The 143,210-nt window shown below is 33.8% G+C and overlaps 11 protein-coding genes and 4 pseudogenes across 24 annotated transcripts in view; 7 read left to right on the top strand and 8 right to left on the bottom strand.

The window, feature by feature from the left end:
• Positions 1-4,341, top strand: part of LOC109008845 (phosphoribosylaminoimidazole-succinocarboxamide synthase, chloroplastic) — a 6,461-nt gene extending 2,120 nt beyond the window's left edge. The window contains exons 4-12 of one of the 2 annotated variants that reach the window (XM_018989078.2): positions 23-115; positions 195-283; positions 860-940; positions 1,658-1,747; positions 1,867-1,956; positions 2,295-2,345; positions 2,436-2,482; positions 3,825-3,882; positions 3,952-4,341. In XM_018989078.2, the coding sequence (XP_018844623.1) occupies positions 23-115; positions 195-283; positions 860-940; positions 1,658-1,747; positions 1,867-1,956; positions 2,295-2,345; positions 2,436-2,482; positions 3,825-3,882; positions 3,952-4,011 (659 nt within the window). In that variant the 3' untranslated portion in view covers positions 4,012-4,341. The remainder of the gene's footprint in view (positions 1-22; positions 116-194; positions 284-859; positions 941-1,657; positions 1,748-1,866; positions 1,957-2,294; positions 2,346-2,435; positions 2,483-3,824; positions 3,883-3,951) is intronic. The other variant, XM_018989079.2, reaches the window with a different exon arrangement.
• A 2,679-nt stretch (positions 4,342-7,020) lies between these two features.
• On the top strand, positions 7,021-16,287 carry LOC109008847 (clathrin interactor EPSIN 1-like). 3 transcript variants are annotated; one of them, XM_018989083.2, is made up of 12 exons: positions 7,041-7,159; positions 7,260-7,311; positions 7,582-7,609; positions 8,045-8,124; positions 8,302-8,380; positions 8,515-8,598; positions 8,693-8,838; positions 8,954-9,205; positions 12,806-12,948; positions 14,127-14,323; positions 15,172-15,559; positions 15,799-16,287. In XM_018989083.2, the coding sequence occupies exons 5-12, from the start codon at positions 8,315-8,317 to the stop codon at positions 16,023-16,025; spliced, it is 1,503 nt and encodes a 500-aa protein (XP_018844628.1). In that variant the 5' UTR covers positions 7,041-7,159; positions 7,260-7,311; positions 7,582-7,609; positions 8,045-8,124; positions 8,302-8,314; the 3' UTR covers positions 16,026-16,287. The 3 variants fall into 3 exon arrangements, with proteins under 3 accessions (XP_018844626.1, XP_018844628.1, XP_018844627.1); XM_018989081.2 differs by lacking the exon at positions 7,582-7,609 and having other exon boundaries at positions 7,021-7,159; XM_018989082.2 differs by lacking the exons at positions 7,041-7,159; positions 7,260-7,311 and having other exon boundaries at positions 7,493-7,609.
• A 2,689-nt stretch (positions 16,288-18,976) lies between these two features.
• LOC109008801 lies at positions 18,977-26,103 on the bottom strand (annotated as a pseudogene).
• An 8,409-nt stretch (positions 26,104-34,512) lies between these two features.
• Positions 34,513-38,415, top strand: LOC109008848 (glycosyltransferase BC10-like). Its single transcript, XM_035685853.1, has 2 exons — positions 34,513-35,661; positions 37,503-38,415. Exons 1-2 carry the CDS (start codon positions 35,143-35,145, stop codon positions 38,139-38,141), a joined length of 1,158 nt encoding a protein of 385 aa, XP_035541746.1. The 5' UTR covers positions 34,513-35,142; the 3' UTR covers positions 38,142-38,415.
• An 8,106-nt stretch (positions 38,416-46,521) lies between these two features.
• On the top strand, positions 46,522-47,223 carry LOC109008802 (probable protein phosphatase 2C 61). Its single transcript, XM_018989034.2, has 3 exons — positions 46,522-46,558; positions 46,680-46,903; positions 47,026-47,223. Exons 1-3 carry the CDS (start codon positions 46,522-46,524, stop codon positions 47,221-47,223), a joined length of 459 nt encoding a protein of 152 aa, XP_018844579.1.
• Positions 47,224-55,467: 8,244 nt separating this feature from the next.
• On the bottom strand, positions 55,468-62,884 carry LOC109008852 (vacuolar-processing enzyme-like). 3 transcript variants are annotated; one of them, XM_018989087.2, is made up of 11 exons: positions 62,720-62,884; positions 62,516-62,626; positions 61,539-61,794; positions 59,929-60,093; positions 59,663-59,819; positions 59,039-59,124; positions 58,747-58,946; positions 58,368-58,416; positions 57,837-58,046; positions 56,172-56,378; positions 55,468-55,884 (listed from the first exon to the last, which is right to left on the bottom strand). In XM_018989087.2, the coding sequence occupies exons 3-11, from the start codon at positions 61,761-61,763 to the stop codon at positions 55,702-55,704; spliced, it is 1,482 nt and encodes a 493-aa protein (XP_018844632.1). In that variant the 5' UTR covers positions 61,764-61,794; positions 62,516-62,626; positions 62,720-62,884; the 3' UTR covers positions 55,468-55,701. The 3 variants fall into 3 exon arrangements, with proteins under 3 accessions (XP_018844632.1, XP_035541636.1, XP_018844633.1); XM_035685743.1 differs by having other exon boundaries at positions 62,565-62,626; positions 62,720-62,851; XM_018989088.2 differs by having other exon boundaries at positions 62,744-62,847.
• Positions 62,885-64,918: 2,034 nt separating this feature from the next.
• On the bottom strand, positions 64,919-66,679 carry LOC109008828 (probable protein phosphatase 2C 72). Its single transcript, XM_018989060.2, has 5 exons — positions 66,471-66,679; positions 65,954-66,211; positions 65,712-65,826; positions 65,368-65,591; positions 64,919-65,244 (listed from the first exon to the last, which is right to left on the bottom strand). Exons 1-5 carry the CDS (start codon positions 66,633-66,635, stop codon positions 65,047-65,049), a joined length of 960 nt encoding a protein of 319 aa, XP_018844605.1. The 5' UTR covers positions 66,636-66,679; the 3' UTR covers positions 64,919-65,046.
• Positions 66,680-70,985: 4,306 nt separating this feature from the next.
• On the bottom strand, positions 70,986-73,482 carry LOC109008853. The gene is made up of 3 exons (XM_018989089.2): positions 73,101-73,482; positions 71,752-71,910; positions 70,986-71,565 (listed from the first exon to the last, which is right to left on the bottom strand). Exons 1-3 carry the CDS (start codon positions 73,362-73,364, stop codon positions 71,209-71,211), a joined length of 780 nt encoding a protein of 259 aa, XP_018844634.1. The 5' UTR covers positions 73,365-73,482; the 3' UTR covers positions 70,986-71,208.
• Positions 73,483-74,723: 1,241 nt separating this feature from the next.
• On the top strand, positions 74,724-87,306 carry LOC109008854 (PITH domain-containing protein 1). Its single transcript, XM_018989091.2, has 9 exons — positions 74,724-74,933; positions 77,151-77,231; positions 79,162-79,211; positions 79,336-79,413; positions 80,077-80,134; positions 80,214-80,263; positions 85,673-85,781; positions 85,885-85,946; positions 86,994-87,306. Exons 1-9 carry the CDS (start codon positions 74,787-74,789, stop codon positions 87,034-87,036), a joined length of 678 nt encoding a protein of 225 aa, XP_018844636.1. The 5' UTR covers positions 74,724-74,786; the 3' UTR covers positions 87,037-87,306.
• Positions 87,307-90,619: 3,313 nt separating this feature from the next.
• LOC109008858 lies at positions 90,620-94,946 on the top strand (annotated as a pseudogene).
• Positions 94,947-95,201: 255 nt separating this feature from the next.
• On the bottom strand, positions 95,202-99,805 carry LOC109008803 (annotated as a pseudogene).
• On the bottom strand, positions 99,459-105,777 carry LOC109008855 (far upstream element-binding protein 2). 7 transcript variants are annotated; one of them, XM_018989095.2, is made up of 7 exons: positions 105,341-105,777; positions 104,802-105,085; positions 104,566-104,655; positions 104,414-104,485; positions 104,201-104,317; positions 100,126-101,319; positions 99,459-99,790 (listed from the first exon to the last, which is right to left on the bottom strand). In XM_018989095.2, the coding sequence occupies exons 1-6, from the start codon at positions 105,693-105,695 to the stop codon at positions 100,132-100,134; spliced, it is 2,106 nt and encodes a 701-aa protein (XP_018844640.1). In that variant the 5' UTR covers positions 105,696-105,777; the 3' UTR covers positions 99,459-99,790; positions 100,126-100,131. The 7 variants fall into 7 exon arrangements, with proteins under 7 accessions (XP_018844640.1, XP_018844638.1, XP_018844639.1 ...); XM_018989093.2 differs by having other exon boundaries at positions 99,459-99,779; XM_018989094.2 differs by having other exon boundaries at positions 99,459-99,769.
• Positions 105,778-107,860: 2,083 nt separating this feature from the next.
• On the bottom strand, positions 107,861-110,511 carry LOC109008857 (annotated as a pseudogene).
• A 6,568-nt stretch (positions 110,512-117,079) lies between these two features.
• On the bottom strand, positions 117,080-127,123 carry LOC109008856 (serine/threonine protein phosphatase 2A 55 kDa regulatory subunit B beta isoform-like). 3 transcript variants are annotated; one of them, XM_018989098.2, is made up of 14 exons: positions 126,751-127,123; positions 124,485-124,588; positions 124,128-124,226; positions 123,890-124,009; positions 121,484-121,690; positions 121,015-121,106; positions 120,502-120,620; positions 119,981-120,104; positions 119,702-119,825; positions 118,851-118,919; positions 118,656-118,747; positions 118,472-118,549; positions 118,186-118,253; positions 117,080-117,797 (listed from the first exon to the last, which is right to left on the bottom strand). In XM_018989098.2, exons 1-14 carry the CDS (start codon positions 126,854-126,856, stop codon positions 117,661-117,663), a joined length of 1,539 nt encoding a protein of 512 aa, XP_018844643.1. In that variant the 5' UTR covers positions 126,857-127,123; the 3' UTR covers positions 117,080-117,660. The 3 variants fall into 3 exon arrangements, with proteins under 3 accessions (XP_018844643.1, XP_018844642.1, XP_035541733.1); XM_018989097.2 differs by having other exon boundaries at positions 117,131-117,797; positions 121,481-121,690; XM_035685840.1 differs by having other exon boundaries at positions 117,131-117,797; positions 121,487-121,690.
• A 6,943-nt stretch (positions 127,124-134,066) lies between these two features.
• LOC109008859 lies at positions 134,067-137,763 on the top strand. Its single transcript, XM_018989101.2, has 5 exons — positions 134,067-134,966; positions 135,440-135,492; positions 136,454-136,620; positions 136,707-136,858; positions 137,212-137,763. Exons 1-5 carry the CDS (start codon positions 134,204-134,206, stop codon positions 137,658-137,660), a joined length of 1,584 nt encoding a protein of 527 aa, XP_018844646.1. The 5' UTR covers positions 134,067-134,203; the 3' UTR covers positions 137,661-137,763.
• The last annotated feature ends 5,447 nt before the right edge of the window (positions 137,764-143,210 follow it).

Genomic DNA, 143,210 nt, shown 5'->3' with positions numbered 1-143,210 from the left:
CAAATATGTTGCTAATTTGTAGTTAGGAGTTATGTGACTGGAAGTACCGACACATCATTATGGACAGTCTACAACAAAGGTGTTCGAAAGTATTGTGGCAATGTCCTTCCGGATGGTGTGATTTCAATCTTTGGTATTGCTTTCATTTTAATCGAATTTTCCCCTTACTTGATTGTCTCTTAATATGTAATAAGGTTTGGTTAAAAACCAAAAGCTTCCTGCAAACATACTCACACCAACAACTAAGGCAGCAGATCATGATGTCCCAGTAACTCCGGATGAGGTTTGATCTCTTGCTGTTGTTATGACTAGATTTTTATTTACAATCTACCCTTCTTTTGGAGGGAAAGGGAAGAAGAAAACTGAGTGAGTGACATAATTCATGAAAGAAAGAGAGAAATAAATAAAAAAATAAAAGAGCTTCTCACTTTTAGGCTAATAAATTAATTAATGTGTGAAAGTCATATATCAAAAGATTGAGACTTGCACCAAAAGTTAACAGTGAACTGTTTTCTGATGTCATTAGAAACCTTCACTACTTTTTTAAAAATACTTCTTTTAGGTGCATTCTAGTAGTTTATAGTCAATTTTATTTTCCACCAATGAAGAAGAGGATCTCTTTATTATTGGTTCTCTTAATGTCATTCAAAAGTTCAGAAAATAACTGCTGAAGATAGATTTGTTTTACAGACCTCAGTGCCAAAAAATACATTAGATCAGATGTTTAATGATCTCAATAAACCACCACAGATCTGTCCCTTATTTTATGTGTGTGTATAACCAACAAGCAATTTGCCAATGATTTGTAAGGTACTGTTATTTCGAGTTATTTGACTTATATGATGCATGTGCCGCACAGATAGTTCAACGTGGACTGATGACTCAAGCTGATTATGATGAAGCAAGTAGGAAAGCATTAAGCTTATTTGAATATGGACAGGTAAATTAGCTTTTGTTGGTTTGCTTTTATTGCTAAGATCTCATGTTCAGATCTCATTGAGATGGAATGGTTGGGCTTGTGTGCATGTGTGCGTAGAAGCATCATCATGTGTAACATAATGTAATTAGCTCTGTTATTTCTGCTACAAACAGGCAGCCCAAGTACACAAGATGTGTTATTAGGAATAGATTATTTGGCATCCAAATTGATGTTTTTGCTTCTGCTTATAACTTTGCATTCTTGGTGATGCCCTTCACCAACATTTTCCAATTGGTTTCATTAGGAATTTGCTTGAAAGATGTGAACAGTTGGGCATATCATCTGGTGGTAATTTGTGTTGTAGCTCTAGTCTTCCATGAAGCTTGAACTCTTTTTTTGCCTGAAAACAACTAAGAGCTACTGACTGATAGTGCACAGAAAATAGAGTTATGTTTTCCTTGTCATAAGCGTTGATATAGACCATAAATCAAATAGGAATAAGTGATAATGCATGAGTTTCTGAAGGTAGTTAACAGATACTTTCGCTGCTGAAAATTGTGTTATATGAACCTTTTATTTAACTCTGTTGCTCTCGTATTGATATAACATGACGTCACTTCTTCAAGCAGTAGCTACTTTTAAATCTCAATTTTCTGTATCCTGTCCTACAATGTGATTGCTATATGATAATCCTTACACTGTTGAATTTGACTAGCTTACGTTTGGTAAATATTGCAGTCTGTTGCTCTGGAACATGGCCTGATATTGGTGGACACTAAATATGAATTTGGAAAGGCAGATGACGGTTCAGTTCTTTTAATTGATGAGGTTTATGATCTTCTTTGAAGCATTCATATCTCTCTGTCTCTGAATTCCCTTTTATTCACCCAATTTACAAAAAGTTTTGCTATTGTGATTGGAGTACATATCTTGTTTTGGAATTCTAGGTGCATACTCCTGATTCAAGCAGATATTGGATTGCCCATTCTTATGAGGAACGCTTTCATAGTTCTCTTGAACCTGAAAATGTTGATAAGGTGTGTTATTTGTGCTGCAACGTTTGCTAGTTACCTCTGTAGCATGGATGTGTAGATGGACCTGAAAAAGCCGATAAGGTTTATAGATCATGGATGTTTGTTGTTCTAGTTACTTATGTTCTCTATGTCGATTTCAAATAATCTTTAGGAAAAGCTTTTTGTTTCCACCGAGCTAAAATGATATATCGATGTCCTCATAAGCCAAAGTCATTCTTTAATAGCTATCTTACTTCAATATCTCTATAGAACTCATAAAATTGATGATTTAGTTACGATATATCTACCGTGTTCGATATGTTTTAGAAACTACTAAAGCTGATTCAACCTTTTCTCTATAGGAGTTCTTGAGGTTGTGGTTCAAAGATCACTGCAATCCATATGAAGATGAGGTAATTCATATTATTGACCGATGCCAATTTCCTTCTAGAGTTGGTCCATATCCATACGCATCTATCTCACATTGGTAATACAATGTCCAGGTCCTCCCTGATGCTCCAGAAGATCTTGTTTGTGAACTAGCTTGGCGGTATGTCTTTTATGTTATTTAATCAGGTGTCAGGTTGTAGACTTCTTTCTTATAAGGATAAAATGAACAGAGAATGTATGGTTATGTCTGTAGGTCTACTTATATATGTAAAAAAAAAAGTTATGTCTGTAGGTCTGAAACCATCGTGGCCATTATCACAGCTCTTCTAGAGTCGGTCTTCAGTGTTTATACTCTGACATCTTGGGGTTAAATTTTGGAGAAAATGTTTGGAAACAGCCAATTGTCTCTATGAGCCACATCTACTGCATATTGTCTCCCTTTGGTTTTATAATAATTATTAGCTAGTTCCAGAGTATAGATGCGTGATTTTCTCATCCTGTGATTTTCTCACCCTATCCCAGGATGCCACATCGTTAACATTAGAGCTTAGGTAAGAAATACTCTAGGGAGTAACTAATACTTTTCCTTGGTTTAAGCGTATTTGTGTTAATTGTTTTGGTTCTTGAGAGCTTTAAACTGTTAGCATTTCATTTCATATAAACTTCCCCCTTTACTACAAGCAACTGATGCCCTGGTTGCTAGCTGTCTGTGAAGGGAATGGTAGGCCTGTGAGAATAAGAAGGCATTTAAAGTCAAAGAGATTCTGAGTAAACACAAAGGAGTAAATCACAAGTTTACTTGCAAGAGTAATGATATACCTACAACTACTTTACAACTTATTCTATGACCAGCCAATGTAATTTTGCCATTCATTGAAAATAATTTCAATTTTAATAACTATCTTCCATTTATAATAAAGTTGTAAAATAATTGTAAGTTTATCATTTTCCTACTTGTTTACGTTTCACCTGGAAGCTATCTAGGGCAGCCATGTGTGCAGGGCCTGGTCTTCCATTGGTGGTGAACCTGTGACTCTGTCAAAAAGGCTCTCAATATCATCTTGATAGAGTTGATCATCATGGTCGAGTCTTACGTCCAATAATGCTTATGTAGATTCACTCTCTTGGGTATGCACCAAGTATCAAAATTTTTATATTTAGATGGTTTGCCTCTCATTCATATATTTTAAAACCCCTAGGGGTTTGCTCGAGTTGTAAATGTCTTCGTCTTGGTAGTATGCTCCTTCACGTCTAAGGTTCGAATTCTCTTGAGTGCAAACAATTTCTAGGGGCCATTGGACTTAGAGGAACTTCTCCTTAAATTACCCAAGGTACACTTGTGGGAAACTTCTAACTGAGGGCCTGTGCACTCCCAGGATTAGTTGGGACTGTGTTCTCGGATACCCGGTGCCAATAAAAAAAAAAAAAATGTTGAGATAACTAACATTTTCCTATATATTTAGTTTTTGGTATAATTAACGAAAATTTTCTTGTAATGACAGATACATATTTTTGTATGAGAAGATAACAAATTCGAAGTTTGAGATGCCGAGGATGGAGGTAAATCAACCTCATATTTTTATTTCCATATGAAGTAGATAGTAAACATAACTTTGTTTTTGGTTGCAGGAGCCAATTCATGATCGGATTTCTCGGAATGTTGCACGGGCGTTGTCATCACTACAGTAATTTTAAGCTTTTGAATTATTGGTCTAATGTATTTGTTGCTAAATAAGCTTGAAAAGAAAGCGCAAATCTGTCCTTACAAAGCAATGCGCATTTGTTCATGGGAAGCACTGTGAGTTGCTAATCTTGAACGCAATTCTCCATCTGGGGAGCCTCCTGATGCTTGCTATCTAACTCACTAGCTATTTCAAACTTATTTTACATAAGAGTGAGTCTGTCCTTTCTGCGTCGTTTTATGGGAAGGTAGATTTAGGGTGTGTAATCTCTTCACAGACCTTTTGAAAGAAGGGAGAATTCACATGAATTTTCAATGTGGATACACTTTTTCTCTGAGGGTCTGCACAAAAAACTTGCATACTTCATGAGTTATTTTATTCTCAAGCCGGTACGTAGAGCACACAACCCATATCACTTAAATGATAATATTTGATTTGTAAGATTTAAATTTTAAAATTTATCTTTCAAATTAAATTATGTCATGTAAGCAGCATACTAGATGTGCTCGACACACTGTAAGTGGTGAATGGTGTGTTACACATGTGATAACAACAAGAAGGATTGCTTCTAACTACTCAGATTTTAGTCAGTTAATGCAGTTCCAATGAAATAGCACAAGTTAGCAAAACATTAGCTTCTAGCCGTTTGCAGTTTAGATTTTGAACCTAATGCATGCTATCTGAAAGCATTTGTTTTTTAGCAGTGGTACATGTTTTTTTTGGATAAGTAGTAGTTCTACATGTATTGCATACAATATCTATTTTTATCAGTTTTCTTTTTAAATTTAAATTTTAAATTTCAGATCTTATAATCTTCTGTTGATATCTGATATGTCAGCTCGTATTGTTATGGAAGTAAAAATTATAAGTAAAAATAACATTTTTTTAATGTATTTGTGGTTTGTGGTGTGACTGTTGAGATGGGGATTGAATATATCTTTCCAATTTAGAAAAAGTTAAAATAATAATAATAATAATAATAATAAAAGAAATTGATGCGGACTATCCTAGATTTATTAAAGGCAAATGTGTTAGTTTTTGTTTAAATGATTAGTCTATTTTCAATTAAATCATTTGTGTTAAATATTTAAATTGAAAATGGACGAGTGATTCATGGATATTGGTTCTTTAAAAGAAAAATAGAATCCATCCAACCGGATTAATAAATGAATTGAATTTGTTTATATATATATATATAAATATATATTATTGGAACCATTTCGAAATGGACGGATTGACAAATTGAGTTTGACCCAAAAAAATCATTAGACGGATCTTCTTATTATATGCAAATGAATAGCAAGATTGAACAGCCCTTTCTAATATTTCTTCATGTTTCAATAATTATAAAATAATCTGTAAATAATAATAAAATAATTTAAATAAGATATTTTATTTTATTTTTTTAAAATAAAAATATTAGAATCGCCATGCGTTACTCCGGTGAGTTGCTATTGGTTTGGGCAGTTCGTTTGTAGATATCCAGTTATTTTTTAGCTTACCTTGACTCATTTAGGAGAAAACAACATTGAGATATTCAATAGCTTCGAGATAGATGATGGATAATAATAGATTTACTACTTTTTATCACTCATTTACTATTATATAGTGTACTTGAAACTTTGGTTTTTTTATTATTCTTTCAGTATTTTTTTAACATCCTTAATCAATAAGAAAAAACTAAAAAAATATACAATTTCACAAATAATCACTTCTTTAACCATTTAGTAAAAAAATAATAAAAAAAAAATAAAAGAAGCAGTAAATATGTGATAGGAGGTAATAAGCCTATCGTTATCTATAGATGATTGCATAATCTCTTTTTCATATACCAATTATAACACTATGTGACAAACCCACCAATTTGATTATAAAAATGTTATTTAGGCAGTCCAATCTTTGGATAATGGCTTGGAACAATAACACAAGATTCAATTAGATCCATTACCGGTTTATTTTTAGGGCTTTTCTACATTACATACCACGCATGTTTTAATTTTTTTAAAAAAATTTATTCTTATTAATCTAATTGAGTTATTCCACTCATCATCCCTACTTTACATATTTGTTAAGAAAAAAAATAAAAAATCAAAGTAGGTGTGTGTTGTAACTATGATGAGTATAATTTTTCTTATTTTTATTTAACTCTATCTTTGTTACATGTTTTATTTTATTTTCAAGTTGGTGGGTAGAATACACAATTTATATTATTTCAATAATAATATTTGATTTGTAAAAAATTATTTATTTATTTTGATAATTTTCATGTAAATAGAATATTTTCAAACTATAAAGCCATTATCGCATTTTTCAAATTTAACTAACACGACACTTAAAACACCACACATAATACATTGAATTAAATATGTCTATATAAATTTAGAATTTAGCTAGGGGTTAGCGGGGGCCCCACTACCCTGCCCCCCCCATCTGCCCCGCTCCCTCATGGAAGACCCCTAGCGGGTAGCATCCTTAACTTTAGCTACAGTAACTCACGAAATTTGTGAGTGAACAACAACTTAGCCAAATATTATAATATTTATTTCTCACTCATCTCATCAAATATATAGGTGTTTTTTTTGTAATTAAAAAATTTGGTTTGATTTGTTATTATTAAATATAAAATGTGATAAATATAAATTAACTACTTAATACTAATTAGAATATTAATTATTACTTTAAAAAGAATATAATTATTATTAATACTAATATTTATTTAATATTTAATAAATGTAATAAATATTAATTTAATTTAATTAAAATATAATTATAATTAACATTTAATTTAATTGATAGATAAAAGTAAATTAAATAAATAAATTATTAAATTGATAATATTTTATTATTATATTGAGAATAAATTGATAATTAATATGAAAATTAAATTTAAATAGAATAGACAAATACAAACTTATATAATATTAGCTAAAATTTGAATTTATATTTAGTCAAGTTTTCCTTTTTTTTTTTATTTTTTTTTCCAATTAGTTTTTTGTTAATACTTAATTCCCTCCGCCGGGATGTACTTCCACGCTCACCTTGTCGTCCATTCCTTCTGATACACATTTTCGCATTCTCTCTTTTGATTCCCGGAGTTCTGCAGATCCCTCAGCCATGGATTTCATGAAGGTCTTCGATCAAACAGTTCGAGAAATGTGAGCTTTTCTCGATTCGATACGTTTTCATTACTATTAAGCTTTTCGAAATCGTATTTTCATTTACTTCCTTCGTTGTTTCCTTTCTCTTTTGGCGCAGAAAGAGGGAGGTGAATTTGAAGGTCCTGATGGTTCCGGAGATTGAACAGAAGGTAAGAACACTAATCCTTTTTTTTTTCAGCGAAGAATCTCGATTGTCTGCGTTTGTTACGAATCAATCGTCTGTTTTTTTGTAACTCAAAAAAAAAAAAAAAAAAAAAATTCTTCTTGTTTTATTTTAACACAATCATTTTTGCTTGCATTTGGAATTTTCTTATTTGTCTTGGTGATTTTTATAACATTTCCCATTCTGTAATCTTCTCTTTCTTCTTGATGAAATATACGATGCGACTGCGATGTGTAATATTCGGCACAATTTCAAGGGACCGGACGCGAGTTAAATGAACACAAGTGAGGAAGCTGATTCGATATTCTGATTCCTTGTGTACTATTGACTTTTTGATCTATTACGTTTGCTGCCAGTGCTGCTATGCATTGTTGTAGATATTTTCTTTAGGTTCCAGAATATTGAACTTTTACCGAATCTAGTTGTACATTTTGTGGTTTATACAAAAATTCTATGTTGTGCAATTTACAGAGGACTCTACACTCCATTTTTTTCATGTTTTGTTCAATGCTGTTTATTTTTTTTTTATATAAGTAAACATTGTTTTCCAAGAATAGGCATAGCCCAAGTACACAAGAATCATTAATGCTGTTTAAATATTTGGTGGCAAGTGAATAAATTTGAGATTAATTTTGGGCTTATTAGACCTCTTTTCAAGTGATTGGAATTCTGATTTTTTTGTTGGTTTTAAATTTGAGATTCTACCTTTATTAATTCAGGTACTGGATGCGACTGATAATGAACCTTGGGGTCCTCATGGCACTGCATTAGCGGAGATAGCACAGGCCACAAAAAAATTGTAATTTAAAACTTTCGTATCTCTTTTTTTTTTCTTTTTTTCTTTTTGATAAGTAAAAAAGTACACTAATAATTTTAAAATTTTCGTATCTCTTTTAAATCTTTAGAAAGCAACTGATTTATGAAATAAAGGTGTCTCTCCACTCTAAAGCTTACATTACAACTTTTTATGTGTCAGTGCTGAATGCCAGATGGTTATGGATGTTCTGTGGACAAGATTGACTGAGACTGGCAAGGACTGGCGACATGTCTATAAGGTAAAAATTCCTTTATTATTTTCTTTTCGATTCAAGGAAATTCTACAAGGCAAGTAGGATTATCCATTCCCTAAACCTTGGTGGCTCATGGGATTCTTTCATGCCTTCAACTCTTGAAATTGATCATATATCAGGCATTGGCTGTGATAGAGTATTTGGTGGCACATGGATCTGAACGCGCGGTTGATGAGATTATAGAGCATACTTTCCAAATTTCAGTAAGGACTAGACTCTGCGTAGGCCCTGCCATTCTCTACAGTTTAGTATGAGTGAATGTTCTCTCATATCCTCTTTGGTTTTGTTCTGGTGAAGTCACTCTCAAGTTTTGAATATGTCGAGCCAAGCGGGAAGGATATGGGAATAAATGTGAGGAAGAAGGTGGAAAACATTGTGGCCCTTTTGAATAATAAGGATAAAATACAAGAAGTGAGAAATAAAGCTGCTGCAAACCATGATAAGTAAGAAGTGCTTCAAGAACTGAAATTATACAGTCCTGGTCTTCAAGGAATTCTTCTTTATTCTTCAAATATTTTTTTCCCAGTGAATGAACTGTGTGAATATCACTACTTTTAGGTATATTGGACTTTCTTCTACTGGAATAACCTACAAATCAGGTTCTGCCTCATATAGTAGTAGTGGCTACCAGAGTAGTGATGGGTATGGAAGTGGTGCAAGAGATGGTGATAGGTTCAGTGATGGTTATAGAGACAGGGATCGATATAAAGAAGAGAAATATGAGAAGGCTAGTTCTGGAAAGTCACGTTTTGGGGTTACAAGCGAGAATCAGGGGAATTCTTTGAAGAAGGATTCTGCGCACAATGGCAGGTAGAAAATCTGCATTTTCCTGATTTATTGCCATTTTTATATATATTTTGCATGTATATTCCAAATTGCTATCATAAAGTTGAATAAGCATTTTAAGGAGATTTGTTCGTGAGCTATCAATTTTTTGTCAGCTTCTGTTGTATCCTTCTATGGGTTTCATGTTACTAGAAAGCAATTCTTGTCACCACATACCATTTTCTGTATTCTAGTATTATGGTTACTAAAGAACTGGGTTGCTGCATTTTTTCTTGTGGATATTATCCTTACAGAGGAAGTTTTGGGAGGACCTATTAGATCATCTTGTATATTAATATGCGTCCATTATAATTAGGTCTTGGTTTTTCAGAGTCTACCAGTGTATATGTCAAATTCAACATGCTTGAGGACTTCGATGTTTCCAACAAGATTTTTTTTTTTTTTTTTTTATCAGTAAAAAGTAATTTTCATCAATATGAATGAAAATAGGCAAGGCCTATGTACACAGGGAGTATACAATAGAAAACACCTAAATACATTCTTAAAAAACTAAATTAGAGCTAGGAACTCATGTACACTGTTTCCATTAAGAACAATGGCTGAGAACCATAATAGTAAAGTGTGTAGAAAAAAATTCTGAAGCTCCTCCATTGATCGCTCCCTATCTTCAAAGCAGCGTGCATTCCTTTCCATCCAAATACACCACATAATGCACAGCGGGATCATCTTCAAGCTGCTGCTACTTGTGAACAACCTTGTAGACCCTTCCAACAAGCAAGCAAGTCCACAACCTTTGCCGGCATAACCCATGCGACATCCATCCTACTAAATATTCCATTCCACAACTCTCTCGTCACCTCACAATGCAATAGTAGATGGTCCACTGATTCTCCATGTTTTTTGCACAAATAACACCAGTCCATCACTATGAGTCCCCTCTTTCTTAAATTATCCGTGGTTAGAATTTTTCCAAGTGCTGCAGTCCACACAAAAAAAGCCACTTTGGAAGGTACGCGTGACTTCCAAATACTTTTCCACGGAAAATGTTCATTACCTTGTGATACCAGAATTTTATAGTATGTCTTGACTGAGAACTTCTTGCTGTCCTTGCCCCTCCATTGTAACCTATCATCCTGTGCCGTTAATCTTTCTGAGGAGTATATCACGCTAAAAAATTCTGAAACAATTGACAACTCCCAATCATGATTAGCCCGAGTGAATAAAATGTTCCACTGATAAGAGTCTTGAGCAATCACGCATAGATCCACTATAGAAGCCTCCCTATTAGCCGCAATATTATATAGAGCTGGAAAGGCTCTCTCCAAAGAACGCTCTCCACACCAAACATTCTGCCAAAACTTGATGCGAGTGCCCTGACCGACTACAAATCTAACATTATTTTCAAAGCACTGCCATCCCCCCCTTATATATCTCCACAGACCCACACCATACCCCCCCTTACTTCATTAGTGCACCATCCCCCCCAAGCACCTACATGTCTCAAGTCTACTACTTTCTTCCACAATGACTCTCCTTCTTGATACCTCCATAACCATTTTCCCAAAAGCGCTTTATTGAAAGTCCTCAAATTGCGCACACCTAAACCACCACTCGAAACTGGAGAGCAAACTTTGTTCCAACTAGTAAGATGGAATTTAGTTTCTTCCCCCAAACCACCCTACAAGAACTCCCAGAATAATTTCTCGATACGATGCGCCACCCTTACCGGCAACGGGAATAGGGATAAGAAATAAGTTGGTAGATTGGATAAAGTGCTATTGATCAAAGTGAGTCGCCCTCCCTTCGATAAATACAACCGTTTCCACCCCGCCAATCGTTTCTCTACTCTCTCAATAACCCCTTCCCATATACCTCTGGCTTTGAAAGTGGCACCCAAAGGAAGGCCCAAATATTTCATTGGCAAAGAACCCACTACGCACCCCAACGTTTCTGCTAGTGTACTGATATGAGACACCACTCCCACCACCACCATCTCGGATTTGCCCAAGTTAACCTTGAGACCCGTCACCGCCTCGAAGCACAACAAGAGTGCCCTTATGGCTTGTATTTGACCCACCTCCGCTTCACACAAGAGAAGTGTATCATCTGCAAATAAAAGATATGAGATCATGACAGAACCAAAAGTACCATTGCCTGCCACAAAACCCGCTATATAGCCTCCTTCAACAGCTACCTTCACCATCTGGCCTAGTGCCTCCATAACAATAACGAAAAGAAATGGAGACAACGGATCCCCTTGCCTCAGACCGCGTGAACTACAAAAGAAACCCACCGGATTACCATTAACAAGCACTGAGAAACGCACAGTAGTTATGCAATATCAAATCCATGAGATCCACTTGTTACCGAAACCACATCTCCCAAGTAGGTAAAGGAGGAAATCCCAATTTACATGATCATAGGCTTTTTCCATATCAAGCTTACAAAGTATACCTGATTTACCTTCCTTTAACCTCTGATCTAGACACTCATTAGCAATAAGAACTGAATCAAGTATCTGCCTCCCCCGCACAAAGGCATTTTGAGACTTTGAAATGATTTGCTCCATCACCACACTTAAACGATTAGCCATCCAACAAAATTTGACCTGATAGTTTTCAAGACTCAAAATTCTTTGTATAGAAGATGGTTTTAATTGCCAATAGATAGCTACCACTACATCTCTCTCTCTCTCTCTGTGATTCATTTGCATGTTTTGCTGTCAAACCATGCTACAATGAATTTGGAAAGGAATTCGTAAGATCCTAAATGGTCCTTGTATTGTTTCCAAAACTTTAGTCATTCTTTTCTTCCATATGTGCCGCATGATCCCTATGTTCATCCAAATGGGTTTTGATGGAAAGATAGTGTTGTTGTGGGGCAGGAATACATTATATAATGACTTAACCTCGTACTGTCTTGGATAAACTCCAGCACATCTTGTCTTCACTGCAATGTCTCGTTCTAAAATAAAACAATTGATCGTAGAAAGAGGAAGAGAGGTCCACCTCCCAATCTTGTGCTTCTAAAAAAATCTTGAGCTGTAAGTTGTCTGCCATTGATATATCCTTTGCCCGAGCAATGTTGAACAAATCCGGGAAGGTCCTTTTAAGAGGTCAATTGTTGCACCATTCATCATACCATAATTTTGTCTTGGCTCTACCCCACCTTATATCAGATGTGTCAAGAAAATTCCCTCCAGACACTTCAAATGTGCTTCCATAACCCAACCACATGGCGCTCTTATTCACCTCATTTGAATTACACCCACTCCATTCACTGTCATGCTTCATATCTACCATCGCTCTCCAAAGAATGTTTCTCTTGTTAGCATAGAGCCTTCTCCAAAAGAGCTTCATTGAATGTAACCAACCTTCTGATACCCACTCATGCCTTCTGACATTGAGGAGCACAACTTGGGCAGATTCATAAAGCAGATTCCAGGAATATCTTGTTCTCTTCTCTTTCTGTAACTTGGTCTATTTGATCATTTTTTTATCGTTTACTTCCTATCTTGATCCTTTTTTTAGGTAACTTCCTTTCTTGATTGTTACTAGAATTTATCATAAATATTTATTGTTAAATCTTTTACTATATGCTGATTTTAGATTGTATATCTTGCAGTAAGGATGATAATAAGTCATCCAATGCATCAACTAACTTATATGGCTCGGATAAGTACGGTTCAATTCGTTCTCAAAGTTCAAGTGTCCCTTCAAATAATTATGAGGATGAGTTCGATGATTTTGATCCCCGTGGAACTGCTAGTAAGTGCTCTGAAATGATGTTTACTGTGGTAGAACTGTTAATTTTACATAAATAATAAAGAATTCACGAGTTTCACATGTTTGCTAGTGTTATTTGGTGCTAGAGCCTGCAATCAGCGAGCGTCTTTTCACATTGAATGTTTGATTACTCATGTCAAATGCAGGCCTTCTATTTCCCCACACTCACTGACTAAGAGCCTTTTCTGATGAGATCTCAACTGAAATACCAAACAAAAAGGATTGCTTTTGAGGCCTATTTGAGATGGTACTTTATGATTGATCATAAAAAAAAAAGAAAGAATATATTTGTCGTGGAAATAAAATTCCATAGAGTCAGCTGATGGTTTAATACTCATGTTAAGTAGATATTTGAAGGTTCTTATAATAAAAAAGCGCTAGGTCTACAAAGAGATCTTACAAAAGGAAGTTTACAAACTGACATGACTTTTTGTGATACATCAGATTTACTTTACAATAAAGAGTTTTACAATATAATAAATCACATCAAACCATGTCAGTTTGTAAATTTTCTTTTGTAAGAACTCTTTGTAGACCAAGCATTTCTGTGTGTCAAAATCTTGCGTGTGCCCATTGAAAACCAGTGTGGTGCCTCTTGCCTTATTAGTGTAGCACATCATCAATGTTTGAATTTTAGATTTTTTATTTTTGTGATGAGGGGCCCAGGTAGACCATGCAAATGCAGTATCTTTTAATACTATTTTTTTTAATCACTAAATAAGAATTTTATTCAAAACAGGTGAAGCCAAGTACACGGGACGCAATGTCTTTAAATACTTAAGTCCCGATCAAGCAAATCATCGGCTTTTTCACCAATGGGACATTGACCCATAGAAATTGTTTGCACTCAAGGATTTGAACCTTAGACCTTGGAGAAGTATAACCCCAAGACCAAGGTCCTTACCACTTGAGACAACCCCTAGTAATTTGAGTTTGATAATTATTGTGTCATGAGTTCCATCTCATGCATTCTTTTTTTTTTTTTTGATAAGTAGTTCCATCTCATGCATTCTACATGGATTTCAACTGTTGCATTAGATTACTATTTCAACAGGATGCTCTAATTTCATTGAACCAGTTCCCTTCATATGTTAACAATCTATTTTATAGGATGTATTTTATAGTTTTGTTGTGGATTATGCAATTTATGCTTTTAACAGAGGCTGCTGCTGGAAGCTCTAACCAGGTGGATCTCTTTGGGCAAAGTTTGGTTGGTGACCTCTTGGATGCTCCAACGCCTGTTCCTGCAGACAAGCCTGTCATGAACAGTAGTTCATCAGATTTTGATCTGTTTGCAGATGCAACTTTTGTATCAGCATCTCCACATGTAGATAAGGGACTGGGTTCTCAAATCCAGGTCAGATATGCTTTCATCTCTGTTTATATCTTTAATTTAGAGTTTAGTACTTTTGTTGTACTACTTTCATGAGATGAATTATGTGGGATAATCTTAATACTGCACGAGGATTTTCAGTCCTCTGCTCCACCAGCTGAGCTATCCCAACTGGGAAAAGCATGAAAATAAGAGGATTATTTACCTTCCATGACAGTGTAAATATCGAGTAGTTGGTGAGTTGCAGATTTGAAAGCAAAGTAAAGGTGTTCTTTTGCTAATAGATTTATCTAGAACAAGTTGACTGGGATTGGGTTTTTGGATTCCATGTTTCTTGGACAATATTTCTTGGAGCTTCACAAGTTAAATAACACAAAGTATAATTTTTCTTTACTCGTGAGAGGTTGGTTCTGATTTTACTTCACCCTTGAATTCTTCCCCATCAAAGGCTCTATTCTCATGTTTCAAAAGAGTGGGGATATAACCTCCTGCCCTGACCTGTAGTTAGAAAAAGTAGCCGGAGAAGGTCCCATGTGGCTTCTGTGCCTATCTCTATCAACTAATGCTTGGTAAACGTGTATATCTTCCATTAATTAGTAGAAGCATAAAAATGGCCTTCTATAACATAAGGACCGTGATTGTGGAAATGTTACTAAAATATCTTATGATACTTTATAGATTATTTTTAGGGAGATTACATGTAATTTATTATAAATTAAAAGAATGTTGGTGCAAGTATGTAGATAAAATATTTTTTAATTTTCATTTATGAATCCATTAATTATCCCAGGAAGGATAAAGGGTGTATTTTTTCTCCTTTAGGTTCTATTGACCCTATTCTCCTGCACTAACTGTTAGTACCATTTGTGCAGACTGAGGTTGATCTATTTGCTTCCCAATCTGCCATATCTGCTTCAGCTTCTTCAATAGTTGATCCTTTTGCAATCCCGAATCCCGTCATGCATCCAGAAATTAAAGCTCCAAACTCCGCACCGGAAGATGCTAACATTGTTGATCCCTTTGCTGCTGTTCCACTTGACAATTTCAATGGACCTGATTTCTTTGGCGCATTCACTCATTCTGATTCAGCATCTTCAGAAACCTCACATAATGGTATCAATGTTGGAAATCATAATAATTTGGGTGGAAAATCTTCAGAAGACTCGAGCACTCCACCAAAGAAGGATGCTTTCCAGGTGAAGTCAGGAATTTGGGCAGATTCACTGAGCCGTGGATTGATTGACCTTAATATATCTGCTTGTAAGTATAATATCTCAATTCCTAAATAACCTTTCCCACAGCATATTTTGTTTGCATGATTTGATGTTTAACATAGTATTTTGCACGTTTTGGTTTCCTCTAACTCCTGCACTGTATTGTCATAAAACTAGATAATCACACTCAATGGTTGTGATGGAGTTGTACACAACTCTATACCTTTAATAATCAAATGGGTTGCCTCTCATAATAATTGCCTTCTCATTTGAATTTACTTGCAGCCAAGAAGGTATCCCTGGCAGATGTTGGCGTCGTGGGTGGATTGAGTGATGGATTAGGTGAAAGAGAGAAAGGACCCCTGACTTCATATTACACGGGAAGAGCAATGGGTGCCGGGTCTGGTCTTGGCAGATCCGGTTTCTCATCTTCACCGGCTATGGGTGGGAACGAATTCTTCTCTGACTTTGGTGGCCAACAACACCAATATGGTGGTGGTTTCCAGAAGTAAATTATTCTTTCCCATTTCTGTTCTTCCTCCTTTTTCTGTCTTTCAATGTTCTTTTGCATAATTAGGTAGTATTATTGGAAATCTTTGAGCATTTTGGCTTGCTCGGTTTGACTCTAATATACAGCAAGCAATATTATCGTTTGAGAATGTACGAGCCATGAGTGGCTTACCTTTCTAGACTTTTTGGTACATTTTGAAATGTATTGAGACATATTATTACTATGTAAAGTCCGAGTGTGGTGCCTGTCCATTGCCGGGTTAAGAGAGCTCAAAAACAATTTTATTTATAAATCGGTGTTGGATAATATGGATTTAATAAAATGCTTACATGATATAATTTAATTTAGAAAGAAATTTTAAAATTTAAATCTTGATATTTAAGTGATGTGGATGATATATTCTGTACACCGACTTCGAATATAATATTTATTTTAGATTTGGATCTTCTAAAATGGGAGAGAAAAATATAGAAAGTGGGTCGTATATTTATTGATTATTTAATATTAGTCGAATATAAATTAAATTATGGCATATAGATGATATGTAATGTAGAGATCTTAAAATGAGCACAAGTTTACATGAAAAAGATATGAACAGTAACACTGTTTATAAACAGTAATACTGTTAATAAACTCATTTTTTCTATGAATTTATGGAGTGACTTTAGCATTATTGTTATGAAATTTCTTGTGCATACTTTTGACAACCCATTTTTACCGGACAACGTTTACCATCGAGTCATTGAAAATTCCAATTTTCTTCAAGACTTTGTAAATGACATGTCATTTTAAATAATTAATTTTTTTTTTTCAGTTTATTTTTCTACATTACAACCGTGTGGCACGTTAGCAAAAGCGAGGTCAATAGCGTTCTTAATTCCTAATTCCAAAGTCACGGCTACCGCTGCCAAGAACGCAACGTATGACCCATTCAAGTATTCAACTCCACAAGTCCTTTATAAAACATTCTCCCAACCCAACTCTCTTCCATTCAACACGCCTCTCTCTCTCTCTCTCTCTCTCTCTCTCGGTACATCAAGTTTACTCTCTTTGAAAAAGGCAAAACCCTAGCAACATGCTGATCAACATCAATGAACTTGAAGAACAAATCTGTGGGCTTCCATGGCCTCCTCTCGATGAAGAGACCCTTTTCATCATTCCCATGAAGTTTGACCTTTCCTATTTCTTTGAAGATTTTGGAGATAACAACAACACAAAGAAGAAAAGGCAAAACCCAACTCAACATGGGGTTGGTAAACAGATGAAGAGGCTCAAGCAAGTTTTGAAGCCAGACCAAACATGTTGGACTGAATTCAAACCTAAGGAGACAGGGAAGAAAAGTTGAAGGGCATTTTAGAATTGAGACTTGAGTCAGGGAAGAGAGAACTTTCATCAAGCAGATCGAGAGTTTGAGAAATGCCAATAGATCAGCTTAAAAGCATACAGCCTTTTGTTTAAAAGCATTTTCACCAATAAATCAGCTTAAAAGCATACAGTATACATTACAGGTTTCCTTTTGTCTCCTCTTCAAGAATTCTTTTATTTGAGATAGTTTCCTATTTTCTCATTCTATATTTTTGTACACAATATCTCATTTTCTACACCAAAAAATGAAATGAAATGTATACTTCGTAATAAGAGGAAGTTCTGAATATTAACATTTTATTTCCTTTATACATTTGATGCCTGACTGTTGGAACTCAATAGGTTATTTTAAGGCAAGTTTGGCGGCTAAGATCAGACACAAAATTTTTATCTGATCTCGTTTCATTTCACCCCATCTTATTCTCAAACATAATTCAAATATAAAATTTTCAAACTAATCATTACAATTTTTTCAAACTTCCAAATAAAAAATAAGAAACAATTTCAACGTTTTTAAATTTCTAAATAAAAATAATATTATTTAAACTTTATAATATTTTTTATTCAAACTTTTCTCTCTCTTTTTCCAAAACTCAAAAAATAATCAATTCAAATTATCTCACTACTATTAATAAATTATCTTATTACTATTCACAAAATTTATCAAACCTCACTTCTCATTCCAACTTTATTATTATTCTAAGAGTTTTGGCTGTAATTAGGAGGGAGGATTCATTTAATTTTTAATCAGTATTTGTTTGTAAATGGTGATTGGTGATGTTAGCTAGCTGCGTGTTTCATGTCAACAGAAAATAATATTCTTCTAGGCTTTGCAGGCCTTTCTGCAGGCCCAGTTTATATTTTTTAATTAAATTATTATTTTTTAATCCAAACCTATCAACATAAAAAAAATCAAATAAATTAAAAAATAATAATATTTTATTGAATAGTTGTATAATTGCTTTCAGGCATTTCTGTTATTTCATTGGCAGCAATGCATCGACTATTATATAATGTTACAGTACGTGTTATTCTCTTATTTAGAATCGAAGTTTACTTGATTTCTTTCATCTTCATTATATTAAAGCATAAATGAAAAACTATATAATCTCATCTTATATAATTATTACAAATTTTTTAAACTTTCACACAAAATATAATAAACAATTCAACTCTTTTAAATTTTAAAACAAAAATAATATTAAGATATTATAAAATATTTTATTCAATTTTTAACTTTTATCTCATCTCACCGGTATAACCAAATGGGGCCTTAATTTCCATAAATAAATAAAGTCATGGTTAATCATTAGGACCAAACATGTACATAACAGCAACATTTTGTAGCCCCTTTTAAGCTTTTCGCCTTCAAGATCTTGAGGAGATGGGAATTTTTACCCAAAATCCTCTCAAAATGATAGCATAAATAGTATTTCCTGTCTAATAATATTAGAAATGGATCCATATCCTATACAGGGGAAGAATTCATTCAAAATTTTCTGAAGAAAATCATTTTGGACGTGAAAAAAAATCCAACCATTAAAAGAGTAATTGAGTACAACAAATAAACCAAACAGTAAGGTCAAGTTACAAGTTCCTCTCTGGCTTATGTGAGGTCTGATGCTGCATGTTTAAGTTGGCTCCACCTCCTGATAATTGACTTTGACCATGTGAGCCAAGTCTAGCAGATTGGTTAACTTGTTCAACAGCTGAACCTGACATGGTCGGATGCATGACCGGCATGCCATGTGTAGGGAAGTAGGTATGACCAACTAGGGGAGTACCAGGAGGATTCCCAATCCCATGATGACTAGGATGACCTGGAAACCAATAAGCTGAATTCATTAAGTTACCTGTCAAGGGAACCAGCTGGCTGAAAGGTCCACATCCTCCATAAGCAGTTCCCATAAACCCAGGTCCAGGATAGGGCTTGTATACGAGTCCTTCAGAAGGAGAGACTATGGGAATCAACCACTGATGCCTAAGTGACTGATTAATACACCAAGGACCCATTTTATTATCAGTAGCCACAGGAGCTGGCAGTGAGTTTCCAATATAAGCTCCATAACTTGAAGGCTGACTGCCATTTTTTCACAGAACTCTTCCCAACTGCATTTTCTGCAGAATGTTTCATTTTAGGTTTGGGTTCTCGGAATCATCTTTGCACTTCGCAATGTGTGATGGTGGATGTACAATTGCAGACTAAGTAACCTGTTTAATGGGTTGAAATGACGTTTAAGAAGTCCCTCACTTATCCTCCCTCCAAATACAAAGCTTACTGGGCATCTATTTTAGGTGAATGCATTTTCACAGCCGTACATGCATATGTGAACACCACTCTATTCCATTTATTTGTATTTTCGAAGGAAGAAGAGACACAAAGGATCTCCGCATACAACTATGTGTAATCCTACTGAGTTCACCAATGACGAGAACCTATTTCTAACGTTACACACCAGCGTCCTCTGCTATAATCATTAGAGTGGATACAACTTTACCAAATCACATCTTCATCAGAAATATGATTGTACGTGTTAAACTTTCAAATTGAGCTACTAGCACAGCCATGCTTCTACAGGTTTCCCTATAAGAATCACTTCGCCAAAACTTAATACCCAATAATCTGTGGAAACAAAGGAAACAGCATGACCCAATTTGCAGTTCAAAATGTACATCATTTACACTTCTTCTGAGTAAAAGTTCTAAATTATTACAACAAGAAAATATAAGTAACTTGTTAGTTAATCGCATACAATCTTGAAACCAAATGGGAAATGCCAGATGGAGGTCTGCAGTTTGCATGTACTCATGTACAAATATTTTTTTTTTCTTTGAATGGACAGAACATCAGAACATTATGCTTAGGGAGCAGATAAAAAGAATATGAATCACAACCCCACAAGAACCTCTAATGCAGAACACCAAAATACTACGTATCAGAAATTATATGTCTGTAGCCATGTGCACCAACAATTCCACAACGTCTATACTATCCAAGATCCATCCAACAACGGCTCCAAAGATCCTACAACGTCACATTCTCCTCTTCTTGCTCCATGCCCTCGATTGTCATGGTACGAAAAGTTCCCCAGTGGTCAGTCGGATTAAGCAACAATAAACAGAGACAGGTAGATCGGAAAATGCAGATGGAATGAACAATGCATAATGAGAAGATCCACTGTCTCGGGGGTCGCCTTGTGCAAAGTACCTCTATTAGGATAGCACATCTCCCTGTTGAAAGATGATCCAGTACCCACTGTTAAAATATTATCGAGGGCATTTGTATATACAAAAATACCACTTTAGAAGGGATCTTGGAACTGAACACTGGGCTCTCTCTCCCTCAAAGCCAGAACTGCAACTCTTCAGTAAGAGCAAAAAGCAAATGGATTTGTATACTCTCATTATAGTATTTCATACTGCAAACAAAATCTAATGAAGATTTAAATCGACAGAACCTGACAAAATATAAGTTCATAATGTTGAATGGTAGAAGCTTTTCCCTTTAAAAAAAAAATGGTAGAAGCTTCCAAGATAGCAGTACAGACTTTCCAGTATAATGATCACTTTAGTTCTCCAATAAAGTAAAAGTAAGATATTCTTCAATTTATATCACATACACAAACAGAGGAAATCAATTTCCTAACATCTTTTCAGTCATCATCAACAATCAATCACAAATTTCCTAGCCCAAGAACAGTAATGACCTATACAAATTGTTTAATCAGAACGTGACTTGTATAAATGGAAAATAAGAAAAAAATAGAGTGGTAATGGATACAAGAAAACTGAAAGACAGTTCCTTTAATTTTAGAATCCTAAACATAAAAGCTTTGAAATAAAAATTGAAGTTGCCCTTATGGGAGCGCAAGTTGTGAGAGCAAAATCTTTCTTTTTATAAGTCGTTAAAAATTTATTAATAAGAAATAATAGGCATTGCCCAAATAAACAGGACATAAAAGAGAAAGCAACTAAAAAGTCGAGAGTAAAAACTTGAGTTAATCAGTGTTAATTTATAATTTACAAGGAACAAATTTCATAATATTCTCAAAACTTGTTGTTCTTGACCATCACCCATAAAAGAGAGAGAAAGAGAGAGGGAGAAAGTGATGTCTTTGAATCCTCTAACATCGTTGTTTTTCCGCATCAACTGAGATAGCATGGGATGCTACATTCATTAGTTACCGATATTCTTTCAACTTTAATGTTAAAAAAAAGGACAGAAGTTTCACATGGTATACTTGGATTTAAGACCCCCATGAGGCAACGTATTCAAGTAGATATCAATATAAATGCAGACTTACTTGACAATCGCTCTTCTAGATTTCCAAAAATGTTTCTGACCTATTATTCCTACAACATCATCCGGAAAGATATCAAATCCTGGTATAGGATCCACCATGGATCTCAAAAACATCATCACTTTTGTCTACATTTCCCATTTGTAGTGACATGGTCTGGTCTCCACTATATTCACTGCCATTACCACGCTCATAGGGACTGCTATCATTTCCCCCAGAGTGAGTGATGCTTCTTGGGCGAGGAACATTTCCCTTGTCTACATCCCTTACAGGCTCGACAAATCCAGCTGTAAACAAGCATCATCATGATCTGAACTGTTAATATTAGTTATAGGAAAATCTCGGTACTCTTGATCTAGAGCTGCATTGGATTCCTTCAGAAGCCCTTCAATATTTTCTCGGATCGACATATCTGTTGTGGATTTTACAGAATGACTTGGAAGCCTCAAGTTTGGTACCTCTTCATTCTCACGTCTCACTTCTTGTCTCAAATTCAGGCCAAGGCACGTAATCAAATTTGGATTCTTATCACAAACTTTTTGGTGTTTTATGGAACAACTAGAATATGTAGGGCAGATTCCGGCAGAAGGGACTGAAATTTTCACTATCAATACGGTTCTAAGTTTCACTACAGTATTGCTCTGTCTCTAATTGAACAAATACAGGAACAATAAAATCATCTTCATCTCCAACCTTCTTTCTCTGCTCGAGTTGCACCAATGAATTATTCAAACTTGATCCTTCAGGCCGGTGAGTAAGAATCTTCTCACCCTGATGAATGGGCATTGAGGGAGGTATGTGAAGTGGAAAGTGAAAGGTTCTTTCAAGGCCATTCCCCTTAAACATAATAGGTTGCTCCTAGTAGTCAGAAATATGAGAACTAAGTGCAGTACCCTAGAGTTGGCACAAGGCAGTATGTATATTTGTACGTGGATGCTAATTCGAAGTCCTTCCTCTTGCATTTTGAACGCATTGTATATAATTTGCATGTGTGAAGGAAGCAGCGTATCTGCATGTGCCAACTCTAGGGTAATGCACTTAGTAGGTATTCCTCCGCATATGAAAACCCGTGCAAATCATCTGGCATATAACATTGAAAAATTGTGAAGCAAATGATATGGTCGGGGAATTTTTTGAAAGTATTCCTCTCACTACTTTTTTGGGGGCTATTTACATTGTTTTGATTCCGAAGGTAGATGCACCGAAGGAATTTGGTCATTTTCGATCTATCAGTTTGTGTTCGGTAACTTATAAAATTATGACTAAAATTATGGTTTTTAGATTGACACCGATTATTGGAAACATTTTGTCGACAGAGCAAGCTACGTTTTTCGGGGTCGAAGTATTTTTGACAATATGTCTATCGTTCAAGAACTTGTGAATGGCATGAATCGGAATACTAGAGGGGGAAATGGCATGCTGAAAATTGATATAGTTAAAGCGTATGACCGTGTGAATTGGAGTTTTTTGTTGGAAGGTTTACATCGTTTGGGTTTCTTGGGAAAATGGAGGTCTTTAATTTTTAATTCTATTTCCTCTCCGAGTTTTTCAGTCATGCTGAATGGTAGTTGCAAAGGTCTTTTTAAGCCTTCTCATGGACTTCACCAAGGTGACCTACTCTTTTCGTATTTGTTCGTATTGTTAGAAGAGTAGCTCTCCCGCCTGCTTAATCATGCATTTCAGTCAGGGCGAGTTAAATACTTTAACTCAAATGGTGGTGCACGGGTTTCGCATTTGTTATATGCGGATGATTTACTGATTTTTGCAAATAGTGGAAAGGGTTCTATTCGAAATTTGATGGGGGTGATTCACAAGTATGAAAGCCTATCGGTACAACTGGTCAATCCAAGTAAGGGTGGGTTTGGATGTTGAAGTGAGTTGAGTTGAAATGATAAAATATTATTAGAATATTATTGTTTATTATTATTATTATTTTGGAATGAGCTCATCTCAACTCATCATTACAACTTTTTTAAATTTCAACACAAAATATAATAAACAATTCAACTTTTTCAAATTCCAAAATAATAATAATATTAAAAAATAATATTCTAATAATATTTTATCATCTCATCTCATCTCAACTCAACTCAACTCAATTCACTTCAACATTCTATTTTTTCTCCTCAAATATTCCTTATGATCGGAGAATACAGCTGAAGCATATTTCGGAGTTTGCTGAAGGCGCATGGCCTTGTGTGTGTATTTGGGGATGTCAGTACATGTAGGAAGAAAGAGGTTGCATATGTTTGAACCTTTATTACAGAAAGTGAAAAAGGAATTGGCGCTCATCCTTATTAAGCATGTTCTTAATAGCATGCCCATCCACTTGATGTCTGTGTTGTCTTTGCCTAAAGGAATTGTTGCTAAGTTGAAGAAATTTTTTTCTAATTTCCTTAGGGGTTCGAGCGGGGATGTCAATAAAAGGAAATGGGTGTCTTGGCGACGTATTTGTTTGCCGGTAGAGGAAGGTGGATTGGGGATTTGGGACCTTTTGGAGGTTCGAAAATCTTTGTTTATGAAGTTTGCTTGGAAGCTACTTATAGGTGGTTCTCTTTGGTCTAATTTCTTCCTGAAAAAATATGTGGATGAGAAGTTGCTTACCTTAATTGGGGTGGGGTCAAGGTGATCTTGCTTTTGGAAAGAAATTCTACAGGTGCTGCCTTTGCTCATACGAAATTCACAATGATAGTTTGGGAGGGTGTCTTAAATTTTTGGTATGACAATTGGCTTGGTGAGAGACCTATTGTGAATTTTCTACTGGTTGTGAGGAATCATAAATTGCTTGTCCAAAATTTATAGGCTGGGGTGGGTTGGAGGTATCATGAGGTTTGGCCATTAGTTGATGAGTATATGTTCCAGAGAATCATTCAATCTAATGTTCGTGTTCGGGGGGGAAAGGATATGCTAGTTTTGAAGCACACGGTGGATGGGGTTTTTACTACAAAGTCGGTTTGGTAAATTATTCGTTCACGCGGTAGTATTTGTCCCTAGAAGAAGTGGCTTTGGCAAGATCATGTCCCTAAGAAAATGTCATTTTTATGTTGGCAGGCACGTCAAAAGGCTATCCCCGTTGATGCCATTATCCAACAGCTTGGGATTCCGGTAGTTTCTAAATGTCATTGTTGTGTTGCTAATAAGGTTGAGACATTAGATCATGTGCTTTGTGATGGGGAGAGACCGAGGAGGTTTGGGACTTTTTTACTGCTTTTTTTGGCATCCGACTACCTTAGGCTCAAGTATGGACAGATGTTTTGAATATATGCTGGTGTCGGGCTTCTCTAGTCTCACAAGTTCGTTGGTTTTGTGGTATTATTCCTATATTGATTTCTTGGGTTCTTTGGAAAGCTCGATGTGCGGCACGAATGGAATGTATTAAATTTAAATCAAAAGATATTATTAAAATGATAAAAGGTTTTCTTGTAGATATCTCGGGGTCTATGAAAATGTTTAAAATAGTGAGGGATCATAATTTGAGTGTTAAGGGAGCTTAATTCTCTTGTTATGCCGACTAAAGTTAAAAATTTGAAGTTGATTGCTTGGGCTCCTCCGATAGGAGAATTCTCAAAGCTCAATGTAGATGGTGGGTCCCTGGGAAATCCTGGGATGGTCGGTGGGGGAGGTGTTGTTCGAAATGCGAATGGGTGGGTTCTTGGGAGACTTACACATTCGTATGGTCAGGCTACAAATAATATTATTGAGTGTAGAGCAGTGCTTGATGGGTTTTATTTGTGTCAACAGTTGGGTTTGCAAACTGTTTTAGTAGAGTCGGACTCAAGTGTGGTGATGGGATGGTTTATTTCAAGGACTTGTAAATATTGGCATTTGTGGGATTTTTGGGACAAAGCGCTTTCTCTTATATCCTCTATGAATGTTCAGTTTAAGCATGTGTTCAGAAAAGTTAATATGGTAACAGATTTTTTAGCTAAATATGAGGCGAGTGGTGGGAATTGAGATTTTTTTGGTGAGGACTTTGGTTTGGGTAGATTGAAGGGGCTTATACGTACAGACAGGTTGGGTATTCTTTATGTTAGATATTAGTGGAGACGTTTTGAGTATGGGTTTTTTTGTTACCACGGTTTTCCTTCGCTATAAGTGAGAGTTTTTGTTTAATTAAATTAAGAGGGGGTCACTCATGGACAGGTGACCTTCGTCTCTTTTTTTTTTTTTTTTTTTTTTAAAAAACCCGTTGAGAGGGAATACTTAGTTGTTCATAGAGAGCCATCTTATCCTTGGGGGCGCTCTTGGCCCTCCTTTCTCTGTATCATTAACATAAAGTCTTAGGAACATGGGTTTTGTGATCTTCTCGTCATCTCTCCCTCTTTTATTTTCTCTATTTTTATCATTCAACAACACCCCACCATAACAGAAGTTCGACCTTCCATTCCCTGCAACTCTAATTCCAAAACCCATTAGCAAAGATCCAATATTAACCAAGCCCAGGAACTACCAACCTTTACTTTTTCAAAAATTGACCGACTCTCCTGGAAAACCTATAATCCAATCAGACTATCGAAATCAAAACCAACCTACAGAAAACTCAAAGCCCAAAGTCAACCAACGGTTCCTTGATGCCAAAGTTGGAATTTTCCTTCAGAACACAAAGCGATTCTTGAATAACTAGAAATCTTTCTGGGAAGCTGAGGGATATCTGAGAACTCAAGGTTCAGAGAAAAAGGTGTTTTAGGGGTTGAAAATGAAGAGGAAAGAACAACAAAGCGTGAATAGTGGAACAAGCGTAGGACTGAAGGTCTAAATTGAAAAATTCAAGTATGTTGTCTTCTGCTTATCAAAGTGGCACATGCACTTGTAGGTTTACGTGTCATTGATTTACAATCTACCAAAACGATAGAATTGTGTGTGAGTCTCATGCATCGATCAAATTCAAACAAGACTTTATGCGTCATTGCACATTTGTGCATGCAAATAGTACATGTGCCTCTCAATTCAATCTTGCGTGTCACTTGGGGGATATCAATGAATCTACCTCTTTGATTCTAGGTATCCTGCTATGGTCCTAATTTTCTTGAAATGAGGACATGGAAATAGTGGAGAATCTCCTACAAAAGCTTCAAAATGGTTAATAAACAGGGTTTAAGTTGCACAGGTTTCCAGCTCTCTCTCTCTCTCCAAGGTGAGCTCTTCCCCTATCCCCAGTGAGCTTAAACCTCCTTAGTGAAATTAACCCAGGAGTCCATTTACTAAAAATCAAGCCTTTATAATTCTACTATTCTCATAAATTTCCTCTTAGAAAACTTGTACCCACATTTCTTAGTTAACCTCTACTCAGAAAGCTGTTGAAACCCATTCTCACTTCAACCCGCTATTTCGCAAATAACCGAAACCCATTCTCACTTCAACACAAACCTTCTCATGCAAATAGCCTTTTCACATTTCCCTTCCTAAACCCCAACATATCCAGAAATAGCTACCCAACCATAAATTGAAAGCCTCATCTCAAAAGCACAAGCTCTAGAATGGAAAGACCTCAACTTAGATGTGAAAAGACCCAGAAGTCTTGTCCACTGGGGAACAACAGAAACCTTTTATGTTAAAAAAGACTCAGCACCACACTATGAGAACAAAGAAGATCCAAAAGCAAGAAACATAAATGAGACTGAAGTACAAGGAGACTCAAGCCAACTAGAGGAAACCCTTGTTAAAGACTTGGCACAATGGACATCAAAAGAAAATGAGATAGGCAGCAGTATAATCGAAGAAATGCCTATGGCAAAACTGGTACAACAACCAAAGAACAAAAGGATAGAAGCACTAATCAGAGGCACCTAGAAACCTAGATACTCACCTTACTAGAAAGTGGAGCAGATCAAAACTGGTATTTTACCTCAGTATCAGTCTTTACAATTGTTTTCAAATGATGATGAGGCTAGAGTGGCAGGGCCAATACTGCCACCAAACTAGAAATGAGATTCAGCTCGTGGAATTGCAGAGGCATTGCCCGGAGGCATTGCCCGGCCTCTTGCAATCAGAAGCTTAAGGGCAAACATCAAGACACACCAACCTGATGTAGTCTTCCTCTCGGAGACTCTTTTGGCAGATGTGAATACTGTTGGTATTGTTAATAGGCTTGCTTTCTTTAAGTATGTAAATATTCCACCAGTAGGTAGATGGGGTGGCCTTTTGTGTGTGTGGAAGAATGAACTGGATGTGGAACTTGCTTGTATGGATGCTAATATAATAGCTCTTTTGGTGTCCTTGAGCCCTTCTCATAATCGCCAAGATCCTTTGGATAATTGGCAACACCTTGGTTTCTCACTAAGAGAACCAAAGATCGAATCCCCCTCCCCCATGTATAAAAACAAAAAAAGAGTCATTCTCATAATCCATGGTTAGTTAACATAGTTTACTGCCATGTGCAAAACAATATATAAATGGAAATTCTGGTATAACATGCACAATATTGTTAAAAATTTTCAAAGTCCATTTCTGGGTTTTGGAGATTTTAATGCCATTCTAGGACAATCTGAGAAATATGGAGGAAAACCATATGCTAATACTTCCCATTATACTGGGCTAATAAAGTTTATGGAGGAAAATGGGATGGTAGATGTAGGCTACTTTGATCCAAAATACACTTAATCTAACAATAGGCAAGGCATGAGAAACATTAGAGAAAGACTAGATCGTGACATTTCTAACCACTACTGGATTGTACTCTTCCAAATATAACTATCCAAAACTTTTCAATTTTTGCATTTGATCATGCTCCTATCCTGTTAGACACCTTGGGTCATAAGGATAATCATTCCAGCTTCAAATTTGAGGAATTCTGGATAAGAGATCCAACAAGCCAACTCGTCACACAAAAAGCTTGGAATACTCCATTACAAGGAACTCTAAGTTTCATCCTATCTAAGAAATTAAAGGAGGTGAAGAAAGCTTTAAAATCTTGGAACAAAATTGCTTTGGGCATATTCAAACCTCAATAAAAAATATGATTCATTATCTCACTCTCATACAATCTAACAATCCTACTAATAAATCAATTCTTTGGGAAGAGGAGCTGAAAAACAATCTCATTGGGCAATTAAAAAGAGAAGAAATATTTTGATGCCAAAAATCTAAATTTTAGTGGCTAACAACAACAGACTTTAATACTAAGCTTTTCCATATGTCAACCACCATAAGGAGAAGAAGAAATTCTATAGAGTCTGAAAATAAGCCCAAATCAATGGACTTCTGACACAAATGATATTCAAAACAGATTCTTGGAACATTTCAAAAACATTTACACCTCCACCAAGCCTACTTTCTCTCTTAAGCTTATGACATTTTTCCTCAAAAAATTTCTGAGTCTGATAATTTTTCCTCTATGAGATTCCAAATGAAGAAGAAATTCTTGTCACTCTTAGGAAAACTCCTTCATCAAATGCCCCTAGACCTGATGGGTTTACTGTGTTGTTTTATAAGCACTTTTGGGACATTATGAATCAGGATGTGGTTGCTGCTGTGAGAAAATTTTTCACACATGGAAAACTCCTTAAGGAACTAAACCACACCCATATAGTGCTTATAACAAAAACAGAGAACCCAAACACTGTCCACCAATCTAGGCCCATAAGTATTTCAAATGTTTGTTACAAAATTATTTCAAAAATCTTAGCAAACAGACTCAAGACTATTCTTCCAAAGATCATATCTCCACACCAAACAACCTTTGTTCTAGGTTGAGTTATTCAAGAGAATACCATCATTACCCAAAACAATTTTCATCATCTCAAAAGGAAAATGAAGGTCTTATGGCTATAAAGATTAACATGGAGAAAGCTTTTGGTTTTATGAAATGTGACTACTTAATCAAAATACTCACGTGTTTAAGATTTTAGCCTTCTTGGATCAGCTGGATAAAAGAGTGCATTTCTATTGTTACATTCTCTATGATCATAAAGAGTTCATAAATGTTTCTTTCATCCCTCAAAAGGTCTAAGACAAGGAGACCCTCTATCTCCATTCCTTTTTATCCTTGGAACTAGAGTTCTTTCTAGGTTAATTGCTAGAAAAGAAAACCTGAACCTTCTAAATGACATTAAACATTAGTAGAACTGGTCCTCCTCACACTCATCTACTATTTGCTAATGATTTGATCCTTTTTGGCAAGGCCAACACACAAAATGCCCAAATTTTCCAAAATTGTGTTGAGATATATTCAGACTGGTCTGGACAAAATTTTAACACTGGAAAGTCCTCAATCAAGTTCAGCCAAAACACTCTACCTCAAGAAAAAAAGAAACATAAAGGAGCTTCTAGGATTCAAGCTTTCCTCTTCAAGGATTAAATATGTTGGAATCCCACTTTCCTTCTCTACCTCAAAGAAAATCCATTTTCATAACATTCAAGAAAACATTTCTCAAAAGCTAGCTAGTTGGAAAGCAAAACTCATTTTTTAAGCTGGTAGAACCACCGTAATAAGATCATTTGCAAGCTTCATCCCTTCTTACATCATGTCAAATATGTTAATCCCCAAGTCTATCTCAAAAAATATTGATAGATCTTTTATGAAATTTTGGTGGAGACATAACCCAAACAAGCCTCATAATTTTACACCAAAATCATGGAAGTCTATATGCCAACCTAAAGCTATGGGAGGGTTGGGACTAAGATTAACATCAAACTTTAATCAAGCTCTTATTTGTAAGCTGAGTTGGCAAATTGTTAATAGGAGTAAATCCAAATGGAAGACAATAATTGAGCACAAATATATCAAAAACTCATCATTCCTACAAATCACACCAAAGAGGTCAGACTCTTAGTTTTAGAAAGGTATTTTACAATAAAGAGATTTACTGAAGATAAATGCTTGTTATCAGATTAATAATGACATTCATACTAGAGTCTGGGGAGACCCATGGATACCAACTCAGAATACTTTTTTTCCTATCCCTCAATCAGAATCCACTCACAAAGATCCAAATTTACTAGTTTCTAAACTGACTTTAAAGGAACCCAGAAGATGGAACATCATTTTACTTCAAATTCTTTTCCATTAAAACACAGTGAATGAGATACAGAAAATTCCATTAGCCCAGAATAATTTCCATCCGAGGAGGGACAAGGTGGTATGGAATTTAAATGTCTCAGGGAACTTTTCAATGAAATCTGCCCACAAAGCTATTAGTCAGACCTCTAACTAGCATCAATCAACAATAGCTCTTGCTATTTGGAAAAAAATTTGGAGACTACATGTTCATGATAGATTAAAGATGCTCACTTGGAAAATACTGAACAATATCCTACCTACAAAATCTCTGCTGAAAAATTATCTTCCACTGAGTGTTAGTCAATTAGTCTGCCCCATATGTGAGTTTGAAGAAGAAAGTTTCACTCACCTATTCCTAAAATGCACATTTTCTAGAGTTTTATGGAGATGTTGTCTATAGAGATGTCTATAGAGATGTTTATAGGTGTTGTCTATAGAGATGTTCCTCAAATAGCCCATTTGTTTTGCTCCAAATGGGATTACAAACTGGATAGAGTGCATTCTTAACCCATCAAATTCTCTCAACATTCATACTTCAGAAGATCACCAGTTTTAAATCTTTGCAATCCTATCTACGAACAACATCTGGTTTTTAAGAAACAAAGTTGTGTATGATTCCTTTAATCCTACAATAGACAAATTTGTTGATGAGGTTTTAAAGAATTTTAAAGAACAATATAATGCTTAAGGTAATAAACATCTGAACAAACCTAGGAATTGGAAGGCAATACCAAAAGGCCATTATTTTCTAACATTTGATGTAGCGGTGAGGAATACTAGAAGCACTACTGCTGCAGTCTGCAAATCAGAAAATGGCTCGTTGGTATTTGTAATAATCAACTTCACAAATAGCCAAAATCCTAATCAAGGAGAAGCCATGACATTATACACAGGCATTAAGGAAGTTCAGGCTCATCCTGTTAAGAAGATAACAACTGGTGGAGACTCTCAAGTGGTTATAAGTGCAATAGAGGAACTAGAAAGAACTATGGATTGGATAATTGAGCCTATTATCAGAGACACCAGAATACTCCTTCAATCATTTGATAGTTGGAGCATTCGAAAAATACATTGGGATTACAATTGATGTGCACATTCCATTGCGCAATGGGTGGCTTCCAATTGCTTATAGGGAAATATGCCCCTCATATCAATCCCTTCTTGTCTTTTAGACTTTGTTGGTGAAATACACAATAATACAATAAAAATTACAATGTAATTAAAATTAAAACGAAACCAATTTAGACTGAGGTACGAAAATATCGCTCTCTTTAAGGAGATTCAAGTCCTCTGCAGTGTACAAAGTTTCAAATTAACCGGTGCAGCAGAAATCTTCTTGACTTGACTTCTCCAAAATACAACAGTTCAACTGATCATCGTATGACTCAAGCCTACTCTGCAAAAGTGGTTGAGCCCAAAGCTCCACTCAAAATAACACCTCTCTTTTATCTAGAAATACTCTCAAAAATATATATTAGAAATACTCTCAAAAATATATATATATATATATTCACTAAACTTATTTTTATCTCTTACTCTAAAGTCTCAAATTAACCGGTGCAGCAGAAATCTTCTTGACTTGACTTCTCCAGAATACAACAGTTCAACTGATCATCGTATGACTCAAGCCTACTCTACAAAAGTGGTTGAGCCCAAAGCTCCACTCAAAATAACACCTCTCTTTTATCTAGAAATACTCTCAAAAATATATATTAGAAATACTCTCAAAAATATATATATATATATTCACTAAACTTATTTTTATCTCTTACTCTAAAGTCTCAAATTAACCGGTGCAGCAGAAATCTTCTTGACTTGACTTCTCCAGAATACAACAGTTCAACTGATCATCGTATGACTCAAGCCTACTCTACAAAAGTGGTTGAGCCCAAAGCTCCACTCAAAATAACACCTCTCTTTTATCTAGAAATACTCTCAAAAATATATATTAGAAATACTCTCAAAAATATATATATATATTCACTAAACTTATTTTTATCTCTTACTCTAAAGTGTATCCCACCATTATGCCGTACAAAGAACTAAACAATATAAATATTTATAAGACTAAGAAATGACTCAGGATTTACCAAGATGAAAACGGAAAAGAACGACAAATAAAATAAAATAAAATAAATGGCCAACGTTAACAAATTAAACAAGCTAACGTCTACAACTTAAAAAACTCTTTAATAACCCTTCAAAGCCCAACGTTCTCCCGAAAGAAACCAACGGCAACTAAACCATTAAGAAATTAAAACCACCAGAACGTTAAAGAATTTAACTTACAACGTCTAAGGCATAAAACCATTTGAAAACCATAAACGGTTTGAACACTAAACTCTCTCCAGCGGTAAAGATATTAACAATAAAAACTGCCATTTATGTGAAGGAAAGCAACGGCAAAAAGAAATATTATTAAAAAATATCAACAACTTTCAGAATGGATCTAAACTGCAATTGATATTATTTCCTTTCAATGCAAGATCTTGATTAAAAACAAAAAAATTGCAGCCATAGTTGTGACCTTTGAATCTTTGATCACATTTTAGTCCACTCATCGGACAATAGAAAACCACTTCAAGCGGCTCCTCTCCTTGATTTTTCCAATGAACAAAGGCCTTGGACCATAAAAAATGTCCTTGAGGATACAATATTTGGAAATGGCAACTGCATCATTAAACACAGGTCAACATCATGATAAGAATTTTAGGATCGTATTTCATGATAAACTCAACAAAAGGGGCACTCAATTCTCAAGGGTTTGCATATTCAAGTGACCTCTCTCTCTCTCTCTCTCTTGTCACGAGAAGAATACTTCATCAGTCTAATAAACCCCATGTACATGTGAAAATTTGAGTTTGGAGTCCATTCAGTCCAGCAACATCTACAACTAATTTCTCAGTTCAAGCACCAGCTTGGGAACATAGCATGTAAATACAAGGAGAAAGAGGCTTCATGAATTGGTATGTTAGGACATAGAGGAATGAAAAAGATGTACTTAACCTCGATTCAGAGGTTGTTGCTAAAGCTATATATAGTCTATAGACAGTTAGCATTTCTTTGATGGAGATCTTGAGGACACTGCAAATTTTCGAGTTCTTGGGAAGAAAACTGTTCCTTCTGGTTATAGTTTGGTATTGGTTGGCATGTGCTGTATATAAAATATACATATGGTTTGCTCTAATTTTGGATTGGATTTACTAAATAGTGGGATATTACACAAGAGAGTGAGAAGAAAAGGAGAGTGAAAAGTGGGATTTTTTTGTTATGACTTGAGGGTGCTTTACATTATGTCTTATAGCATGTGCTACACACCGACTTGTGAATATAATTTTTCTAAATATAACGTATTGCTCGTGGCTGTGTTGTTCTTAACCTTTAACCTCAATTGTTTGCACAATCCTCTCATAAAGGCAGCTTGGACCATGACCAGTCCATCATATAGCAAGAAATTCCAACCACCAACTCTAGTTAGTTAATGATGCAGCCCCACTGGTATTGACTTGGGCGGGAGGAGGAGAATTCCAAGCATGCTAAGCTTATTATTAACATATTAGCTTCACAAACTCGGTAGTTCACAGCATATAGCTACTAAAGATGTAATATCAAAATCACAAAAAATAAAACTTACAAAAAAAAAAAAAAAATTCCTACTTTCAAAGGTTCTAGCTTTATCGTCTAAATGGAGTGATAAAAAAGAAAAGATTACTGTTAAGTGTTATACCTACAAATAAATTATATAAAAAAATAATTCATTTGTGAAAAAAAAAAAGAAGGGAAAATATGACCCATGGCCATGAGTAATCATTTTCAAAGTTTTACACTGCCGTGACTTTGGGTCTGTCTCTCTCCCTCTGTCTCGCCGCTAGCAGAACCAGACTTTCCCATCTTCTTGCGCCTAATCTTTTTGACCAGGGTCTCCGTGATACTCTCAAGTAACACAATTTACGCAATCCAAGCGCTCATATATTTGTCAAATCTTGAATATTTGAATCAGCGCGATCTGCAATTTACTGTACATCAACTGCTACTTGGTATGTTACGCAAACCCCTTGTTGGATTCGAAAATGTCCGAATCTTACCTCGAGAAATTCGATATTTATTAAACACCCATGTGCTGTACTGCTGTGTATGCTTGGCTTTACAAATTATATTAATATGAGCGTTCAAGTTTGTTTCTGGGCATTTTAGTATCAGCTCCAGATCTGGCAACTGTTTCTGCTGCTGGAACGGTTTCTATGTTGAAGACCCATGTCTTTAGATTTAGAATGATGTCGAGTTCTCTGTTCTAAGTAGTAATTTAGGACTCTGGGTTGCTAGTTCTAATGGAAGAAGTAGATAATGATCCAAGATTTTTTAGTCTTTGAAGCTTTTTTCGATCCGAAAACGCTGTTTGGTGTTAAAGAAGAAAGAACCCAGAAGTTTAACTGTAGTGTACTTGTGGTGTCAATATGCAATCGCGGGCTGTGCCGTTAGAGGAAGGCAAAGAACCTTCGGTTATAAACAGGACAAACCAATCTAAAACCCCGCAGCTAAGGCTGCTTCGAATACTTGTGCCGTTTCTGGCTCTGTGCGTTACCTTTTCTGTTGTTAGTATGTTCACAATTCGGTACTTTGGTATCAATGGCGTGCCGACAACGGTTAAGTCCACATTCCAGCCGTGCTATGAGGAACCGAGGAGTTTGGAGCAATGGATTAGACCGCCATTGAATTTAATTCATACTATGACTGATAAGGAACTATTGTGGAGGGCATCTTTTGTACCTCGGATAAAGAAGTATCCTTTCCAGAGAGTTCCCAAGATTGCATTCATGTTCTTGACTAAGGGGCCATTGCCACTGGCACCTATCTGGGAGAGGTTTTTGAAGGGGCATGAAGAGCTTTACTCGATATATGTTCACTCGCTGCCATCATTCCAGGCCGACTTCCTGCCTTCATCAGTTTTTTACAGGAGACAGATCCCTAGTCAGGTATCAATATTTATGTTAATTTTCTTTGTTTCGAGGTTACATATTCTAATACAAATCCCACATTTGTTTTCATTTCAATTTTAATTATTTCCCCTTGACGTCATATTTGGATACTTGAATTGCTTATGCGGATTATGGTGAGTTTATACTTTTTCATTGAAAGTGGAGGTAGAAAGTTGTGTCTTATAATTCATCTTTTATTTTACTGATGTTTGACTAATGCTGGGGAGAAATCTTCCTGAAGGAGGATGTTATTTTGCCCTATTTTTTCCAGTTACCGAATTCATCCCATTTTTTATTGATTCTTGCTTGGGCTTATTGGATATGAATCACTATAATTAGCGTTGGTGATTTTTACCCATGGCATAAATTCCTCTTTTGGTGCACACAACTTGGCACTCCTGAGAGACACACAAGAGGAATCTCAAAATGACAGAATAGAATGCTTTTGTTTTTCTCACCATGCTAATTTAAAGGATTAAGTTGCATAACTATTTCCATTGCCTCCCTTAGGTCTTAAAACTACGGTAAAAAAGATTAGCTGTAAGATCTTATATATTTGTTGAGCTTCTTAGAGCTCCCACAGTATGAATACCATTGAGGGGCTGTTTTACGCGAGGGAAGTGGGGTGTAGATGTGTGATAGCAGGCAGTATCTCGAGTTCCTATTGTGTGCTGTTGGAGTTTCCCTCTGTTTTTATTGAGGTCACTATATGAGTGACTCATTTTGTAATTTAAGTTAAGAAGGATTTATGTAACTGCCTATCATGTCTTGAATCATTATGATTTACTTATAAAAAGAAAATGTCTTGAATCATTATGATCCTGGTTTAGCTGGAATGATTTATCCAGGTTTGTTTTGTTACTATATATGGGCTTCTGTTATGAGCAAGGATGAATTTTGGCTATATGAAGAATCGAAGATGCAGGAATATGGGTTCAAAGCTTTTCTGAGACTAATGATACTTGATTTACATGAGTTTTGTTTGCTTCCCAAGTGCAAAACAAGAGTACACCTATTAGAGAGTTTCGTAGAATCTTTGCACAGGTGCACTGCACATATATCATGCTGGCAAATGATTACTTATCAAAAAACAAAGTTTTTTGGCATATGATCTACATTTTCCATATTACAGAAAAACAGTTTCTGATAACCACACCTGCAAGTGGCTTGCCAACACCGATCTTGATGAGTTTGTGTTGTAGGACATGTGTGAAATAGTGGTCTGTTGTGCACATGCTGGGGTGGGCAGACTTCATGACAAATCGGTTAAGGACTAAAAGTTGGGTGGTCAAGTTCAGCTGTGGACCTGAGCCAAACTTAGCCCACAGGATAGGTTCCTCTCAGTCCTTGTAAGTTTCCATGGGAAACTCTTTTATCACATGAAGCGTGTTCCTTGATGAAGCAGCAGTTAGATACTGCTTAGAGTGAACTGGTTGCAAGGGCAGTGTCGAAAGCGAAGCTTAAATCTTATTGTGATTGCTAAATGGTATAGGTTTTAGCTCTCATGTCAACTGAGAGCAGAAGCACCAGCAGTAGTTGTCGACTTTATGTCATTATTCTAATTGACTGTGGTAAGAAAGTTGAGGGATTCTTTAATTCTATGTTGTTCTGTTCGTATAGTTGCTTTGGAGGAACCAGCACCAATCTTCTTTACCCTATATTTTCCTACCCTATAAAATTGATGCTGTGGCATCAATCTCCAGTCTAAACTCTTGAATGTTTATGTTGGTTTTGTTTGATTGTATAACATTTTTTCTGTTCAAAAGTGGACTTCTTTTATGCGTGATTTCTAGTATTGGGATAAGCAGTTGATGATTTTGATAATTTTTTATCCGCAGGTCTCTGAGTGGGGAAGGATGAGTATGTGTGATGCTGAGAGAAGACTCCTCGCCAATGCTTTGCTTGATATCTCTAATGAATGGTTCATTCTCCTTTCTGAATCCTGCATTCCTCTCTATAATTTCAGTGTCATCCGCCACTATCTAATGAAATCCCAGTATAGCTACATGGGTGCATTTGATGATCCCGGCAAATTCGGGAGAGGACGCTATAACGAGAGCATGGCACCTGAGGTAAATATTACTCAGTGGCGGAAAGGATCTCAATGGTTCGAAGTTAACCGGAAGCTTGCCATCAGTATTGTGGAAGATACCATGTTTTACCTGAAATTCGAACGGTTTTGTAGACCGGCATGCTACGTGGACGAGCACTATTTCCCCACCATGCTAACCATTCTAGCAGGGAATCTCTTAGCAAATAGAAGCATTACTTGGGTGGATTGGTCGAGAGGTGGCCCTCACCCAGCTACTTTTGGGAGATCAGACATCACAGAGCAGTTCTTCAAAAGAATTTTGGAAGGTCACAACTGCACTTACAATGATCGATCCTCTTCAATTTGTTTCTTATTTGCAAGAAAATTTGCTCCAAGTGCCTTGGAACCTCTGTTACAATTATCACCAAAAGTTTTGGGCTTCTGACAGTAAAATCCACAAAGGAACAGAAGGATAGGTTTTCTTGAGTATTGTAGGACAAATTCTTTTGTGTCATACATGTTTGAATGGTATAATCAATTAAATTCCATAAATAATATTATGTCTTTTTTTTTCTCCTCCCGACCTCCTGCATGCATTGAGTTCAGTGACCATTGATGCCACTGTGTGTAGAACAATGCTAAATGTACAGATACTGGAAAATTCACTTTTTAGCATTGTAATATTCTTTCTTTGTTGTGTACTGAACATAGCATTATTCCTTTCGGCATTTTAAAGAGAATTTATTGGTCTGATTATGCACTTGAAGCCGCTATTCCAACAACTCTTTATGAATAATCAAAAACTCTTGGGGGTAGTTCAGTTGGTCCGGTCTTCGATTTATTTTCTAATGGGCACCAATTCGAGTTCCCTTAGAATCACTGGAGGTTTACTTGATCGTTAACTTCAGGATTCCATGGGATTAATCGAGGTGCATGCAAACTAGCTTGGATACCCACGGTTATAAAATAAAATAATCAAAGGCTCAAGAAATATCACAATTTATATGTAGTATTTATTCATTGTCAATTTTAAAGAAAATTATAAATAATCCAACATTAAAATCTCATATTCTTGTAAAATTCTATCATATTTCTAGTCATTTACAAACATAAGTTTAGTCCCATTTTCGAAAGAGAATTTCTACAATCATAGATGAATTTCACATAATTAAATCTATAAACTAACTTAATTTTTTATAATACGTTAAATCTACTATATAATAAAAATAATTTTATAATTTAACGTATCAAATCAAATCATGTCAAATTATAATGTTTAGAAGGCATGGTTAGAAGGTAAGGGAGCAAACCATTGTCACAGTGAGTTATGTTACTTATAAACTGTTTATTTATTTATTCATTTATTTTTGATAGGTTATAAACTGTTTATTATGAGATCTAAATAATCATATGATATGCTTGCTGTGCCAATACATACATACTTGTAAATCTAATTTTTCTTTCCAATAATATCCTTGATAATTTGTATTTCACAAACATGTCCTTTGATTGGGAAAAAGAAAAGCGGGCATCCCATGCTATCAATTAAGGGTTTTGTTTAAATAAAGAAATAATCACATCTCATCTCATCTCATCTCATCTAAATGAATATTAAATATTATATTATAATAATATTTTATTTAATTTAATTAAAATTATTTTATCACATTTCATTTTCTATCCAAACGAATCGTAAATATCATTAAAGCGTGTCTTCCAATCTCATGAACACATCATATATTCATAGAGGGAGGATTAGGTGCGATTCTTCTCTCCATGCTTTTGCAAGCAACCACGAACAAGGCGATTATGGTAATTTTAAAACATCACTTCCTTTTATTTTATTTTATGGACTAATATGCACCCCACAACGCATGCTTGCCAGCTGTGTTCCAACTTCCCGAACCAAATCACCACAGAACCCCAGGCGCACAGGAAGGTTCTGGAAACAACTCCTTTATTTATTTATTAAATCAGGAATCAAATCCTCACCGTACATCTCTCATATCTTTTTACCCGTAACCTCGAATAAATAAATAAAGACGTGCTGTTGTTTGCCACTTTTGTCTGTCGTAATTTTGCGATGTATTTTAAATGAAAAAAAGGTGAATTTTAAAATAAAAAAATAGGAATTGAATTTATATTTAGTTAAGAACTTAATTATATATGTTCTTTTAAATATGAAGGCATGAGATAATCAACCTTGTCTATTTGTTTTATTTATAACCTTTTATTATCTTTAAAAAGGCATGCATAATATTTTATCATTTAAAAAAAAATTATTTAAAATATATCATATCAATACTTTTGTATTATTTATATGAAGTCCGAGGATGATCTCAATAAGGCCATTTGATATTTTTTATTTTATTTTTCATTCGCATCTTTATATTCTTAAATATTTAAAAAAAAATCACAACATGGTTAAAAATACAATTCCTTAATTACTAAGTTATTTTGTCTTCGCGTGTGTTGCCCGCGTACATATCAATACTTACCAATGAATATGACCTCGAAGATATAGGTCATTGTCTATCTATTTTTTCTTTTGAAAAGTGTCGGTCCATAAAGAGATTCATAACATTAGACTCTTACATTAACGTTGATTTATATCTTATATATATATTTTAATAAAAATAATTTTATAATATAATATATCACGTCAAATCATATCAATTATAAATTTAATAAAATATCTTTACACTGGGATACTCCATATTTTTTTCTCTTACCTAATAAGTAATGCTAAATAAAGTTATATGATATACAAGTTTTGCATATGATTTTGAAAAACAGTGAGATTCATTATTAAATAAATAATTTATTTATAAAATTTTAAATTTATCTATTTTTTTAAAGAAAATAGCAAAACTTACACATCTTAAATTTATAAATATCATTTCTCTTTACTTAATTTTAAAAAAATGATATTTGTTATCCTAAAGTCTGCAAATCACGCACATTTTTTTTGAAAAATTAAATAAATTTAAAATTCACATAAAAATTATTTTTTAATAATAAATTTCACCTTTTTTTTTTTAACAAAGTGCATATAACTTTGCATGCTTAGAGCATTCCCAATGAGTTATGTAAAACCCATATTTTGGTAAAATTTGAAGAAAATAGTTCAAAATAGCCCATTTTAATGGATTTTGTATTTTATAACTAATATTCAATTTGCTACAATACCATCTCTACATCTATGAAATACTATTTACATTTGTATAAATATTTAATTCATTTCTCTCTCTACTTTTTACTCTTTATTTATTTCTTTATATACTTTCTACTTTTTATTTTACTTTAAATGAATAAAGTATATTAAAAAATATAATATTTAAATGATATAAAGAAAAAATATGTAAGCTGATGTATGATATATTATAAAAATTAGTATGTAAAATTAAAAAAAATTGATGATGTATTTTAAAGAATAAGACAAAAAATTTATGGGGAGTACTCTTAAACGTGTCTACCTGCGGTATTACTTTAAACAAAAATTCTATTCATAAGTTTCATATATTACACATCACTTTTTTTGTTATTTTTTATTATTTTTATTTTTTATGTGTTATATAGATAATAAATAGAAAAATTTAATTATTTTAAGAAGAATAAAATTAAAAAGAATTAAAAGAATTTGTAAGGTTGTGGGGTTATGAATAGAAAAACTATACTTTAAAAGCATGCAGTGGTTTCCCACCAATCGCCATCCACTTGTCACTTTATAATTAGCTTAAACGCCGCATTACAGGTTGGTCTCTCGTGGGTCCCTCCTCATGCTTCCAACGCAATCGCTATGATTCCACTCGTTTGGCCGTTTTTTTCTTGTCCTCTTTCGCATTAACAACTTCCCTTCTCGGAAACTACCGCACCACCCCATCCAATATGCGTCAAAAGAACGCGCGAACCCATCACAAGTAAATGCGCGAGTAACAGAATCGTGCGCGTCAGAGATTTCGTATCAAGACAAATACGACGCCGATTTGTTTCTCTATAGAAATCTAATATTTGAGCACCTACAAAACGACGTCGTTAGTAAGGGCACCCACAAGGAACCCCAGCTGTCACACCTCCACTCGCCAGCCTGTGAGCCGTTGCCACTAACCTCTTCCTCCTCCTTTCTCAGTATATATATAAACGCTTCCCCCATCATTAATCTTTCACCTTCACAAATCTCTCTCTCTCTTTCTCTCTCTCTCTCTCGTTCAAACCCCAAGAAAGAAAAGCAATTTTCACTAATGGCGGTCTCCAAGGCTGCGCTCATGGCTCTCCTGGCTGTGACTTTCGCTGTGCTTTCTCTATTCGGAGCTGCTCGAGCCCAAATCTTGGAAGCCCCGGCTCCGAGCCCCACCTCCCCTGCTGTCTCTACCTCTCCGTCCTTGGCCTTCGCTTTCCTCGGCGCCGTCGTGGCTCTTGCCTTCGGATCTGGGCGCAGGGTGGTCTAGAAGTCTCCTAGAGTCCCGAGGCTTTCATTACACTCCATTCTCTTGTTCATTGGTTGTTTCTATCTCGCCTTGTATGTTCAGTCTGATATTAGAGATTAGAGTCTATGTTAGTAGTGAGATTTTTTATGAGCTTTGTTAGCGTGGTGCACAGACTATATGCATCTATTATGGTTCTTGTGGTTTGAGGATTGTTACTATTATTATCATTGCCACTAAATAATTTATTTATTTTTATATTATGTAGATCTGCTGCCTTTCTGTATTTGTCCTTTCAATTTCTGTTTTTTTTTCCTTTTTTTTTTTCCTTTCTTTGGCTGAATCCAAGGGATTGCATTAAATATTTTTTGAAAATTCTCCGAAAATTTTGGCGAAATTTAAAAGGTAAGATTTTTCTGCGCTTGTGTGGAAGTAGCAGTATACGTTAAAAAACATAATGAGAGGGTTTTTTTTTTTTTTTTTTAAGAAGAGAATCGAGATTACATAAAAATAAAATAAATTTTGGTTCGACATGATTTATTATATCTATTTTATAATAAAAATAATTTTATAATTTAACAAATCAAGTCAATATAAATTTATTTTTATGTTATTTATGGTTATAATATTTTTTCTTTTTCTAAATATTGTGAATTTTAAAATAAGATTGTAGTAATTTTATTAAGATTCTAGCAAATGATGTAATTGTCGGAAACTCTTTTAACAGTGCTCGTGAACTCCCATAATTTCAGCCTAAACTCTCTAGTAGTCGTATCCAAATCTAGTGGACTTGGAATTAGATTCATGTCTAAATTTAAGAAAGCTCTACTGAATAAATCCAGAGGCACAGATTCTGTTTCCAAATCAAAAGTGGTCAAGCATACAAAAATCTGGCTTGATCTTGATGCCATCAATTAAATACCAATTTTGGACCCACTTTTGATAATCTTGAAATTATCATGGATCCAGATAGCAATGTCGTATGCTTTTAACTCTCTGTTAACCAACAAGATGGAATGACTTGTAATTGGATTCCAAATGTCTCTCTCTCTGTCTTATAGTGGGATGAAACTACAGAGTCCTGATGAAACCTCAATGGATTGATTCTACAATGGTCTGGATTGTTCTCAGTCAAATCAGCATATGCTGCACAACCTTAAGAATCCCACTTCATCTGTACAAGAAAGACTTCCAATTGAAGGATTGGAAGCAAACTTTGGAAATCAATTATTTTTATTCATTTCATTTCATCTAATTATTATAATTTTTTTAAATTTTACACAAAATAAAATAAATAATTTAATTTTTTAAAATTTTAAAATAAAAATAATATTAAAAAAATATATTCTAATAAGAAAAACTCTATATGCAGTCTGGCTGTGTAAGCGCGGGGGAGCAGCTGCTTATGTGGAAAATGAAGTGCACCGTTTTGCATCTTCTGCAAAACGGTACGCTTCGTATCAAGACCAATACCCACGAAGACCCACGAACCATTCCTCTTCGTCTCCAACTTTCCTCCCCCTCCCTCCTACGAAGTCCTCCCTTCGTCTCCACAAACTCTCCCCCTCCCTTGGATTTCTCCTCCTCTGCAAAGGGCATCTGAGGTCTTCCCTCCCACGAAGCTGCTCTGCCTCTCCATTTGCTGTTCTGCATCTCCATTTGATACTCTACCTCACCACGAAGCCCTCCTCCTTTTATCTTCCGAGACCTTCCCTCCCACGAAGTTGCTCTGGGAAACCCACGGAGAAGACCCATGAAAATGGAGACTCGCGGAAAAGACCCACGGAGACTAGGGGTGTAACCGGTCCGGTCCGGTCCGGTTTTGGACAAAATCTAGGACCGAACCGGTATGTACCGGTTTTGTATTTTTCAAAACCGATTACGCCCCGATTACCCTCCTAAACCGGTACTTCCGGTTTTACCAGTTTCCGGTCCGGTCCGGTCCGGTTTTCTGGTTTTTTTTAAATGTAAAAAACATATAATAAAGTGTTAATTCTTATTATAAAATATTATTAAAAATTTAATATATATATTATGCTTAAAGCATATGATCAATTAAATTTTTATCTTTAAGATTAAACTTTTATTTTATAAATTATAACAACATTATCTTATATATAATTATATTAATAACATATGATCAAATAAATTACAAATGTTCATATTTAAGATTAACATTTTATGATATTATTTATAAATTATAATATAAAATTTTTTCATATATGATATATAATTATATATATTATATATAAAAATTTAACATATAATTATATATTATATATATAAATATTTTGTATAATATATAAATTAATTTTTATATATTTTTTTTTCCAACCGGTCCGGTTCGGTCCGGTCCGGTCCCAAAAACTACGGAACCGGAACCGGACCGGAACCGGCCGGTTTTCATAAAATAGGAACCGGTTCCGGACCGGACCGGTTCAAAACCGGACCAACCGGTCCGGTTCGGTCCGGTTTTCCGGTTTCCCGGTTTAAATTTACACCCCTAACGGAGACAGAGAAGACCCGGGGAGAAGACCCACGAAAATAAAGAAGACTCACGAAAATGGAGACCTGCAGAGAAGGAGAAGACCCACGAAAATGGAGACCCAGAGTGAAACACAAAGACTCAGAAGCAATGTGGGTAGCAACTCCCAAATCATATGAGAAGAAAGACAACGACTAGGCAACCATTACACATGAAATTGATGACTGAAAAAATTGAAAGAAACAAACCCCGTACAAGCGGGAACAAGAAGACCCAGACAGACCCAAGCTTTGTTTTTTCTTCAAATCTTCTTTCGACCATTACACATGTAGCCGACGAACCATCACACGCAAGACCCAAACGCAGCACGAGCGGGAAGACGAATGTAACCTAGCTCTGTTTCTTCAATCAGCTTTCGGTTTCTGGTAGGCTTCTTCTCCATTTCTTTTTTTTTTTTTTTTTTAGTCTGACGTGGCATCCCGATTGCGCACCGACTGCATAACCCGACTGCATGTAGAAGATTTGTTCTAATAATATTTTATTCAACTTTCAATTTTAATCTCAACTTATATCATCTCATCTCTAAAAACTAACGATGCCTAAAACTACTAGAGCAATTTACCTGTGAACCAACTGTTTTTTAGCTAGAATTGAACAATAAAATCATTTTTTCCTGTTTTGTTAGTCACTTTTCAAAAGTATGATATATAATAAATCCTCCAAATCTATTTCAGTTTCTTTCAAATATTAATTTTCATTTAAATATAACATAAAAATTTTCCTGGAATATAATGCCAGCCGTGATTGCACATATAGAAAAATTCTATTCATAAACTTCACACACCACACATCACTATTTTTATTTTTTTTTTTTTAATTTTTTTCTTTTATTAAATGTGTAGTATATAAACGATAAGTAGATGAATTCAATTGTTTTAAAAACAAATAAAACCAAAACAATTTTAAAAAATAAAAAAAGTATGACGTATGGTGTATGACACTTATAAATAGCCTAACATATTCTTCAGCACCCGAGAGCATGTGATGCACGAACCAACTCCCTTGCTCTTTCAAAAAATTCCAGATCATGTGATGCACAAAACAAGATGAAAGAATGAAGAGAGAGAGAGGGAGAGGGAGAGATGGGGCTAAGAATCTTCAGAATAAATATAATGTCAACAAGAGAATGGGCAGAGATGAATTAGCTGGCCATATTTAGCTAAAAACACTGTACATTTTAATCAGCTTATTATAAAGACTGTTTTCAACCGAATAGCTAAATTTTGGCTAAAATTCGACTATATCGAGCTTGGTACCGAATGCTAGCCACCAATCTTCTCCCATCTCGGCTAAATTCCCAATTGTCTGCGGAATAAAAATCTAAGAACGCTGTTTCGAGAATGAAATTTTATAAATAGTAGTAAGATGATTTGTGAATTATACTGAGATAATTTGAGTTAAGTATTTATTGAGTTTTGAAAAATTAGAGAGAAAAAATTGAATAAAAAATATTATAAAGTTAAAATATTATTAGAATATAATATTTTAATATTATTTTTATTTTGAAATTTGAAATTTTTGAATTGTTTTTTATTTTTTATTTGAAAATTTGATAAAGTTGTAATAATTAGTTTGAAAGTGTTTATGTTTAAATGTTGTTTGAGAAGGAAATTAGATGAAATGAGATAAAATATATTTCCAAAAATCTCTTGGATTTTAATATTAGTACTCGTTTGGATAGTGAGATGAAATGAAATAGTTTTAGATAAATTGAATAAAATATTGTTAGAATATTATTTTTTAATATTATTACTATTTTGAGATTTGAAAAAACTGAATTATTTATTATATTTTGTATGAGAATTTAGAAAAATTATAATGATGAAATGAAATTATATGATAGATATGAGTTGAAAATGTTTATGTATCCAAACGTAAAGCCAGGCTTGCCTTGTAAGACCTTTATTTCCTTATGTTGGTACCTATCTTTTTCATCCACCTTGTTACACCTGAATTCCCTTATTTCAAGTGGATTTCCACATTTAGTGAATGACCAATTTCCATTTTGATATAGCTGAAGCAGAAAGAATAAGGAACTGCAATGGCCGGGTGGCTGCACTAAACCATGAACCGCACATTCAACGGGTATGGCTGCCCCATGATGACACTCCAGGCCTTGCCATGTCACGAGCTTTTGGAGACTTCATTCTCAAAGACCATGGCATCATTGCCATCCCGGATATCAAGTATCACCGCCTAACTCCCGACGACCAATTCATCATTCTTGCAACTGATGGGGTAAAGGCCATATGAATGAAATGTTACTTTTTACATATTCAAGTGTTCATTTTGCTTTCATTTTATATTTGGGATCAGGAACCTCAAGAATAACATCTAAAAAAGAGGTATGAAAAATGTAGGTTTGGGATGTTGTGAGTAATGATCAAGTTGCATCCATTGTGTGGGAAGCAGAGAGTGAACAAGAAGCAGCAAGACTGGTGGTGGAGGCAGCTACCACTGCATGGAAAAATAAGTCTCCTACTGCAAAAGTAGACGACTGCAGTGTGGTTTGCCTCTTTTTGCAAAAGAAACATCATGTTGTGGCAGTGGACACTTGAACTATAAACATTTTCTTGATGAAATTTAGAGTTATTCTGTTTGACACTTTGAGTATTTTTTAAGATTTGGAAGCCACAAATCCATGTAAACACTAGTTAAACAGCAAGTCCAGTGGAAGATATATACCTATAACAACTGCTTTGAACAATGTAACTATATTAAGTTTATGATATTGTTAATAGGGAAATGCTTATCCCACCGAGTATAGCTACCGAGAAAGGCTACCGACGGTGGTTCCCTTGTTAATAATTGAACAACTCAATGACACCTGGCTAGTTTAACATCTGAGTTTGCTCTCTGAATTTGACCATTTATGTATTTTATTTTATTTTTTAATATATTTTTTTACTTAATAATTAAGGAAGTGACTATCAATGTATTGGTTTTTTATTTTATTTTTTAAAATTTTTTAAATATGTTTAAAAATTATTTGAAATTAAAAAAAAAATACAATTTACCCTTAATAATAACACTACCCTTAATAATTTATTTTTTATAATCTTGTCCAATACATGCACATGAATCCCAACTGTAGTAACACATAGGACGAAAGTGAGGGAATGAAACGCGGGGAGCAACAGACTGATGTTTCCATCTTTAAAATTTGGAAGGCAAAATAGTGTCCGGCCATATGTGATCGGCTCCTTTTATTCACCGTAGATCAAAGGTTTACTTTTCCGGTTTTAACTAATCCAATGCACGACTTTTGTTGTGAAATGAGCCATATTCTGTGTTTCATTTGTATTTGTTGAAGTCAATGCCAGTGTTCTCAAACATACCAAATTTGCTATTTTGGAAAAAATACTTTCCAAATATTAGTTGTTCATACATAATTAATGTCACGATATTTATTTGAGTATGGCTGGTTTGGTTACACAAAATCAAATCATTTGATCTTATCTCATCTTATATAATTATTACAATTTTTTTAAACTCCCTCACAAAATATAATAACCCATTCAATTTTTTCAAATCTCAAAATAAAAATAATATTTAAAATTTATATTATATATAATAATATTGTATTCAACTTTTAACAAAATATATCATTTCATCTCATATCATCTCATCTGAATTGCATAACCAAACGAGACATCTCTTTGTTACCACCTAAAAGTCAAAATGAACTCAATATAAGTTCACAAATTAAGCATAAAGAATTCAATTTATTTAACTGTTTGAATTAAATTATGTCTAATCTATATGCTATTTGGACTTAATTAATTGCCGAATTCCATGTAAAATTGTGATACATATTAGTTATAAATCAAATTGAGAAGTGTTACAGGCACAAAATGATTATATAAAAATAAATTTATAAATTGACGTAATTTTATATAATTCGTTAGATCTATATTATAATAAAAAAATTACAATATAATATATCACTTCAATATATATTAATTTATAAATTTATTCTTATATAATTAAAGTATCTCTCAAACTAAAAACCATGAAAATGCAATCTGTAAAACCAACCTAAAGCCCAGCCCATGTACCCAAAACTAAAAACTCTCACTACTCTCTCTCTCTCTCTCTCTCTCTATCTCTCTGTGCGCGCGCGCGCAGACCCAAAACGTTGCCCCACATCTCCACTCCAACTCGTGCCGCCGTCTAACTCTGGTAGGAGTAAATCTCTCTCTTGCGCTGAAGACCCAAGCACTTTTGGCGCATGGTGACCTACACCACCAAGCGGATTGGCCATCGTTTCAACCCTTTGGTTCCTCCACCAAAGCCCATGCCCAACCCCATTACACTTCTCATAGCAACGCCACAATGAGCCTCACCACCACCAGCCACTGAGTTTGGCTTAACCACCCCAAATTCACCACACTCCCTCCACTGTCCAAATCTAAGCCCTCCCTACTCTCATCTTTTGATCTCGCCCTCCCTCCCTCTGATATCACTCCCTCGCACTTCCATCTCTCTCTCTCTCTCTCTCTCTCTCTCTCTCTCTCTCTCTCTCTCTCTCTCTCTCTCTCTCTCTCTCTCTCTCTCTGTGCAGACCCAAAACATTGCCCCACATCTCCCCTCCAACTCGTGCTGCCGACTAGCTCTAGTAGGGGTAAATCTCTCTCTTGCGTTGAAGACCGAAGCACAACTGTCGCACAGTGACCTATACCACCAAGCGGATTGGCCATCGTTTCAACCCTTTGGTTCCTCCACCAAAGCCCATGCCCAACCCCATTGCACTTCTCAGAGCAACGCCACAATGAGCCTCACCACCACCACCACCAGCCACTGAGTTCGGCTCAAACACCCCAAATTCACCACACTCCCTCCATTGTCCAAATCCGAGCCCTCCTTACTCTCATCTTTCGATCACGCCCTCCCTCTGATATCACTCCCTCGCATTTCCATTCCTCTCTCTCTCTCTCTCTCTCTTCATTCCAACAGCTGTCGTCGACCACCTCAGAGAGCCACCAAGCGGAGGAGAAACCAAGCCAAGCCTTGCACCATGCCGATCCAACTAAGATCCGTCAAGGATCCCCGCCATCCCTTCAAATTTGTCGTTGCACAGCGTCCTTGCCCTTACTGCATCACCGTCAATTTTCTTTTCTAGATCCGTGACATTCAGCCTCCTCCCCTCCAGACACTACCTCAGTAAGCTTCTCTACCTCCTGCCCTGCGATTTTATTTTGTACAAAATCCGATTTACCATATGCCCTTCTGTGCAGCAACCCATACCACATAGATTCTCTCTCAATCCGAGAGGAACCACGATGATCAATGATTTAGGACTCAACGCCTTGTATCATCCGGAGTTTCCCATCCGCGCTATAAGTAAATTCTCGGACTGACCCTTGAAATACTAACGTGGAAAAATCATTAAATTTTATTTGTTGCAGTTGGATTGTAAATGGTAAAGTGGCCAAGTGCCTGTGAAGTGTTGAGATAATAACTATAATTGGTGCTAAATTATTGGCCAAAGGTCGGGTGAAGTGTTGGGAATCACGTGTAGTTGTGAAATTGTGAAACTATGAAATTGTGTGCTACGTTGTTTGTTTGTCGTACTTTGTTGTGCCATATCATCCAATATCTACATGTTGCATGCTTGCATGTTATTTATTGCATGTCATTAAATTGTATAAATTGTGTTATGTTCTGTGTTTGTGTTGGAAACTTGGAAAACTGCAGTTTTGGTGTCAAATGATTAAAAACATGTTTGTGGGTGTGTGTATCACGACCCCAAGTCCAGATGAGGTATTATCTAGCAGATGTTAGAGGATGTCTGGTCACATACGTCTCAGGCGCGGAGCTGGGCATCACTTGTTACGAAGTCACACGCATGGTCGTCACTCGCGTTGTGGCAAAGGAAGTCATAGTGTACGGATAGTCTATAGGGGAGACCATAGTACATGCATTAAGGGTGAAATCGACCGGCCGATGTTTGTAGGGAACAAAAACTGGTCGAAACCGACTGTCTGAAGGGGTGGAATCGGTTCACAGTTGATTTCTCGGTTCTGGCCGGTTTGGGCCTTTGTTTTTACCCAATTCAACATCTTCTTGGGCCTTTTTTTTGCTTAGTTCATTATTCAAGATCATTAACATTTTGGGTTTTTTTGCTAAATTTTTAAAATTCATTTTAAATATTCAATTTTATTTTAATTTTAATGTCATTTATACTAGTAGTAACTAGTAACTACTAAGTATATACTACTTATATACTAATTACTAGATAACTAAATAATAAATAAATAAATAAAAACTCCACTAGATATTTAGTACACATTACAAATCAAAACAAATTCTCTTAAGCAAGAAACAATTGTTCTTGAATAACATTGTGCTAAATCTTCAACATCTAAATAGATTCTCAAGCAGTCTTCAGTCTTCAATAGTTGTGACGCCTGATTGTGCTCCTAACTCTATATAGAAACATTAATAAGATTAAAATATCAAATATTAATAAATTTGGATAATGAAAAATAGATTAAATTAATGCATAAAAGTAAATGAATATTGAATGAAAAAAATATTACCAAATTCTACCACAAAACTCTCCACATTATTCATGCACTCTCGAATATCAATTGGCGTTAACGAATGTCGCAACCAATTCTGAGTACAAATAAGTGCCTCAACAGTTCTTGGAGCTAACGAACTCCGAAAAGGATCACGTATACGACCTCACGTACTAAATGTTGACTCTGATGCAACCGTGAAAACAGACATGACTAACAAGTCTTATGCAATCCTCGCAAGTATAGGATGTAGTTAGACTCATTAATTTTTCACAATATCAACAAGTCAAAAGATGGGTTGAGTGCTTCACAGCCATTTGATAAATATCGGTCCACCTCTGTTTTGAAAACAGTAAATCAGTGGCAGCAGATGTTAGCAACCACTTATAAAACAATTGTGACTCATGATTGTCTTCGACATCTTTTGTGGGTGTAGATATCGGAGGGGGTACATATTCTTGACTAGTCTAAGTAGAACCGAACGTAACATTATACTTCACGTACAAGTCTGCTAGCCTAACCAACTCTTTTTAGAGCATACAAATCTTCAAAAAATTGGTGTTTGTCGTGACATATAAAGACCTAGAAAATCAACAAGTAGTATTATAAAACATCTTCATAAATTTCACAAAAACTCACAGTCTCTCACTCCTCAGCTCTAGAATGCCCCATGTATCCATCATTAAAGTAAGAGAGAAAATTGTAGTCCTCACTCTCCATCCGCTTGAAAACATTCTCAAATTTCTCAACTGCCTCCAACATCATGTAAGTTAAATTCCATCAGGTTTGCATATTAAGAGACAATATTTTTTTACAATCAATTTTTTATTTATTTACACATTTCTTAAATTTGTCTAATTTTATAGGGGGCGCACATATCTAACCATATTTCTAATCATTGTGATGGCGTCATTACCCTCATTCAGACCCTCATTTACAATAAGGTTCAAAATATGAGCACAACATCTCATGTGAATATATTTTCCCCCCAACACATTCCCCATCAAAAGATGGCTCAAATATAAATTTGCAATATCATTTGAGCTAGCATTATCGACAGTAACAGTAAATATCTTATCAATGCCCGAATCAAGAAGGCACGATTCAATATATTTCTTCTCAATAGTATCCTCTCGATGATTCGGAATTAAACAAAAATTAATGATTTTTTCTTTTTTGCAATTCTCAATCACTATCAATGAAATGTACAGTTAGGCACATATAGTTAAGATTTTATACTGATGTCCATGTATCGGTAATCAATGAAATCTTCATTCCCCCTATCTTTAAACAACTTTTTAAGCTTGGCATTTTCTTATGCAAACAATTTCATACAATCTCTTGCAACGGTGATACGACATGCACTTTAAGTCAAGGTCAAGCAATGAAACCATCTTCCTAAATCATTGCCCTTCAACAATTCTAAATAGCAATTTATTGATGATTACCAACTCTGTAATCACCAACCTCGCAGTCTTTTCACTATATTTGTGAGTTACAAGATTCCTTACCTATCACTCTCTCCAACTCCCTCCTCGGGTGTTGCCTCACCCTCCAATATTTTTTGTATCTATCTAAAGGCCCACGTTTATGAGGATTTTTGAGACATGAAGCAGATGGTTTTGCATGGTTGAAGTTTTGTTCATCTTTGAGTGGCAAGCATACATCTCGCTACAATAATTACACTTAGCCTTAGGATCATCTAGGGGACAACTCTCAACATTTGTAAAATGGTCCCAAACAATTAATGGATTATTCCCCTTCCATTTTTTAGGAGGTGAACAACTACTACTATTATGGGCACTTGGGGGGTCTTGGTGTTTGGGTCTCTCCCAAATTAATTATTTGTTCATTCGAATCAAAATCAATTGGGTTTGACGAAGAATCCATCTAACATATGAAAAATTAAATACATAATTAATTACAAAACACAACAAATTAAAACAAACAAAGAACAAACATCAACATAATTATACAACAGCTGGTTTGTAACATGACAAACATCAAAAGTCTAAGACTCTAATCTAGATTTTAGTTCGCTCACAACCTCACAATTGATTTCAAGAATCAAAACAATTTACAACACAATATTAAATCAGCGCACAAGTTAATAATTTGATTTAATAAGAATACTCACAGTGAGAATTAGGTCTCGGATTACTGTTCACAGTCCAATAATTTGATCCAAAATTTTTCAATCCCTGTAGATACACAAAAAACAATTTAAACAACAAATAATATGTAAAATAAATTGATAATTAATATAATGATTAATTAAACACATCAAAACCGAATACATTAAAAATTAAAAAAAAAAAGATTGCCTCAACTCTCAAGATGAGCGTGAGAACTGCAAAGTGAGCCAAGTGAGAATAAAATCTCACTTCAAGAAAATCAACAGCGTGCGACAGTGACTGTGGGCGTGGGGGGTTTTTTTAACGGGCGAGGGACGGAGGTAGGGGAACAGTTGACAGGCTTAGGGGGATGAACTTGATGGAGTCACGAAAGGGGTGAAATTCTGGCCTCTACGTCGCTGCATGCGTTGTGCCTTCTCTGGAAGTTTGGAAAGGGAGACTAGAAAGAGATATCCAATGGAGTCTAAGGGATAAGGAAGTCGAAGTCGAGAAGAAGAGGGAGAGGTGTTTAAACCCTAGGTCAAAACGACGCCGTTTCATTTAGTTTTTTTTTTTTACAAACTGCAGACCTAAAACGACATCACTTCACTCATTTAAGTGAAACAACGTCGTTTTATATAGGCATAATTTAAAATATATATAATCGGTCAGTTCATTGGTTTGAACCAAGTTCAAATCGGAACCAAACCGATCGATGTTGGTTTTGATATATTTTTGCCTTCAATCGACCGGCTCCCTGCTTGTTTCGGCCGATTCCGTACTCTGGCGGCCGGTTTGACTCAGTTATGGCCGGTTTGGGTGGTTTTTGTACACCCCTAGCATGCGTAATTAAAATGATTGTATAGATTTTATATGAATCACGACTCCAAGCCGAGATGGGGTATTATCTAGGTAGAGCTCCTATGGTCACTCGAGAGCGTGTAAAACTGAGTGACGTTCCCTAGTTTGGCTCAGGCAAGATGGTAATACTCTCATGCCGACTATGTGGCCTCTCTGTTGCCGGAGGCTAGAGGATGCCTGGTCATATGTGCCAGGCGCGAAACTGAGCATCGCTCGCTATGAAGTCACACGCGCGGTCATTACCTGTGGTATGACGAAGGGAGTCAGTCAGAGTGTGCGGATGGCCCCTAGGAGAGACCATGGTGCATACCTTAATTAAATGGTAGTTTTTCAAACAAAAAGGTGATTTTTGAGTGACTTTTTCTGTAAATATTGAAAAGGAAATTGGTTTTGTACAATTCTGGTAATGCTAAATATCTCAATTTTTCTCCTTTGATGTGAAATGTTCATATTTTTTCGTGCTTATATTTTTGTGTTAATCCATGGCTTTACTTGCTGAGATTGAGAAATCTCATTATGGTGTCCCCCCACCTGTGATTCCGCTTTGCAGAACCATAGACTAGATGCAGTGGAAGGATAATAATCTGGCGGCAAGTCTACTCTCCAATAAAAAGTGACTGACATTAATCTATTGTATCGCATTAAGTTATCTAATTTATTCTTTGTTTATATATTTTTTGTGCGGAAAGACGTTTTTCAGCAAGGGAGCATAATTTTAGGCAGGAAAAGAAAAGATTAACATGGTACAACTCTAGGTCTAGGACTCTTTAAGAGTGCTTGTATCACAACAAATAGCCCCATGATTGTGAAATCCACCTAAATTGACCATGTCAAAGCTTGATGTATTACAAGCAATCCACTTTGATTCTGTTCTTCATAGGCCTTTCAGTTCAAGGACAAGATTGATGGATATACCTTATAGATCACCATATTTTCCTTGGCTTTGCAAGTTGAACTCCACCAGCTCGGAGTTATTATTGATGTAGTGATTTTCTTAGGACAGATTTGAGGGGTGAGATAAGAATTTTGTGTTTTATTTTGAAGTTTAAAATATTATATTTTAATATTATTATTGTTTTAGAATTTGAAAAAAGTGTATTGAGATTTGAAAAAGTTGAATTGTTTATTATATTTTGTATGGAGATTTGAAAAAAGTATAATAATGAAATGAGATGAGAATTTTATGTTTTGTTTTGATTACCAAATCTGCCCTTGTTCTGATCCTTGAACGGCAGAAGAACATATATATATATATATATATATATATATATATTCAGCCCTAGCAGTAGCTGCTCTGGTTACATATGAAAATCATGTGCAAATTCATATCAACAATACAAGTACTGTCATGTTAATTACATTTCATATATGTAGTCCAGTACAGAGAAGCCTGTCTGAAGATCTTGATTCTATTTACATTCCACACTGAAGCAATCATAAGAGCCATCATTAAAATACAGCAAGACAATATAATATAATATCTATGTATATCACCACATTTCAAGTTTTGGCATTCAAGTCATGCGTTGAGGTTGAATCATGCACTGAATCCCTTGTGCAGAGAGCTCCAGGGCCCAGAAGGAAAGGAGGCACAAGCCTGAGCTGATGCATCAGCCATCTGCTCCTTCAGAATCCCAGCATTACAAATGTTTGCAAAGGCCCGCATGTGTTTCATCCCGTACTGAGATAGTGATCCGCAATGTGTCTCAAAAGTCCGCACCTAAAAAGACGATTTATCATGATACGCATTTAACGCATAAACGTAGCAGCCACAGAATATATGCTAAAAAGCTCAGCTAATTCTTCAAGTCAATGGTCCCACTGATATTTTCCAACAAGAAATTATAACAGAAAAAAGAGAAATTGTGGGAGTTTTCTAGGCCCAGCCTCTATGTGGCAGCCAGATGAGCAGTTAGTGGATCTGGGTTATTTTTGGTTAAACCGATCAGAATAGAATAAGAAAGTGTTCATGGAGTTCAAGGAGATGCTGGGGATTGGTAATATTACCAGAGTCTTAAGGCAGCCCCAGTCATCAACAAGAGGTTGCCCAGCAGGTCGAACATTGTTGAGAACCTTTGGACCTTTCTCAATTCCAAATAGTAGCTTCCCGATAAGTTTGACGCTGTCATCTAAATGCATCCTATGTGACATAGCTTCAACAAACTCCTTCTGAGCTTCAACTTTCCTGGGAGAGCCTTCTGGAGCCTTGCGGTACTGCCAATGGATATAGCAAGAAAAGCAACAGTTATAGCTAAAATTAAAGGCTGACAGCGTCCAACCAAAATGTTATATTGTTAACACTATATACTGCAGCGCACCTAAATGCTTATGCTTGCAACTAGAGCATTAGGGTACATTTGGGTGTTAAAAAGTGTTAAAAAGTGTTGAGAATGTTTGTGAATAGTTACGAGTAGAGATTGGAGTGAGTTTGTGGGTCCCATTGAGAGTATTTTGAGTTGTTTGGATGTGTGAAGTATTTTGAGTTGTTGACTTTTGAGTAGGTAGTTGAAAAATGTGTAGGTCCCATAAATATTATAGTGATTTGATTTTTAATAATAAATATTGTAGTGATTTTATTTTACTTTTATATATAATAATGATAAATATTATAATGATTTTATTTTTAATTTATATATAATAGTGATAAATATTATAATGCTTTTATTTTTTATTTATATATTATAGTGATTTTATTTTTTATTTATATATATAATAATGATTTTACTTTTTATTTATATATTATAATGATTTTATTTTTTATTTATATTTAATAGTGATAAATATTATAGTAATTTTATTTTTTATTTATTATATATTATAGTGATTTTATTTTTTATTTATATATTATAGCAATGATAAATATTACAGTAATTTTATTTTTTTATTTATTATATATTATAGTTATTTTATTTTTTATTTATATATTATAGCGATTTTATTTTTTATTTATATATAATAGTGATAAATATTTTTTATTTATATATTATAGTTATTTTATTATAGCGATTTTATTTTTTATTTATATTTAATAGTGATAAATATTATAATGATTTTATTTTTTATTTATATATTATAGTGATTTTATTTTTTATTTATATTTAATAGTGATAAATATTATAGTTATTTTATTTTTTATTTATATATTATAGTGATTTTATTTTTTATTTATATTTAATAGTTATATATATTATAATGATTTTATTATAATATATAAATAAATAAATAAATGATTTTAATAGTTATATATATTATCATTATATTTTATTATAATGATTTTATTATTTTATTATTTATTTATATATTATAATGATTTTATTTTTTATTCATATATTATAGTGATTTTATTTTTTATTCATATATTATAGTGTTATGTAATAGTGATAAGTATTATAGAATGTCTGTGAATAGTTATGAGTAGAGATTGAAGTGGGTTTGTGGGTCCCATTGAGAGTATTTTAAGTTGTTTGGCATGTGAAGTATTTTCAAAAGTAAGAAAATACTTGAAAAGTGTTGAGGAATGTTTGGTACCCAAACATAGCCTAGAGTTTGAATCAAGATAAAAAGGTTAAATTTAATTACCCATGTTTGTTATGATAAAGAGCCCCTTGCATTAGTAGGAATGAAGGGCAAGAGCAAAAGATAAACTCCACAAGGCATAATAGAGAAAAAAACCTTATCCCAGAAATGGACAAGATCGGCATCCCGCTGGTTGATCGCCTTCTTAGATGGCCTCAAAAAGTTTTCATCAATGTAAGTGTAGTTGTCATTTGCAGGATTTGTACCGATATACATGAAGAGATTGTTCTTGCTAAGATCTATGTCACCATATTGCATGACATGAGAGCCGTAAGCATAATTTTCACTAGCAGTCCTTGTTTTGACCTGTGAATGCCAAGCATAATGAACTCATTTCTTTTACAAGATAAATGTTACTAAACAGAAAAGGTGTTGCCCCAGTAACAGGAAGAGCAGCATCACTAACACATAAAACGCTATCAGTACTCCATAAGATCCCAGACGGCAACTAGACAATTTTACTACAACAGGCACTTGAGACACGCATATATGGTCCTTGTATTTGAACTTATTGTTGATATGAAAGAACATAGGCCCGCCATGACCCAAATTAGACTAAAATATTTTAAGTGCATGACAACAAACATTAACCCTACCAATAATATCACTGGGAGTGACTGAGCTTACCAGTTCATACTGCTGGTGCAAGGTTTCTGTCCGCATATTGTGAATGTCACTGACCACAAATTCAGACTGTTAAGAAACTCACATAAAAATGTGAAACGTGGAGAATATAATTTTTATGATCTAAATTTTTGTAGTTCATCATAATAAAACACCTTAACAATGGTGATCAAATCAAAACAACTGAAGAGGAAAAGCTGCATGATACTACATGTTGAGCATTGGAAAAATATGGAATAGGTATCAGCCAACATCCATTTAATATCCAAGATTTCCACAATATGACATTTTTCATTTTCTGGGAGAGAACCTGATATTTGCAAGCAGCTTTTTCTTCTCTTATTCTATGACATGAATTCTCAATAAGAAATTTTAAGCATACCTGTCTTCCATCCAAGCAACACTATACAAGTCCCCCAAGCAGGTTCCATACTCAGGTGGGGGACCAGGATAATCTCCAGGGCAATAAGTTCCCCAGCTGCTCTCTTCTGCATTTGCTGCTGTAGTTGCATAGATGTTCAAACCTTCAGGAAGGAGGCCCTCAAATATGCTACCAGACTCGCAAGCTTCAAGATAAAATACCTATAATTTTACAAAGTCGTCCAGCTTAAAAGTTAAGTTCCTACCAAAACATAATGTGCCTAAAGGAAATGACAGTTAAACTAATTACGTACCAAACTTTTATAGGTCCCTGAAGCATGCTTCTTCTTCAGGACTTCAATCAGATCTTCAGCATAGAGGTAAGGACTGGTAGGCATCCCTGGCAAAAAATTACAGTATGGCTAACAAAATATAAAATTCATCAACAAATCAAATCATTTATAATTGCAAGCAATAATAGTGTGAACAAAATTTGTAAACTAATCCTGATAAAATGTATTTAACAGCATAAAAACTCATTTCTCCAAACTCCATCTAAGATTCTTGACTATTTTAAACAAGTTTAAGATCTGCTGAGCTTATTGGAAAAACTTTTTTGTTTCTTAATATGTGGCTTCTTGTAAACACATGACTGACATAATCAGGTTGGACCGCTAAGTATATATATATTTTTTTTGATAAGTTGACCACTAAGTATATTTCAAGGGGTTACAGTAGAGATTGGACATATAGTTACCAATGTAGAAAAGCATGATCATGAAAAAGGGAATAGTGGGGATTCAATGTTTTAACTGCTGAACAGATACTTCCAGAGATGTAATTCTGTGACAAATTCTGAGAACAAACTGGTGCTCAAGAATACAAATCCTATAAAAATAAGACCTGCAATCAACGAAAGGTTGTAAAGAGCTACTAACCAAGCACACCAGGACCCCCATGATCACTATAATATACAAAAATATGATCATTAGGACCACTATCCACAACCTTCCCACTGCCCCCTGTAAGAGCAGTTCTATTTCCAAGGAGAACTGCAAAAAAGTTGTCAACAGTAACATTTTCCCCAGTATAATCCTGCCACAAGAAAATCCACAACATGAGGGGGAAAATAACAACTTAGTAGTAGGTAAAAATCTTTTTTTATGTAAGTAGTAGGTAAAGATCTTAAGGACAGAAACACAACCGTTGGTACTCCGTCGTACACGTCATGGCCATGTGGGCTGTTAATGATAACTCCAGGCCTAGGGTTCTCTTCATTGAAAGCAATGTCATCATACATGAAAACAACAATGTTTTCATCTTTCAAACCACCTTGCCTCAGGAGTTGATAGGCATGACAAATATCAGCCTGTGAGGAAGTTTAAAAGGAGAAAAAAAACTGAATCAAACAATAAAATCCCAACTACAAACAAGAAATGATGTTCTTACTAAGCTCTAAATAGAACATGGGCATGTCAAAGACAATCATAACATAAAAACGAATAATAAATTGATCTTATTATTTCATTCAGGCATTAGGAATCCATTAAAGCTAGTCAACAGATTTGCATTATGCTGCCAAGCACATGATTTTCTTGTCTCATCTCAAAATGAATCCTTTTTCTCCATCTTGTAACATCTATTTTCTCCCTCATTAATACAACATTCTTGTTCCCAAGAACCATTACAAAATGGTAAGATTCAAATTGGGATTGCATCACAGTAGGATCAACATATAAAATTCCACAGAATCTAATTACAACAAGGAATATACTTGATTACATTTTTTATTTATATATATATATATATTTTTATATGTTTTATTTATATATTACTTCTCAACTAAAAATTAATAAAAAAAAAATATTGACTGCATGTTCATACTTATTATACAACCAAATCAGTAGTCATTCAGACGAGCTAATGACTCCAGCATCAAATTAATACATAAGCATGACACAACCTAATCCGCCACCAACTCAATTCTATTGGGCTCATTGTTTCAAGGTCCTTTTCAAATACAACAGAGTAATCCTTGTTGAAACCAAAATAAAACCAGGCTAACTTATGGATGCACAGAAACTATATAATTCATTGAAATAATATTCCTAAGCATATAGGAAGTCTTAAACATTGAATTCCCACAGAATCTTACCGCTCTAGACTGTTGTATAATGTGCACAAATAAAAAAACGAATACATAATGATTATTAGGTTCTTTTAAAATAATCTGAAAAACATTTTTTTGATCGGTAAATCTGAAAATTAATTAATAAGGAAATCTATGATATTTAGAATCGGAGAAATCAAACTGGGCGTGCAGCAAATTAAAAGTTGAATCTCTGTGCTTTTGCAAATTAGAACTTAGAAGTCAATTGTTTGTGCTTTTGGACACCATGGAGAACACAGCAACATGACAGTAGAAAACAAATCATTTTCCTATTAACTTCATTGTTCTCAGGAACCAAATTGAAGGCTCTTAAAACCCAAATCAAACAATAAGAAATAAGAGCTGAAGAATTCTCAAGAAATAATTCATGGAAAACCCGAGAAAAGCAAAAGACATTCAATTTTTTTAGCTTACAACGTTCGAGTTCTTCACACTTCCGCTAATACCTATATTTTTAGCAACTTTATTCGGGGGGAAAAACCGGACATGAAACCACAAGGATATCTATAAGGTTAAAAAAAAAAACGAGAGGCGAAAAAGAATAATGGAAAGGAAGTTAGATGCTTTCGAAACTCGAGATGCACCGATCAAGAAATAGAATAATTCAATATTGTAAATTAATTGAAACGGGAAGGTAAAATAACCTGATGCCTGTAATTCCAGTAACCATTGGAGCCGGCAATCAGAACCGCCCATCGGATCCCTGATGAGTCGTCGTCTTTATCATCAACGGCACCACCAACTCTGCCGAAGAATCTCGAAGCTTCAGAGGGCAATCGGAGATGGTCTCCAGGCAGGTCCCTACCCGCCGAGGCCGAACCGTAGGCGTAGAGGCCAAGGAAGAAGAGGACGACGACAATGCGATTCATGGCGTAGAGCTGGGGTTTCTGATTGGCGGTACTGCCATAAATACGGTTCAATTAATTAATCCTGGCCGTTGCTTATAAATATACGGCCAGATCCATCTGGCCGTCTATTTATAATAATGCTGGGATTTTTAATAATGCTTCATTTTCTTTTCTCATTTTTACTGTTTATATATTTAATTTTTTTTATTTAATGATTAAAAAAATAATTATTAATATATTAATATTTTTTAAAAATATTTGAACATATTTAAAAAATATTTGAAATAAAAAGACAAAAAAACACATAATTTGCACTAAAAGTAAACAAAATGAATAAATTGAAGAGATACAGTGGAATTATTAATCTTTTTTTTATTTTGTATATAAATTTGCATCGTGTGTTTAAATAAAAGATTAAAAAAGAATAAATATATATTATGTAGAGTAGAATGTGATAAAGAAAAATTCTTCTTTTTTGTTATTATTTATTATTTTATATTTTATATTTTATATTTTATAAAAAAATATTTTATATTTTATAAAAAAATTATAAATATAAAATATGGACGCGAATAATAATTAATATATAACATTTTTCGATAATAAACATATATTAGTGTGCGTAAGAGACGACGAGAATAATTTTTCGTACAAACCCAGTTCGCCAAGATCAAATTTCTCGATTTTCAGGAACAAACATAAGTTTCTTAAGCAGAATTTGAAAACCATCACTTTACAATTTCTCGATCTTCCATCGGATAATGATTTCAAACCTGTACCACACAGATTCTTCTACAGTCGCAACAGAGAATTTCTCCTCACTTTTTCGTTAAAAGCTTGCAGATTTCTTCCAAAAAAACAACGCAAAGCTCTTGGAAATGTATCTGTAAAACAGGAATTAACACTTTAAAATATCTCAGATGATAAATCGCGTGAAAACAAGAAGCAGAAATCAAACTCTGCTCCGTATTTGAAACCTTTGAAATCGGAATCTCGACCACCTTTCTGCAAATTTCAATGAAATGAACCAATCTTCGCAATCCGCCACGAAAAGCGGATCAACCTCAAGTAGCTCTTCAGATTTATCTGTACCACGAAAAAGAAATGAGTAGCTACCGTTTGTTTTCAAACAGAATAAATATAAATAAAAGTCACTATTGAAACTAATTTTGTATATATGATGTGATAAGATAAATTAAATTGTTTATTTATTTTATATAAAAGTTTAAAAAAATTTTAATGATTAAATGAGATAAGATAAGAACAGTTGTGAAAATAAACGAAACCTATCTTCGAAGATTAATTTAGATAAAAAAAATATTTAATAAAAAAAATTGTAATAAAAGAATAGTTGTGAATTATTTATTATATTTAGTATAAGAATTTAATAAAATTGTAATGATTAGATAAAAAAAAATAAGTTAGAGTTGTTTGGAGTTGTGTTAGGAGTCTTAAAAAGTATTTAAATAGCCTTAAAAGTTTTTTAATGAAAAAATAATACTAGTATATCCTCTCATTTTGTTTACTCATTTTGACTGTTCATGCATTTAATTTTTTTTAACTTACTAATTAAGGAAATAACTATTAGTATATTGATATTTTTTTATATATTTTAAAAATGTTTAAGGATGTTAAAAAAATAAAATAATAAAATAAAATAAATTGGTCACTCCTAGGCGGCATCTTAGTAGTACTCTTAATAAAAAAATTAGACTGTTTGAATGTTATATATTAAAATACTTTTTAGTCTCAAATAAATTAAAAACTTTATTTTTTTCTTCAAAAGTGTTTTTCTAGATAATGCGAAACGTAATTCAAATTTTAAAAAAATTGTTAATTGATGGAAATACTCATACAAATTTAAGATAATTACAACTTTTCAACTTTAAAGTATATGGTCATAAACTTAACAAAAATCACTTTTTAAATTTATTTTTAAACAAATGTAGCATGTTTAAAAGTGCTTTAAATACATAATTACCAAATAATAAATAACTTTTTAATATTAAAACTTATTATTTAAACTCTAATCTATAAATCCTAAAGCTATAAATTATATTTCCTTCGGTAATCCTAAACACGCATTTAAAAAACGAAAATGCTGGAGCTCCCGCTGGGGGCTCCCGCTGGGAGCTCCCGCTGGAGCTCTAGTGTATTTTATCATGTGTATTTTTTAATTTTTTTTTATATAGATTTTTTTAATGATTTTAAATATTTTTAAAAAATAAAAAAATTATAATATTATTAAATAATAATTACTTAATCACGAAGTAAAATATAAAATATTTTTTTATAATTTTTTATTTTACTTCGTGATTAAGGAAATATTTTTTAATAACTTTTTTTTTACTTCTTGATTAAGAAAGTATTTTTAATAATGTTCTAAATTTATTTTATTTTTTAAAAAATATTAAAAAATATTAAAAAAAATTATATAAAAAATAACTTAAAAAAAAACACATACAATATATGCTACAGCCCCCAGCGAGAGCTCTCAGCGGGAGCCCCCAGCCGGGGCTGTAGCATGATCCTTTAAAAAAACTTTTTGTATCCAAACCTCTTAATTCGTGAACTTATATTGAGTTCATATTGACTTTTAGGTGGTAACAAAGAGTGTTAGGCTTCGTTTGGTTATCAAATATCTCTCAACTCATCTCAATTCATCATTACAACTTTTTCAAATTTTAACATAAAATATAATAAACAATTCAACTTTTTTAAATCTCAAAATAATAATAATATTAAAAAATAATATTCTAACAATATTTTATCATCTCAACTCAACTCAACTCAACTCACTTTAACATCCAAACACAACTTAGTTTCCAATAATATCGTGACTCAAATAAATATCGTGACAATTATGTATGAACTACTAATATTTGGCAAGTATTTTTGCCAAAAAAAAAAAAACAAATTTGGTGTATTTAATGGCGTTGTGCGATTATGAGTCTGGGAGCTGCTAGGGACACCGAGAGGTGTCCCGAGATGTTCTACCCATAGGTGCAAATGTTTTATATATATTACAAATTCATTTAAAAATACTTCATTAATCATTAAGTAAAAAAAACCACCGTCGGTAGCCTTTCTCGGTAGCTATACTCGGTGGGATAAGCATTTCCCTATTAACAATATCATAAACTTAATATAGTTACATTGTTGAAAGCAGTTGTTATAGGTATATATCTTCCACTGGACTTGCTGTTTAACCAGTGTTTACATGGATTTGTGGCTTCCAAATCTTAAAAAATACTCAAGTGTCAAACAGAATAACTCTAAATTTCATCAAGAAAATGTTTATAGTTCAAGTGTCCACTGCCACAACATGATGTTTCTTTTGCAAAAAGAGGCAAACCACACTGCAGTCATCTACTTTTGCAGTAGGAGACTTATTTTTCCATGCAGTGGTAGCTGCCTCCACCACCAGTCTTGCTGCTTCTTGTTCACTCTCTGCTTCCCACACAATGGATGCAACTTGATCATTACTTAGAACATCCCAAACCTACATTTTTCATACCCCTTTTTTTAGATGTTATTCTTGAGGTTCCTGATCCCAAATATAAAATGAAAGCAAAATGAACACTTGAATATGTAAAAAGTAACATTTCATTCATATGGCCTTTACCCCATCAGTTGCAAGAATGATGAATTGGTCGTCGGGAGTTAGGCGGTGATACTTGATATCCGGGATGGCAATGATGCCATGGTCTTTGAGAATGAAGTCTCCGAAAGCTCGTGACATGGCAAGGCCTGGAGTGTCATCATGGGGCAGCCATACCCGTTGAATGTGCGGTTCATGGTTTAGTGCAGCCACCCGGCCATTGCAGTTCCTTATTCTTTCTGCTTCAGCTATATCGAAATGGAAATTGGTCATTCACTAAATGTGGAAATCCACTTGAAATCAGGGAATTCAGTAGTAACAAGGTGGATGAAAATGACAGGTACCAACATAAGGAAATAAGGTCTTACAAGGCAAGCCTGGCTTTAAGTCTCTGGTTAACTGAACAGCCTCGACCCCATTCTTGGTAAGTGTCCCTAAAACAGCCCTTGAGTCCCCAAGGTTAGCTATAACAAGATCTTGGCCCTGCTTAAATTTTCAATCATCCAAAAGAAAACATAGAAAAATAAAGATAAATTACTTCTCCAAATCAATTTAAATGCAAAACAAACCAAAAATAACTTGTTCATATGTACTTAAAAGTCTCTTTTACCTGTCTTATGGCAACAACAGCAGTGGTTCCACTACAAGAGCTGTCCAAAATCACTTGAAGCTCTATAACCTTGTCCATCAACTTGAAGGCACTGACACAAGCCTCTTTCCACATATAAAAATTAACCTTTGAGAGAGCATTCTTTTGGCTAAGTAAGAGTGAAGGCAGATGGTTACATACAAGCTCGCTCACTACTTGACCATTCTTCCCATGCCCATCAAAAACACCACACAGAGCTCCATCTTCCACTCCATAGCCCTAAATTATGAAAAAAATAAAAAAAGAACCATTTCGATGAAGGATCCAAATAACATTAGTACACATTTGTTTAAACTTTATTTCCTATTTGTTTGATTTTGCAATAGAAAATGAAAAATGAAAACTCTAAAGCCAATTCATGTAAGAGAAACAAACTATAGAAGTAATCTCTTTCTCAAGGGAATGAAAACCCAACTCAATCTTAATCCAAGCAGAGTCAGTAAAAACAAGGACCATAGATCAGAAACCATTGACAAACCTGGTAAAGAATAGCTGCATCTTGGTTTAGTCCTTTGCTACCTTGCCTAGAGTAAAGAGAACCAAGACCATTAGAAACATTATTTCCTTGGATGAATATAGCATTTTCATGGCCACACTCAGCATCATGAATACTCAGGGATGCAACTGATGAGCAGATTCCCATTACAGATGAAAATTATTTTATTCTGTTTTCCACTTACTTTACAGTCCAAGAATCAATGAACTCCAGTTTCCTCAATCTTGAATTTAAGGACCCCAAAGTGAGCATGTGGTAGCAAAAGAATTTTATAAAGGAGTTGAACTGTAGAAGTGGCTCCCAGAGGTCTGAAAGTATGCTTTTGGATTAGTTACCTAATTCACATTTTTAAAAGGAAAATACTTTAGTCACAAAGGAATTTCACAAAAGTAAACTTACAAACTGATGTGGTTTGATGTGATACGTCAGATTGAAATGTACTTTTATTATAAAGTAGATCTAACGGATTCCATGAAGACACATTAATTTATAGGTTATTTTGTGTAATCTCTTTGTGTCTGTAGCAGTTCTCTTTTTAAAAACATTTGGCCAACTTTCACTTGAAGGGGAATATGAGATTTATATGTTTTTATATGCTGGTTCTTTTGAGATACATTCTAATCACATGTCAACCTGAAATTTCTAATCCATCCTGAGAGCAGAAAACCAGGGCCGGCTGGAAGGTACAAGAATGAAGAAACTAAGATAATTACCTGAGGCCCTAATAGAACAAAAGGTCCCCTAAAAATACTATTAACATAGATTCTCTAATGAAAACTATTTGTTTAACTAATAATTTATTATTCTGTGACAAAAATGATTAATTACTTAATGAAGAAGAGAGAACAAGTCTCATGCTGACCATATACATTATTTTCTATAAAGGGACAGCTTAGCCTATTTTTAGCGACCAACTCTATTTTTTCCTCTTTTCTAGAAGACTCCTAGTTTCCCACTATTATTTATGGTAAATTTCTTTTTAAGTGTATAATTATAAAGACATTTTATAAAAGTATATTCATAAATTGATGTGGCTTCATTTGATACGTTAGACCTACTTTATAATAAAAATAAATTTATTATCTAATATACTATATCAAATTATATGAGTTTATTTTTATAAAATCTCTTTAAAATTTCTCAAATTGTTTTAATGATGCTGTATAACACCGTCAATTTAAATTGGGAGAAAAAATATTTGCAATCGTGAATTGTGCAACCGTCGCATAATCGTTTGAAAAAAAGTGAATAAAATATGGGACTCACATGAAAAAAATTAATTTTTTAATAATAGACTCTACTCTTTTTCAAATTGATTACGTGATATTTATACATTTCACAATTACATATAGAATTACTCTTAAAATATTATCATTTTGTATTCATTATTCAAAGTCATGGAGTGTTCATCCCTCATTATTATTTATGGATAAATCATGCCGGCGGATCTCTTTGAGCAGATAAGCCTCATCAAATGGATTATCAATTAACAGATTTGGTGATCACATAATTTGTCTTAGTTGACTTTCTCAAGTTTTCTGGTTAACTTTTGTTTAATTTTTTAAAGATATTATATATCTTTTAACTTTCGATCTTTTATGATCAAATTCTTTTGGAGCAATGTTATCTACAATTCTCAAATAAGAACTATATTATAAGTTTAGTTAATTTTATTTTTAAATTTTTTTAAAATTACAATAATATCCTTATCAAAATGATATTTTTTTCTATTTAATGAAAGGCTTGCAGTCTTGCACATGCAGTCTCCATTTAAGAATTGCAAATAGAATTTATCATTCTTTTAACATGATATCAAATAATTAATAAATAAATAATAAATAATAAAAAATAATTTTTTTGATAATAAAATGACGATAATTAAAAGATGGCGAGTAATATTTCTCAAATTGTGTACTGTTCTAGTTAATATTGTGATTGGTAAACACATATATGTATCATAATGTATATATATAAAGAAAAATTATATTTATAAGCCTCACACACCACACACCATCCTTTTTTTATTTTTTTTCTCTTACCAAATGCGTGGTGTATAGATGATGAATAGAAGAATTCAATTATTTTGAGAAGAATAAAATAAAAATAAAAATAAATTACTGTGTGTGGTGTGCAGTGTATGAACTTATAAGTAGCAAAACTCATATTTAAATATGTGTGTATATATTGTATCATTATATATATATATATATATATATATATATGTGTGTGTATGTGTGTGTGAGAAGTGTTATGTATATCTTATACAAATATAATACGTCATATCTACTAAGTAGATTCTACTTTATATTAAAAATAATTTTAAAATCTGACGTGTTGTATTAAAGTATTTCAATTTGTAAAATTTTATTGTGTAAAATTATTGAATAGATGAAGTATTTATGATTTTATATATATATATATATATATATATATATATATTTGTATATGTATTCATTATATTTCTAGCCGGCAAAGAATCAAAGCCAAATATTAACTGTTGAGAACAGGAAAATTCGTAAAAAGCAACACTTCACCTAATCAATTACATTGCAGCCGACTGATCAATGAATGGTTTAATATCTCAATCATTTTCAACAAAATACGTACCTAAATATGTTACTGATTAATAATCAATATCTATTTAATTTGATTTAATAAATTAATTAGTTAAAATCGATCGATTAGAAAATTTAGTCCACTTTTCATGTCAATTGGCAGTGGTACCAGTTAAGGAACAATTGAGTCACTTATAACTAGATTCTCTTTTTCAATTATCTTGAATCCCATCGGATTTAGAAAATATTAAAGATCGTCTGAGAGTGACAAAACATTTAGAAGAAGAAAAACAAATATCCATTTAGCTTTGCATTTGGTTCTTAAACTCAGTTGAATTCAGTCTAACTTTAAGCTAAATCTAACATCCAAACACCCAACTTTCAAATTACTAAACTCATCCTAACTCAAAACCTTTTTACACGTGGGACCTACATTATTTTTCAACTTAAAACATCTTTATACGTGGAATCCACAATATTTTTCAATTTCTCATAAAAAGTACTAAACTCATTTTAATATACAAACACAGTTTAAACTCAGTTTAAATGGGCCCCAGATAACTCTCTCCACTACTCAACTCACTACTATTCATAAAAAACTCAACTCAACTCAGTTCAATTCAACGTCTAAACACAACCTTAAGGAACTTCACTGCTGAGTTACCCTAAAAATCTTAAGAGGATCCTATTGAGGTTAATATGTATTGCTTATTTGGTAGATATCAAATTTCAAATATTATTAAGAGTTATTCTATCATCAAGCCGATCATCTACAACAGCTGAAAATAGACATGTAGAAAATAAGAGTTTCGAGATTGTGATGTTTTGCATGGAGAAAGAGAGAGGGGAAAAATAAGATTTACTTGTCTATTATTTTTCTCTTATAATGCTTATTTGTCAAAATTCTATTAGAGGGTATAAAAGACCCTAATTCACCCGTCTGTCCCCTAGCCTCTCCCCTGGTAGATATCAAATTCCAAATATTATTAAGAATTATTCTATTATCAAGCTGACCATCTACATAACTTAAATATTAAGATTCAAATTTTAAAATTTACCTTCCAAATCAAATTATGTTATATAAATACTCTACTACACACCAATTTGTGAATATAATATAATGTCAAATATAAAACAAACGAATGGAACTTGAATTTTTTTTTTTTTTCCAAGTAGAATGGAACTTGAATTGTATTGTACCATATGAGATATAAGTTTATAACTTTAAAAATAAAATTAAAAAAAAAACAGTAGAAGATAAATTTTATTAATGATAGAAAGGGATATTTATCCTAATATACAGGTTGTTAAGAGTAAAAACTTTAGTCCTATTTGTAAATCGGTATGAAAAACACATCATCCACATTGCTTTTGTGATAAGATTTAATTTGTAAGATTCAAAATTTTAATTTTTTTTTACAAATCAAATCATAAAAATGTCAATAGTCTGAAATGTGTATCATTAAAACTAAATAGAATTTTTCAATACCTTAACCTTGATACCAATCTTTCACAATCCTCAAAACTCGGCAGGTTTCTTTTCTTCCATAAACAGTTAAACACCATAATATGCCCAAAGGGGCCATCTTTTTCCTTTTCTTTTCTTGTCTTTTCTTTCTTCTTCTTCTTCTTCTTCTTCTTTTTTTTTTTTTTTTTTTTTTGCTGAGAAAAAGGGGCCATCTTACACAAATTAAAACAATGGTGGTGGCCAAATTGCCCTTTCTAATGTGTCAATAGCTCCACCAGCCTAAATCTCAACGAGACCAAAGATCGTGCTCCATAAGATGCTTGCCATATGAGATATAACTCACCAACATGTTAGCCTTAATAATTCCTGGTAGAACTGTACCCTATTGGAGATTAGTGCAATCCCTGCCACCTTATTTCCTATATGCAACACATTCACCAAAATAAAGTCCATGTTTGAACTTTGAAAGTTCAATAAGGAAAAATAGTTAACAACCCACCTCCCACCCAGAAAAATGAGCAATAATCAGAATCCAAGTAACATTTAACAACCCATCCAGGCTGTTCATAAGGAAAAATATTCAGAATTTATACAAAAAGACGAGGTTTATATCAACTTCTTTCAGAAAACCCTAAACTGACAAACAAAATAAAAATATAAGAATTAACACAGGATTGCTAAATCACTTTTCAAACTCTCATTGGCTGGAGACAGGAATGTTATCTTCACCAGGTATCAAGTCTGATGCAGGCAACTTCTTTGTAAGGGGCTTGGGTATGTCAAGGTACTCTTGTTGGCACCGCTGCTGAGGATGTGCTAACAGCATACACATGTGACGGAAGAGCACACGCACTAGCCCTGTTCCGCTCTCATGAATGTAGCCCTTGTATTCAGTAACGTGCTCAAGGGCGTCCACAAGTGCATCATAGACATCCTGGGGGCAGTTGTCAGGTCCAGGCTTGTCATGGAGGTAAATAACATCTAAAGTAAAGAGTTTCTGGTTTACAGGCCATTGATGTTGTGGTTTTGCAGATGATCTGCAGTAGATCAGAATCTAAAATGCAACAAAACATCATACTGAATATCAGATTAGGTAGAATGAGCACTAAAGAATTTTCATGGAAACAGAAGGTCATCATCATCATTTGGTAACAATTTGCACCCATCAATAGGTAAAGTAAACAACACGTTCATGTTAACCAACACACAGATACATGGAAATTATTTCAACACCACTTACCACTCTCAAAATCCGATTCTGAGCACGGGATTTCTTGGCTTCATGAGCTGCTACCCGGAAAAGATTGGTGAGATCTGCAGGACCACAAGATGAAGTTGCTGACAGTAACTGAAGCGCATGATTTGCGAACTCAACTTCACTGCTAAAATCTTTCTTAAGCTACATGATAGCAGAAAGAAACCGAAAAAATTTCTAAATTAATCATTAAATCCTGAAACTGAGAAAGAAAGTTCCCAATATTACTTGGGTCACACAGACAAAACCAATAATGTTTTTTCACTGCGTTACATCAATGAATCCTGAAACTGAGAAAGAAAGTTCCCAATATCACTTGGGTCACACAGACAAAACCAATAATGTTTTTTCACTGCGTTACATCAATGTTCGTTACTAAGGGGGTCTCTGCATAGCCAAATTTTAGCATGTCTAATGTATCAAAAGCTTATCAGGGTATAACTAGTGATGCTCTATCCAGCGCTTTCTAATGCATGTGTTTTGAAACAGAAAAAACCTAATGTAAAAAATATTGTTATAGCCAAGTAGTAGTTGCGGAAAACTAACTGGTCTTTCCCTTTCAAGCCCAAAGGAGAATGAAGCCTAACAATGTCTAAGATCTGAACACTCAATCCATGTACCCATTAACAGCTTACAACTATATGAGTGTTATTGACCACTCTTTTTATTTTTTTTTTGGAAAAAAGAAACTTAATGACCGGTAGTTATTATTAATTGGAAATTGTTTTTTTAATTAATCTGCTTTTTTTATGACTAGGAGCCTGGACACAGTGCAAACCCAGCATGTCTTTTACCCAGCTTAATTAATTAATCTGCCTAGGTAGAAATGATGTGAAACTTAAGCGATGGGGTTAGAAAGAATATTGAGGTCATATATCTTATGAAAATCTATCATTTCTGATGGAAATCTGTACCCAAAGGAAAACTTGGCAGTTGCCTAATTTATGGGATCCAAAATAGCCTATTTCTTATTTTTTCCCAAAATTTCATTCCTTTCTTTTACAAGTAAATTTGTTCTTCTTCATACAAAGATATCCTCTTTCCAGTATGTTAGTTTTCCCAATAAGTATCTTCTTCTTCTATACATAAATGTAACAATAAGGCAACATGCGAAGCAAGCAAGGAACACAAACAATAGAGTAAGTATTTTAGATACATATTCTCCAGTGTTATTTGAAATATGATCAACAGGGGAAATATAACGGACCTATTCTCTATAATCACGAGTTCATTCGAGACATATCCAATGAACAAAAACATCAAAGGGCCAGAATTTTCTATCTGAAAATTTTTAATGGAATGAAAATAGAGAGAGAGAGAGGAGTGTGAGTAACCCAAGAAGGGGATTTGGCGAGAAAGGAGAAGGCGAATCGGTGGTCGGGGTTAATGGAGAGCTTGGCGTTGACGAAGAGAAGGATAGCTTGCTTGACGGACTCCAATCTGGTAAGCGGACGACCATTTGGGCCCGTGGCTTTCATCTCCACCAGGGATTCCGCGTCCGCATCTATGCAAAACAATATGTCCTCGTTGCTTATACGCGTCGGCTTCAGTGTGTATCTGATGCTTCCTCCTGAACCCTCTCCATCCACTTCCTCCATCTCTCTCTCTCTCTCTCTCTCTCGGTTTAGGTGTTCGTGATTCTATTTCCGACTTCTCGGACAGATACAGAATGCTGAATGGGTAATTTTCAAGTTTAGTCACTACATTTCATGAGAATTATAATTTAGATTTTAGAACCCCGCAAAACTAAATTTATAACATTAGGTTCCTTAACGTTATATGATAAATTTATATTACAATCAAAATACTTTATAATTTAATTTATGAGTTATTCTATTCTCAAATCGATGTGTATAGCACACTATTAAAATTTGTATGATAATTTTACTAGAAAAAATATTTATAACTGTGAATTGTGTAATCGTTTTAAAAAAAATGAATAAAATATGAGACTCACATGATAAAAATTAATTTTTTAATAATATATCTCATTCTTTTTCAAATCGATTACGTGAAGTTTAAGAACTTTACCATAATTATAAAAAAAAAAAAAACCTCATTTAGTGCCTCACTATTCATATACACTGTTCATGTGAGTTTGTAAATGAAGGTCTCGTGATTCTAGCATTTTACTAATAAATTTTATAGTGTTTCTAACATTAATCTAGGTTTTATACCAAGCATTTCTCCTGTTCATCTATGATATATGAATTTGTAAGTGTAATAAATTTTGAGAAGTGTTGGGTTTATTAAAAATATTATAAAAAATAAATTATATATATTGACGTGTTGATATGAGAAATTATATTTACTTTATAATAAAAATGATTTACGATATATTGTCTCACAATCAAGACATATCAACTTATAAATTTATTTTTATAAGATTTTTATGTAAGTTATCATTTTTCATAAATTTGATAGTGTTTCTAACATTACTCTTGGGTTTTATACATTTTTTTAAAGTATCTTTGATCTGTCAAACTCTTAAAACATTGCATAATCAACACAATAAAGAAAAAAAAGGAAAGAAAACATTTTGTTAATTCATCAACTTATATTAATAAGATGAATGATAAAAAATATGAGAAGTCATATGATTTTTTTTTTATAAGGAAAACAGAGAAGTGACATAATGAACGGTGTAAATTATAAATTATTTTCTCATAATTTAAGGTGTGGTTTGGATAGTAAGTTGAAATGAGATAAATTAAAATATAAATTTAAAGTTAAATAAAATATTAATAAAATATTATTATTATTTTAAATTTTGAAAAAGTTAAATTATTTATTATATTTTATATGTAAATTTAAAAAAATTATAATAATAAAATAGAATAAAATGAAATACTTTCACAATCCAAACGATACTAAAGTTTAAATCGTTAACAATTTGGAATGCAAAAGTTGAAAAATTTATAATAATTTAAAGATTGAAAATTATACGAACTTTTTTTATCTTATCTTTCAAGACACACGAAAATGTCTAACGACGTCGTTAAATCTCCATTGTTTATCTAATGCCTTTTTCCGTGTTCGTTTCAGATGATCATTGCTTTAGCTCTGAGATTTTTGATTCCGAGATGGCGTGCTTACACGACCACAGTTGCGAAGATCACGATTGTTCCGCTGATTGGTCTCTTTACAAGCACATAGACATCTCTAAGGTAAGTCTCTCACTTCGCTCCGTTTTCTTTCCTCATCTTTACGCACGTATGTATGTTCCGTTCCGCTTCATTCGACAAAAATCGAAGTTTTATGAATGGCGGCCATCTTTTGGTTGGTTGTTCGAAGAAACCTGATATATAATGTTGAATAGCTTAAGTCGAAATAATTCTTGGTTGTTTCATAAATAATTATACATAGATGCTGTATTGGCATTGGAATTAAATGCTACAATCTTATTTGCACCATTTTGCTGGAGGTTGTAACTTGTAAGACAAACTCGGTTCCAGCTTATTGTGTGTAATGTCGTTCAATGGGTTATCTTCTTCCAGGTTCGGTTTTGGTAGTTGGGTTGTAGAAATATTTGAGTGTTACAAAGGTTTTCCTTTGGATTATTTGAGAGTTATGCAACTTGAGTCATGAAGATATTAACACAAATAATTTCCGTTCTGGAGTTTCATCAACAATTTGCTTAGCTGATATGAGGATGGGGAACCCAATTGTTATGATCCTAAGAGCTAAGGTTTCAACCAAATTAGTATCCAACAATCCTAGGGCTTTTGATCAATGGTTAAACCTTTAACCCTTAGGATCATAACACCAACATTTTGATGAGGAAGGGAGAGGAGGTTTCTTGCATGTTATTTCATATCTTACAATATCCAGATAATGAAATCAGTTTGTAAGTAGAAACGTGTTAAGTTTCAGATATTAACCTTACGATACTCCTTAGGCCTTGGTGAATTTTTTTTTTTTTTTTGGTCAAACCCATAGTGGAGAATCCGGAGATAGAAGTGGTTTTGGTATGAGAATTTGCAAGCTGGGTTTTTGGCTTTCTATTTAGAATGGAGTCGATGCCCTACCTTAAGGCAGTTGGGGATCAGTGGGAGAGAAGATTGGAATGGCGAAAGAAGCTGTACCTTGAGAGGGATGAATATGGTGACATTGTGTAACTTGCAATGGGAGGGTTAGATCATAGGGCCTTGCAAGTCATGATGGAAATCTTAGAAAGCACGTGGCTATGGAGATCTGATATGTTCTCATGTTTACTCCTTGTGTACTTGGGTTTTGCCTACTTTTATGAATAAAACTTCTTGATTACGTATAAAAAAAAATATGGATATGATATGTTCTCGTGGAATCCTGGGGATCTAAGCATTTTTTGGCTGTATTTGCACTTGAGGAATTTGTGTAAAGGAATTCAAGGTAAAATGAGTTTTATGTTTTCAGAATGTGCCTTTTGGAATCTTTGGGGATCTCTTCTTGGTTGAGAAGGATTAGGGTGATCTTGTGAGGATATTGTGAAGCTGAGGATCAGCATATGTTGCACTTTGCTACAGCCATTTTTTTTAAGAAGAGTGATGGTACCCCCAGTTTCACTTTTCTACAGCCATTGTTTCTCTAAATTCTTATTTTACTTAGGAATATGCTGAGTCTTACTTAGAGATGAATCTTTTCTTCATTTGGGTGTCCAAGAAGGTTAAAATATGTGGTTGAAACTTGAAAGTGTTGTCTCGATCGTAAATTTCAATCCATATTTGATATATTTCTTTTATTATCTATCTATATAGAGGAAATGTACCTCCGTTGAAATTATGTTTCACAGCTTCTGGACTTGGCATACCCCAACATAAATGAGAGGTGGATATCAGGATATACACGCATTGAATATAGATATTATCCTTTTAAACATAAAACGGATAATGGTTCAGATCTTTTAATAAATGGTGCTGTTTATCTTATGCCTTTTGTGTGAAATCAATCCGTGCCTCATTAAGACTTTATTTAATAGTCATACGTATGGTCAAGCAGTAAACACTTGACTGTATGTTACTTATAAAAAAAAAAAAAACTTGACTGTATGCTTGGGTAGGGGAATTTTAGTTGTAATTTCTGTAACTTCATAATCTTGTCAATGATATAGATTTTTTCTAATAATACCTGTGAAACTTGATTAATTTCCTCAATTGTGGCATAGGAATACCATCTTACATAGAAAAATTCACTGTATGGTAAGCGATATAGATCACTGGAGCTCTTCTTTGCTGATTGACAGGATGCCACATTCCATCAGAGTCATTATTTGACTATACTTGCAACTAATATGCATTAACATTCCTCCTTGAGAAAATGTAGTATTTTTTTGTTTATTTATATGATTATTTGGGTTATTTTATTTTATTCTTAAATTTTGAGAAGTAATTTGGGTTGTTTCTTAGGTAACTGCTTTGAATGAGGCTGTTCCAGGAAGTGTCAAGTCAGTTTTTAAAGCTTGGGAGCAGCGACTTAGTTCTTCTGAGGTGATTAGCCTGAATATCCACTTCTTTTTTTATATTCTTCATGTCAATGGTAGTTTTTTAAAGTATAATTGAAATGCATAAACACGCTTGTGTGAATGTATGTGAAAGGCAAGCCCCTTGGCACTGTTGGATGGCAAGGCTGACTTGGCATCCCAACCTTTCTCTTTAACAAAGAAAGTTACTGCTTTGAAACAGAGTTTGAAAGGAAAAAAATGGTGATGAAAAGTTTGGGGTTAATATGCTGGTCATGACTCATGTCAACTATGTCCCTTCTATCTAAAATTAGGATATTTTTCTTTCTGGTTTTACAATATAAATCTAGCTAATTACAGAAGCCAGTGTGAAAATTTTCCTTTTCTCCATTGTCCATGTTATTTAGTGCCAAAGTATAAGACCACAAGCTCCTTTCTTTTCATCCTGTTGCTTTGTGTTTGTCTGCATTGCACTGACAATTTGTTTTTTTTCTATAAGTAAAAAGAAATGTGCACTTGACAAAATTACCCAGTATAGCTTCTACTTCCACCTAGTGTATGTTATTTTTTTGTTCAGCTTATTCTTTATTTATTTATTTTTTTTGATAATTAAATAAATTCTATTAATCAAAGAATAGGCAAAGCTTGATACATCTATAGTTTGCCCTAGCTAAGTAGGAGCAATAGAGATAAGGAAATCATGAAAATCTAGGCCATTAAAGTCAACAGCAATGGCGCAAGTACAAAGAGTTCTAAGAAAGAAAACTTTCAATTCCTCCATCGATCTCTCTTTGTCCTCAAACGTCCGTTCATTGCGCTCCTGCCACAAACACCACATGATGCATATAGGGATCATCTTCCACACGACTTTAATCTGTCGAATACCTCTCATGTTTGTCCAGCTGGCCAAAACCGCCACAACTGTCTCAGGCATAACCCAAGCCAAGTCTACTCTACCAAGAACCTCATTCCATAACCCTCTAGCTGACTCACAATGTAGTAGAAGATGGTCCACAGATTCACCCCCCTTCCGACACATACAACACCAATCACAGCTTATTCTTTATGTACAACATCTTTGTTTTTTCTTTCTCTACATGTATTATAAGCTGTTGACTTTTCAGAATAGTCCTTCTTTTACTTGGAAGTGTATTTGGAGGTCTCATGTGCCTTCCAAAGTTGCCTTTTCATATGGACTGCCTCTCTTGGGAAAATTTTGACATTGGACAATGTAAGGAAGCATGATTTTATAGTTATGGATTGGTGTTTCATGTGTAAGAAGCATGGGGAAAACATTGATCATTTACTTTTGCATTGTGAGTTGGCAAGGGCTTGTGGGATGGTATTTTTTGTAGAACCGGTTTGGCTTGGGTGATGCCTTTGAGAGTGGTTGATCTTCTTGCGTGTTGGAACAGACTTCGTGATTGTTCTCAAGTGGATGTGGCTTGGAAGATGGTTCCTTTGTGTCTTATGTGGTGCATTTGGATGGAAAGGAGTGAGCGGTGTTTTATTGATAAGGAGTGTACTTCGGTGAAACTCCAAAACTTTTTTGTGCACTCTATTGCTTTGGTTTTCTGCTTTAGTGATTAATGGAGCTTCCTTCTGCTCATGATTTTCTGTTGTTGCTTTCTGTTTCTTAGAATGTATTTAGGAGTTTTTTTTTCCGTATATTTCCTGTTTACATGGGCTTTGCCTATACATTTGCTTATAAAAAAATTACTTCTTACTTATAAAAAAAAGACAATATTATCTGCCCAAAGTATCTCACAATCACATTCATAGCACTCATTTCAGCACTAATGTCACCCAGTTTTATGCATCCAGCATGCCTAGGATTAGATAGTAATGCTGTTCTCAGGGTTTTTTCAGGGTTGAATAATCGTGAATAATTGTTGCTATTGTATGCAGTATATGTTGCCATTTGCATGAAGCTCATGTGATTTTGTTTGCTGTGACAGGAACACTTGGAGAGCAATGAGGGCGATCCAGAGTTACTCGTTTTCATTCCGTAAGTCATTCCTCATGTTTTATAGAGTCTGGTATCTTTAAAACACGAGAAAAATTGCTAAAACAAACTGTTCTCAAGGGCTCAAAAATGTTTTTCATTCTATTTGTTGGATTAATTGTGACAGATTCACGTCAGATGTTAAGATCAAGAGCATTTCAATTGTTGGAGGTGCTGATGGAACAAGTCCTTCGAAGATGAGAGCGTAATTTTAACCTTTAATATTTTTTTTCATTTTTCATATTGATTTCTCATTTTGGTTTTTATATTTTGCAAGTTAGATTAACGATGCAAGCAGTTATTCTATCAACTAGATCATATTGACATAGATTTTTTAGGAACAGCCTTCTATCTTTCTTATAATGCCAACCTAGAACTAATATGATATTCATCCTGCATCCATTTGCAGTCAAAAACTTGGACGTATTTTATTAACTAGTGCCATTTCTATAGCATTTTGTGGTCATACATGAAAATATGGACTTGTTACTTATAGTTTCATTAATATACAGTTATTTCAGCCTGGCCAGTCCCTGCTTATTTAGATGTGTTTCTTCCTCTTCTACTAAATATTTCTTTTGTCCATTTCCCTCTCCCCTGGATGGACAGCTAAGTATCTTCAAGATATAGGGCATCTAATTCTGCTAATTTTTTAGTATGTTAAAAAGAAATGAACCACAGTAATACTCGACCATCTGTTATTCTGTATGGACCTCATATTTGACACTGACACCAGGAATTTTATAGGAAAATAAGATCAGGCACTCTTTTAACTGATATGAATTTTTTTTTAAGTTTCTATTCCCACTAATTTTCCTGTTTGCAGAGGGGTAAAAAACACTCAGAATAATTTTTGTTTCTAAATTAGGTTCATCAATCGAGATGGCATTGACTTTTCGGATGCTGAAAGTATGCAAGCTATTCAGGTATTGCCTCTTATGTTGTTAAGCCATTTATTGTAATTCAAACTTAAATTTGTGTGACATTTGTTCTTAATGTTTGGAGGAGTGGGATTTGGCTGAGAATTTGCAAGGTGTGTTAGAATACCAAACAAGGTAATTATTCCTTCCTTCCATTCTAGTTGATGATACCATGTTGCCTTTGCTCAAGAGTAGTTTTCTTTCCTAAAGCAAGTCAGATGTGGTAGATGTAATTAACATATAGATAAAGTGATAGGCCCCAAATTCAGAGAATATTAATGCTAAAATGAATTGTTTCTCTTCGGGTGAGAAAGTACCGCACGATTTTGATAACAATTGATTTCTTGATTGCCCATTGATAACTTTGGCTGCTTAAATAAGTAAAGCCACGTACACTTCAAACCGAAATACAAGGAAAACTTATTAACTAATAACTGGACCACAGCGCACTTAAAACAGAGCATAAAACAGAGCATGCAATTATGTAAAAACAGGGGGCACAAATATTTCAAGTTTGAAAACATGTGGCTTACAGCGGATGGGTTTGTAGAGATGGTACGTGCTTGGTGGGCTTCGTATCAGCTTATTGGTACCCCTAGTTACATTCTTGCAGGCAAATTGAAGGCTCTTAAACAAGACTTGAGGAAGTGGAATTTGGAGGTGTTTGGTCACATTGACAATCAGAAGGGTACACTGATGGAGGAACTGCAAGACTTAGAAGAGAGAGTTCTTGGGAGATAATTCGGAAGATGTGGCATTAAGGAAGGGCATGGTTATGGCAAATCTGGAGAGGGTTTTGTTGTCAGAGGAGATTTCATGGCGTCAAAAATCCAGGGCTCTTTGGTTGAAAGAAGGCGATAGGTGTATGAAGTTCTTTCACAAAGTGGACAATTCACACAGGCGTAACAATGCTATTGAGTCTCTTAATTCAGGATCTCAGATACTAGCTTCTCCACCCGAGCTAGAAAACCATATAGTTCAGTACTATGAGACCCTTCTCTCAAAATCGGTTCCTTGGAAGCCAAAGCTTGATGCTTTGCATTTTGAGGCAATTGACCCGCAGAGTGTAAGAGTGTTGGAGAGACCTTTTGGTGAAGAAGAGATTTATAAGGTTATTTCGGGTATGGCTAAGGATAAAGCGCCGGGACCGGATGGGTTTACAATGGGTTTCTTTCAAACCTGCTGGGACATAGTAAAAGGTGATGTTGTGCAGGTTTTCAATGAATTTCATTCTTTCCAAAAGTTTGAGAATTCACTGAATGCGACCTTTATTGCTCTCATTCCCAAGAAACATGGGGCATCATTTATTGAAGACTTTCGGCCTATAAGTCTGATTAGTAGCGTTTATAAGATGATTTCGAAGGTACTTGCAAACCGGCTTAGTCCAGTGTTGGAACATATTATTTCCAAGTCCCAGAACGCCTTCATTCGTGGGAGACAAATCCTTGATTCAATACTCATTGCAAATGAGTGTTTGGATTACAGATTACGGGAGCGAAGTCCAGGTGTTCTGTGCAAGCTTGACATGGAGAAGGCATACGATCATGTGAATTGGGATTTTCTCTTATATTTGCTTGAGAGAACTGGTTTTGGGGATAGGTGGATTGCATGGATGCGTCATTGTATTTCAACTGCTCGGTTCTCAATTCTGGTTAATGGCACACCTGCTGGTTTTTTTGACAGTTCGCGGGGTTTGCGGCAGGGAGATCCACTATCTCCTCTTCTATTTGTTATAGTTATGGAGGCTTTAAGTAGGATGGTGCAGGCTGTTGTTGGGGGAGGTTTCTTATTGGGATTTCAGGTGGGCAATGGATCTGGTGGTTCCATTATTATTTCACATCTTCTTTTTGCAGATGACACGTTAGTATTTTGTGAAGCGACTAGTAGCCAGATCCAAACTTTGCGAGTTTTGCTACTTTGCTTTGAAGCAGTGTCAGGGTTAAAAGTGAATCTGGGCAAGTCTAAGAAGGTTCATGTGGGTGAGGTCTCTAATATACTAGGTTTGGCAAGCCTTTTAGATTGTAAGGTATCCTCGCTTCCAATGAAATATTTGGGCCTTCAGCTGGGAGCAACTTTCAAGAATAGAGCTATATGGGATGGAGTAGTGGAGAAGATAGAGAAAAAGCTAGCTGGTTGGAAAAGGGTGTATTTATCAAAAGGGGGTCGTTTCACCCTTATCAAGAGTACACTCACTAACCTCCCTACATATTTTCTATCTTTGTTTCTTATGACTGTAGGGGTGGTGAACAGAGTGGAGAAACTTTTCAGGGCATTTTTATGGGGAGGCATGGGGGAGGAGAAGAAGTTCCATCTTGTTAGATGGAAAACTGTATGTGCCTCAGTGGTGAATGGGGGGTTGGGAGTGTGTAATCTGAGAATTTTTAATAAAGCTTTATTGGAAAAATGGCTCTGGAGATATCATATGGAGAGGGGATCATTGTGGAAGGAAACTATTGATGCTAGATATGGGGTCGATTGGGGTGGTTGGTGCTTTAAGAAAGTGAGAGGGAGGTATGGTGTGGGTTTATGGAAGTACATAAGGAAGGGATGACCAGGTTTTGTAAATCAAATACGCTTTGTAGCTGGTGAGGGCACCTGTATCAGATTTTGGCGGGACATGTGGTGTGGAGATTATGCATTGGAAAGGGTTTTCCGGCCTTATATCGTATTGCAGTTAACGGGGAAGCTTTAGTGGCGGATGTGCGTGTATACTCTCATGGTGTGCAGCAATGGAATGTTCTTTTTATTAGGGATTTCCATGATTGGGAATTAACTATAGTTTCAGAATTTTTCAGCTTATTATACTCAATGGAGTTTCCTACACAGCGAAATAGTATGAAGTGGCGGCTTAATAACCACAAGAGATGCACAGTGAAGGCGTATTACAGCATCTTAACAACACAACTTGGTAGTATTCAGTTTCCTTGGAAGAGTATATGGAGGTCCAGTGTGCCTTCGAAAGTAGCTTTTTTTGTATGGAGTGCTGCTCTTGGGAAGATATTGACCACAGAAAATTTGAGAAAGAGAGGTTGTGTAGTGTTGGCTTGGTGTTACATGTGCAAAAAGAATGGAGAATATGTGGATCATCTATTATTACACTGTGAGTTAACAAGGGTGTTGTGGGATGAACTCTTTCTAAGGGTTGATGTTGCTTGGGTTATGCCTATAAGGGTTGTGGATTTATTGGGTTTTTGGCCAAACATGCAAGGCAGTCATCAAGTGGTAGTAGTATGGAAGATGATTCCGTTGTGTATTATATGGTGTATTTGGACGGAAATGAATGCACGTTGCTTTGAAGATAAGGAACGCTTAATGACCGAGTTGAAGAATTTTTTTTTCCATACTCTAATGTGCTGGTTTTCTACTATTGTATTACATGGGGATAATGTGCAGGAATTCTTGTTTCTATTTTACGTCTTTAGAATGTAGTTAGGAGTTCTTATATATATTTTCTGTGTACAAGGACTATGTCTTTTTTCGTTCATATATATAATATTAACTAACGGAAATAAATGACGTAAAACTCGCAACTACTAAGGACCCATTCCACTTCTGCACGTTCAGCCACGGCCCAGTCCACGCTGCATTGTTCTTCACTTCGCATAACGGTCCCGTCTGCTGTCTACATTGCATGCGTCTGCGTTGCCTCATTCCCTGCTGCTCGCATGCAACGTCTTCCTCATACATGCATGCAACGTCTTTCATGTCTCCTACGTCCACTCGTTTTCCAGATACTTGGGATTTGGCTTGAGGCCTTTCTTTGAACGCCGAGGCCTATCAATACCCCTCCCATCAAGTGAACTCTTGTCCTCAAGGTCCACAAAAGGAAACTGGTCCAACAACGACTGCTTCTTCTCCCCCGTGGCATCCTCCGCCTTGGTCTTCCTCCAATGTCTGCTGGTCAGTAGTGTCTTCACATACCACGTTACCTGCATGCCTCTCCAAGAGTAATAACTGCGGTTTTTGACATCTATGCCCAGCTGTGAAGCGTTCATTACAGTTGAAACAGAGGCCTTGTGCTCTTCTCCTTTGCATTTCTTCCCAAGATAAACGATGAATAGGGGCCGTAGATGTAGCAAGAGCTACACGAGTGGCTTTTGGAAGAGCTAAAGGAGCTCTTGTAGGTGGGGATTGCTCGAACCTTTGCTGCCGTGTAAGTTGATTGTCTCGCATCCGTGCCAAGTTAATGGCATCCTTGAGGGACTGAGGTTTAAACATCCGAATTCCATCAGCAATTTCAGCTTTTAAGCCGCCCATGAATGTCCCCACTAACGCCTTCTGAGTCCATCCTTGAACCCTGTTGCCGAGCTTCTCAAACTCGCACTGATAATCACGCAAAGTCCCTAGCTGTCTGACTCGGGAGAGAGCTTCTTCAAAGTCCTCACACTCCGATGGTCCAAAGCGAGCCCAGAGTTCTTCTTCGAATTTCTCCCATGAAATCACTTGTCCTTCTTCTCGAAATGTTCTGCAAATCCACTGCCACCAGTGGTTAGCCTCTCCTTCCAGATGGTATGCTGCCATGGAAACTTTATGGGCTTCCACCCTGCCCGATTACTCGAAGAACTGGTTCACACGGTTGAACCATTCTGTTGGGTCATCCCCCGAAAATCTTGGAAATTCCAGCTTCGCCATTTTGGATGAGACGATCTACCGACCTCCATCGTGGTTTTCTCGGTGGTGATTGCCATGATTTGAGGACTCCGGGTTAGAGAGCAACACATTGGAAAGTCAATTGAGGGTTTCCTCCAAATGGTGGAGTTTGTTGTTCATCCCAAACTCCATTCGCTGTAGTCCTTCTTGAACTGCACCAAGTCCAGACTCCAAGTGCTCAATACGCTCCTTATTGGCTCCTATAGTAACCTGGCTCTGATACCAATGATAGGTCCCAAATTCAGAGAATATTAATGCTAAAATGAATTGTTTCTCTTCGGGTGAGAAAGTACCGTACGATTTTGATAACAATTGATTTCTTGATTGCCCATTGATAACTTTGGCTGCTTAAATAAGTAAAGCCACGTACACTTCAAATCGAAATACAATGAAAACTTATTAACTAATAACTGGACCACAACACACGTAAAACAGAGCATGCAATTATGTAAAAACAGAACAAAACTAACGGAAATAAATGATGTAAAACTCGCAACTACTAAGGACCCATTCCACTTCTGCACGTTCAGCCACTACCCAGTCCACACTGTGTTGTTCTTCACTTCGCTTAACGGTCCCGTCTGCTGTCTACATTGCATGCGTCTACGTTGCCTCATTCCCTGCTGCTCGCATGCAACATCTTCCTCATACATGCATGCAACGTCTTTCACGTCTCCTACGTCCACTCGTTTCCCAGATACTTGGGATTTGGCTTGAGGCCTTTCTCTGAACGCCGAGGCCTATCATAAAGCATGTTTCTTTGTTTCCTTGTATCGTAGTGATGTAGCCTGTGAAGTACATTATTAGAACTCATGTACAACTTTTTTGCAAGGGTTTTATCATCATGATTAGTTATCTTCTACTTGCTGATGTTATGTTAGTACATAAAATTAGGTATTCTAAATTCCAAAGTGTGGCAAATATCACGTTGCATTTTCCTGAGAATTTTGGCGGTGACACAACTCAGATACAATATATTGGCTTAAAAGGTGAAGCTACCCAGGTAATCTCATTGCCACAGAACAGGTCTGATGATTTATTGGTTGTACTTACCGCGAGGGGGCTTGTTATTGGTTCTATGATTGATTTTCTTCCTGTTATTACAGTTGAAGAGGGATGTGGTTGCAACCATCGTTTATGAGCTTATGCCAAATCCTTCTGACCACAAGTAACTCTCTCTCTCTCTCTCTCTCTCTCTCTCTCTCTCTCTCTATATATATATATATATATATCTGTGTGTGTCTGATTGATTTAAAGTCTAAGATGTTGTAGTGGAATGTTGTTAATTATTGGGTTTCTTGTGAAGAAAAACTTGGTGTTTTCTATGTGTGGAATTATAAAAAGGCTTGACTAGAGTATGTGTTGTAAACCCAGGCAACCCTCATCCTATTTCCAGGCCTCATCCTATTTCCCGGCCTGGGACTGTCTTAAGTTGCATATCTTTTTGGGATGGGCCGGGAACTTATCTCCTTCCTCATATTACTCAGCAGAAAAATGCAAGTCATCAACAGCCTATATGCTGAGCTGCTGCTGATTCTTTTCATGACTAGGCTGTACAAATTATCAACGAATTGTTGGTTTTATACTTAGAGGGATTCGGATCCCTGCTTCCTGAGAGCCCTAGAGTCTTTAAAAGCCAACTGGCTTCAGCATCTAACTCAGTTTAGGGGGTGATTGGACAACCTCTGGAAGAGAATGTTTTGCTTACATATTACGCCGACTCTGAGAAATAAAATTGTTATGTTAGGAAAGATTCTCTTCCTCTAATTTGTTGATCATTGTGTTGTGTGTTCGGCACCAATGAACATTACAAATGATTTATGCTGAATTGATGAAAACGTGCTCGGTATTGTTTTCAGTGCCACTGTAAATAAGATCACGATTTGTTAATTTTGCTTTAAAACAGGTTTGATGTTTGACCAGTAAATACATCTGTTTTCTGGCCCATGCTAATGTACTTATCTACTAACGTGAAATTCAATTAATATAGCCCCATAAATCATGAATTAATATATGCCCTTCTGTCTGTATCCTGTATCTAGAATCTAGTGTCGAGTTCGGAGTTTTTCTAAGGACTCAAAAGGTTACCTTAGGCACTTAGCCAGTTGCATACGGTTCCAAACTTCCAATATCGTCGGATTCTTTGATTATGTCATGATGCATTCTGTACTTAGTACATCTATCTTGTTTACTGAAAACATTTGCTTATTTGCAGGGCACGGGCTGAAGGTGGTGGGGGTCTTTCTCATGTGGAATGAAGAGTACCTGCTATCTCTAGCATGTTTTTTCTGGAGTGGATTCTTCCTTCTGTACTCCTGTTCTTGAAATGTTGCTGAAACCCATTACTTTCTTTCTTGCTGGTGACTGGACCATTTAATGCTTTTCAATTGCTCTGATTTTCTCTATGTAATGCATCAAAACAAAATTAGAGAACAATTTCTGGAAGAACTAGTGTGATTTGTTAATATTTGGTTAACACCTTGAAAATGACAAGGAAAAGAATTTCCGGTGTTTGGTTGCATTCAAAACTACTATGACTATATTTACATGACTTCAAAATTAATAATTCTGATTAAAAAAATATTAATATACTCTAGAAAAAAAAAAAGAGAAGATAATCAATCTAATAAGTCTTAAGATTATTTGCAATAATAAGATTCTCTCTCTAAAAGATTTTCTATAAATTCCATCACAATTCAATATCGATATATATATATATATATATATTGGCAATTTAACAAAACAAAAGGATTGATGAACTTGAAAACATTGTGAATTGATTAAGTCTCGTTTGTTTTCGTAGATGAGTTGAAATGAAATTTAAATAAAATATTATTTTTATTTTAGAATTTAAAAAAATTGAATTGTTTATTTTATTTTGTATGAAAATTTAAAAAATTTGAGAATTCCTTGAATTACAGTACTCTATGAAGATGATGCCTAAATAGGTCTTAAAACAGTGAAGAAGCCTAAGAGAGATACGAAGAGCGAATCTTGCGGAAACAAGTGCAAAATTGCCATTTTTTCCACCTTTTTATTTATTGTTTGAAGAGGGAGGAAAAACAGCAGAACCAAAGGAAAATCAAAACAATGAGCAAATAGTAAGTACATAATGTAGAAACATCCTGGTTGTGACAAAATCCCGATAACAGCTGGGTTTTCAATCTCCAAGTGAATTAGCTGAGTGAAGGAAAGAAGTGCCAAAAATAGAAACATCAAATCAATTGTAGAGAGTAAGGTAGGAGGAAGAAATCGAAGATAAGGAGGAGCTTCCATTTTGGTAGAAATGAGTTAATCTATTCTTAAAGTTGGTGTGTAAAGCCCACCAAATTTTAAAATTTATCTTTTAAATTAATTGTATATTTGAAATTGCGGCGAGTAATATAGCTTTTGGCTTAAATCTTATAGTTGTAGAGCTTAAATAATAATCTCTATTATAAGAATGTTATTTATTGTTTGGTAATCATATGTCTAAAATATTTTCAACATATTACTTTTTTTTTGGAAACAACATAAAAAAATATTTTTTGAAGTAGAACTAACATAAAATGTCATTTGAAGTTCCTAGTGTCGTGCCTAAGATAAAATTAAAGGGTAATGTCGTAATTATCTGAAAATTGTATGAATATTTTTTTCAATTGATAGTTTTTTTTTTAAATTGAAATTATGCCATATAAGCATTTTACTATAATTATTCTGTATACTGGTTTGAGAATAAAATAAGTCACAAGCAAAAGGTTGTGTTACACATCATCCTACACCACATACCACTTATGTTTTAATTTTTTTTTTTTTATCCCTACTAAACTAATTAAGATCTTCTACTCATCATCCATATACCACATATATGGTAAGGGGAAAAAAAATTATGTGTGATGTGTGGTGTATGGATGACGAGTAGAATTTTTTTTTTTTATTGACCCACTAATTCTTTTCTATTAATCTTTCTTTTACGCCCTCACCAACTAGGCAAGAAATGAAAATATTCAATCTCATAAATATTTAAAATAATTATATTTAAAATGATTTACACCACACACAATTTATGTGACATGATTTAATTTGAAGAATAAATTAAATATTTAAGAAAGCTCTGGCCAGGATTGGTTATGAGTCAATTTAGTTAAAGAAACAAACACATTATAGTATAACTATATAATTAATAATATTACTCATCTTACTGTAACTACTATAATGTTATTCCCACTTGAAAAATGTTATTTTTTTTATCTTAAATTTTATTATTCTCAATTATATTTATTGAATAACATATATTAAGTAATTATTTTTTAAATAATTAATATATAAATCACTTAAAATATAATACTTCCAGTTTGATTCGGCATTCTCTTGATATAGGGCAAATATGAGAATTTCTAAAATCTTCAAGATTTTTAATAACTTTATTCTCAAATATCATTTGAATACAAAATATTTTTCAATTTTAAATTTTTAACTTTTTTATCTAATTATTACTTAAACAAAGAAAAATCAATATAACTTTTACAACGTTCAAATTAAAAATTATATCAAAAAAATATATTTAAACAATTTTTTAACTTCATCTATTCACTTTTACAGATTCCAATATAATATTTGTTTTAAAATATTTTTTTATTTTAACTTTTTTTCTCATATTTTCTAAAATCCAATAAAACATCCTAGAACTATTTTGTTATTATTTACAAAATTTTAAAATGAGTAATGCTACATATACTTATAGAGTGAGCAAATGCCACACAATTATTTTGAAAAAAAGTAGAGTCTACTATTAAAATATTAATTATTTTATATGAGTCTAGTATTTACGTACTCTTTTTTAAAATAATTATACAATACTTACGTAATTCATGACTGCAAATATCGTTTTTCTTTTAAAATACTTTGAGGCTGTAAACATCCTCTAAAAGCTTTAGGGATCATGTTAGCGGGCCGCCCAGGGTTTACCGCTAGTTATAAATTTTTGTTTTTTTTGTTTTAATTTTTTTTTAAGATTTGTAATCATTAAAAAAAATAAAAAATAAATACACAATTTTACTAATAATGATTTCCTTAATTATTAAGTAAAAATTAAAATGCATGAGCGATAAAATTAAGAGGGCAAACTCATAAGGCCATCTAGCATTTTCCAAATTTTTATACTGAAAGGTTTGGATTCAAAACCCACCTCAACTTATCTCAACTCATCTCATCTCATCATTATAATTTTCTCAAATTCTCACACAAAATATAATAAACAATTCAACTTTTCAAATCTCAAAATAACTTTTCTAAATTTCTACACCAAATATAATAAATAATTTAATTTTTATTCTACTATTCATAAATAATTTCAACCCATCTTAACTCATCTCTGAATCAAAATCTCTCCAGTAGTACTACACCCACCAGTGGATTCCACCAATGAGTGCTACCGATAAGGCCAAACAAACCTTTTTTTTTATTCTTTTTTAGAAATGCTGGTATGTCTTCTTATTTTGTCTTCTTATTTTGACGGCTTATATATTTATTTAATTTTTAAATTTTTTTTCTTAATAGTTAAGAAAATGACTATTAGTATATTGGTATTTTTTTATTTTTAAAAATGTTTAAATATATTTAAAAAATATTTGAAATAAAAAATAAAAAAAAATAAAGTGCAAATTGTACTAAACGGCACAAAGAGTGAGCATGCCCAAGAGACAAAGTAGCATCACTCTTTCGTTTTTACATTTTTTTATACCTATCAACCTTTAAAAAAAATCATGACATCATTAAAAAAAAACCCTTATTTAATCATTAAATAATAATAATAATAATAAACCATCGGTGAATCCACCGGCGGATTAAGCATTATTCCTTTATGATTTCGAAACTCCCGGGAACTTAAACATCATACTTTCGAGGCGTCTCTTCTTCTTCCTGTTAAAGCATTCCTTATCGTTTGTGATTTCTCGAGAATTGAAGTGTTTTGGCGTTCTTCTCTATTTATGGAAAATACCGTTTGCACTTACGACGCCATGTCCGCGGCGTCATTCTCCGGTTTGCTTTCCCGTACGAATCTCTGCAAATCGGATCATACAATTCCAAGGTAAGCGTCGCGCCTGTGACCGTCCGATTCCACGGATCGGGCCTGAATGTTCATCAAACACATTTTTGAACTCGCAGATCGTAAAGTATGATTGTAGTGTTTGTATAGAGACGAATACATTCAGACACCATTGGGGAACACAAACTACAAAAATGTTTATGCATTTCATGCCGTTGATGCGGACATACGTACATATCTATTAATTGAGTATCGTTTGGTCCTTGTACAATGAATGTGTATTCCGCTCTTTAGAAACTTCTTTGATCATATTATGTTACCTTGGACTTGTTTGTTTGATGGATAGTTAATTTTGGGTTAGTCTGTTCATTCATATTGAAACTGTAAGTTTACTGAGCTATATATATGTGTATATATATATGTATATATTCTTGCAAAAATTTTCTACAACTTACCCCCTGAATTGATTAGTGTTTCAAAGATCGAATAGAAACAAGTGCAAGCAGCTAAATACACGGGCTATCTTAACAACAATACCAGTTTATGATTTATGATTTCTTCTCAAACATCAATGGACCCTCTCTGATTTTATGGTTTTCTCTTGTGAATGAATATGAGTGAATTCTTTTGAAAACTGAAATTACGCAAGAGCAAGCTTTTTACATTGGTGTTTGAGATATTTTGTTGACTTGGTAACTTTCTGTGAAATTTAAACCTACTAATTTTTCAATAATGTGGGCATCTGAATCTTTCAGTAGTTCATTTTACTAAAGCAAAGATCTGAATGAAGTTTATTTGTTGGCAGGTCATGCTTGTGTACCCGATCTCTTATATCTGACTCCAGACATTTATCTGAGAGATTAAAGGATCATCTTGATAAATCTTCATCTAAAGCATTTGTTGTTTCATGTTCTAGCACAAGTGATAACGGAAATGAACTAGTTCGGAGATCACATCATTGTGAACCCTGAAATACAGAGGGGCAGACATTTTATTCTGCGCGGGTGTATGCATGTACGGTGGAGCTGATATAAAATCTGATTCACAGTACACCGCCATGGAAGAGAAGGTTGGAGTGCTGCTTCTGAATCTAGGAGGACCAGAAACTCTTGATGATGTTCAACCATTCTTGTTCAACCTATTTGTAGATCCGGTATGTTACTTTATTGTTTCAGTCTTGCCTGATTGTGTCAGCGTCGAAGTTGCTTAGTAGTCTCTTTGGGCCATAATAATAATAATAATAATATTCTCGCTTTGAGTCAGGATATCATCCGACTCCCAAGGTTGTTTCAGTTTCTCCGTCGTCCATTGGCCAAGTTAATATCTGTGTTCCTGGCTCCCAAAATCAAAGCTAGGTATGCTGCTATAGGAGGTGGTTCTCCTTTGCATAGAATAACAGATGAGCAGGTAGAATACAGTTCTTGTCCAAATGCATATTTATTTTTGTTTCATGATTCTTGTTACTGGTTTTTTTTTTTTTTTTTGTTCTTGTTGAAAATATTTACTTTTTAGGTATAGTTTAGTATGGATTTATCTATGGTTTGAAGTGCTCGTTGCAGGCACATGCACTCAAAATGTCATTGGAAGCCAAAAGCATGCCTGTGAATGTCTATGTTGGAATGCGGTACTGGCACCCATTCACCGAGGAAGCAATTCAGCAAGTGAGTTTTATTTTTGAGAAACTATTACAGACACAAGAGATCATATAAAATAAATTTATAAATTGATGTGATTTCATGGAATCCATTAGATCTATTTTATAATAAAAGTAACTTTCGATCTAACGTTCCACGTCAAGTTACATCAGTTTGTAGTTTATTTTTGTATAATCACTTTGTAGCTAAAGTATTTTCCTTATTTTCTGAGTTCAAGCCTATTTTTGGGTGATGTCAAGACATTCGGAAGGTCTTGCCTTAGTTGTATGTTTTGGTAACTGCCTTGCTCATGAAAGAATAAAGATAAAAATGTTAAAACTAAAAATATAAAAATGTCTTTAACGTCATCTATCTGTCTTTCAATTAGTTGAGTCAAATGGCTGAAGTTCTTTATCTTTGGTAGATTAAAAAGGACAGAATAGCCAAGCTTGTTGTGCTGCCACTGTTTTCCCAGTTCTCCATCTCCACAACTGGGTCAAGCATTCGTGTACTTCAGACTATGTTCAGGTGATAATCTTTTCAGTTTGTGACCTTGATCATCTTTAAGCATGTAATTAGATTGTCGTTTCTCCCACTTTTATTAATCTCTTTGAAGTCTGAATATAAGGCTTTCTATCAGAGAGGATGCAGATCTATCAGAGCTACCTGTTTCTTTTATAAACTCTTGGTATCAACGAGAAGGTTACATCAAGTCAATGGCTGACTTGATTGAGAAGGAGTTAACGAGTTTTTTGAAGCCGGAAGAGGTGCGTTTAATTTCAGAAACGACTGCTTTGACATGTGTGTCTGTGTCAAAATTTATTGTTCTGGTCATATGATGAGTTTACTGATGTCCGAACTGCTGCTTATTCTTGTGGTATTGTAGGTTATGATACTCTTCAGTGCTCATGGAGTACCAATAAGTTATATAGAGGATGCAGGGGATCCATACAAAGATCAAATGGAGGAGTGCATTTGCTTAATCATGCTGGAGTTGAAAGCAAGAGGAATTAACAATGAGCATACTCTTTCTTACCAGGTTGGCTGTAGAACTTAAGTTCTTATGTTTTAGCTTTTAAGTTCTTTCTTTACTTGATTCTTGCCACAATCTTGTGTTGCTTGCTTTTGGCTCAACTTTAAGCTCGTTTCTCGTTTGTTACTGGATAGAGACCATTTCATTAATTTTTTATAGCCTTCCTTTTTTGTTTTGCCCCCTTCTTGTGGTTTAGATCAGAGCAGAGTTGGCCCTGTGCAGTGGCTTAAGCCCTATACCGATGAAGTTCTTGTTGAGCTTGGCCAGAAATGTGTGAAGAATCTCCTAGCTGTTCCAGTGAGGTATATCCTTCATAGTTAGTTATTTTAATGAATAAATAGTGCATTTAATTGGATAAAAAGAATGTGTCCTAAATTTTATCAAGAGAACTGGTACAGACACAAAGAGATTACACAAAAGTAAATCCACAAACTAACATGGCTTCACGTAATGTGTTAAATCTATTTTACATTAAAAGTAACTTTACAATCTGACATACTGCATCAAGCCACATTAGTTTGTAGATTTACTTTTGTGTAATCTCTTTGTGACTAAAGTATTTCTCTTTTATCAATGATTTTATTTGGTTTCTGGAAGATAATTATCATTGTTTTTTATTATCTTTGAACTTGCTTCGTTTAAGAAGAGGAGTTATTGCAGAAGTTGTGGAACTTGCTGCATTATCTGACCGCAGGTTGTTTAAATTTTGACACAGCATTTCAAGCTATCATTGAATATATATATATATAACTTTCTTGGTGCATTTCCTTCAGTCTTAGCTCTGATTAATACGTCCACCTTCGTATGGGCCATAGTACATTTTAATTTAATTGAATGTTTATTCATATTCAAGCTTTGTGAGTGAGCACATAGAGACTCTGGAAGAGATTGATATGGGGTACAAACACTTGGCACTTGAATCTGGAATTGAGAATTGGGGCTGCGTCCCTGCCCTTGGATGCACATCTTCTTTCATCATGGATCTGGCAGATGCTGCAATCGAAGCTCTACCATCAGCAATAGCCATCTCAACCTCAAGGAGCACCTCCAAAGCTGTTGATCATTACCCAATGCAATAGGTAATCAAAATGCTCTTTGGTTCCATCTTGGCAGTTGTCTTGCTTTTTGTCCCCAAAAATGGTATTGGCCTTTTGGAACCATCTCTTTTGAGGGGGATCAAAACACTTGAATTACTGCTCATATTTTGTAGATTCTGCACTTAAAAGAGAATGGTTGAAACAAAGTAACAGAGGTTGTATTGATTATTGAGACCATTTTCTCTATTGTTTGCTTTTTCACATCTTCCCCAAAGCTATACATAGAATAGAGCATTCTTGAGCTGTAAATTTTTGTAGCAGGACATAGTTATGATCAGTGAAGCTTATTTTTCGAATACATATGACTTGTGTTTAATTTACTTCACCCCGAATGAAAAGCATGGCATTAGAGGATAATGAAGGGAGTGGATCAATGACTAATTATACAGTGTATCAAAGTAAAAGAGCATAAGTGAAGATACCTTAAAAAAAAAAGCACGAGGAAAACTAAAAAAACTATTTTTTTAAATAAAACTAATAATTTTAAATTTAAATAAAAATAATAATTCAATTGGACATATTTCTTTTATGTTATAACTTTAATTTAATGATATTTATTATCTAATACTAACACCAAATAGAGTAGATAGTGACTTTATAATCTAATTATAATTAATATAGGGGGGATAGTTGAAAATTATATAATACTAGTCGCAAACCTGCAAAATAACTAAGATATTAAATGAAAAATAATACGTAACTAAGTTAACATAGCTTGAAGCAGTATACCATAAGTAGAACTTTTACAAATGTCAATGTTTGTATTTTAATCTCCAATATGTTGGTTGAACAACTATAGCTCCTATTCCCTTTGCTTTGTTTCTATCCTAGTGATAAGAAATTTCAGTGAAGGACCAAGATATGCATGATAAAAGGCAAAGTGTACTTCACCAGGACCCCACCGAATTCAAACCCACAATAAATTCCCTTCAAACCTCATATGGCGGATGTTGCATGAACAATGATGGTGCAGCTTAAAATGGGGCTTACGCGGATGAAAAACATAAGATAGATTTGTTTTCTAATTAGTAAACATTCTCTTATTGATGATATAGATAGGCATAGCCCAAGTACACGGGACATATACATGAGCAACATCTAAGCATAAGTGTCCAATTATACAAGGAAATCATGGATATTCATGTCATCAAAATCTATTATAATCTACTAATGAAAACAGGGAATTGGGAGATTATTGAGGCTAATCAATCTGTTAATCTACACAAAGTTTTAGTATGTGTGTTGTAGTCACTTGACAGAAGATGATGATATTAAAGCATAAAATTAATCAGCAAAAACCTTAATAAGTTCAACTTTAAAAGCAGTTCTTCCTGATGCAGCACTTAAACGTAATAGCCTGTGAATGTAAATCCTCTGCCTACAATCTCACCAGCACAGAACCAGGCAAAGCATTCTAGACCAAACAGAGCGGCGATGCCAGCATCCTCAACCCTAAGTTCATGTCGGTTCTTTCATAGTTGCTTGAAATAATCAAGCTCCTTCCGGAATGCTTCATGGCGCCCAGGAAAACTTCACCACAAATAAGAAATGATATATTGGCATTCGTATAACTTGAGGGCATAGCCTAATATTATATAAATTTTTCAAACAGAAAAGCACAGCTTCACAAAAGTTTATTACACAGATTTAGGATATTGCTTAAAAAGTAGACTTTCTCCAGCATAAGGTATGGTCCTGCTTCAACAAGGAAAAAGTAACAAAATTCCAAAACACTCCAGTAGCGTGAATGTAGTTACCAATTGTTGCAATAATGCTAAAGATCAAACGAAAATGAATGCATTCCACTATTTTGGAGGACAAGAAAGTCTTATCACTATATGCCAATACCAATAAACCAACTCAAAGATGGTCCGAGCGATGAAGAGAAACTCCATATCACAAATCAGAGTCATTTACACATTCCATACTGAGGAAAGAAGTACAATGAAACTATCAATAAAAGATCAAAGAGAGAGAGGGAGAGAGAGAGAGAACAGCAAACAATACTTGCCAAATCAGATGAAGGCAACAGGATAATGGCATTCACACGCACTATTTCATGCTCTACATCATCTTGCTAAAAGAGACTGCTTGGTCTCATTAACCAGTATTTTTCGCCTCAATCAAGTACTACATCATATCACACTCAGAACAATCGAAGAAGAAGAACTAAGTTTTGGTCAGCCCCTGCAAAAGACATTTTCAGCACCTCAGCATTTACTTCCTGACCAGACTCTTTTCCATTTCTACATTTTATAGAAACCATTTCTTGGTGTCAAAATAATGTATGTGTGGAACAAACATTTCGAACATTACAGAGATCAAACTTTATTTGGGAAAGCTAGACCACATTGAAAGAATCCAAGTTATGATAGCAAATGAAACCAGTTTGGTGATCAAATGGACTTTAGCATTCATGCTTTGATAACCATATTGACAAACTCTGAAGTCTCGATATCAAACTTTACTGGGGAAAGCTAGAATATGAATTTGTATAAAGTGACTGACCTGGCAAGGCGAGTATAAAACAATTGTTTTGACAAAATGTCGCATTTCTCAATGGTTGGTGGCTCTTGAATGTACTGTTTGTTTTGCTCCAATATCTGCTTGTAGTATGCACCTCCATGCTTGGCCACAAACTGTGAAGCCTGAGCAGCCTTAGATTGCAATTGAACCAGCTTGGACGCCAGCAACTCTCCCCTAAGCTAAAAAATTACTACACAAAATGATAAGTTTGGAGAAAAAATTTATAAATTTGTACGAGTAACCCGATAGGTGTATCGATATAACATTAGATTATTATGAAGGAAATCCCAATCAAAATTTGCGACACAATGGACCCCAATGCACCCTAAACACGATTCGGTGTCCGTATGTGATTCAAGCTTCAAGAACCCTAGATTTGCATAAAACGGCAGCAGAAAAAAAACGCAATGAATCGAGCAAGAATGCAATAGGAGAAAATTTGCAGATCGCTTCTGTACTTTGCAACACAGTTCGTCTTCAGAGAGAGAGAGAGAGAGAGTCAGATAAGTTTAAAAATCGTAAATGAAATAATTAAAAATATATCTCCATCAAACAAATGTAATTATAAGTTTTAATTTTTTGTGAAATGTAAGATTTTCATAAAAGTTATTTTATTTGGCTAACGATTCTATGTCAAAATCATTTGGATCAATTAAAAAGACTTTAATTTTTTATTAAGAGAATCAACGATCGAATCTCTTTTCATATATAAAAAAAAATGATTTTATAAGAATTTTCGTATGTAAAAGAATATTTTTTGGATGGATAGACATTTTTGTTTTGGTATTTAATAAATTTTAAGGCTATAATAAGTAAAAAGGTTTATAAAAACTATAATTTTTTTTATATGGATTATTATATTCTCAAACAAGTGTATAAAGTACACCATCTATTTGATTTATAAAATTCAAATTTTAACTTTTCTCTTTCAAATCAAATTATGTTATAAAAATATTTTATCAAATATGTTATCCACAATGACTTTTAAATAAAAAAATTTTAATCGAACAGTTATCTTTTTCTTAAGTAAAGTTGCATTTATTATTTCTCTAAATTTATTGAGTTATGCCAAGGTATACTTAACACCATTTGTTGTAAGGAAAAAGTTACGCCCACCGCTTACCCATCCCGCATGACTTGGCATGATCATGATGCCTTGATAGATTAAAAAATTTAATCTTCTTCAAGAACGAAAAAATAGATTTACCCCACCCTCTCCATTATTTTCTACCACCCTTAGAGCCTTATCCTTCCGTCGCCTCAACCTTCAAGCCTCCATCAACAATGCCAAATCATTCCATCGCCTTCATCCCAAGGCCAAACCCTAAGACCACCAAAGCCTCTTTGGTGGTTGTTAAGTTCTGGTCGGTGGAAGAAATTTTAGTTTGCTGACAAAGATTCTACAGCTACACCTTTGCAACTTCTTGTTCAATTGTTTCAACTTCCGGCCTTCGTCTTTCTAGCAGCTTATTTGGTTGGCTTTTGAATATAGGAATGAAAGATAACTCTATAAATAATTTGAAACTCAAACGTTCACACTGATTGATTAAGCAAGTATTATTTAACATTGAGGCATACAATATTACAAGGTGCTAGCTTTTTATTGCCTAAATTTACAAAGTCAAAGCTACGGCCATTACTACAACCACCGAAAAAGATTATCCCACCAAAAAGGATTAGATGTAGTTCTTGATTATCCCACCAAGGAAGAGGAAAAGAAATCTATCTCTCGAATTAGAAGTTGGACGGAGAAGAGGCAGAAGACGACGCCAGAAATGGATCTCTTTTGCCGTGCGAACTGGATGCCAGTGCCAGACGAAGGTCTAACGGAGGAGCCGAAGGAAATGAGGGGCAGGCTTGTCAGGATTGGGGGGGGGTTGGGGTTTTTCGGATTTTGAATAGGAGTGCAATTATCCCTTGTTTTTTTTTTATTATTATTAAAAAAAATGCCACGTCAAGCAGGAGAACTAGTTGGTGGTTGTAGAACGAACCCTTGTTGTAAATCTCACTTTAATAAAAAATAAACTATTTATTAACATTCTTCACATTATTGGTGGGTGCATCTTCAAGCATGACCGAGAACAATTGTACCCATCACTTAAACGAGAGAGTGGCCATTGGGAAACTCTTCAGGTCGACACCAAATAATCTTTTTTTATAAGTAAAATCTCATCAACTAAAAAACAAAGAGAGAACTAAAACCAACTTACAGTGATGTAATATTATTTATTGTAATGCAAAATAAATAGAAAAAAAAATGCTAGCAAAATTTATGGCATTAGGGAAAGCACTGTTTTACGATTGGTGTTATATCAATATAGAATGTTATAACATTCGTTATTTTGTTCTCTACAGAGGAGCATGATAAGAAGATGAACATTTGTTATTACTATTGTGGGAAAATCTTGAAGAGCTCCCTTTCTCATCCTTGGACATGAGAATAAAGCCAGTGTGCAGTCATCAATCAGCATGCCACAAAAATAAAATTACATAAATGGGCAAAGTCAATCACAGCATCCTTTTTCTTTTCTTTTCTTTTCTTTTTTTTTAATTGGCAAAGGATTCCAAAAGGTTTCACACAAATACACTAGTAATTCAAGAGAAAATGACCTCGATCCGATCCGATGGCTCCAAGTGTGCGAAATTTCGTACCGTCCAGTTTACTCGGCTCCTCTGAGGACCACTACGACACCCCTTGGTATTAGTCATCCACAGCATTTGTCAAAACAAAAAAACAAAAACATGGAGGGAACCAAACCAAGTAGCCGCAACATTCAAAAATACATAACCAAGAATAAAAGCTGGATGAAGGTACTTATAACAAGTAACATTGAAAACCACATGACTACAACTTAAAAGCTGGAAGAATTATTTAGAACAAGCAGAGCATTAATGTCAGAAAAACAAACAGCGTCAAAATCAACAAGTTCCTTACCTTAGATCCATGACTTCGGCAATACAAACCTAACTAAGCCTAACCATAGGGTTACAAAAACCATTCATCAAAGCAACAGAATGACCCAACTTACCAGATATCAACTCTGGGGTGATGTTTTGGCGGCTACACTCTGCTGAGTGGTCTGAGAAGCAGGTGCTGCATCATAAGCCCCACGGGTGTTCCCACCAGTATTTCCATCAGCAGTATAGACCGGAGGCTGTGAGTAAGCACTACCATAGGTGTTGTAAGGTGGTGGTGCCTGTCCATAACCTGGCTGACTAACAGCTGGTGTGCCATACGGTGGAGCCCCATAACCAGGCTGACCAGCTGCAGCACCATAAGTGGATGGTGGAGCACGTTGTGGACCAGAGTCTGGTTGGGCATAACTTGATGGTGGTTGAGATTGGGGATATCCTGACTGCACAGGGGCAGGCTGGCCATAGCCTCCATGGGTGCCAGGTGACTGAGTAGCCTGTCCATAAACTGGGGGATTGGCAAGAGGTTTCTGGGCTTGAGGTGGTCCATAGCCAGGCCCATATCCAGACTGAGCCGGTGGTTGATTTCCATAGCCAGTTTGGGAAGTTGGAGGCATTCCATAACCTGGCTGAGTTGTTCCTTGAGGGGGATAACTTGCAGAACTTGGGCTAGGCTGTCGACCACTAGTGTATCCTGCCTGACCCACAGAAGAAGGCGGTACAGGTGGAGCCTGGGCTGACTCCCCCTGGGACCCATAGGAGGGAGTGTGCCCATCTTGTGTTGGGTTAGTCACATTCCCATAGCCGGATGCAGAGGTGTAACCTTGCTGCTGATCATATGGTGGTGGCTGACCATATCCAGATTGAGGTGGTGCATACCCCCCATAGCCATCTTGAGGATAACCTTGTCCCTGCTGGTTATAGCTTGATGGTGGTGGCTGAGTGTAATTGTAACCAGAATTATCTGCTGGAGCTGCAGGACCACCAGAGGTTTGCTGTTGCTGTGAAGACTGCTGTTGACTGTAATAATCGTAACCACTTCCCTGAGAAGTCTGCTGAGATGGTGCACCAGTTGACTGGTCCCAATTGGAGGGATAACCACCAGATGCAGGTTGAGGAGGATAGCCGGGATAAGAAGGCTGAGACATGTTGTACTGGGGAGATGGTCCAGAATATGCTCCAGGTTGCACATAGCCATAACCTGGTTGTTGCATGGGAGGAGCCCCAGGTGCACCCCAAGCTGTAGGAGGTCGTGCTTGGTAACCTTGCTGAGAATATCCTCCAGCCATTGCTGGATTTCTAACACGATTCTGCAAAAAATTGTTTCCCCAAATAATGATGATGAACTTTTCTGCTAAGCTACACATCAGCCCATAAATTAAAACCACAGGATTTGCATATACTGATGTAAACATAGAATGGAGGAAAGTCCACAAACCAACATAAAATCTTAATGCCTACATGCAAAGATTATTAGATTTCAGAGAGTACTAGGAAGGGGTATAAATGCCTACATACCGTACTGGTTGAGGAGATATTGAGTTACTCCAGCAGAAGCCCACCCTCTCCCTATTTGAAAGTGAATGGGTACCAAAAGGACCACAATACTATGCAAAATTTTACATAAAGCAAACAGATACATACAAACACTATTGCCATGAAGAGGCAACAAGTTCATAGTAAAGAGCAAACCAGAGAGTATCTTTTCATAAGAACCATTGCAATTAATAAACAGAAGCATCAGAAGGCTAACAACGGTGATCTAGAATACCAACATATAGAGCCAAGTAGACATTGACCAAGCAAATAATATCTCCTTAAAAGAGCTTACCAAGTTTTTGTAGAGATAAGTTGCCACCCGTCACTTTAAACAAAAAACACTCGGTAAAATACTATATTCGAGAGAATAAAAAACATCACTAACACTTTCGCGCACTACTTCCATATTGAGGAGAGTACCATATGAGTATGATAGAAATGAGAAGTAAACATAGTAGATAATGAAATCAAAATTTCTCCAGTTTGAGTATACGACATTAAAATAAGATGAACAGGGGAACTGGATGTTCAAATTATTGTTACCAAATGCACTAAGAACATTAAAAGGAACTTTCTCATAGACACAATGAAGGCAGTAATCCTTAAAGTTCCTCATCCTAACAAATAATTCATTCCAATGGCCTTGTATTTCCATCAACGGACTCACAGCTCTCCACAATATATCACTAAATATCATAAATTAAGATTTAGAACCATACCAGAGTGATGCTGGGAGAACACCAACACAGAATTCCATGTTGGTGTCACCAATGGTCCAACAGACACTAACCCTACAATAGTTCCCAATAACACCATCAGTCATAGGTACAGAATCAATAAGCACATATTCGATGGTTGAACAAACCATAATCCCAATAATTATTCCCTTGGAGATATAGGTCAGAAGGATTGTAGAATGGACCAATATAAATCAATGGAATCAAGGAAGTTTCACAAGACCTTAATAACCTAAACAGAAAAACATGTATGATATACCTGCCTCAGAAACCAAGAATCCAATAAATCTTCATAGCACTTAATAATGACAATCGTAAGTCATAACAGACCTTAATAACCTAAACATAAAAACATCAACGAAAGGCCTGCCTCAAAGACCAACTATCCACTAAATGTGCATAGCACTGAGAAATGACAATAATAATCACTCATAAGAGACTAGCACTTCAAACTCTCAAATTTCATCTCTTCCCATCCCTCAAACTCATACATCCACCATCCACCAAAATCAACAGGTACAGTAAAATCTGAATGCATTATAGGATCAATTCAGATATTAGACAATACAAAACACGGCAGGCTCATAGTCTATATATAAGTTCAGAACTCTTATCTATAAGATCCCACTGCATAGTGAGAATCACAAATTATCATGCTACACAGGTCCTAAATAAAAAAAAACTAGTACCCCTACACAATTAAAGAGATCTGTCAACAACAGCAGTTAGTATCTCAGATGCTCAACTCCATTTCCAAAGTTCAGTCTGACACAATAGCCGTCTGCATGCATGCCAACAAGAACAGTAGCCACCATAAAGGAGATCCATAGAAGTCTTGATTATATCCAGATCAATAGTTAGCACAAGCAACAATCTATCTAAGAAGTCCAATAGAGGGAAGAATGGCAATTGATCAACATAGTAAACATATCCAATCCTATTTGAAATTAACCAGATAGCCACAAAGTGGAGATCCTGAAAAAGTCTTGATGATATCCAGCACAATAGTCGGAGTATAATATATGGGATGGAAAGAGAGAATGTAAATATCACCACCTTGTTTCTGAAAGAATGAGTAAAAGGGAAAGAACACAATAGAGTATTGTGGAATAACAATTGGGAAATTAATTGACATAAAACCAAATAGCTAATAGCTAATAACATTATAATCCTTTCTTCAACATGAAGACTCGTAGTTTTAACATGAATTCTTCTTATTTTTTCACATGAATTCCAAGACCTCAGACAATAAAAACGCAGAAACCATTCAAGAAATAGATATTCGAAAGGTAACATTTACAAATGGCATTTTGAGGAAACGAATAAGAATGTCCAAAAAATGGAGAGCCATTAGCCGAGAGAAAAGTGCAGCAGAATTCTGAACACAAAATGCTCGAGAAAGATCACAGGGTGGCACAGTAAATGTGTGTACCAAGAGATGACATAAAAATTAATAGCCAAAAGGAGTTATGTCCCATACTCTCCCAAAATAAAAAAGAATCCTATTAGCCTCATCAAAGGAAATTTGCAGTACCTGGACAAAATATGAATATCCCACCTTACAAGATAATAAAAAGTTACATTTAAAACAATCCAGGTGAGGGGCCTGAAATTGTCACTGTGGTAACAAATGTCTAATAGCACCAACCAACAACACTAATTAAACAAATATAAACACATTAAGAAAAATAAACAAGTCCCTTTTCACATTCAATAATGCAAAAATTGTTCATTCTTTCTTTGTATAAGAAGCAACAAAAGATCCACATCTACAAACACACGTGTATAATAGCTGCAAAGAATGTCTTCTTTTAAGAAAGATTCTGGGTCTCTTCAAAACTTTTACTAAGCGTATAAGAGAAGTAAACAGTCCACAGCCAATAAAAAATTCGCAATCTAACATTAACCAACATACCTCACTGATAACTTCAAAGACTAACTGTTTAGCAGACTCAATTTGCTCGCTGGTCCCATCAATCTGTAGTGTCCTTTCTGTGGACATATCACCAGGGGGAAGATGCAAAGGTATCACCTGGTATAAATTAGGAATTCGATCAGAAAACCAGGTTACCTTGATTGAATCCACAGTTAAAATAAGAGCAAGATAACAGAAATTTTGGAAAAAAACCTGAATTCGAGCTCCTGTCCTGGCCTGCATATTTTTAATTGTTTCTCCTCCCTTACCGATTACTAAACCAACCTGAAACAAGGTGCAGATTACAAAACATCCTTAACCAAGCCAATAAAATAGGCTCACAAATAAAAAAACTTCCGCATTACCTTGTTATTTGGGACTTTCATTACAAATGAGTCAGAACCAGTTTGTCCAGTTATTCTTCGAGAAACTATGCCGGAACCACCTGCTTCAGCCTGGCCCAAACATTGGTCAAAGGGAGAGATAGTAAGTATAATAGCAGTTAGAGAAAAAGCCTGGCCCAAACTTTGGGTTAGGCCTGTGCTGTTTAACATGTACAGAACTAAAATCACAAAAACAACAAATGGGGTAAATTTAGCACCACCTCCGCAAGAACTTCGTTTATCAACTGCTCAGCCTTGGCAATCTGTTCTGGAGTACCCATGAGCTCCACCATCCTAGTCGGAGAATTGGGATCCGCATCCATATCCCGAGTGACTTGGATCTTTGCTCCAGACTGAAGCTGAAGATATTTTATTGTCTCTCCTCCTTTCCCAATAATAACACCAACCCTACCATTTGGAATGTCAATCTTCTTGCTCGAACTCTGGAAGCCATATGAAACCGGTGCCGAGGGAACCGAGTGCAGAGCATGAGATTTTACATCTGAGCAACCACAGTCACACCGGTCTTGCATTTAGATTCAAATAATTATCCATTATGCAAACAAAACCCACAGAGTATCAAGTTATAAATTTGAAACTAGCCAACAAAGAATCTCAATTAGAGCTAAATAATCAATCCATTTCATAAATCAATACTAGAAAGACAAATATTTACGAAAAAATATGTGCAAGTGGAGAACATTAACATCATAACCCGAGAAGCAAAAAATAAATTTCTGAAAGGATTAGAGAGAACCTGGGGGTACGGAGCTGAATCCAGAGTCTAGGGAATCGAATCCAGAAGCGCCATTCTCAATCTTAGGGCGCTTGGCGTCGAGGGCACCAGCGACAGCTGCGGCACCAGAGTTGTTAAAGAGTCTGGCGGCGACCTCCTGAGCGCGCTGCTTTGCAAGGGTTAAACCGTCGACGGGCGGCGGAACGTTGTTGTATGAGGGAGGCGGCGCGTGGCCAGAGTCGGGAGACTGAGGAGCGATCGGAGCGGAGAATCCGGTGGGCCTGCGAGTGCCAGTAGACGGCGCTGTTGGTTCCTCGTACTTACGCTTGTTGGCGTTAGTGTCACTGACGGACGAGTACTGCACTTCGTCTGCCATTGTAAGTGCGAGAGAGATGAGAGAAACCCTAAGCCAAGGAGAGAGAACGGTAGACTATAGAACGCGTGAGGTGATAACACGGGTAGGGTTTATATATATATGTATATGAAAAATGATTTGGTGGTCGCGTATTTTTCTTCTTTCTCTTTTTCATAAATGATTTTTTTTTCTTTTTACTAAAATGAAACAGAAATTATAAAAGCTTTCATATACTTTTTGAATTTACAGTATATTTTTCTCTTTTCTTTTGCAAGAGAATGAAAAAAATGTATTTTTGGTTTTTCGTGTTTTTGTGCCAAAAAAATCAAAATAAATTATTAGACAAATTATTTAAAAAATTCTCTTGAAAAATGATTGAAAAGACATATATTTAATTCTTTTTAAAGAATAATGTGAATCAAAACATGTCAACTCAGTTTTGATAAAAATTAAGTGTATTAGTATTGGATTGATTATTTTATTTTTTAAATTTTGATTAATATATAATTTTTTTATTTTTAGTTAATCATTTAAAATTTGAAGTCTGTATTAAATTAGTCATTACACTCTCTATAATAATAAAATATTATTATTTTTTATTATTTATATTTTTTAATTAATTTTTATTTTATTTTCATAATCTTCAATAACCTTCAATAAATTATATTCATTTTCATTTTCAAAATCTAACAATTTATAATATAATAATCTCATACGTATATAAATGGTAAAATCTCACATCTATAATATAATAATCTTAAAAAATACTTTTAGACTTATAATAGTTCTTTTCATATTTGAAAAGAATAATAGATTTAATGTACATTATATTTTGGATGAAAATAATTTAACTAATTCAATGTTGAGTAAATATAAATGATATTTGTTAAATTTAAAGATGAAAAGATATTTGGATAATCTAATACCAATGCTCTAAATTTTCTAATTTTGTATAATAATTATATTTTATAATATTTATACCATACATCATCTATATAAAACAATATATAATTTTTAAATATATATAGAAATACTTGAATTATTAAAAAAATTTATAAAAATAAATTTATAAATTGACGTAATTTTATATTATAATTATTTGAAAAGTTTTTTTTACTGTACGGTCCGTTGACTTGCTAAAATAGCAGTGATTTCTATCACTCAAAAAAACTTTTTTTATTATTTTAACGAGTTTTGCAACAAATGACAGGCTTATCTATCAATTTGTACATAATAAATTTTACTCTATTTGTATAAACAGGGTGGAAAATGTTAAAAATGTTTCGAAGAATGGGTAGTGACCTATTTTTTAATTTTTTAATATTTTTTTTTAAAAAATCAGATGTTTTTAGTTGATTTGAAATGATGGCTTCCTTAATATTGTTTCTCCCTCCTCACTATTCCACTCCCCATAAAACTATTGCACAATTTTGAGAGAATGGCTCTGTAGATTGAATTGTAATCATCTTTCTTGCACCATTACACTTTTTTTTTTTTTATATTTTTATCTTTTTCTTTACCAAATATATGATATATGAATGATAAATAAATAAATAAAATTAATTAATTTAATAAGAATAAAATATAAATCATAAAAAAAATTTTAAAAAAAATAAAATATATGTGATATATGATGTAAGATGATGTGTAGCAAAGCCATCTATCATATATGACCATTTTATTCCATTTCGTGTTAAGAATAGTAGCAGACAGCTAGCAGTTACTGAATGCTTGCACGAGTATACACGGCTGACGAAAAATTCATCCACCTCTAAGTTGATATAGGAAAAAGAAAAGTTATAGGAAGGTAAATGATCTACCCTTTATTTTTTAGAGTAATATTTAGATACAATATAGATTGTACCGCATACTCTTTTCAAAAAATAGTAAATTTATTATTAAAAAATTAATTTTTTTCATGTACATTATATATTTATTCATTTTATTTAAAAAGAATGTGCAGTACTTGTGCATTTTATAACTGTAAATATCATTTCTCTTTTTTTTTTATTATATCTCCTAGGGGTTAGATGAAATGGTAAAAACTTTGGTCTTGATGGTACGCTCCTTCCGGGTCTAAAGTTCAAATCATTCGGGGTGCAAATCATTTCTAGCGATCATTGGATTGGAGGAATTTTCTCTTGAATTACTCGATGTGTACTTGCGATAAACTTCTTGGCGAGTGTCTATGCACTTCCGAGATTAGTCGAAACTTTGTGAACATCGATTAAAAACAAAATCGACCCTTTTTTTTTAATAAGTAAAGGTAAAAGAAACGACTGGTGACACCCCAGTCTCTTAATTCATAAGTACATAACATGTAAAATATAACTTCTCCCTTTGCATGGAGCTTAGCCAGGGCATGCATAACCACAGATTCACTTCTTGTTGTCAAAAGGATGCAGTAAAGATACCTGGAAATGTGAATGCCCTCACTTGGTCCACCAATGGTAAAAATTCTTGCGCCTGCTGATTTTCTTCTGCAGCTGGAGAATTCCATAGAGTAAAGCCTCAGCAGTGGGAGGGCAACCAGGAACATAGATGTCAACAGGGACAATCCTGTCACAACCTCGAACAACAGAGTACGAGTAGTGATAGTATCCACCACCATTTGCACAGCTTCCCATGAAGATGACCCACCGAGGCTCAGGCATTTGATCATAAACCCTGAAACAAAAATTCAGTATGAAACTCAAAGGTAAGCTTGGTACTGTTTGATAGAAGTTGTAACATATTCCGCACCAAGCATGGAGTATCAGCATTAAACAAATGTATACGGACATATCAAACAATGAAATCATGTTGCTTGTTATAAAGCTTAGGAAAAAAAAAAAGCATGTGTTGATCATGTGGCCGTAATTAAACCAACTCAGTAGCTCCTCTAGACTTGCCACCCTAAAAGCTTGCAAATTGTTATTTAAGCTGCATCACCAAATCCCATTTTAGGCTCATAACTCTCAAACGACTCAAGTTTGGTCCAAGTTATCACTTATTTTCTCAAGCACCCGAGTTTAAGTAAGGCTCTTTTTTTTATAAGTAACAAAATTCTATTAAAACAAGGAGTTTTAGCAAGGCTTTTTGCTTCATAATTTGCTTAGGCAAATGTATCAAAATGTTACCCACATAGTCATGAACTGCCCAAGCATGTTTTCTTGTCCAAGTTCATTCACCAGACTGAACGAGCCAATTTGACAATTAGGTTAAGAGCTTTAGTAAATAAAAGCATGTTTGGGCAACTAAAAACCTTGCCTGTCAAACACTTGTTTGGCAGTTACAATTTTAGCACCACATCCTCAAAAAACATAGACCCAATGAGGCCAGTTATTGCAGCAATAGGAATCTTAATACACAGAATTGCTCGGCTATGCTTCAGAACAAGCCCACACAAGGCAGAGACAAGATCCACCAACCTTAAATAGTTAAACATCAAAGACATTTTGTAAATAGTTAAACATCAAAGACATTTTGTACAGAAAATGGTCATGTCATACACATTCCAACTTGCTCGTTTAATAATTAATATTGTTATAGAAAGGGTAGTTTTATTAAACCACTGCTTCAATATATAGATATTTCTAAACCCTTCACATAGTAGTCCTTAAAATTCATAATGATAAAGTTTCTGTTTGGGCAATTCATATCACCCCCTACCTGATATCAAATATGATTCACAACCAGGTTATGAAGTTCTTTCAACGGCGAAGGCAGCATGGTGGCTATTGAGCCCCCACCATATCTTTGTTGTACCTTTTAGAGAGCATATATATAGTTTGCCGACCTTCTGAACCATATGCAGCATAACCAATTACTCTCACCATTCTTCGCAATATGTAGTAGTCATACCAAATATCCTGCTCAGCTATTGAAAAAAAAAAGATGTGTGACGGGCATGATCATATAAATTTGGGAATGGCTACTTTGAGGGAGCCGACCTCCTTTACAAGGTGTTTAGTCAAGGAGAGCCACCACTCCCATCCCTCTGTCTTTCACACATCAATCCCCGTAACACCAGTTGACCGGCGATATAAATGCTAGCGAAGATGGTAATCGCAATGGCGAACAGTTGCTAGAAATTAATGCGAGTCCTCGAAAATCCAATTCTAGACATTAATCAGATCCTCTTCACTTACCGGTTCTCGAGTGTAAAATAATTTCAACGCTTCAAATGCATTCACCTAAACGAATCTAGCAACTACGAAAACATAGTATCCTATTAGAATATATTAATGGAAAAAAAAATGAAAGCAAAACCACCTAAGATCCCACACATCTTATTTTCTCGGCTACCAAACAGAAAACTGAGCAAAAGAATTGGAAATCCAAAAAAAAAAAACGTACTTGCGAAGAGCGGGGGCCATCTTGTTGGTGAGAGTACCGGCGACGATCATGCATTCGGTCTGACGAGGGCTGGGGCGGAAGATGATGCCGAAGCGGTCGAGATCGTAGCGGGAGGCGCCGGTGTGCATCATTTCGACGGCGCAGCAGGCGAGGCCAAAGGTCAAAGGCCAGATAGAGCTACGGGGGCCCAGTTCGCGAGATTGTCCACCTTGGAGATGACGAACTCGGCTGTCTTGGAGAGGCCAACGAGAGATGGAGAGGCGGAGGGGGTGGAGCCCTCGCATAAGGAGCGGGGCTGGAGCCGGAGCCGGAGCCGGAGCTGGAAGAGAGGGAAGGGAGGGTGGTATGGAGAGACAGAGCACGCTGAGCCGAAAGCGAGAGTGGGAGACGCGTTGAGGTTCGGGTCAGGAGAGCCATTGCAGTAACTCAGAGAGAGGGAGAGAGAGAGAGAGAGGAGATGTTCGAGAGTGGCAGCTAGTCTGCCTGCGTTGCCGGCAGGGACGGCTCAATACAAATTGAGGTCAAGGGGAATTTAAGTGAGTTGTTGGTAATTATAATATAATAAAATATAAATTATTATATGAAATATTTTTAAACTTTACAATAAAATGAGATTTTATTTAAAATTTTTAAATATAATTTTTGTAAATATATATTTATAACAATTTAAAATGAAGTCTCAATGTAAATTTTGTACTTCAATTTAGTAAGATTTTAAAAAAATTATTTAAAATATAAATAATTCATTGTATTACTTATATAAAAAAAATTAATTGTATTAAATGTTAAATTTAATATTACAAGACCTTGCACACATTGAAAATTATAAAAGTTATTTAAAATTTTATTTAATGAAATAGTTTTTATTTTTATTTTTAAATTAAAAAATATATATTTATATTTTTGGAAGCTTTAGGGTGGGGCTTTAGGCAATGGCCTCAATGGCCTTACTATTGAGCCGGCCCTGGTTGGCGGTGTAGTCGAGGTTTTAAACATGGAACCGTACGTACGTACTTTATTCCGTACGATCAAGACGTTCGGAAAATGCGTTTACTCATTTGTCTGTCTCTTTCTGGTGGGGTCGTAAGAGGACCAATGGTGGACTAGTTATATTTTAGTCATAATTTAATTAGATTATATAAAAATTTATTATAATAGATTTAACAAAACTATAATATTTTTAATTTTAATAATTTTTATTAGTCAAATTTGTTGAATTCAAGTGTTGGCCTAAATATTATTTAGGCATAAAAAATTTCTTCTCTCACGTGGTATTCATTTTATGCGAACTCACAATTTCAAAAAATTCATATTGGTCTCAAAATTATAAAGTGTTTAAATTTCAAACTCAATTACAGGAGATGGCAAGTCTCCATCAGTCATTATTTCAATGACGTTACATCATCTTACTGAAATGCTTCAAGTTTTAATTCTACAATATTATTATTAATTAATGTCAATTTTTTCTTTTAATATCTAATATCAACATTAGAAAATTAATATAGACTTTTTTAATAATGAATAAATATTCAAATTACAATTAGAATTAAGATAAAGAAAAATGTCAAAATCAATATTTTAATATAATAGTGATAAATTTAGAGAGTCTATTATTTAGTATTATTGAAAAGTGACTAACTAAATTTATAAAAATAAATTATCTAGCTAAATTTTGGCTAGAACTTATTGAGTCGATTACTAATGCTCAAATTCTAAATTATGCCTTCAATCCCATTTGAACCCCTTTTTGCCAACGGGCAACGGCGCACTAGCATTCAATTATGCATATGTCTATATATCTATATATTCGCATAATATTACATTAAATTGAATTATATTAAATTATGCATATTCAGAAATCTGCATAGTTATTAACAGTATTTTTATAAATTTAAAGATGCATTATTTACTCTCTAAATTTTATTTTATTACTTTTTTTCTCTCCCCTCTCCCTCTCTCTCCATGTAACATACGGATCCCCATATTAGGGCATTAAAATAGTTTTTAGTCTAATTATTATTCATTTATTAAACATTTTTTTATTATTTATCAAATAGGATTAGTATTATTTAACTCATCATTATAATTTTTTTAAATTTTAATATAAAATATCAAAATAATTTAATTTTTCAAATATCAAAATAATATTAATATTAAAAAATAATAATATTCTAATAATATTTTATCATCTTAACTCAACTCAACATTCAAATGCAGTGATATTAATCAGATAAATTCTCTCAAATTCCCAATACCAATCAAACAACCATATCTCCATTCAGAACCCATTATACAGACAATCCGTATCAATCACAACCTCTTCAAGTCCCTTCCTATTTACGGATTAATCATCAAACTCTATCAAATGCTATTTTTAGCAGCCATTGTTCGACCCTAACACAATCACGTCGTCTATATATATTCAACCATTGCTCTGCAAATTCAACAGCACGACACCATAGCCTACCTCCCTCAACCCAAGTGTATCTCATACATAGAGAAAAAATAAATCAAAACTTTCCTTTCACAGCATACCTTTTCCCCATAGCCCCACCCTAGTCTTACCCTTCACCATCGTTTTCCGTAGCACCGCCGTAACTGCCAGCTGCCAGAGACATCACCACGTTCAGCCTGCTCTCTTGATAAAACCCTCTCTCAATTCCTTTTTGGTTCCTATCACTTTTCTATCTCAGAATCGCAGCACCGCTTGTACTCCATCTGCTCGTTTCCTTCTATTTTATGTGTAGCCCCGATTTGAATCTAGCAAATTTTTTTCTCTCTCGATTTCTCCAATTTGCCGCTCTCTCAGTCACCCTTCCTATTAAAAAATATTTTTTTAATCACAAAGTAGAATAAAAAATAATATTTATTATACTTCGTGATTAAGAAAGTATTTTTTAATAATTTTTTTTTACTTTCTGAATAAGAAAATATTTTTTAATAATATTTTAAATTTATTTTATTTTTTAAAAATATTTAAAAAGTGTAAAAAAATCGATATAAAAAATCAATTAAAAAAATACAAATAGAAAATTATATGCTAAATCCAGCGAGAGCCCCCAGCGGGAGCTGTAGCATGATCATTTTAAATATATTTTTTTAAATCATAATATTATTAAAAAATACTTTTTTAATCATGAAGTAAAATAAAAAATTATAAAAAAATATTTTTTATAAATTTTTATTTTACTTCGTGATTAAGAAAATATTTTTTAATATATATTTTTTTACTTTTTAATTAAGAAAATATTTTCTTAATTATGTTTTAAACTTATGTTATTTTTTTAAAATATTTTAAAATATTAAAAGATTTATATAAAAAATTACTTAAATAAAATACATATAAAATAATATTACACCCCTGCGAGAGCTCCCCGCGAGAGCCCCCAGCGGGGTGGGGCTGTAGCATTACCCATAACTTATTTATTTTATCAATTTCAGCATAGAGATGGTCTTTTCTTCTTCCAATAAAGTAAACTTTTTTTTTTTTTTTAATATTAAGATCAGCTAGTTGAATTGATTTCTTTATGAATAATAATAAATTGAATATTAAAAAAAAATTATGTAAAGTTCATTTAAATTAAAATTAAAATGTGTTTAGATGATAAGATGAGTTTAATACTTTTTATAAAAAATTTAAAAATATTATGAATATCACGTATAAAAATATTTTAAATTGAAAAAGGTCGTGGGTTCCACATATAAAAAAGTTTTGAATTAGAATGAATTAGTAATTTAAATATTAGATTGAATTTAATTGAAGCAAACTGAATTTGAAAACTAAGCGCAACCTTACTTCAAGGTATGTGTAGATCGCTTTTAAATCATTGTGACATTACCATATTGCCCTTCTAAATTGAAAGCATGTGATTTCCTTTATGTGGGGTTCTACTTCACGTAAACTTGTTGAAATTGGACTCTGTTTTATTTTATGAATGACACATTTTTTTACTAAAGTTAAAACTATCTTATCAATTATTAAATAAAATTAGATTATATTAATAGTTTACAAGAATTTTTAAGTTTAGTCAGGAATCTATTAGTTATAGAATTAGATAGCGTATATTATAATTTTTAAATAAAATTAATAATTATTAGATTTAGTATGGCAGAATAATTGTTAAATTGTTCTCCATTGTGAGAATAAATTTTATGGTACTTCGTATAGGTCACGAGTCATGAAGCAAAAATTTGAAAACGGCACTACGAAATAAGTAGTTTGATCATAAATTAAGATTATCATATGTTAGTTAGTTATATATATATTATTATTATTAAAGCCAGTTATTTCGAAGCTAGTATTTACATATCACGTATATCATAATATTTGCAAGCACGTCATTCATCATGTTTCATTCCACGTATCACGTATAGTTATGTAAGTTATCTTAAGTTCAAGTGTAAGATAAGATCAGATCAATTAATTATATGGTCATTCAGATGCATGGTACCAATGTGATTTCAGGGTGGGTGTGCAAGCTACGGACTTAAGGATAGTCCACTGTATTATGCCAGAGTACTGCATAGTCAACTTTCTTTGCTGCAGCAAGGGAAGTTAGTGCACAACCTTGCACACATTGGTTTAAGTGTATTGGTCAGCCAGATAAATCAGGACAGTCAATTAATTCAAATAAATATGTCATATGCATAGCATAAGCATCAATATGAATTATCATGATTTTAAGTTCTCAGCATAAATTCTTTATGAAAAATCTTATTTTAAGTATGTTTACATTATAATGGATTTTTACTGAGTCATCGACTCATTTTATTTTCTTTTATGTTTTTAAACCATCCCAAATAAGCATGATGATGAGAATGAGCATGCGGGCCAAGTTTAGATGGAGCAATTGATTAAATTCTAGACTTTACAGAATAAAGTATTTTTTATGACAAATTTTATTCAGTTTATTTTATTTAATATTGTTCGAAGACATGTTTTTATTAAATAAATCTTTTTATGAAATAAATGTAAATTTTTATTTTATTAGAAAAAAGAGATATCTTGCCGGGATATTTTTATGAAAACACGTAACATCTATAACCTAAGGGAAGTGGGTGTTACACTCTCTCTCTTCACCAACTGATAGAATTTTAGAAAAAAAAACTATAGTGAATGTGCTAAATGATAGAATTTGCAGAAGTGCTAATTATAAAATATATATATATATAAAAAAAAAAGGAAAAAATAAATAATAATAATAATTTATTATTATTTAGCTCAAATATGCATAATCCAATGTGTGAGTTTTTTTTATATGCAAAATCAATCTCTAAAAGATGTGATTTTGCATATGCATATAGAGAAACCAATGCTAGTGCTTTTATGTTACAAGACCCCGTGTCTCTGATGCCTTGGATATTGAAAATATTTTATTTCATTTTATCTCATTTCATCATTACAATTTTTTTAAATTCTCACATAAAATATAATAAACAATTTCACTTTTTTAAATCGTAAAATAATAATAATAATGTTAAAAAATAATATTTTAATAATATTTTATTCAATTTTTATTTAAAACCATCTCATTTCATCTCATTATCTAAATGGAGCCTAAAAATATAGAGTTAATGGATTAGACCCCCTCCTCCAATATATAAGAAAAATAAGAAAAATCGTTTGCATAACTCATTGTTGTCACTACTTTCCTCTTGATCTTTTATTTAAATTACCTTCTCACTCATATAAGCGTTTGGTTTATAATCAACAAAAACATAATATTGAACGTGTCCTAGCTTAGATTTTTATTATTTGTTTCTTATCTTGTCATGTCCAATCGCGCGCGTGTATATATATGAGTATATATATATATATACACACACACACATATATATATTGGATACATTTTAAATGTCTACATGACATTTTTTTAGTACTTTGACATGTTAATTGTTAACCAATTGAATTATCCTCATTTAAAATGTTATAGATCAATAAGTGTGACTAAAAATAATAAAATCTCCAACAATATTTATCAATTTTTTATACATGAACACGTATAATCTTTATATATATAAATATATATATATATATATAAGTAAAGAACACATAATCTCCAACAAAGAAAACATGAAAAATGGATTTTATTATGTTTTATTGAAGAAAAGTGCTACAGTTAGAAAGAATTTCTATAAAAGTAACTCACAAACTCGCACGACTTCATAAGATATATTAGATCTACTTTACAATAAAAGTAATATTATAATTTAATGTACCACATCAATCCATATCAGTCTTTAAATTTATTTTTTTAAGATTTATTTATTTATTTATTTTTGTAGTTAAAGCCGGTATTAGAAATTGTTGGAGATATTAATTAATTATTATTAAGTTTAGCGCAATTCCAAATTGATCACGCTGTCGAAACTTGAATACATAATTTCCTCACTCTTACGTACAATTTTTTTTTTTCAGTAAACAAATTTTATTGATAGAAAAAGACATAGACCCAATTTAGTACACACGCTAATGGTACAATTTTTCAAAACTGTGACGAAACTGATTGGCACAAGTAAAAGTAGTTCCTAAATTTTACGTTCATACAAATGTGATTATTTTTTATCGCTCTTATTTTCGTTCTCATTACATCAGAAGTCTTTAATGCATGGCAATGAGAACCAGCTGTGCATATTTCAAACCAGCAATTGGTGAGGCAGGCAAATGGATCATTCTAGGAATTTAATTCGGTCGATTCACAGCCGTGAATTGCACAAGAATCGTACAATCATTTTAAAAAATAATAAAATTTATTATTAAAAAATTAATTTTTTTTTTCTATAAATCCCGTATTTATTTATTTTATTTATTTATTTTAAAATAATTGAACGACGTTTACATCCTCACGAATACAAATATCATTTTTCCTTAATAGGAATAAACAAAAAGTTGTTATAAACAACTAATAAGAGTCATTAAGAGTTCAACCTCCAAGGCAAGAAGTTCATTATTTCAGTAGTTATCATATAAAAACGCGGCCTTATTTGAAGCACTTAAATAATGGCAAAAGGAGTGAGAATGGATGAGGACAGAACTGACCGCCACAATACGAAAGAAACCCCTGATCTCACCAAAGGAAAACCAGACCTGTAGCCAACCCTACTATTACATGGCAAGGATCACAACAAAGCAACAATTTCTGAAAGATGAGAAAGAATCGTTAGAATATCAGGCAGAAATAATCAGGATAACATCATTTTTAGAAGCCCTGTCATTTTAATTTCGATAATACAAGGTTGAAGCCCCCCCCGGTAGCGATAAGAATCGATACACCATAATAGTTCCATCTCCTAGCTTTTCGGGTTAGAACCGCATTGGTCTGAAAACTAGCAGCACCATTGCGCGAACACCCCCCCCTTCTTTCTTCCTTCAGTTGCAGAGAAGCAAATATCACATTTTCTTTTACCTATTAGCAAAACAGCAATGCCAAGTCAGCAAGGAGCAAAAGGTTAGTTACTTCCTTGAAAATTTCTACATTGCAGATTGGAATCCTAGGGTTGGAGAAAGGCAGAGAGTTATCGGTGTTAGATATTTCGAAAAAATGGTGCTGCTTCAACATCACTGTTTGGGGAGGAAGGCATAGCAACGTTTGTCAAAGCAACCAGAAGAGCTTTGTCAGTCAAAAATCCAAGTCTTCCAGTACCATCTTTATGCATAATACATGTAAAGGCTATTTGAAGCAGCACAGGCAAGTAAGTTCTCGGTTGGATGCCATGACAGGTGTAGCAACTTTGTGGCGAAATCAAAAGCACTTCCATTCACATCAACTCCAGAGGTATCAGCTCCTGTAAAATGATTAAAAAAAACAAGAAAATATGCAGAGGGACAAGTCAAACATCACAACAGGATTCTAAACAAGCATGACAAGGAAACTTCCCAACATATAAGTTTCCTGGGGTCCTTATTGGTCCTAAAAATGAACTACATCTTGTAGATGGTATATCAACTAAAATAGTCTGACCAATCATCATCATGTGAAGTTGAAACTTACATATTCGAGTCAAATAAGGAAAACTAGGCAGAGAATCAATTGATCAGTTGAGCCTAACGAAATACATAACGTGCAAGTAAAATGAATATGGTTGGGCAGACAATAGCATTCACCATACACCTGTATTAAGTTCAGGACCCTGGACTATAGCATATACGAGTTGCATGAGAGAAAAGACGCACCTCGCCTAAGAACTCGGGGAAGGGGACCCAGAGATTTAGAAGGCCTGGTTGGGGTTTGGACTTGTCTCCTGGAAGTGCATGAAATAAATAAAATCACTTCTAATAGGAACAAAAGGAAGAAGAGTTTTTTAGTGCTACTCAATCAGAAAGAGTGCTTGTCGAATTAGTCGACAGGTACCAACAGCTATCAATCTGAAAGAGTGCTTGTTGAATTAGTTGACAGGCAGATACAGCTAGTCTCGTTGTTAACACCTAAACTAGCATGATATACATTTTCAGAGAATACCTAATAGGATTTTTGCTAGCTTCCAATGTTGTTGCTTCTGTGCTGCCTTCAGAACAACCAAACACACGAAACATATTGCTGGAATCATAGGAAAAATTTGCATCGAATGTTAAGGTGCAGTGACATTGTTAAGTATTTTACTAATGGTAATAAAAATGATCGTGCAAATATAGATAAAGCATACCTGTAGGAACCTGTTGCCACGTGAAGTCCGTCCCCACTTAGACAGCACTCAAACTTGTCGAAGATAGAATCATTTTCATATAAATCACACAGCTGATCAAAGCAAAGAACTAAAAAAAATTAGACTCTTATAAATGCATCAAAACATTTTGACATCAGCAAGTAATAATACTGGCTTTGTAAAGAAATACGTCACCTTGGGTCTTAAATTTTCATGAACCTGAAAAGTTGCAACTGGGCCACTATCCATATTTATGTCCCACAGCTGTCAACCAAGAACCATGTGAGAGAACAAAATAGAAGGCTATAGAAGAAGTAATGAAATGAGGGACAAAAGTAGGAGATCAGAAAGGAATTGACAAATCTATTCAATCTGAATTCCATTAAGAAGTTAATCTTACTGCAGATTAAGGGATTACAATACTTCTTTTACAATCGTAATCAGAATAATTTATTTTTCTCTTGTTAAAAAAGAGACCTGATTTTGCTTGAATCATATTTCATTCACAAATTACTTGTTGCATATACACTACATAAAACCATAACCATGCTCAGTAATTATTTTTTAAGTAAACAATTTTATTGAATAATGATACGCATAGCTCGAGTACACAAGAAGATATACAAAGGTACACCCTATCTATGTTGAAGCAATAGAGACAAGAAAGTCATGAAAGTCGTGGCCATTAAAGTCAAGTCTACAGCTATGGCCCATGTAATAACCATGCTCAGTAATTCAAGGACATTTTAAGAGCACAGTTTAAGACCTTTTGCTACAATCCACGTTACATTTATTTTCAGTTACATCATGCATTGACCATCCCAAATGCTAGTCAATTCTTACCCCACCCTGAAATAAAAAAATAAATCAAATAATTCACAAGATGAAGTACCCTTAACAAAAAGCCATCAACTTCTTTTTACACATACCAGGTACGAAGAAACACCCAGTACTTAGTAATTTCATTTTTTGTACTAGGCTTTGCGATCCAATTTCAGGTCCAATTATTCATGGAAATAGGAACTGAAGCAAAAAGAAGTACAAACCTTAAGAGTCATGTAGTCTCGACTAAGTATATATCTTCCATCTTTAGCAAATTTAATATCTGAAATTGATGCAATTATCTCAGTGAAGAAAGACCGAGAAGCAGGAACCTCTTGTTCCTCAAACCTGCACCCATAGTGAATTGAATCCATGAAGTCACCCTTTTCACCTAAAGGAAATACCATTGGGACCAAATACTCCTATTTATATTTTTCATGCTTGTATTGGTAACATGAAATAAAAGATAAAGGCAGTAAGGAGGGGAAAAAATGGATCCTTACAGTTTGCTATGAGTATCACACAAAGCTGACTGCCGCATATCAATAAGACGGATTGAGCCCCTTGAGCTACTGTATGCTAACATATTACAGTGAGTAGGGTGAAACTCTGCTGATGTTATTACCTCTGCGGATTTAAATTCAAGCAAAATGGATACAAAATTTAGATATAGAAAGCTCTTTTGACCACATTAGCATAAACTATGTATGAAATTGACTATATAACTACATATTCAAAGTCCAACACAGCAGCTGAGAGAAGAAATTCAATGAGAAACAGATAAAATGTCTTCTCATCCACTCACCCTGGAAAGGAAGAAAATTTTAAGAAAGGCAGGGCACAACCATGCACAATAGAAAAAGTAAATACCAAGCAAAACAGAGACACCACAAAGAATGCTGATCTATCTATTCAGAATAGAATTTTCATTTTAGACTTCAAAATCTTTTAACAATAGTTTAACTAAATATGATAAATGTTCCAACAATCATGTAATTGCCACTCAGGATTCCATCCGTTCTACCAGTCAGATCCTCCATGTTTGCAGGCTTCACGTCAACGATATTGAAACTTTGATTGCTAATTTCTAAGTTCCAAAGGTTTATTCGCAGATCATCCGCTGAGATAAAAGTTTCACCATCACTACAAAATGAAAATAAAATATGAAGTAATCAGTGGATGCCATGAACATGATACCTAAGGAGATCATCCATTTCCAGTGATAATAACCAGGCATCACTACCAACATGCGTAGTGCATAGAAGAAGACTTCAAGTTAGGTCCAAATCCTTCTTTTAAATACAGTCTTATGACCACATTGCCCTCTTTACATGCAATGCTGGAAAAAAGTGAATCAACATGTATAACTCTCATCCTTTTTTATCAGGGACTCACAAAATAGGCATAAAGCATATTCAAGTAAAAATGCAATCACAAATGTCATCATGAATATGCAAGATAAAAGAGACATGCTATGAAGACAGAATTTATGAAGAAAAAGCTTAAAGAACGTATTCTACCAGTAAGTGAATTGCACCTGTTATTTGAAATAGAATTGATATGATAGTCATGTGCATGAGCATAGATTCTTCGGCATTTAGCCACAAGGCTTGTCTCATGGCTGTTCACCTGAATGTCACAACATTGCTAAGTGTTAAAGATGCGAAACACATACAACTGTTATAGGATTTCAGTTAATGCAAGTGCCAACGGTCAAAGCCAGACAACAATGACATAATTATTAGCTGGTAATCCAGAATATTTCTTAGCTCAAAAAAAATTGATGCCGGGGAATAAGCAAATGAGAGGTGATATTTGCAGTCATGGAGTGCACAAGCGCCGCGTAATCCTTTTGAAAAAAGTGAGTAAATACGGAACCCATATGAAAAAATTAATTAATTATTTAATAGTAGACCCCACTCTTTTTCAAAACGATTACGTAGCATTTGCGCATTCCACGATTGTATTTAGAACTACTCTAAGTAAATCAAGTTGAATACAACTACCACGGGCAGACATAAGGACGGGATGCCCCCAGATGGGAGAGAAGTTTCAATGCTTGTGTAACCAAAGGGACTATCATTACACCCTCCATTCTCCATGCATGGTTTAGAGCTTGTTGACATACTTGAACAAACAACTGGACCATTTCCCATAGCTCTTGATAGATCTACATAGAAGTCACATATTTTCTTGACCTTCTTCTCTTGGACCTGCCCAACATTGAATCAACAGCAGCAGGAAACACCACTGATCAGAAACTCCCATGGAACCAATGTCATCCAAAGTAGAAATTCTGATCTTATTAGAAGAAGTTAAGATCTAAAATTCATATATGAATTTGTATTTGTACTAATAATTCAGACTAAATTAATAAAAAATGTGCGCTTTGATTTATGAAAGGCCTGTATACCCAGGGTGCTTGTTAGTTTCAGTTGCGTTTCTCTGATTATGTTTGCAGCCACCAGAATCATTCAATCTCAGCTTCTCATATCTTACATGACCCTAAATCAAGTGCCTTTTTCCCTATCAAAATGAAACCACGTATTCCTATGCCTTCACCCACAAATTAATCAAAGAAACAAACCCTAAATACCAACTTTGACTGAAACCCACATACTTAACCCTTTCTTCTAAAATCACAAACTCTTGGACCCACAAATTCTCCTAATCCTAAGCTCACCACTAGTACAGTTAATCATTTCATTCCAATGGGAAAAAAGAGTAACAACTTAGGGAAAGCACTAGTCAAATATGCGCTATAGGTACATTTGAATCTTTCATAGTGTCGCTTATAAAAGCCCAAACCCATTACTACCTTTATAACTTATCCACTTTATGTGAGTTATTTCTTGGCCCAATGTGGGACTGGGGTGTTACAAAGAGTCAAAGTTGGATAGATACTTATGTATTAGAAAAGTCAAAATTGGAATATAGGAAAAAGTTGTGTTTGCTAATCATGTCATTTACCAAACTCTAAAATAATGCCCCAATAGAAGGCCCAAACCACATGACTTATACTTCAAAAGGACTAGTAAATGATACAATTGGAGCCACATTGGAACATTATAAAAAGCAAGAACTTCTTCTTCCCAAGTAATGTGGGATCTCATATAGCACATATCCTTATCCTTATCATATGGGGCATCACAATCCCCTCCCATTAAATTCCTAACGTCCTAGTCGGGCCAGCCCATCGTAGATCGCGGCACGGCTCAAGTCCCACATTCCTGGTTGGGATAGGCTTTGATATCATTTGTAACGCTCCAATGGAAGGCTCAAATCACACGGCCTATACTCCAAAAGGACTAGTTATTGATACAATTAGTGTCCATTGGAACATTATAAAGAGTAAGAACTTTTCATTCCCAAGCAATGTGGGATCCCCAAACACTACCTACCCTTATCTTATCATATGCATCATGTAGTATCACATCTAGCTACCCCTTAATTCCTTAATCATGTCATTCCAATCCCATTTTACAGTTCTTGTTTATTAATCGTGTCATTCTTGTACAATAGGAAAAGTCAAAGTTAGAATTGGATACATATATACTCATGTCTTGCTTTCCCACTTAGGAGTTTGTTTACTGATCAAAGATGGAGTCCTAATCCTTTTTTTTTTTTTATCAGTAAAAGATAGATATTATATATATAAATGAAATAGGCATAGCCCTTGTACACAGGAAGTATACATAAGAACTCCTAATTACATTCCAAGGACGATAAATCAAAGACAAGAAATCCTGAACATGGAGTCCTAATCCTATAAGGAAAGGTTAAGATCTAGAGTCTAGAGTCTATATATGTGTGCCTTTGTCCTCAAATAACTCAAAGTTTGTTAATAAAAACTGAACCTATTGATTTATGGAAGGATTGTATGCCTAGAGTGTTTTTTAGTCTTTTTTGCTTTCTCGAGCAATGTTCACAACCTGTGGGCAGATTCAATCTCAGCTTTTTCTGACTTCTTTGGTAACCCTAAACACAACCTTTCCTTTACCCTGTCAGAACCCTAAGACCGTACATATATTTCCTACCCTTTGCCAATCACTTACTTAAATATGCAAACCAGATGAATAATTTTACTGGTCCCCCCTATTCCAGAATCAGTAACCCTTCCTTCTACTATCCTCAAACAAAACAAACCTCCTTGACAAGCAAATCCTCCTAACCCAAGCCGCTACAATCAAACATCATAGATTGCCTAAATTAGCCGTCCCATGTCACATGATGGCATTTTAGTTTGTGGAGTACTTACAAAATACAGTATTGCATTTCCTGAATTTATGAGTATAACATCAAGAGCAATTCACATGTGTGCTTGGACAATGCCTATTTACTTGATTCAATAAAACATCAAGAGCAATTCATCTATAAATGAAATGTTAAATTCCAAAAGTCCCTTGCCCTACCTTCCAAAATTTTATTGTTTTATCATTGGAGGAGAGAAGAAATAGAGCACCATTAGCTGTCTGGCACCATCTAATCTTGTTGATTTTTTCCTCAATTTCCAAGCTCTTAAGATAGTCAAACTGTATTTAGGAAGATAAACAGGGGTTCAAAAAGGATTAAAATCCATATTCAAGCAATGAGGCCATAAATTAATGCAAATAAAAAATAATAATCACGAGAAAGCCATAGAAGCATTACCTCAGGTTCATGGCTCTGAAACTCAGTTTTATAGCGGAACTCAGGATGCCTACTGATTGAATAATCCATCATCTCTAGATCTTTTCTATGTCCACCATGCTACATATTATATGTGTACATCAAGGAGATAATAACAAGAAAAGCATAATGGGTAAAAAAATACTCTAAAACAAGAAAAAAATATAAAATATAAGCAAGCAATTGACAAACTTACATCCTTTTTTTATTTGATAAATAAAAATTTTATTAATAGAAGACTAGGCAAAGCCCGAGTACACATGATAAATACAAGAGAAACACCTAGTTAAGAGGAAGAAGAAATAGAAACAAGAAAGTCACAATAAATGGCAAACTTACATCCTTTGCATCAGTTCTCTCAAATAAAACCACCCGACCCCCACGATCTCCGGTAGCCAAGTGGTCCCCGGTTCTATCGAACTCAATAGCAGAAATGATATCCACTGAAAATAGAATATTCATCAACCAAACAGTTCAAATCAGTAGCATTCTCAAACACTATAGTCATTTGGAGAAATAAATTGAAGAATAATGTATCAAACCAAACCATCAAGTGAAAGTGCCTTATGACACATCATACATTATACAAAACCAAACTTCCATTCCAATTAATTCTATGTCCAATTGCTATTAAGAAGCAGACTGATATAATGGGAAAAAACCCTACCCTTCAACTTGTAGAGTTAATAACCACCATCACCAAACTTCAAAAAAACCTTTGGTGCATAATTAACAGGCCTAGGCCACCTAGCAAGATTAAGGATGCAATACCAGTTACCCAACCACTCAGCTGCTTCTAGTCTTTTACTCATACACAATGAAATACCTCAGGTTTGAAGATTAATCTAACCAAATCTGAACTCGGTCCTGTAAGGGACGTTGCAAAGATAGGTGATCTAGCTATCATTCCTGGGTGTAGTGTGGTAGCCTTACCAATGAAATACTTGGGACTATATTCAGGACATCTTGCAAAACCAAAACAATATGGGATGACATTCTGATGAAGATGAAACGTACACTGGATGGGTGGAAGTGACTCTACCTGTCAAAAGCGGGCCAGCTCAACTTGATCAAAAGCAGTCTATCTAATGATTCTAATCTACCCACTTATTACTTGTCTTTGCTCCCCCTCTCAGTGAGTATGGAAAACTGCATATAGAAGCGCCAGAGGGATTTCTTGTGGGGTGGTAATGGTATTGGGGATGCAGCCAAGATTCATCAAGTCAACTGGACCCAAGAATTGCACTCCAGCTCCCTCGGGAGGGTTGGGGGTTAAGAATTTGTTGGTTTTTAACTAAGCAATTGGGGAAATGGCTACGACGCTTAGCCATGGAAAGAATGGCGTTAAGGCATTCGGTGGTGGAAGTTAAGTATGCAGTACACGGGGCAATTGGTGTTCTCATGCAGATGGAGGGTCATATCAGGTTGGGGTGTGGAAATTCACAAGGAAAGGATAAGGGAAGTTTCTTATCACACTTTAAGGTTGGACACAATGCCAAAAATAGATGCCTTCCCTATATTCTTTAATCAACTATATTCTACTAGGTTTAGATTCTCTGTCCGCACTCTATTTAACGTCCTTACTTCTAAAAATAACCCCTTTATTTAAAAGGCCTTTGGAGGGCTAAGGCTCCTTCATGAGCTGCATTTTTTGCTTGGATGGCCTCTCTAGGCAAGATTCTCACCATTGATACCCAAGGAAAGAGACATTGTAGTGGTTGATTTGTGTTGCATGTGTAAGAGAAGAGGAGAATCTCTGTATCATCTTTTACTCCATTGTGAGATTGCTAGCGCGCTTGTGAGTGACTTCTTCTTCAAACATGTTGGTTTGTTTGGTTCATGCCCAAAAGACTAGAGGACTTATTTTATACTTGGAGAGGGCCAAGCGACAACCACAAAATGGTTCCTGCATGCTTTCATATGGTGTATTTGAACAAAAATGAATGGTAGAAGTTTTGAGGAATGCAAACGGGAGGAGTTCAAAGCTTTCTTTTCCAACGCTCATTTCCTTTGAATAGCTTCAATAGACCAACGAACTTTAACCCGTTTTTTTTTTTTAAGTAACTTGCGGACTTAACTTTCATGATATTCTTGTTTCTTTTTCTCCTTCTAGGTATATATTTCTTGTATTCTTCCTGTGTACTTTGATTACGCCTTTTAATGAAGTCTTATTACTAATCAACCTAAAAACAATTATCAATTACGAACGATCAATTTTGGACAACGAATTTTGCCATAAGCAGCCCAATTAGTAACAAATTAATACGTTTTTTAGTAATTTAAGTTCTAATTATCTCACCACAGTAAAACCATGATAACATAATAACTCTCACCCAACCTATATCATTTCCCACCACGCGTCGAAGGGCTAACCACAAAGTGGTTCGCATAAAATGAAAATAGCCTATTAAATTCTATCCAAAAACTAAAAGCCACTCTATCTATCAAACTCGCATATTACTTCAGCATTTGAATGTGCAAATCTAGCTCACCAAAAAGAAATATGGAAAAATAATCGGTAACTCAACAAAATAAGTGCACATCAAGAAAATATAATAATCAATGAAAATAAAATTGTTTCGTAAACGGAATTGGAAAATCGAACCTTCCTGAACTTCTTCCCCGGCCGTCCGTTCCCCGAAAACCTGCGAGAATTTCCACTCCAGCGGCTGCGGGGTCGCCGCAGCCGTTCCTTCGCCTCCGTCGAGCATCTCTCTCTCTCTCTCTCTCTCGCAAAATCCCGGACCAAATTGCTAAAAAAAAGGGTAAGAAAATACGTAACTAAAATCCCCAAAAGCAGTCGATCTGAGACTCGGTTTATTTTCTATAGAAATATATTTGATTCAGGAAATGCAGTCTCGTCCTTCACTATCATCCTCTCCCACCATTAAGTGTACGGACTCGAACGACGACGAAGTTCCTCGCTGAAGTTCAATGTCCGTGTCTCCTTGCGTCGGATGAAAAAATTCGATGAGATTTCTCTCTCCTCTCTCCCAACTATTATTTTTATTTTTATTTTTATTTTTATTTTTTGGATGAGAATAAAAATAAAGAGAAAATAGAAATGGAAGACAACGACGGAGCAACGTAAACGTCGTCGCTTTTGGAGGGCTTTTGGCTGATTGCTTACCTTAACACTTTCTTTTTTTCCTTTTTTTTTTTTTAGCACTCATACCTCTTAAATATTATAAGAGGTATGAGTGCTAAAAAAATAAAAATACTATAACGTGTGTTTAATTATTTGGTTTCTTAAATATTTAGCACTCATACCTCTTAAATATTATAACGTGTGTTTAATTATTTTTTTCAAAATATTATTATTCATCTAATTTTTAGTCATTATCAATAATATTTATTAATCTGATTATTTAAAATGTATTGAATAAATAAATAAAATAAATAATAATATATATACAATCATTTTTAAAATTATTTATATAATTACATTTTAAAATGAATGCATTACTTTGCAGCTAAAAAAATGAATATATTTATATAAAATAAAATATTTTTTATAAAATATCTCTCATTTAAAATATAAATTTATAAAATGTTGTAAAAAAATATTATATATATATATTATTTCCCAAATTTTATAATTAGGAAATAAGTAGAGAGGCTGACAGTTGGAAATTTGGAATGGAATATGATGTCAAGCCTACGAAAACGACATGTTTTGACCCCTACCTTATCTCTCTCACCTTAGATTACAATGCATATCTAGAGAGAGAAATGTGTTTTCTTGCGAATTACTCTTTGACACGTGTAAGCGCTTCTTACCCGTCAAATGGTAGAAACAAAAAGAACTCACGAAGTCAAACATGAATGTATTTGTGTTAGAGCATCTTCATTGATTTGGCTAAATAAAGAGATTGGCTAAAATTTATATAATTGATGTCAAAAGCATCCCATGTTGAATTGAGCAAATCTAAAATAATTTAGATTTTTACTATAGTTATTGGCCAAATATGGAGAATTACTATTGATTCATCAAATATTAAAATATTAATTTCTCACTCTAAACAAACATTAAAATATTAGTTTCTCACTCCAAATAAAAATACTATTTGGTTTATAATTAAAAATTTTAGATAGAATTTTAAATGAGTTTAAATCAAATATTTTTTTATTAACATTAAATGACTTTTGAAAATATGATTTTTTTAATATTAATTTAATTAGAATATAATTATTATTAACATTTAATTGGTAGAGATATAAAATGTGATAAAAAAAATTATTAAATTAATAATATTTTATTATTATATAGAGAGTGAATGGATAATCCAATGTGAGGGTTGAATTTAAATGGAATAGGCAAATGTAAAAAATGATGATATTGGCTAAATTTTGAAGATGAATTTGGCCAAGCCAATGAGAATGCTCTTAGATGATAACATTTTTATCTATATGAAAATGATTTATACATAATATTTTTTACAATATTTTATATAATTATATTTTAAATAAAAAGTATTTTTATAAAATATCTTATAAAAATTACATAATTTTATAAAAATATCTTTATTTTATAATATTATTATATAATATATTATGTGTATATCATTATTCTTATTTTTAAACTTTCATATCATTCGATTGTAATAGCAATAGATGGTTATATATAAATTATGACTATTTTATGTATGTTTTGTACCATATTCCAAACTCGACTTTATTATTTGTTAAGAGTAGCGTATTTTTTTGGATAGTATTTGTATATAGTGATCAATTAAGATTCTTTTTAATTACTTGAACTAAACTCGATTGTCCAACACATCCAACCACTATTTTTTTTAATTTTTTTCTTCTAGGCATTTCACTTTGAAATAAAATAATAATAATAAATTATATGGAGACTTATACTAGATATTAAATAAAAAGAATATTAAATAAAATACAGAGTAATAAATCTAAATGAATAAAAAAAGCATGGGTTCCACAATTTCTATGGTTGCTTTTTAATATGACGAGGTCCTCTCTATATGCTAGAGCTCATTCTTTTATTTAATCAATGTTATCCTTCATTTGTATCGCTCACTTCACATTCTTTGACTCTACTTATGTATTATCCAATAACCAGTCTTTCCCTAAGAGAAGATAAATAAATAGTATTAAATATTCACGTGGGGTACGCATTATCTAAAAATCTTTGCAAACAACATTAATCCTATTTTACATGATTTGTTTATCTCTCTCCAAAACAACATTAAAGATGAGCTATGTTGGACAACATGCAACATGACCAAGTTTACTCTAAATGTACATGGCCATTTAGTATGGTTTGAATTCAGATATGAGTTGAGATGGTTTGTAAATAGTAGAATAAATGTTGAATTATTTATTATATTTTGTGTGAGAATCTGAGTAAGTTGTTTTGAGTTTTAAAAAAAATAAATTATTTATTATATTTTATTATAAAAATTTTAAAAAATTATAATAATAAAATAAGATAAATTAAAATAAATTTTAAATTCAAACAACACCGAAATGAAAGATCAAAACCAAACACATCTCTCTCCATTAATGACAGACCTCTTTCTTAGCTCACAACATACTGACATAGTCTTGCTCAAAAATGAGGAGAACGGTCTCTGGCTTGGTCGGCCTTGAAAGTTGAAATATTGCTAAGCCCACAACTGTTGACGCATACAGTAATTTGTGATATAAAAAGGAAAAATATTACTCTTATCATTCATTTCTATCGCTCTATTCTATCGCTATAATTTTTTATTTTTTTTATTTTTTATTTTACTTAATGATTAAATAAGTATTTTTTAATAATATTATAATTTTTTTATTTTTTTTAAATATTTAAAAATGTTAAAAAATATAAATAAAAAAAAAATTGTTGCCTAGTGGTAGCTCCCAGCAAGAGCTGGGAGCGGTGGACGTAACAGCTCTCTTACAATGCAGATATAGAGAGAGATGTGTTTTTTTGCGAATTACTCTTTGACACGTGTAAGTGCTTTTTACACTTCAAACATGGTGGAAACAAAGAGAAGTCACGAAGTCAAACATGAGGGTGAGTTTCACCTCAATTCATTTCAACTCATCATTACATTTTTTTTAAATCTCAATACAAAATATAATAAATAATTTAATTTTTTTAAATTCTAAAATAATAATATTAAAAAATAATATTATAATAATAATAATATTTGTGTTAGATGATAACCTTTTTTTTTTTTGTAATGTTAATACAGTGGAGTATGTAAGTATTGAATAATTTAAAAAAATATATTATTTATTATTAAAAAATTAATTTTTTTAATATGAATCATATTTTTACTTATTTTTTTAAAAAAATTACGTAATACTTATATGTTATTATAAATATCATTTCTCATACTTTCCTCTCATCCTAGTAATAGAAGAGTTCGATGGTTATAATGGAAAATAAATTATTATTCATGTATTTTTCATTTTTATATATAAATTATGATTATCTTATGTATGTTTTGTACCATATTTCAAACTCGAATTTATTATTTGTTAGAGTATCGTATTTTCTTGGACAATATTAAATAATTAATAAATATTGTAAGATTCATTTCGCATGTTTTTCTCTGTTATTTTAAACCCTCAAGTCTAACTATCGCACCAAATTCGATTGTCCAACAAATCCAATCACTATTTTTCTTTTATTTTTTCTTCTAGACATTTCATTTTGAAATAAAAATAAGAAATTATATGGACGCTTATACTAGATATTTAAAAATATTATTAAATAAATATACAGAGTAATGAATGAAACTAAATGAATAAAAAAAAAATCATGAGTTTCACCGTGTCTATTATTACTTTTTTAAAATGGCGAGGTCCTCTCTATATGTTATGTTATAACTCATTCTTTTATGAGATGAGATGTAATGACTTGAGATGACTTTGCTATTCAAACTAGACTTTAATGTCGAATTGAAGGTCAAAACCAAGCACAAGTCTCTCCATTAATGAAAGTTCCCTTTCTTAGCTCACACATAGTCTGTCTCGTTAGTTTTTGTAGACGAGATGAGTCGAATTGAGATTAAAATTAAAAATTAAATACAATATTGTTATAATATATATTTTTAATATTAGTTTTGTTTTAAAATTTGAAAAAATTAAATTATTTATTTTGTTTTATATGAGAATTTGAAAAAATTATAATAATTGAATGAGATGAGATAAAATAAAATGGGTTGAGAGAAATTATAAAAACAAACGAGGATTCGTGATATAAAGCCCAAAACTGTTGTTGTATACAGTGATTCTTGATATAAAAAAGTACAAAATCAAGGGTCCGTGACATTGTTACAAAAAAAAAAATGGACTTGCATATTAAGGCTGTCTTTATTTTTAGTCATACTTTTGTGAAGGAAAATGTTATATGTATTTATAATTTTATTTATATAACTATATGTACTGATGTATCAGCTAATAATATTGTGAAAATTTTGAGATTTGAAATTTGAAATTTGAATTTCAGATTAAAAAAGGAAAAAATACTGATAAAATAGAGCTGACAGTCAATACATATAATATTGTACGTAAAATTGTGAGTACACGTAACACTACTCTTTCGTGAGTTTTCTATGAATGTGTTACTCTTTCGTGAGTTTTCTATGAATGAAAGCGACATAATTTTCTTTAAAAAATAAAATAAAAATTAAAAGTTTTGATTATATGTGAGTAAATGTATTTTAACTGCGATAAAAAAAAAAAACTGATATGACAGTTTTTAGTTTGAGAGTGTAAAAACTCATTTGACACTACAACCTAATTTTAGATATTCTCTAAAATAAATGTAAATTTGTTATGATACTTAATTATTCAGTTATAATTAACGTATACCAATCAAGTTAATGATAGGAAATAATATTTATGAGACCATGAAAATTAAACTCACCAATCATGTTTTTGTAAGCATGTAATTCTTTTTATTATGCTAACTTTTTTTGTATTATGGGCGTGAGTGAGATTGAGTTAAAAGTCTTAGAAAATGTTTAAATAACTTTTAAATTTTTTTTTTATCTCAAATAAGTTAAAAAGTACATTCGATAAAAGAAATAATTTGATGATTTTTCTCAAACATGCTTTTCCGAATAGTGTTGAACACAATTCCAATTTTAAAAAGAAAAATTGAATTTATTATCTTCACACACTATTTTTTTTTCTCTTATAAAATGTGTAGTATATGGACGATGAACAGAAAAATTCAATTAGTTTAAGAATAAAAAAAAAAAATTGTGTTGTGTGGAGATTATGAATAGTAAAACTCTTTCAAAAAATAAATGTAACATGTTTAAAAGTGATTTATATATATAATTACCAAATAATAAATAATTTTTTAATAGTAAAATTTATTATCTAAGCTATTAACTATTAGTCTTAAAACTAAAAGTTATATTATCAACTGCAATCCCAAACATCCAATATATCTCATAAGCCTGTCCACAAACACAAGTAATCCAATTAAATTCACTGCTTTTATCAGCATCTTTTATAAAATGTGAGGCACGCGTAACAAATATAATTTTTTGAAAATATAATAATATATGAAAATTATTTTCTAATATTTAAAAAATAAAATTATTAAAAAGCCAAGCTTTAAATTTCATGAGTTATTTAAATAATTGGGAAAAAAAAAACAATGAATGACCCTCTTGAGTAGTTAATCTAGTTTTTATCGTTATGAAAATAATAATGCTAGAGTCATTGCTGGGGGCATCCGCTTGGCTCTAACATGTGTTTTTTTTTTTTGCAATGCTAGGGGTTCAAGCATCCCGTCTCTATTTTTATAGTTTTTTTTATGCAGTGATTAGAAAATGTTGTTTAATAATATTGTGAATTTTTTAAAAATATTTTAAAGTATTAAAAAAATAATGTGAAAAAAAAAATTTTTAAATATTTTTTTCATATCATTTTTTAACACTTTTAAATATTTTTAAAAACAGAAAAAAAATTCACAATATAATTAAATACCATTTTCTTAATCACTGCATAAGAAAAACCTAAGAAAAAAAAAAAATTAGAACGGGATAAATGAATGGGATCCAACGGGATCCCTATCATTTTCTTTTTTTTTTAGTTATTTTTTTCATATAGTTTATTTTAACAATTTTAAATATTTTGAAAAAATAAAAAAATTTACAACATCATTAAAAAATACTTATTTAATCAAGAAGTAAAATAAAAAATCATAAAAAAATATTTTTTAATATTTTTTTTTACTTTCTAATTAAAAAAATGTTTTTAATGATATTCAAAATTTATTTATTTTTTCAAAAAATATTTAAAAATATTATAAAAATCTATGTAAAAATAACTTAAAATATATATATATATATACTAGAGCCCGCAAGCTCCAAGTAATGGCTCTAGCATTGTCCTTATCAAAATAACGAAGAAGGGTGAAAAGGGAGCTTATTGAGGGTCATGTTGCAAAATTGAGAATTTTTTTTTTTTGGTAAATTGAGACTTGATAGATGCCTTAAGTGGGTAAGTCATGAATTAATGATTTCTTCATGCAGGCAAGTCTTGAGGAATTAAGTTGAAATAGTTTTATTTTATTTTATTATTATAATTTTATTAAATTTTTATATAAAATATAATAAATAATTTAAAATTTTTAAATTATAAAATAATAATAATATTTAAAATTATTTTATTTCATCTCACTATCTAAACAGGACCTAAGTCTTGTAGAATTGTCCTGCTGTTACAAATGTGTGGGTAGAAGAAGAAAGTGAGATTTTCTATTAAAAAAAATATATATTTTTTTTAATTTTTTAAACTTAAAAAAAATATACACGAAACTTACCCAAATTAAAACCGCAAAATATCATTTATCTCTTGCAAATAACGGCTCTGCGCTATTTCTTACCATTGTTTCACTTCACTTTAATGCGAACTCAACTTATCGCTTCAAAATTCAAATTCAAAATGACTGGCATTACCAAAATGCCCAAACTTCCCTCCCAATTTCCACTTTCCCAAAACTAGGGTTTTACATTTCCTTCGACTGCTCCCCAACCCCCCAGAATTGGCTTCGTCTGTCTCAATTTCACTCTCAGAAGATGAACCGAACTCAATTAAAGCCTTCCAATTACCCAAACCCAGCAGACCCATACCAACTCATGCTGCAAGAGTCCATCCACTGGTTCATGGCTGAATACCGAAAGGGCGTGACCGATTTCTCAAGTTTCAGCTCCATATTTTCCCGATTAATACAAATTCTACCCGATCCGCCACTTGAAATTGTTTGGTTCTATTCGTCACTAACAGTTCACGCGGCCAAGCTCACAGCCCAAGATTATTCCTCAAAACGAGTCACGGTAGTTAAAGAATTGTTCCAGTTACTGGTTTCTTGTTCCTCTCATTGTGGCCACTCCAAAAGAATTGCCATACTCGCTCCGGTTATTTACGAGTTGTACTGCTTGATGCTTGATAAGAATAATTTGGACAGAGAGGTGGAGAATTTACTAGAGGGAGTGGTTAGTTATAGTAGCATTTGTTGCGGTGTGGAGCTTGAAGAAGAGGAAGAGGGACTGCTAGGTTCGAATTCGAGTTTTTTGGATGTGTTACGTGTGTGGATGGTTGATAGAACTGAGGCTGGGGATGGGCTGAAAGTTTTTTTCCCCCTTGTAAGTGAGGAAGTCCGCAAGGGGATTAGGATGGGATGTGGGTTTGGCTACTTAGCTGGGGTCGTGATGTGTGAAGCTTTATTGTTGAGGTTGTGCTTGAAGTTTGGTTCGGGTAATTCAAGAGTAGAGTTGGAGAAGGATGTGTGCAATTGCACAGTTCAGATGATAACTGGGTTTGGTAGCTTTTGGTTTCTTGGTGAGAGTCAATCTTGCTTGAAACCTTCGATTCGTTTGTTATTTCTTTTGTCAATTATATTTCCGTAGTTTTTTTGTAAGTCGGCATGCTGTTATGTTCACTTTTCCTGTTATAAACTGGAGAGTTCAGGTTCTGATTGCATATTGATGATTCACAGTCGGTATTGATAGCCTTACACTCACTTCACTGGATGTGTTAGGGACTTACTAGCTGGTTGAAACCCATTGGTTCGGTCACTAATTTTTCAAAGTTTTATTTCCTGTTCGGCTGAAATACCGTAGTCACGAGTAAGTTGGTTAATTGTCCGTCTCTCTGAGGAGTTAAATGGGCACTTCTTGAAAGTGTCTCTTTTCCGGTTTGCCCCATCCCTAGATAATGAAGTTTCTTTGGAGTCAGAACGAAATGATTTTTTTACCATTTCATTTTTCATTAGTGATCTACATATCTTCTTGTTCGTTTTTGGTGCATATCAGATACCATTCTCAAGACGCTGTTAGAGCCAAATTTGCTTTTCACCTCCTTGCTGGTCAGTATGTTTACATCTTGCTTTAATTTACTGTCCTCGTACCTTAGTATTTCATTGCATTATGTTTAGGAAAACTTTTTTCTCCTCCCATTAAGTCAGATGGGAATTCCATGATTCCATCACTTAATCTAAATTGATGTATTTTTTTCTCCTTCAAGAATAAATTTTAGAACTATAAAGGAAAGTAACAGTTTTGAAGGGTGGGAGTAAATATGGGGAGATAAGATTTGGAACCTATGACAAACTTCTGGTCCTCTCACGATGTGTGATACACAATTGCACAACATTAAAATCTCAGAATGACACAGATTTGGGTTGCTAATTAGTACTGTTGTAAAAAATGCATCAGTAAGGCTTCTTTTTATTTTTTCCTATTAAAGCATGAGTAAAAATTAAATGTCAAGATGTGTCTCATGTGCTGGTCAAGTACCCAATGCCTTGATGCATTCTCGTCAGCCTTAATTTTTGTCAAGCCCTAAGCCTCAACATACGATTGTTCCCATACAATCTTATGTTGTTGTTCATTTTTTCCCATTTTTCCACACTATACCATACCAAATAAGGATTTATGTAGCCAAACTTAGGGATGACATTTCGTGTTTGCGGGTCATGTCAAGTCCTAGACATTCGATTATATGGGTCAACCCAAAATCGACCTGTTAAGCTAAAAGAATAAGAAGGTACCCTAACCCAGCCCATTTAAATAATGGGTCGGGTCGTGTCTCCCGTTTTGACTCGTTTAGTAATTAGTTAGAAATAGGTCAACACCACACGACATTTTTAACTCGTTTCTTGTAAATGGGTTGAACTGACACACATAATCCATTTGACCTGATTATATAATTTAGTATCTTTCTCTTCCTTGGTACAGCTAGCTATTTACTTGAAGTGTAGTAGAGTTTATTGCTATCGACATTCAGTTTTATCATTATTCTGAATACAAAATCTGTATGTTTGTCAGAGTTCTAAAGATGATGCTCTTTTACAAGAAGTTCTGTATGATGTTGTTATAAGGTTGGGGAAATCATTCCTTGAACCTCCCAGAGTGATTCAGCTGGCTGGCAAACATTTGAAAAATCTTATTCTGACATGGACGTTCGCTACTGAAACTGCCATACGGTCTGTTAGGTAAGATATGACAGTTGCATCTATGAATCAACAGTTGCTTTTAAATATATTTCATCTGATAAATCTTGTGTTCTAATTTGCTCCAGGGAAAGAGGTAACCAGGCCAAGGCCTTATCTTATATTAACGCCTTCTCTGAATCTTGCTTACCCTCTCAATTGATCAAGTGGGTCACTAATCAGACTGCCACAAAGGGAAAAATAAGCAAACCGAATGCTTGTACTCCTGTAGCTCTTCTTGGTAAGTTGCCTTGGTATCTATATTCTCTACAATTTAATTAACTTTTTGGTTTAGGTTCAGCACCTCTGCAATGTTTATCTGGTTATTATTCTGGATTTTCCATGTTAAAATATGGCGATACTGCTAGCATAAAATGGTAAAAGTAGAGCATAAAAGTTACTAGACTGCCCACCTCCTTTGCGGAGTATGGCGGTGCTGTGTGCTATGCAGTGAACAATTTCACTGTCATTGTTAACTGGATAAAGTTTGGAGAGAGCTAATTAGATACGAGCTTCCTGGTTTGTTTTCTGGTTTTTAGATATTTAGGATGGTATATAAATATGTATCTAATCAGAAAGTTATGCAATCTCTAGGGTGGCTACTAATTGTTGAAGATCAAGGGGTCAAAGTATTTGATTGTGAAATCTCCAAGCTTCAGGCCAAAGCAGTAATTTGCAAGTCAAGATTAGAGTATGTTGTCTCAGAATTAAAACCAGAAGGCAAGAACCTAGATGAAAATCTCCTGTTTAGTTCTACCAAGGTTGAAGTAGAAGATAAATTTGATTGTGACCTGGAGATGGCTGATGCTGTGGAATCCACATTTTTGTGGGATGATGGTATGATGAAGGCAACAGCAGCTGATGGGACAAGAAAACGCAAAGAAGGAATAAAGGATGATATGGAACTACAGGTTAAATTTGGCAAATATCACTTTCATGAGAATTCAGTGAGAGAAAAGTTTTTGCCCATGGGTACAAATGATGGTTTAAGCAGTGAGAGTGAGGTGGATAATCCAGTTCCAATGAAGATACAGAAGATTTAAGTTAAAGAATTTTGTATAATGAAACAATATACAGACTCTGCAGGATTAACCCTTGTTGGTAATGTATCAATGAGAATAGATAGTTCATACTTAATAGTTGTCAGTTGCAACCTGTTTACTTGCCTTTGGGTTGTGCCATCTTCACTAACTGTGGAACCGAACATTTCTTGGATCGATCTTTTGTTTTACTTCTTGTAGAGATGTTCCTTGAAGAGTTGTTGATAACATGTAATGCCGGCCTAATGTCATATTGAGATTGATTGCTATGTACTTTTACTCAAATATATACAAGTCAAGTGGTCATGGCAGAGAAGCCAGTCTTTTTTGAACTATCTTACCTTTGTACTACAGATGTTTAAGTTTATGATAGTACTCTATATAAGTGTAACAATATTTTGGCCTATTGATTGACATTGTAGATGCAAGTTTGTTTTCCCTGTTCAGCAAAATCTCATTTAAGAGGAAAACATGGTTTTTTTTTTCCCTCAATTTTATTGAAGGCATTCTGATTGGCTGTGTGATAAGGGATGCTTGCCTTCTTTCTCACATAATTTTTCCAATGTGACATTATGACTTAGAATTTACTCACCTGCATTTCTGACACGTGTTCTTATGTAAATTAGTTTTGAAGAGACAAATGAGTACCACTTCAGTATTTTCTGTATCATAGAGGTGGGGTTTTTTTTTTTTTTTTTTTTTCAAAAAAATATTTTCTGTAAAAGTTGTAACGTCATCTCAGTTTCTGTTCTTTTTTTATTCACTTTTCAGGCTAAAAACTAAAAAACAAAAAGCAGAATTATTGCTTTATAAATATAAAGAAAGTAGGGGAAAAAAAAGTATATGCATAAAACAGGGCATGTATTGTGCACTCACTTGTAACACAAGCAATGTTGATGCAAACCTCAGCCTGAGGTGTGGGGGGCAATTATTGAAAGTGATGGTCAATTCATAAGTTTTGAGGCACGGGAATCTTTTGACAGTTTGATTAGATAAGATCAGATAATTTAAAAAAAAATTAAAAATTAAATTAAATATTATTTTTATTTTAAAATTTAAAAAATTGAATTATTTATTATATTTTATATAAAAATTTTAAAAAATTATAATAAAGAGATGAAACGACACTATCCAAACATTACCTTACACTTTGCATAAACGCACATAAAACACGGATAGTCACCATTTTTTTTCCTTTTATTAACCAATGATTGATATTAAATAATTGACAACTAAATCAAAAATATATTTATTTTGGATCATTCTTTTTTTTTTCTTTTTAAATACCACAGCTTAAACTTAAGAGAAATATTTTAGAAGAAATTTCACAGAAGTAAACTGATAAATTGAAATGATTTGATTTGATATATCATATTATAAAATTATTTTTATTATAAAATAGATCTAACGTATTATATAAAATTATATTAATTTATGAGATTATTTTTGTATCATCTCTATATTACTGGCTGTAGCATTTCTCTAAACTCAAATGTTTAATATCGTTTTACGAGCAACTCAAACCATCAGGCCGAGGATTCTTGTGGCACTATTGGCAATATCTCGAGTTAAATATGTAAATATATACACTTGATATCACTGCAGATGCCATTGGGTATTATTTAAACAGCAAGATTCCCCTAATAAGGAGATGTTTCTATTTTTATTTTTTGTTTTTCGGACACATAATTTTTTTTTTATAGAAATAGACTCGTTTTATTAATGAATCGAAGTTACAAATGTGACTTATACATAAAAAATTTAGACTATAAGCTAAACTACGTATCAACTCTGAGACTTTTCTACACATAAATTCTTTTGTGACAGATATTATCTTTAATTTCAAAAAATTATTTCTTAACAAAAAAAAACGTTTTTTAAAAACAGAATTTTACGACCCCTTTATCCTCTAAAAAAGGAAGAATATGGAGTACTGCTATAGAAATTAAATCCAATATCTTATTTCTATTATCATTTATACGTTGGCTCTTACATTCTCAATGAGCAAATGTGCCTGAAATGAAAATCCAAGATTGTCGGTAGATAGGATTTGATTTGATCAGCTCAGGTTGTGTCGGTTCTACAGCCGTTTTCAATTGTTTAATATATTCTCAAATATTTTATTTTCAAACATTAATTAAATATAAAATATTTTTTAATTTTTAATTTTTTAATTGTTATCTAATTATTATAATTTTTTTAAACTCTTAATCAAAATACAAAAAATAATATAATATTTTCAAATACAAATATATATATATATTGAAACAATTTTTTAAATTTATAATATTTTTATTCAACATTTTCTCTCTCATTTCTTAAAATTTAATAAAAAATTTAACTCAAATAATTTTATTATTATTCACAAATATACTAAGATATTCTAAAAGTATCCAAATAGGGCCTAAAGCTTGTTTTTTTTTTTTTTTTTAACTTCTCTATATAATGTAAAAGTTATAGGCTGTTTTGGTATTTTGATTATGAAAGTGTTTTTCTTCTTGATCATAGTTTTATTTCCAATCAAATTTATTGACGTAACACATTTTAAATAAGTGTCAATTTAAATAGTGATATGAAATTATTTAAATGCACCATACGAGTAGATGCAAATGAAAATGATAAAATAAAAAATGAAAACTAATATTGCTTATTTGATCACGGAAAGAAAAAGAGAACATTGCTTGCACGAAAAAAAAACAAGTAAAATTATTGGAGTTTGACTGTTTTGAAGAGAAAAGAAACCTAATTAAGTAGTGGGGCTAACGAAATAATTCTTCAAAAGAAAATGATTTGTATAGATTTAGGATATGTAAGTTCTGAGGCGTCCGTCATTTTGAAAAAAAATAGAACACACTTGAGATTTATGCGAAAAAATTCACATTTTATTGTAGATTCTAAAATTTATTTCAAATAAAGTGCGTGAAACTTACACATTCTATATCTGTATCTAATATTATTGTAAAAGATATAAAATTATTCATTCCAACTAATCTTCATATTCTTCTATCTCACATTTATCACATAATTATTGAGTCACATTTCATAAATAATGTATAAAGTTTTTTGTGAAATTGGAGTTCGAACTCTTAGTTTGGATTGAAAAACACTCTCAATCCGTCTCATCAAATCTTATCTCATTATTATAACTTTTACAAATTTTTACATAAAATATAATAAATAATTTAATTTTTTTAAATCTTAAAACAAAAATAATATTAAAAAATAATATTTTAACAATATTTTATTTAACTTTTAACTTTTATCTCAACTCACTGTCCAAAACCTAACCTTAATCAAAACCATGCAAGGTGTTTATCAAAGCTGAACTTGTGACTTAGATTTTTTTTTCCAGAATTAGAATTGATTGATTATTGCCGAAAAAGGAAGAACACAAAAATAAATATAGATGTGATGGTTAAACTAATGGTAGTTTAATTATGCTGTTTTTTTTTTTTTCCCTGCGATTGTATTGTGTCAAATGTTGTTCAAAACTCATTTTCTGAGACTCCAAAGAACTTTTCACACCAAGGACTCGACAGGAACGTGCTTGTTATTGTCTGGTGAATGCTAAAGACAGATACCAACTTAGAAGGAAAGTGATATATATAATATAAGAATTGCTTAATTTACAAATAAATATTATAAAAAATAAATTTAAAAATTGATATGATTTGATGTGATACGTCAAATTCTGACCATTATGAGACTCAATACCTTGAGGGCTTTCTTTGCTAAAACCTTTTATGCCTGAATGGTTGCCGCAGACGACTTCGTGTATTCTATCAAGACATATTGCGCTTTCTCAGGCGAGATGCACCTTAGCAGGGGTGGCGAATCCTTTCTTGTACAGGATTCCATCAATTTTAATAAACTACGCCGCATTCCTTTTAATTTTTCTTGCCGCCTCTTTCCCTTTTAGGAGCCTATCGGTATCTAGTTACTCCGATATTTCTTTAACTCACTCTGACACCGAGGGCACAACTTAGTTCACTTGGATCCTGATTGTTATAACCTCTATCATTTATAAAATTTAGAAATTATGAAATGAGTAACGTTAGATTTAGAGTGTGCAATCTCGCATACTCCTTTTGAAATAAAATGAGGTAGACTATTAAAAAATATAATTTTTTTATGTGAGTATAAGATTTATCTATTTTTTTCAAATGAAATGTGTAGAACTGACACACTCTAAAATTACAAATATTATTTCTCTTATAAAATATATTCACATTTGACATCAATGTATATTAAATTGATTTTTATAAAATCTATTTATAAACTTAACACTTTATATGAGTAATTCATGCAATGGACCCACTCATTGTTTTTTTTAGAAACCAATGGACCCCATCTTGACCAAAGAACACAATGTCTCAACCACAAGAACCTGTGGCCGAAAGCCAGTTCGCATCTTTTAAAAGGTGTTTGCAAGAATGCAAATATATATAAATAATATATATGTGAAATAGAACTATATATTTATTACATAGAACGTGCATATATCATTGTTCACGTTGAAAGACAGCGTGTTATAGGACAGATTAAAGTGGGAAACAAGGACGGAAAAAAGAGAGACATAATTTTAAAGTAAGAGTTAATTAAGGATTTCATTCATTTTCATGATTATAATTGGTATGTAATTTGCCTTTTTTATTTTATTTTATTATTACTTTAGAAAAAAAGTTCTTTATTTTCATTATGTACTCATTCCCAAAAGAGATTGGAGGATCAAATCAAATGGTAGTAATTCTTTTTTAGTTTAGTTAAATAGATACATCAATCGAACCGAGCATTAGACTAACTTTGGTTTGAGACTATTTGTGTCTATTTTGAAAGAGAGAGCACATAAAACTAATGCTTAAAATTGATGATTAACCAACTTTGTTCAATTTGTTATATTGGTGAATTGGTCATCGAATCATTTCGAAACTTCCAAAAAATAGCTAGAATCGATTATTCCATAATGATATACTGACTAATCGACTCGATGAATTGTTTGAACAATCATATTTGTTAATAATAAAAGTTATATGGCTTTTATATTATTTTCATATACATAAATCCACGACTTTCTTACCACTAAATAGAATGAGAAATAATTTAGTCATAAAATGAATTATATAAAAATAATCTTATAAATTGATGTGATTTGATATGATTTGTCAAATTATAAAGTTAATTTTATTATAAATTAAATCTAACATATTAAATAAAATTACGTCAATTTATAATATTATTTTATGTAATTATTTTGTAAATATAGCGATACTCAGAAAGGAAAACATAGAGAGAGAGAGTTGATGACAATGAAGGTATCATATTAGAGTGGAAAAATAATATAGGTATACTTTTTTTTTCCAATCTTTTATATAATTATGTTTTACATGAGGGCCAATTTTATAAAATAACATAAAAATAATATCTATTTATAGAATTATCTTGAATTTAAAATATTGTTATTTAGAGTCTGTTGTCTGTTTGTAGACAGAATTATTTTAAAATATTTTTAGATTATTTTATTATTATCTATAAATTATTCAACTTCCATTCTAA

Source organism: Juglans regia, chromosome 15 (assembly GCF_001411555.2).
Source record: "Juglans regia cultivar Chandler chromosome 15, Walnut 2.0, whole genome shotgun sequence".
Classification (NCBI taxonomy): Eukaryota; Viridiplantae; Streptophyta; class Magnoliopsida; order Fagales; family Juglandaceae; genus Juglans; species Juglans regia.
The sequence above is the reverse complement of the archived record's forward strand: the minus strand, read 5'-3'. Positions and strand labels throughout refer to the sequence as shown.

What these genes read in the sequence shown, in the direction of transcription:
- LOC109008856 (XM_018989097.2), bottom strand. Translation starts at nt 126,856, where the DNA reads ATGCTCGACGGAGGCGAAGGAACGGCTGCGGCGACCCCGCAGCCGCTG. An exon ending in CGGGGAAGAAGTTCAGGAAG is followed by an intron (nt 124,589 to 126,750) that starts GTTCGATTTTCC and finishes TTCTATTTTCAG; the next exon opens with TGGATATCATTTCTGCTATT. An exon ending in AATTCTATTTCAAATAACAG is followed by an intron (nt 120,621 to 121,014) that starts GTGCAATTCACT and finishes TTCATTTTGTAG; the next exon opens with TGATGGTGAAACTTTTATCT.
- LOC109008855 (XM_018989095.2), bottom strand. Translation starts at nt 105,695, where the DNA reads ATGGCAGACGAAGTGCAGTACTCGTCCGTCAGTGACACTAACGCCAAC. An exon ending in GGACAGGAGCTCGAATTCAG is followed by an intron (nt 104,318 to 104,413) that starts GTTTTTTTCCAA and finishes AATTTATACCAG; the next exon opens with GTGATACCTTTGCATCTTCC. An exon ending in TCTTTGAAGTTATCAGTGAG is followed by an intron (nt 101,320 to 104,200) that starts GTATGTTGGTTA and finishes AATTTTTTGCAG; the next exon opens with AATCGTGTTAGAAATCCAGC.
- LOC109008802 (XM_018989034.2), top strand. Translation starts at nt 46,522, where the DNA reads ATGTTTATGTATCCAAACGTAAAGCCAGGCTTGCCTT. An exon ending in CGTAAAGCCAGGCTTGCCTT is followed by an intron (nt 46,559 to 46,679) that starts GTAAGACCTTTA and finishes ATTTTGATATAG; the next exon opens with CTGAAGCAGAAAGAATAAGG. An exon ending in TCATTCTTGCAACTGATGGG is followed by an intron (nt 46,904 to 47,025) that starts GTAAAGGCCATA and finishes TGAAAAATGTAG; the next exon opens with GTTTGGGATGTTGTGAGTAA.
- LOC109008853 (XM_018989089.2), bottom strand. Translation starts at nt 73,364, where the DNA reads ATGGAGGAAGTGGATGGAGAGGGTTCAGGAGGAAGCATCAGATACACA. An exon ending in TCGCCAAATCCCCTTCTTGG is followed by an intron (nt 71,911 to 73,100) that starts GTTACTCACACT and finishes GCTATCATGTAG; the next exon opens with CTTAAGAAAGATTTTAGCAG. An exon ending in AGAATCGGATTTTGAGAGTG is followed by an intron (nt 71,566 to 71,751) that starts GTAAGTGGTGTT and finishes GTTGCATTTTAG; the next exon opens with ATTCTGATCTACTGCAGATC.
- LOC109008828 (XM_018989060.2), bottom strand. Translation starts at nt 66,635, where the DNA reads ATGGGAATCTGCTCATCAGTTGCATCCCTGAGTATTCATGATGCTGAG. An exon ending in CTGTTGTTGCCATAAGACAG is followed by an intron (nt 65,827 to 65,953) that starts GTAAAAGAGACT and finishes AAATTTAAGCAG; the next exon opens with GGCCAAGATCTTGTTATAGC. An exon ending in TCATTCTTGCAACTGATGGG is followed by an intron (nt 65,245 to 65,367) that starts GTAAAGGCCATA and finishes TGAAAAATGTAG; the next exon opens with GTTTGGGATGTTCTAAGTAA.
- LOC109008847 (XM_018989081.2), top strand. Translation starts at nt 7,119, where the DNA reads ATGGATTTCATGAAGGTCTTCGATCAAACAGTTCGAGAAAT. An exon ending in GATCAAACAGTTCGAGAAAT is followed by an intron (nt 7,160 to 7,259) that starts GTGAGCTTTTCT and finishes CTTTTGGCGCAG; the next exon opens with AAAGAGGGAGGTGAATTTGA. An exon ending in GACTGGGTTCTCAAATCCAG is followed by an intron (nt 14,324 to 15,171) that starts GTCAGATATGCT and finishes CCATTTGTGCAG; the next exon opens with ACTGAGGTTGATCTATTTGC.
- LOC109008852 (XM_018989087.2), bottom strand. Translation starts at nt 61,763, where the DNA reads ATGAATCGCATTGTCGTCGTCCTCTTCTTCCTTGGCCTCTACGCCTAC. An exon ending in TTGTCCATTTCTGGGATAAG is followed by an intron (nt 56,379 to 57,836) that starts GTTTTTTTCTCT and finishes ATCCATTGGCAG; the next exon opens with TACCGCAAGGCTCCAGAAGG. An exon ending in GGGGCTGCCTTAAGACTCTG is followed by an intron (nt 55,885 to 56,171) that starts GTAATATTACCA and finishes TCGTCTTTTTAG; the next exon opens with GTGCGGACTTTTGAGACACA.
- LOC109008854 (XM_018989091.2), top strand. Translation starts at nt 74,787, where the DNA reads ATGCCTTTTTCCGTGTTCGTTTCAGATGATCATTGCTTTAGCTCTGAG. An exon ending in AGCACATAGACATCTCTAAG is followed by an intron (nt 74,934 to 77,150) that starts GTAAGTCTCTCA and finishes GTTGTTTCTTAG; the next exon opens with GTAACTGCTTTGAATGAGGC. An exon ending in GAGTTACTCGTTTTCATTCC is followed by an intron (nt 79,212 to 79,335) that starts GTAAGTCATTCC and finishes TAATTGTGACAG; the next exon opens with ATTCACGTCAGATGTTAAGA.
- LOC109008859 (XM_018989101.2), top strand. Translation starts at nt 134,204, where the DNA reads ATGAACCGAACTCAATTAAAGCCTTCCAATTACCCAAACCCAGCAGAC. An exon ending in ACTGCCATACGGTCTGTTAG is followed by an intron (nt 136,621 to 136,706) that starts GTAAGATATGAC and finishes AATTTGCTCCAG; the next exon opens with GGAAAGAGGTAACCAGGCCA. An exon ending in TACTCCTGTAGCTCTTCTTG is followed by an intron (nt 136,859 to 137,211) that starts GTAAGTTGCCTT and finishes TGCAATCTCTAG; the next exon opens with GGTGGCTACTAATTGTTGAA.
- LOC109008848 (XM_035685853.1), top strand. Translation starts at nt 35,143, where the DNA reads ATGCAATCGCGGGCTGTGCCGTTAGAGGAAGGCAAAGAACCTTCGGTT. An exon ending in GGAGACAGATCCCTAGTCAG is followed by an intron (nt 35,662 to 37,502) that starts GTATCAATATTT and finishes TTTTATCCGCAG; the next exon opens with GTCTCTGAGTGGGGAAGGAT.